Genomic DNA, 144,179 nt, shown 5'->3' on the forward strand with positions numbered 1-144,179 from the left:
TCATGTGCATCTCTTACTCTAGATGGGGGTAATGGGTTCTTTCTAGGGATGTGCGATATCAACATTTTTGATCTGGGCGATTTAAAATGTCTCCATGATCTTGCTTTTGAAGAAATATGACAGTATTGTGTTCCAGCGCACAGTCTATGTATTGGATTCTGCCATTAAAAAATTAAGATCAGTGCATCCCTAGATCTATGAATGTTTGAAATGAAGAAAATTAAGATTTAAATGTTAATATTGTAGCTGCCTTTGGAAGATAAAGTTCTCTCATTTTAAATAGCTAGCTGAGTTAATGTCAATTTTTTTTTTTTTTTTTTTTGTGCAAGCGTCTTATATTTCACATGTAATTTGTTATGTCATAAAGCTATGCAGTTTCTATGTGAATGATTGGTGGTGGGAATTGGCTGCGATTGCAAAGGGGAACCAAAATTGGTTTAGGGCCGGCCCTGTCTACACTGACGGGACATACATTCACAATCAAATGTTTACCTCAGCTGTAGAAATCCACTCACGCGGACACTGCACTTCATGATCACAAAAGTACATTATATTGCATGTGGTTTGAAGCCTTGCCAGTTAAACATTTTCTGAGTGCATACATCTGAAGCGTGCAGACACACTAAAAATGCCTGTCAAACAGCACCTGATTACTGAAGTAAAGTAAATTATTTTTTCACGTCTGATTGTGCTATTATTGTCAAAACACACATGGTCTACATATATCATAGTTTGGTTATGTCTAAAGTGAAAGTAAACAGAGAAGAACGGATGTGTGCCTGTACATAGCAGAATGATCACGCTGCTCTTTTCCATACAATGAAAGTAAATTGTGATGATGGGGTTTGTCATTAAAGGGATTGTTCACCCAAAATTTAATTTCTAAATTCTTATACCTTATTTACTCACTCTCATGTTGTCCCAAACATGTATTAATATCTTTTTTTGTGTGTTGAACACAAAAGAAGATATTTTGAAGAATGTGTGTAACCAAACAGTTGCTGGGCCCCACTGACTTTGATAGTAGGAAAACAAAAATATTACAGAAGTCACTGGTGAACAGCAACTGTTTGGTTACCCACATTCTTTAAAATAACTTCTGCTCAACAGAAGAAAGAAACTTCTTGAGGTTTAAAACAACTTGAGAGTAAATGAGACCATTTTAATTTTTGAGTGAACTATCCCTTAAATGTTCATAAAACAACAAACAAAAAATAATCACTCACTGCTCTTGACTGAAGAACTTTAATACAGTTGCTTTAATAAGAATCAATGTATAATTCATACAGCGAAGTGTATTTAGTGTTTTATTTTTATATTTGTTCATTCAATTTCTTGAATGCTACGGCTAAATACAGATATATAGTGACAAATAAAGCATAATTTGCTATATGTGTGTATATTATACGTATTTGTAATGTGCATCTTTGTTCTTATTTTTTTATAAAAAAGATAAAATAATGACAAAGATTTTTATCTTCACCCACGTTGGCCTAAATATCTACCATTCTTTTTTTATTTTATATTTTGTAACCTTGTAAGACTTTGTTTTTAAAATAGCGAAATTAGTTTGGCTGTACTGCTCAGACAACTTGCAAAATAGTAAAACCAACATAAAGAATCGTGAGAAAACTGTGAATCATGATTTACTTGGAAAAAAACAAACATTAAGATATGATATTTTTGACATATCGCCCACCCCTAGTTCTTTCTAAATATATGATAAACATTATGTACAGTTTGCTAGATTAAGGGGCGACACATCTCACCCCACTCATATGTGTACTCTTTATAGATGTAAAAGAAAAAAAATCATTACAGATGAGTGACGATGATGAAATAATGAAAAACACAGATGAAATAAAATCACTTACTTAAAATGACTAAATGCAAGATGAAATGCCAAACCTATCGCACATCTCTAAGAAAAATGCCAACTATTATGACAGAATAATGACTGTCACAGATAAATTACACTTCAAAGCAAAATAAGTTAAACCCCCGAGGCTGCAGAAATCAAGTCATGTCTGTGTTAATCAGTTAACAAATCCATTTGTGCAAACTGAACATGTTATATAACCAATTATTGTACTTCACTACTGAAAAATAATAAGATTATATTGCTGATATTAAAAAACCGTCAACGCATCAAAAGTGACTTGGAAAACCGAAGGTCGCAGCATCGGATCGGTCAATGCACTAAGTGTGAAGTAGTGTAGCGGCACAGGATTACGAGAAACCCTAAACCAAATATCTGCCTCAGAAGATTAAATGAAAACATGAAAGACGACTGCTAAAATAAGACACCAATAGACGTGCTTTATTCCAAATCAAACGTGGTTCTACACGTAAATGTGACTGTATGAAGGCAGCCTAGTTGACTACTTAGCTTGATATACAGATAACTGTCAGAACTGGGTCATTATGACAAGTCGGGATTTAAGGTCCCTGTAACCACCAAGCCACAAAAGTGGGTCCTGGACATGCACCAACACACATCAATGCAAACACACCATCTCCTCCATCACATCAAAGCAGGACGGACTGAGACATAAAAAAAAAAAAACACAGCACATGATCCACATGCATATAATACCATTACCTACAGTATCATATGCATGGTAATAACTATTACCTACTGTATCTGTACAGGGATAGTTACATTTTAAAAAAAAATTAAATAAATAAATTTAAAAAATTTAAATTTTCTCCAAACCTGTATGACTTAGGATAGGTCACCAAAAAAAATCCAAACAGTTGATCGTAGTTGATTGTGTTACCATATTATGAAAGTCAATATGGACCAGAAACTGTTTGGTTACCCACATTTTTTAAAATATCTTCTTACATTTTCGGCTGAGGAAAGGAAGTCTTGCAGGTTTGGAACAACCTGAGGGTGAGTAAATGATGAATAAGAATTTATTTTTTGATGAATTGCTCCTTTAACACAAAGAGATTTAAAATGTATCAGTTTTTTTTAATACAACGAAAGCTGTACAATGTTGTTACAACCAGGTACGAGTTTGTTTCTTTCTTTTGTGGAACACAAAAGAACACATTTTGAAAAATATATAAGTATTTTTTTGTCTATACAATGAAAGTCAATGAGATTCTGTGTTGTTTTGGACCCCAATGGCTTTCATTGTATGGACAAAAACTGTTAATTTCTGCAAAATATCTTCTTTTCTGTTCCAGATTTGGAACAAAATATATTTACTGTTTCAAATATCTTTATTTTGTGGAACACAAAATAAGATATGAAGATATTTTGAATAAATAAATAAATACACACTGTATGTGTGTGTGTGTGTGTGTGTGTATAGATAGAACAATCAAATTACACAACCATTTGAAAAACATCAATGGAATGCAATATTTTGGCAGGAAACGAGAATTTTGCAATGAAATCACAAAGAGTGGGGTTTAAATCCCAAATTCTGAGATCTACAATGTATATTACTTAGGTTTCAACAACTGACCCACATATCGACAGACATACCATGAAAAAAAATCAATGTGGTTCCTAACGGCAGTCCATCCTTGCATTCAAATGATCTACTCTACCAGATTTCAATCACTGAAATGAAATTATTATGCTAGCCTCTGTGTTCCTACACCATTTTACACTATAAGTACACTATAAAGCCTGTCGGACAGGTTCCCCAAACCCTGATCTTCAGCAGCCAGTCAATATTTACTCAGTCAGTCCACTGATCTGGATCTCCCTAGACACAACCTTTGCTTGCATCAAGATATTTTTTGCTTTCACTTGGGAGTTGGGGATGTTTTCCAAAGTGCTGGCCCGGGGGCAGAAGTTTGCTTCACACAAGGACGAAAAACACTGCAAATGTACTATACGCACTGTTGAAATCTCAGCACTGTAGACCTGAAGACAGCTGCACTTTCTCAAATCCCATCACTGTATGTTAACATCTGAGTGAGAGATAACATCACTCCTCCCATTCACATGGGCACTTCCCATCTCCTCTTCACCACTGAAATACATTGTTTTTAAGAGCTGCCACCTTATGGCAAGTCATTTTAACATTCATTGCTGAACACTACTAGTATGTATTCCAACAGACACCACCACATTTTCCAATATCCTAGTTGTTACTTAGTATATACAGTATAGCTTTACTAGTATGTATTTATGAGACATTATTGTTTATCTCCATTGTTATTAGTAATATTTCTAATCTTATAGTTGCAGTTGTTTTTTGGTTGTCATATGTAATGACCAGGCAGAAAGACTACTTTGTAGTTTAATGAAAATCTGATGGTACAATGTTACTAGTAACAACCGAAACCATCATAATTTCTATTGAATTGCTACTACTATTTAGGTTTAATTGATTTTTATTTCGGTTTTAGTAATTTCTTATTTCAGTTAGCTGTCAACACAACATTTCTAATTTTTGTTTTGGTTATGTTTTTCATTGAAGATTTATATTTTATTTTATTTCAATTACCAAAAATTACCAAAAAATTTTTAATTAACAATAATAACCCTGAATATTACTAGGAAAACTTGAATACATCAGTAACTATTTATATAACTATACAAGTACTAGTACTTGATTAAATAAGATAGAATAAGCTCTAATACCAAATGAATAGTTACTAGTAAAACTAGAATAGGCTAGTAAAATAGACTAGTTAATTGTCACTATAGTGATAGTGACTAGTAACAAAAGAATAACTAATGAAATGCCTTGTGATACTAGTAAACACTGCACTGGATTTATCATTTTCAAAAAAATCAGAAAATCAGCACTAGTAAAATACTGCTAATGTATACTACCAATATAAGTACCAGTAACTTAATGTGTACTAGTTAGTGCTAAGGATTAGTGACAGAGGACTAGTTAATTGTAACAACAGTGATAGTGGCTGCTAGCAAAAGTGTAAAGAATGTGTAAATATTAATGACTAACTGAACAAATATGAGCCATTACTGGAATAGTATCTAATGAAAAGTTGCTACTGAAATTTAAATGATTCTAGTAAACTGACCAAGTACTAGTAAAATATTGCTAATGAATATTTTTGATAGAAATACTAGTAACAATAGACCCTTTCACACATGTTCAGACTGCAGTAGTAACAGTAAATTGCTGTAAAACTACTGGAACGACTTCACGTACAAATACAAAAATGCGCTGTTCACACAGGCAATGAGTTACGTCTTATTTCCAGTAAAGCTCCATTCACATATCAATTTCAAAATACCATAAATTGTGTGACATCATTAAGGGAAAATTACCTGTTAATTGCTGCGCTTCCTGGTGTTTTGTTTGTAAACATGGAGGGGTACACAGGGTCAGTGTTTTTGTTGATGTTTTCATTTTTGTGTCAAACATTCACATTCATGCAGCAATTTTGGCCCAGAGACATAATAATAGACAATTTTCAATATTTCTTTGACTTCCAAACAGTAAACAAAATGATTGGCTAAGAGCAGACTTATGTCAGCGCGTTCTGAACTTGTATATATGTGCTCATACAGGTAATCTTGTTCTGCATTCACACAGAGCGCATTACCGGTAATTTACTTGTAATCTTACAACATCTCAACTTCTTCGTATTTTTGAAAAGGTCCTGTTCACACATGATCTCTTAACGGTAATTTACCAGTACAGACTGTATGTGTGAAAGGGGCTAATAGCTATTAGTGCTAAGGAATAAATGATAAAGCGGCTTGCCACAGCCACCCTGCAATTTAGAAGATCAATGAAATTGCTTTCAAATATTCGCCCAGTTCGCCCATGGCGGACCCGCGGGGCAAAATAGCTCCGAGCAGGGGCGGAACACCCCCGCTCCCTTGCGCATGATACCACGATCCTTAGAAACCCAACAAAGCTCAAATTTCATTTACATGTTTATGTGACAAATCCGCCACATTGTAACTTCTGTTGCCACGAGCGACGACGGAACGTTCGCGGCTTCAATCGATAACCACACCAATCAGGCGCGGGTTCTGAAATGCACCTTTGAGTGTAAACAGGATTTCTGCGGGAATAATGTGCAGACAGCAGCCCCAGACAGCGGAGGGGTCGCTCGCACGCTCGTTCACACGTAGAGACGGCGGCGCGCTGATGTTTATCCTCACCTTGCTTCACGCACTTCAGTCGGAACGGGTCTTTGCAGTGCTTGATCACGGCCAGCACATCCCTGATGGTGAGCCCCGCCACCGGTGTATCGTTGACCTCCAAGAGCAGCTCGTCCTGGGACAGCTTGCCGCTCTGGATGGCCACCTTACCCTGCTTCACCTCCCCAAAATAAGGGAAATTGCCGTTCTCGGCGCCCCCTTTCAAGTCGAACCCTAGCTCACCCTCCTTATTCCTGGTGAGCACCGCTTCGTGGACTTTGTTCGTCCAGTGGTTCTTCTTTTTCAGACTCTTTGACATCGCTGACAACTGACGACTCGCCTACCAGTGTGCGGCTGCTGGATGGCACCTCATCCCCTGCCCCAGTGTGGCGTATCGCGTGTCAGCGTGTCCCGAGGCGCGCTCAGATCCTCCGCGGCTGGCCGCTGCTCGTAGTGTCCATGTTGCATGCAGTGGAGTTGCGCTGAGAGCTGCAGCAGCAGTACGCAACTGTATGGAGGAGCACGCTCGCTTACACGCTGACTGCCGAGTGACCCGGATGTGATGTCTAGGAGGAGGCAGGAATGCTAGTGCAAGACGAGCGTGCATTCCTCAAAACGGGCTTCATGTAAAAGTGAGCCGTGGACGAAAAGGGAAAGAAGGTGCGCAAACAAAGCTGACTCAAACTGAATGTTCATGGTGTTTTTGATTCCCAAGTTTATGGAATCGATCGAGTTGAATCCAAGATTTGAATCAAGACAAATGTATTTATAAGAAAAACGTGCAAAGAAGAATACGATCCTATATGTGATTTTTTTTCTCCATGTTGTTCGAATGCAGGTTTTTGATTTCTAAGTTTATAGAATCGGTCGAGTCGATTCCAAGATTTGAATTAAGCCAGATATCTCGATTCATAAGAAAATATAGCATAAATGATCCCTTATGTTTTTTTTTATAAGTTATAAATGAATTATTGTTGGGAGTATAACTGCAAAGAACTTAATTTTTTTTAACCAAGTTTATTTTATGTTTTTTTTTTCTTCCTGAAAATCTGTTGAGTGACTGCACTAACATTTAAGTATAAATTAAACGATTACGTTTGGTAGTATGATTGACAACATCTTTACATTTTCTATTTAAAAAAACTACGTTATTTGCTGTTTTACTAAAATCAAAGTAGCACATAAGCCTATTTTTTCATTAACATAACAGCAGGGGATTGTTGCCATTATAAGATCAATGAGTGATTTTTAACAAACAAAAAGTTAATATTAAGTGACTTACATTGTCTGACTATAACAGTATTGGCTGATTCTGCTCTGTTTTGTCAATGAAAATGGTTCCAAACAAAGTCACAGCTGAGCTGCTGCACATCTCCTTTCAAACACAGCGGTGTTTCGTTTATGAATAAATCTGCGATTTTAAACAAATCTAGTGAGTCAGTGATTCAGTTACCTATTCATAAAGACAGTCACTTGCTTCATTCATGAATGAATCAGCCGTTTGAACGAATCGATTGAATGAATGATTCAGTGATTAAAATCTGTGACTTGCCACCACCTGATGGCAGTTTTATTTTTATTTTTAAAGTAGCCTATCATTTCAGTTATTTAAATCATTTAATATTTCTATATTCAAAATGTACCTTTAAAAAATTAATCTCAACATGAAATAAATGAATTTAATTGCATTCATGCCACTTATGAGTCTCATTAAATGTCTGCGGTTTTGTCCAAAATGCTTTCTAGGTAGGAAGCTCGCTATACAGCCGCTGATACAAACGTCCACAATTTCACAATTATATCTTATAACAAAAAATAAAAAACGACAACGAAAAACTTTTGTTGTCATTATTTTTTAATACATGTACAGCTTTGCGAAGAAACTGCAATAACGTTTGATTTGATTTTAAAGGGACTGAGAAGATTTAATGTAAGGTTATGTAATAAAGAGAAATAATTTTAAACCCACGATATATTCAGCTTCCAATTCAACATAATTTATGTTAGTATGATCAGTCATTGTTATTTATAAAAATAAAAAAAAAAACATAAAAAGGTCTGTATTTGTTGCTAGACTTATTTATAGCAGATTTATGGACATATTTTACAGCCAGGATATACGAGCTATAATAAAAAAAATTATATTTTCAATTTACATTAGTTCAAATCCATTAAATAATATTACTACCACACAAGACTTGTTATTCAGCAATATATAAATGCCCATAAATTGATATTGTGCCTTGGCATATGCAGTATGCAAACAATAATTACACCCATATACAAAGCACACAGAGTGGATTAAAGTTGCAAAAATAGCCAGGCTCATCTGTAATGTCTCACAGGCCTTTTAAATGATGTGTTATTTGCAGCACTACAGCTAAGCGAAGAGGTGTCATCTGGTTGATCAAACAGACAGAGCTGCTCCAAAGCCCTGATGCTGTCCGTGTAGTAAAGTATGGATTCTTTTGATCAGGTTTTCCATCTCTTTCCTCTTACCTTCCACTTTATTAGCCGTCCGTTTGATCTCCCTGGGAGCCTGAGAGATTAGTCAAATCACTTACATTTAAATCCAAATCTTACCCTTAAAAGGCCACATGGACACGTGGATGATCTAATGGTGTCAGTTGTGGTTAAGAATGGAGATTGGTACTGTGTGGTTTTACACGTTTTTGGAGGGTGTCACAAAATGTGAATTCAGATGTAGTGCAAAGAATTTAAAACAATTTAAGCCTGCTTTTTAAACTGGAAGTCATCCATGACATAAATTAGGAACAAGGATGAGAACTACCCATACACACACATATATACATATACATATATATACTTTTGTGCTCATAAGTTTACATACTCCTTGAAGAATATGCAAAATGTTAATAATTTTCACAAAATAAGAGTGATCATGAAAATTGCATGCATTTTTGATTTAGTACTGTCTTGAATAAGCTATTTCACATAACAGATGTTTATATATACACTCCACAAGACAAAATAATGCCTGAATCTATGAAAATGACCCCGTGAATCTTAATACTGTGCATCATTTCCTGGATGATCCACGATCCACGATGTTTTTGTTTTGTGTTAGTTGTTCATGAGTGCCTTCTTTCTCCTGAGCAGTTCAACTGCATGCTGTTCTTCATGAAAATCCTACAGCTCCGGCACATTCTTTGGTTTTCCAGCATGATTTTGAGATCTATCTTTTCAAACGGAGGACAATTGAGAGACTCATACATAATTACAAAAGGTGAAAACATTCACTGATGCTCCAGAAGGAAACAGGATGCATTAAGAGCCAGGGGGTGTAAACTTTTGAACAGGATGATGATGTGTATATTTGCCAGAAACAAGCGACTCATGAACAATGAACACAAAACAAAAACGCTTGTGGATCATCCAGGAAATGACACACAGTATTAAGATTTAAGGGTATGCAAATTTTGGATGGGGTCATTTTTTCAAATTCAGTTATTATTTTGTCTTGAAGTATATATAAACATCCGTTATGTGAAGGGTATGTAAACTTATGAGCACAACTGTATATATAATTACAGAAAACTATTCCTGACACTTATTTATTATATATATATATATATATATATATATATATATATATATATATATTATATACATATATATATATATATATATATATTATATTACACACAATGTGTACACACAATATATATATATAAATTTTAATTCACTGAATTTATTTTAATTTTTTTTTATTTGAAAGTTTTACTTTTGTTTTTTCCCCCAAATTTTTCCTATATAGTTTTTTATTAATTTTAACTACATCAAGTTAAACTAAATTATAAATTGAGAAATGTTGCTTCTGCAATTAAATTAAATGTTTTTGTTTTGTTTTTCTGCTTTCTACAGATTCTCCAGCTGGGGCAGCGATCTTCCAAATAATTTGCCTGCCATAATGCCAAATAACATAACACAGTGCCAATAGGAAACACATTTCTGCCTTGACCCTTCATCGCCACAAGAGTGCAGTGAGCATCCATGCTTTCAACAATGCTGTGTGAAGCAAGAGCTCTTACAGCTATTCCTGTGGGGGAAATATTGATTTATGGACATCACATACAATAAAACCCCTCTATTACAAGCAAAAACACTTTCAAATGTGTTTTTTGGATGCATATGAAGGTGAAGGTTGCTATTTAATGAACATTATGGAATAGACTATTTGCTCAAAAAGTGAAAAGAAAAACTCTTGAAAATCTTATTTCAGGATGCTGTTATTTCAACAGCATTTTTATTAGCAAAATAGCGAATATAAGTCAACATCTGTCCCCATCCAATGAGAACCTACATTTAAGGGATGTTAAATTTAAAACCAGTTTAATTGACCATGTTACTATTAGAGAAGACTCCTACTGAGGGCTTCTATATGACATTACATTGTACAGGTTGTCAAATCATGTGTTATGTAACATGGGTATGTGCAAAAATTGTTATAGAAATTCTGAAGAGAAATTCTTTGGTCCCTTTTAATGGATTCAAAAATGGTTCCCTTTGATCAATAAAAAATTGCCTATTAATGCAAAATGTTGACCTTTTGCCAAGTTCTCCATTAAAACAGTTCATGATTTGCAGGTGCAGATGAACCAATTCATCAGCAAATTTCAGGCTCACCACAGTTTTTCCATCATTCCAATCACAGGCAAATCTGACAACGCACACACTTCGCTGGTAATGACGGCTGCGCTCAGATCAGCACAAGGATTTTCAGAACTATTCTGAGGTTCAGACATGCTTGGATTTTTCCCACTGAATTCACAGCTCTGAGATCAACCACAGGTTTTTGGTCTCAAAATATCTAGCTTTCATTGTCTAGACTACTATTGAACAGATTAAAGCCGTGTGGATAAATATCAGCTGGTTCATAAGTAACTTAGCTGAAGTGGGGGAAAAAAAGCACGCAACATTAACTAAAAGGCACATGACCTTAAAGACAGAAAGAGACTAAATAATGTTCCCCAAATCCCTTTGATTGAAAAATACCCTTAAAAAGGGCCTGTAAATCAACGTCTAATAATGGTGAAAAATTTCAGCAACAATTAGTTGTACAAATATTTTACACAAAATGCTCTTTTTTTCCCCTCCCTAAAACGCACTAAAAAAAAAAAACCTAAAATGTTTGGAGAACATAAATATACAGTTAAGTAATGCATTCAACATTCAGGTTCATGGTTGACCTTCCTCCTGCTCTAGTTCTCCCAAAGATTTCACATCAGGCCACTCGCAGTCACACTGTGAAAGTGAACGTTCAATAGATAAATAAACAGTTTTACCAAAATCATATCAATTCATTGATTAAAAATGAAGCTGGTGTGCTCCTGCTCACCAGTGAGATGGCTTGTTTTAGAAGAGCCCACAGTCCTTAAGGTTGTTTTTGATGATGACGTCAGTGACGGCGTCAAAGACAAACTGCACGTTCTTGGTGTCGGTGGCGCAGGTGAAGTGGGAGTAGATCTCCTTGGTGTCCTTCTTCTTATTCAGGTCCTCAAACTGACACTGAATGTAAGCAGCTGCATCCTCATACGTGCTGGATCCTTAGAGAGTTCCATATAATTAATATGGCGAAATAACAATAAAAATAAACTTGAGACAGAAAGTATATCAAGTCTACTATTTCCTATAATATAGTTTACTTTCTACACTATTTCTGTATTAAACTGATTACAAATATTAATAGTATCTCAAAGATATTAAAATAATACTGATAAATACATCTATAATATATACTATTTTCAGCATGTTACATTAGTATCATTATTATAGTATTATACATTATATTTTATGTTTTTATTAATAGTTTTTATTAATATTTTGAATCCATTTTTGTTTTCATTTAAATTTTAATGTTTTAACAATTTTGTTGTTTTGTTATTTATAGTAGTATTTTTTTTTATGTCTATAAAGTTTTTATTCATTTTTATTACATTTTTAATTATTTTAGTATATCAAGTTAAACCAAATTAAAATACATGTTGGCAATTAGCTGTAAAATCCTATAAAATATTACTATATAAATTGTACTTCAAATAAAAAAAAATACATTTGTTTCAGGAATTTTAAGCTGTTCATACCAGTATACTCAGGGAAACAAATCGTAAGTGGGCTTCTTTTTATCTTTTCGTCAAACAGATCCTTCTTGTTGAGAAACAGGATGATGGAAGTATCCGTGAACCACTTGTTGTTGCAGATGCTGTCAAATAGTTTCATACTCTCATGCATTCGGTTCTAAAAGAGGAGAAATAAAGAGCTGTTTGAGAGGAACTTTAAAAGGCAAAGTTTCTGTTTCATGATAGACATGATGCTGACACTGAAAGAGAGCTTGTCCGAGCGCTCACCATTTCCTCATCTTCAGCCAAAACGAGGTCATAGTCACTGAGAGACACGCAGAAGATGATGGCGGTCACTCCCTCAAAACAGTGGATCCATTTCTTTCTCTCGGATCTCTGGCCGCCCACATCAAACATTCTGAAAGTACAAGAGATGTGGATGGTGAGACACTCTGCGAGAGTCACACTGAACACAATGACATTTACTAAAAATTGTGGTAAATAATGGTTTAATATATATAAATAAAAGGGAGTTTGATTAGACAAACTTATCCAACAAAGACTATGATAAAAATAGTGCATAAACAGATGGCTCAACGGAAAGCGGGCACACGAATCATGCACACATCAAACAGTCAGAACACAGTTCACTCTCTCAGGTTCTGCATGTCCCAAAAATAGGGATTCTTTTTTATTTTATCAGTTTTGGTGTGTGCAGTTACAATGGCAATACTCACTTGAAGTGAAGATCCTTGAAAGTGAAGTGGGTTTCTACAATACCAGTTGTCTTCACCCTGGTCCTCAGGACATCTTGCTGAGTTGGGACATAGGAAGGACTGGATATTCTGTCTAGGTCATTCAGATAGCTAGAGAGGGAAATACAGAGTTCAGCTGATTAAAAAGTTACTCAAAATATATTTAATGACTTTAAGGTGAAATTATTTGAAAAGTTTCAGGAAACCTGTTTAAATTTGGGCATTTTTCATCAGTTCTATTAGGGGACTATTAATGAAATTATTTATAAAGTGAACAGTTTTTTTTCTGATTTTATATATAGAGCTTTTCTTGTTTAAAAAACATTTTTACCAAGGATGTATTAAATTGATTAGATTTCTATATCAATTTAATGGTGATCCTTTGAACTTTCTAATCTCCAAAGACTCTTGAAAACAAAATGTATCAGTTTCAACAAATTAAGCTGTTCAACATGGATAATAATAAGAAATGTTTCTTAAACAGCAAATCCTCACATTAGAATTATTTCTGAATTATAATGAGAGACTGAAAACTGGAGTAATGATGCCGAAAATTCAGCTTTACCATCACAGCAACAAAATTACATTTTTAAAATATTAAAATGCAAAACATTATAAATTATAATATTTCAGAATATTACTGTTCTGAATTTATAATCAAATAAATGTAGACTTCTTTTTTAAATATATTAAAATAATATTACTGACCCCAAACTTCTGAACAGCAGCATATATTCATTCTAAATTTGATTTCCTAGACACATCTAATTTTTATTATGTCATTATTGTCTATTGTGAATGCATCTTATTCATCTGGGTTGTATGCAAAAGGTAAGGGTTCACAGCATGCTTGGAGAACACAGGACAAATTTGCATTTTTGAAAAGTTTGCATAAAGGATATTTGAATCATGGACCATAATGGATGGAATAATGTCAATAATAACTCAATGTAAAAGAAATGTCCACACGCAGCACACGAACCATTTACGTGTTCAGCAGCCACAATGGAAATGGAGCTGGATTATGTGGGGAGCATAAAAGTCATTATGTGGGAAACAGGCTGTGTAGGGAAGAAAAAAAAAATGGCAAAAAAGCTAAGACACTCACTATGAGGCAGAGTCATTGAGCTGGTACTCTCTGGAGCGACTGAAACAAGCCTGAACACCACCATCCTTCCACAGCCGCAGGATGATTCCTGACAGCTCGCTCGTCATGTATCCCTCATCTGCAGAGCCGGCCAGCACAAACAGCTGCCTTGCATCATCCTGCCAAACAGCCAATCCAATGCATCTTGGTTTCCTCTTGATACTTTAGCTTTACATAAATAAGTGGCATGCATTTAACCCCACTTTAAATTATAACAGAAGCACTTACAGCCCGCCCAGGATCCGCAAAGTCAATCTTCAGGCGACCCATGGCCCTTATGATGGCGATGATGGACTGGATAGTGTTGCTGTAGACCACTGCTCTGAACTGTTTGCACTCTTCCTCTGAGTAGCCTGCTTCATGGATGATCCTGTGGGAGAAAAGACAATGGCATTAATTTAAGTAATAAAGCTAATAGCTCCAGGCAAGTATATTGTGAATATAGGCCTTGCTGACGATTCTGAACATTCTGCTGCATAGTATGCCAAAAAATGTTAAATCCAAAGATATATCACTATATTTACTTAATTCTAATGCCTCTGAGGATGTTTAAAACATTCAAAAGTTATAAAAGCCTGACAAATGGAGGGAAGTCCCTTAATAAGTCATGTCCATACGCAAATGATTATGTAATTCACATTGAATTCAAATAAACACTGCTATTGCTTACACCCTGCGTGATTTCTAAACATTACGAAACTAGTTTGACATATTAGGATGACATAATAGGGGTTAAAACTTACTTCATCTGTTTGACAATTGTACTCTTTCCAGATTCACCAGCCCCTGCAAAAGAAATAGAGAGAAAGAAAGAATGTGTTAGCCAGATGGACACACACCCAAACATTCCAGATCCTTCCCTGTTCCATAAGAGTATGAGGATCTGACTCTGAACGATCAAGCATTTGTGGCTTCTGCCAGCTCAGCAAAAGTACTTGTTAGTATCAGATTGAGCAGGAGGTTCATTTTATTTCCCTTCCTTTGATTTCACCACAAGTAATAACTGGGTGGGGAGAAGACCTTATCAACTTAAAACTTGTAATTATACTGTCACGTTGCATCCTTGCCACTCATATGATGACAAACAAGTGATATAGAAAAAATAGGGAATGGAGGAAAACTGATGTCATGGGAAATGTCCCGAACCAACAATCTACGAAACTGAGACTATTTAGACTCATTGAGTGGATATTTCACTCCCCTGTATGTTAACAAGAGGAATGAAAGCAACAGCCTTTAACAATCAGCAGTGATGTGAGGAAGTGTGTAGGTGTTAATCTTAATGGATTAATTAAACATCACCTCACTGTAATGGGATTACAGACAGGCTTTAGTAAACAAATTAGCTATATGTCTAGATAAGTATGTCAGCGCTGGTTTGATTCAAGGAGACAGACAGCAAACATAAGTATTGAAAACTTTAGAAAAAGTTACTTGAAGCAGGGGATTTCAAACTGTAGTCCAGTGACCCCCAGAGGGCCAAAAAGGTGACTGTCAAATGTGTTAGTAAATTGGGGTATTATATTTAAGACATTATTCATACCTTTATAAAAGATAATACACTATAGTTCAAATATTTGGGGTCAGTAAGTTTTCAAGTTCTTGAGAAATGTTATGCTCATCAAGGCTGCATTCATTTGATCAAAGTAAAAACAGTAATACTGTGAATAATGTGTATATAAAAAAAATATATAGTTTTGTGTGTGTGGGTGGGGGGGGGTGTTATATATTAAAAACAAAAACTCATCTCTTATACAGTATAAACTGAGATTTCTATACATGCAAATACATAGCAGTCTGTTTATTTGGGGGTCCCTGGCATCAAAAAAAAAAAAAAGTTTGAAAATCCCTGACTGACCAAGTCTTCTAAATTAAAATTTGGCCATTTCAGAAAAAAGCTACCTGGTATTTAATTTAGCTACAGTCAAGAAAATCTGAATATTCCCATACAGCTCTCCACCTTCCATGAGACTCACCGAGTGAACATTTCAATTAACCATCTCAGTTGTGGCTGAGGACGTCCCTGAGGGAGGACGTCTATTTCTCTCAGTCCCAAAGAACAAACACTGCAATTAGGCCACATCAGCATCTCTCACACTGATTTAATGCTTACTGCAAGGAGACTGAACACAAAGAGCGCTGCATTTACCCCAGAGACCCCCACAAGTTGATGAGAGGCTTGTGGCACTTAATGTTTACCCACACTATTAATCGTCCTCCAAAATAATGTTTCCTGGGAAGCAAAAATCAGAGTGTTCATGACAGATAATCAACAGTTTCAGTTATCAAAAAACTTCAAAGAACTTTGCTGGCAAAATCCAATACACTTTAATTGAAAACTTCAATCTGAAAATTGGGAATTTTGCACAAAGACAAAACATTTCCACACAGAGTTTTTCATGCAAATTTTTGACACCGACCAACAACTGTGTGCATTGTACTTCACAAATCACTACATTTTTGAGTTAAAAAAGCTGAATGTGACCACATGACCATAATGACTGCTGTCACTTTTCTGAAAATATACCTAAATGTTGCAGCCATAAAATTAATCGTTCACTGTCAAAAGTGCGGCGATAAATGCATCTGTTTGTCAATGTGATGAATTTGCATGAAAAACTTGTGCGTTGTGTAATGTTTCAGCCTCACACAAAATAACAAATCAAGATTACATTTTAAAATAATGCCCACAAAATTTTGAGATCCTATTGAGATGCAACCTTTCAAACTGAAGCTGGAAAACTGTTTGAGACGGTGGGCTAAACTCATTGCTACAGCACCACGGTGTTGCTATATGGTTGCTAGGGTGTCCTGGGTAGTTTCTTAAAGCCCCCGAGCCAAAAGTAGCCCAAGTCTGTATGATATTCTGGTCCCTACTTCAATATTAGCCATAGGAAGTTTAATATTTTGGGTTAGGGGTTGGTTCAAATCCTTAATCAGAAGCACCGGAAATTATATTGATGCTTGCTTGCTTTATTCTATATCAATCCAAGTTTCTGATGCCACACACTGAACTTGACTCCCAAAGCACTGGTTTCACCTTTTGTTTGGTCTCGAGGCTGCGTTTATGGCGCTGTAATTTGAACTGGCTCTGTGGTTCCTGGGCAACCAACAACAACTGCCTGAGACTCACGATCAACATGCTCTATTACGTGAAGATGTGCTCATCTTCACTGAATTATTACATTTTGATAAGCATTTGAGACGCTCATCGGCTTTTGCGACACAAAATTCTTTAAGTAACCACCCATGAAGTTACTTTCTCTTCACAACAGTTGATTTATTCTTAGTAACAACCCTGGCAGTCACCATTTGTCCCCTCTATAGTCTAAACAGGAACTCCAGCCTGTTTTACAGCAGGCATAGGGACATATGCCGTTGATCCGCAATGCCAAACAAAAGCAAACAAACCCAAGTCGGCAGCACACAGAGGGCATATAATGAATCAGCACACAGGGGGAATCCAGTTAACTAGATAATTACACGCCAATTCCCCAAAGTTTGATGCCATAAGGGCAGGTTTTATGTCCTCTTACAATTTACACAGCAAGAAAAGAAGGGACCAATGGGAAAATGGTCTGCATAAAAAACAGATAATTAAATTGCCAGATTCAAGCGAAACTTTGACCATTATTGTTTGCAAGGGAAATGGACACACCAAACCTTCCAGCTCTTCAAAATTAATGAAACTGCATGTAAACGTCACCAAGTTTGTGACGCGTTCTGTAAAACAAATATTATGTTTAAGCTGCACACACCATCGATAATCAAGAAAAGCAAACACATGTTTTAATCATCACAAGCGAATAAATAGTTTGACTTCATTAGTCAATGTCCTGAAAAAGGCTTGCACACAAATACTGGAAAAGTACAGAAGAAACATGCAAAACAGGAATCGGAAACTGAGAAACAAGTGGCCTCTATGTAAATCACAATGAATTTACAAGTCAACTGCTTTTACATAATAGAATAAAACTGAAATACAGAAAATCTTTATAATCTGCAACTACATTAAATTGTAGGACTTCAAATATGAAAATTTTGTTATTGCCAATAGCTAAATCTATAAGGCACTTATATATATATATATTCATTCTAAGGGGGATAACCATGGTCTAAACGCAAATTATTTAATTAAATATTTATCTTTATATCTACTCTAGATTATTTAAGAGCTGTGTGTTGGAAAATCTATTTAATGAATAAATTAAATTAATCATACATTCATACACATGATATTTTACCACTTTTTAAGCCCATCTAGCATCAAGTTTACTCCAATCACCCAGCAGGACCCTCCATCTGCACAAGCTTATTTATCATAATTGGATGAGGTTTGGGGTAATCTATCAGATCCATCTCCGTAAATCAGGCATTTCGGATTAAATCGGATTAAACTAGTCTTTTGTTCGCTGAATTAGTTGCGAGCCGTTTACGTCTAACTGGCCACTTGGCGAGTATGCAAACCGGTAACGTTACTTTGAAAAGGTCAAGACAAAAAAAAACAGCCAAATGAAATCACTAACGCTATTAATTCATCTCTACTGCTTGGAAACATAAATTTAACTATTAAAAACAGTGTTTAATGATTCGAGTGAAAATGAAAATGAACTGAGTTGATTAGCTTCGTATGCTAGCCGAGCCACCAGCGCGATAAATATGGACAGAAAAGTTTCCAGCGTCCATAAATATGTACTTGACTGCTTCTTTTCCTCTCATAGCTTATTGAAATATGTGTGTTATATGTGCTGTTAAGTGAACTTTAATGGGTTTATTCACTAGCGGAGCGGCTAACTCACCCAGCAGCAGCAGCTTGACCTCTCGCGACGCTTTCTCTCCATCATCCCGCAGGTTTTTGTCAATCATTTTACTCCTCTCCTGGGCGCTCTTGTCGTCCGAGCTCAGGGTGCACCCCATCTTTCTGGAGTTTCGAACGATATAAGAAGTCAAAGAAGTTGAAAAAAACAAATGCGAGGAAGAAAGAACTCTCATGCACAAGTGGTTTAAATGAGGCAGCCACCCCGACGACGCCTCACGCCCAACTCTTTCACACGCGCAGGCTCTTCAAACTCGAGTTTTCCACGCGCTGGAGTTTCTAATGTTAACAAAAAATAAAACCGGAGGCTTTCAGTAATCAGTCGAGTGCCTTGACGGCCATGGTTGATTAAAAATAACGTGAAAATTGAGTCATTAACGCCCAGTCTCACGCTCCGCTTCTCCTACTGCTGTAAAAGTGGCGAGATCACTGGAGTTTCCTGTTTCTTTTCATACATAAATCCCCCCTCCACGGCGCGCGCATGGATCGCACGCTCCCGCACACATGCGTGCACGCGAAGGTGCGCGCATATTGATCCCAAATTGTTCTGAAGTCAGACTTTCATTTAAAAAAATGGGAGAAAAAATAAAAATAATTTCCCCCATTATTTAATGAAATTCCTAAAAAGCTTAATGCTTTGATGAATGTAAATAAAATAAAAATGACACATTACTAAAATTATGATTAGGTGTTTTATATTTTATTATTTAATAATATATAATTAATAATATATATCATGTAAATACATGTAAATAATTACAAATAGATCAAATAAATTAATTTCCATATTTTACTTTATCTATTTGTAATTATTTACATTTATTTACATGATGTATATATTAATATTATATATTATTTAATAATGAAATCTAAAATACTTAATCATCATTTTATTAATTTGTCATTTTTATTTTATTTACATTATTTATGATATTAATCACAGTATTTAATTGAATCAAATTTCATAATATTTGATTTGATTGATTTTTAATTTATTACATTATTTATATATTAATAATTATATATTATTTCATTACATTTCTGAAAAGCTTTGAAATACAAATATTTTATTTCTTTGTAATTTTTTATTTATTGACAGTATATTATTTATATATTATAAAATGTTGTGTATTGTATATTTATATGTTAATTACTACTTTATTTATTGTCATATATTGTTTATATATTTTTATTCTTGTTCTGTCATGCCTTTCAAACAATTTTAGTTGCACTTTACATCTTATTTAAATTTAATTAAACAAATCAGATTTAACAATAAAATCTCCCTTTAATTAATTACATTTTTTTTTTTTTTTTTACATTAGTGTCTGCATAGTTGGAAGGAAATGGCTCAATTTAGTGAGATGAATGAGGCCACATCTGGTCGGTCGGGCCACGGGTCTAACCATATTCAAACCGATTCAGATTTAGGAGATTTTCTTATAGGTGGCACATAACCATACAAAAAAATCAAAAGATGAGCTCATACAAAAGCTTTAGAAATATTATCACAACCAGCCTTATTATTTTACGTGCTATTTAAATTTCAAATGTTATGCAAATCAATGAGCAAATTTTAGCCACATATCCGCGACTAGTGTATTTTCCTAAAGTACCACAAAGGAAGGCAGGGAGCATTCAGCCTAATTTAAGATGAGACTAATCATGGCAACTGAACATTCATTACACTGATTAATACTGTCGTTCAGAATGAGCTTTATTCACCAAGTGTATATGCAGCTGTATATATAAAAATATGTATATGTATATGTATTTATATTATACTTGAGAGATGTCTGTAAGCAAACTTGTTACTGTCCTGGATGAGACCGATGACTGTGGTGTCATCTGAAAACTTCCTGAGTTTGACAGAGGGGTCTTTAGAGGTGCAGTCATTTGTATCGAGAGAGAAGAGCAGTGGGGAGAGCACACACCCCTGAGGAGCTCCGGTGCTGATGGTGCGGGTGCTGGATGTGTATTTTCCCAGCCTCGGTAGCTGCTGTCTGTCTGTCAGGAAGCTGGTGATCCACTGACAGATGGAGGTGGGTACAGAGAGCTGCATGGGTCAGTTTAATCAGGAGAGTATCTGGGATGATGGTGTTAAAAGCAGAGCTGAAGTCCACAAACAGGATCCTCACATAAGTCCCTGGTTTGTCCAGATGTTGGAGGAAGTTGTGCAGTCATATTGATTGCATCATCCACAGATCTGTTTGCTTAGTAAGCAAACTGCAGGGGGTCCAGCAAGGGTCCCGTTAATGTCCTTTAAGTAGGCCAACACCTAGCTGTTGTTGTGACTAGTTTTAAACAAAACTTACACTTGCAACAGTGCAGCCATAAAAAATATATTAATAAATAAATAAAATTGTAAGATGGCCCCTGGAAAAGACATTATTTACCTTTTTGAACTGAGATTTAACATATATCTTATAGGTTTATTCATCTAAAAACATAAAGACAAGACAAAATTTAAAGTGTCATAATCATATACACATAATTTGCACTGAATGGTGTGCATAGTTAGTTTTTCCTCAAACCATAGATTCAATATTTTATCGTTAAAAACAAAAGAAACTTGGATGTTTTTTAACGAAAAAAAAAAAAAACTAGGTATACTTGAATGAATAAAGAGACACATTGTGGACTAGAAATGGAACGGTGCAGTAATCTAGCATGCATCTTTATGATAGATGATGAAGTGGTGTGATGAGACAATAGGGATAATTGCTGTTTCTGCAGCTTTTGGGGACTGATTGTTTGCTGTGCTGCTTGAATGTAGAGACACTGCTGAAACAGGACCTGAGGGGATATTGAAGGTGCGGTAGGGTTTGCTTATCTTTGCAGTCTGTTTTATTTAAATGAATGATTCATTTATGATTCATTTATACACTAAAATTTGTAAAATTTACAAAAAGCTAACTTTGGTTAAAGATTTTAATAGTAATTGAGATTTACACCGCAGACAATACAGTGAGTACTCAGTATTACCCTGCTCAGCAGTACCACCAAGCGACTGATCACTGCAACAGCATGGATTACTGTTCAAACTGAAATAAATATATAAATAAATAATTTATTATTATTCAGGGCACTAATTCATACACACAACAACATGCTGTCAAGGTAGTGTAACAGTGCAAAGATAATAGAGGAAAAAAAAGCTCTCATGAACTTATTATTATATTTTTAAGCACTTTTCTTTTAAAATATTTTGTTTTTACATTTAAGAAGAAACAATAGTGCAGCATTTGTCAGCGTGGTATAACCAGCATGCAGTATTTCAGCAGCAGTGTCAGTAGGACGGTAGTTGTCTTCCTATGGTCTGGTGGCAATGGGGAATTTACAGTATTAACAGGACCTGAGACTGGGTTTTGTCTTTTAGTAGTTGTGATGAGATGTTTGACAGCACGTACTGACAGCAAATGTTTCCACTGGACAGCTGGAACTGCTCACAGCAGCCTGAACCCAAATGACTCTGCAGAAAACTAACAAAAGAGCAAAAGCAGTTCTGTGGAACAAGGGGTTTAGTTTGCCCTCCAGCCTATTAATGTTGTTTGATAGATAAATAGATACATACATAGATAGATAGATAGATAGATAGATAGATAGATAGATAGACAGACAGACAGACAGACAGACAGACAGACAGATAAACATGATGGATGGATGGATGGATAGATGGATGGATAGATAGGTAAACAGACAGACAGATAGATAGACTAGCAGTAGGGGTCAACTGGGGCCACAGAGCTGTAAATATTACATCCTTGTTGAAAGTGTCAAACTGATAAACACATATTAAAACTCTCATGTGGCCCACAACACAACATTAACACTGTGGAAACAATATTTGCCAGAATAGCAGTGTTTTGTAACTTGCTGTCCCTGGTCCTTGAAGACCTAAAATATTATTTGTTCCGTTCATGTTTAAGCTCTACCACATTGCCAATGGTTCACTGGCCTCTCATCTAGGTGTGTTTAGAGCCCACCCTCTGGGCTCTCATATTTACACACTCACAGAGCTCATTTACAGACAGTCACCGGCACAGAGAACAACAGACAGACAGCTCACCTGATCCTCACACAAGACAGAAGCTACTGACAATCATCCACACCAACAGGATTTATGATTGAATGATGAAGGACATCTGACTGCAGAAACAAGGTATTCAATATTTGTATTTGTTGTTTTTTTTTTAAATATATAATTTACAAAAGTTGAGCTCTGTTGAAAGAGTGCAACATGAGGTCACAGTTATGAATTACAATGTATGTTAGATTAATATTTTTGTGTTACCTTTAACATTTTTTGGGATTTCAGAAATGCTTTATTGTTTAAAATTAAGTAAAAGTCTATAATAGTGTATAACTGTATTTTTTTCTGAAGAATAACAGTGAAAATGTTGCCGTCTCATTAACTGTTTTGCATTTTACATTTGTTTAGCTGTTTAAATTTAGCTGAAAAGCCTATAACAGGACTCATTGTGACAACTTACCCCTATATAGATTTGCTATTAGGGCATGTTGTTATGAGAATGACCAAACATATTTTGATATATTAAATATAATAATATAATGTAATCTATAATTATATATATTATTATATATATAAATAATATATAAATATATATATAATTTTTTGTAAGCAAAGACTTTAAAGTATGTGTCTATACAGAAACTGACTTTCAAAAACTAACCCAACGTAAAATATATTAGTTGGGGTAACAAGTGTGACAACTAGCCCCCTGTGCCTTACACTATAAAACAAATATGTAAAGAATTTCAAAAGCAAAACACACATAAACATGCACACGCTAACTAATCCAAGGTACAAATTTTATCACCAGTGCTAAGATTGCTGTTCTTTGTCACAGCGCTGAGATATTTCCCACATGGCTGTGCTGTATTGCCCCTGGCTTTCTAACAAGAACTTGTGGCACAAGCTAAAAAGGTGAAGACAGGTGACTGAAATCAGCACAATCTTAAGAAAACAATTTAATACCTTCCTTCTTGATATTTTGCTCTGTGAGAAGTCAGCGAATGTGACAGCATTAGTACTAGTATTACTCTCACTTAAAACAGCAGACAAATACCAAGAGCTTCGGTAATATGTTGTGCCATATTCACATTATTCATATTAGATTAGCTCATAATGTCATTTATACTTCAAAGAGAATATAAATGACACACCAGCACACATACTCAGCTTTATTCTTTATCCTGAGAGTGATGATGTCCAGACCCCACTATATCTGTGCTTAACAAAGAGAATAACCATTCCCTAAGGCCATTCTCTTTTGAGCACAGTAGTAAATTAAAAACTTCAGTCACTCTAAATCAACCCAAACTCTCATTAACAGATTATATATTTGCTTAGGAGCTCACCTGTATGAACAACATATTCCATCTGTTTACATTATATTAACTCCACCCAAGATGACATTAATGTGCTTAATTAGCAGTAATAAATAGGGTATGCTGGCATAATAAGCAACCACACAGCAACAAAATAACAACCTATTAGAACACCCTAGAAACTACCAAGCAACCATCCAGAACACAAAAAGAAACTGCATAGTAACAGACTAGTCACCCAAAACACCCTAGCAACCATCTAACAATGCCCTAGCAACGATCCTGAGCAACCCAGCAACTATATAGTAACACACTTAAATGACCCAAAATGAACTAGCAGCCAATTAACAATGCCCTAGCAACTATTCAAACACCTAGCAACACCCTAGCAACCACATAGTAATGCTAAAAACACCAAGAACACCCTAACAATCCTCTAAAACATTTAGCAACCACATAGTAACACCAGGTAAATCCTTAGCAACTATTCAGAACACATGCTAAAATCACCCATACCACATAGCAACATGATAAAAACCACCTAGAACACCCTAGCAACACCTAAGCAACCCTCTATAACACTTAAACAATCAATTAACAACACACAATCTATCATAGTCTAAGCTAGTTTTAGCTGGTCTTCCAGCCTGGTCATAGCTGGCCATAGCTGGTTTGCAGGCTGGTTTTAGAGGGGATTTGACCACTTTTTTAGCTGGTCTGAGAGACCAGTTAACCAACCAGCTAAAACCAGCTCATCCAGGCTGGGAGATCAGCTAAAACCAGCTACTTCCAGCTTGAACCAGCTTAGACCTGTCAACCAGCTTAGGCTGGTTTTAGCTGTGTTTTTCTTTTTTTTTTTAGCATACTAGCACCATTTTCCTCAAAAACTGTGAAATCTAGTTGTTGAAAATACAGTTTTTGGTGGTGATCCAAGCTGAAGCATGAAGTACAGGACATGCTGTCCTGCTAAAGGTAATGCGCTTATTGCTCCTCAGAGATCATCCTGGCTACAGTAAATAAGTATTTGCTATCCAAGACCTTTCCACTGTCCAGCTACATTAAACTCTATGTGATAATATCACTTTTAGTCATGTTTTCCCTGCAGTATTATCACTCCCATCTTTGTGATGCTCTTCTTCTGTGCCTGAATGGAAATCTGGCAGCACAGAGCGCAACAAAACAATACAGATGTACTCTCTTGTTTGAGCAGGATGCTTGGCATGAGACTGCATGCTAGTTCACTCTCCACACGATACGAGCCGTAATATTCTGAACAATAAAAACAGGAGTGGCCTTTTGCACTGTTTTCGTGCATTTTAAAGAAAGAATGTTCACTGAACAATTTTATTGTATTTTTAATGTAGTAAAACAGGCAAGAAATATACACTGGTCCTAAAAGGTATTTAAACTATTGTTAACGAAACAACAAAAAAAAAAAAAAAAAAAAAAATTTCATTGACCAAAATAAAAATAACGTAATTGGAAAAACTGGAACCAAATTAAAATGCATTTTAATGACTTCAAAATAAAGTTTTAGTTTTTTGATACAAAATATATTGAAAACTGAAAAGACAAACTCAAAACTTTTTGATTTAGCCATGTTATAGTTAACTAAAATAAAAATTTTATTTGATAAAAAAAACTTTCATTACATGAAATAAAGCTGAAATAAAATATAAATATTAGATGAAAAATGTAAAAACTAGAAACATTTTTGTAAAATAAATTTTACAAAATAATTTTTCGATACATTGAACATTTAAAAGACAAACTAAAAATCAACAGAAATAAAATAAAAATTCAAAACTATAAAAACCTTGGCCTGGACGCAAAATGGCTCTGAAAAATATTATGAGAAAATATCGAACAATTTGTTTCCAGATGCAACGTGGTTTGATATTCTATTGCTAGTGTTCTGAATGGTTTTATCCTGTTCCTCATGCAGTTACTAGGGTGCTTTGGGCTATTATTACTTACTGAACCAAGTATAAACACATGTAATTGTAAGTAATGATATCTTTTTTAACCCTTAGGCACTGTTGTGCATGTCCTGTGATGAGGAAAGATGGGAACTTCCAACTTCACTCTTTCTCCAAACTCCAGCTATGCTAACAAGACCGACTTTTCCCCAGACAGTCCCTTCTCTCTTGTCAAGCTTGTTCTCATCATTCTCGTCCTGAGCACTTTAAGCCTGATCACAATTATCGGCAATGTGCTGGTCATGCTCTCCATCAAGGTCAACAGGAACCTCCAGACGGTCAACAACTACTTCCTGTTTAGTCTAGCATGTGCTGACTTGTTCATTGGTGTTTTCTCAATGAACCTGTACACTGTGTATATTGTGACTGGCCACTGGCCTTTAGGAGCTTGGGTGTGTGACCTCTGGTTAGCTCTGGACTATGTGGTGAGCAACGCCTCTGTTATGAACCTCCTCATCATCAGCTTTGACCGATATTTCTGCGTCACCAAACCTCTCAGCTACCCGGTCAAACGGACCCACAAGATGGCAGGCATGATGATCGCTGCCGCTTGGATCCTGTCGTTCATTCTCTGGGCTCCGGCCATCCTGTTCTGGCAGTTCATCACGGGCAGCCGGACAGTTCCCGAGGATAAGTGCTACATTCAGTTTTTCTCCAATCCCGTGGTCACCTTCGGCACAGCCATCGCTGCCTTCTACTTGCCGGTTGTCACCATGACTGTACTATACTGGCAGATCTCCAAAGCCAGCCGCAGCCGCGTCCGAAGCAGAGACAATCTGAGAGTATCTAGAGTCAGTAATGATGGAGGCCAGGCTAGACCAACAACTGGGAGCAATACAGAGAGGAAGTCAATCCAAGGAGGAGAGGAAATGATTCTACGCAGGCAGAGTGCTTCAGATGCCACTACAGGTAAGTGTGTTAAAGGAACAGTACCCTCAAAAGCTCAAATATTCTCATTGTTCCAAACCCGTATTGCTTTGATTGAACACAATGGAAGATATTTCGAAGAATGTTGCATACAGAGACCAATGGCTGTCAATCTCCAAAAAAGAGTAGCATAAAAATAGTCTATACCAGGAGTTTCCAAACTTTTTGATTTATTGTTGTTGTTAACTAAAATTAATAAAAATGTATACATTTAATACATTTATTTTTTTGTTAATTGAAATAAAGCCGAAATGAAATAAAATAGAAACATTAGATGAAAAAGTTAAAAAAAGGAATGAAATAAGCCGAAGTACTGTAATTAAAACTTCATTAAAACTGAAATAAAAATAAATGAAAGCTAAACAGAAATGTTTTTTTTTTTAAAAAGAACAAAAACTAATTTATATATATATATATATATATAAAATAAAATTATTAAAGCAATTTAAAAATATTAAAACCTAAATTAGGCATTAAACTAAAAGATGAAAGCTAATTCAAAATAAGAATGAATACTATAATAGTATATAATTAATACTAAATTAACACTTTTTGAAAAGGATACCCAAATATGATGATCCCCTTTCTAAAATATAAAGGCAGGTATATACTTTCATGTATGCATTTAAAATGCAAAATAAAAAAATAAATAAAAAGTCAAATTAAACATGATATTATAAAGTTAAAACTAATTAAATAATTATTATATAGTAAATAAATATATAAAAAATATACATACTGTGTGTGGTGTGTGTACGTATTGTTAAAAAATCAGGTTAATTGGGTAATCACTAATCATGTAATATCTGACACTAATATCAAATTAGTAATTCAGTTAATGTGTTAAAATATTCAATGCATATCGAAATGTTAACATTAAAGAAAATAATGTTTGTTTACTCCAGTTTTTCCATAGCTAGCTTAAGGTCTTCAGACTGTGGTTCTATAAGTGCTTTATATAAGCCTTCTGAAGCCATACGATAGCATTGTGTGAGAAAAAGATTACATTTTAAGCTTCTAAGAACTACATTTATGATACTTTTATGGTCTTTTTGGGAGCTTGGCAGCAGACCATATACAGTCAATCACAAGTATTGTGTTATTTTCCCAGTATGCTGAATCAAATATAGTTAAATCTCATCATCATCAAAGATCTCACTGAAAATGTATTGTACCCACCAGCAGCCGAAGAGCAGGAGAGTGAGAATGACTCTATATCTGGAAGTGTGCTTGCTTCTTCCAATCAGAAGGATGAGGAAGCCATATCTATAAGCACTAACAGTGACATCAGAAGCCGTCAGACCCAATCAGCTCCGCTGGCCACAGGAAGTTGGGTCAGATTTACTTGCTTCAGAACAACATCCCAAAAGGACCTGCAAAACATCTATAAACCCAACAACGGAGGTCAAGATATGAGTAATGGGAAGGAAAGGCTGAGTCTGGTGTCTCAGAAGATTCTCATGCCACGTTATCAGAAGAGGAAGAGTTCATCCTCGCGGGAGAAGAAAGTCACAAGGACCATTATGGCCATTCTGGTGGCGTTTGCAGCCACATGGACCCCCTACAATGTCATGGTACTCATCAACACGTTTTGCTCTTCCTGTATTCCAAACACGATGTGGACCTTTGGATACTGGCTCTGCTACATAAACAGTACGGTGAACCCAGCCTGCTATGCCCTGTGCAATGTCACCTTTAAGAACACCTTCAAACAGCTGCTGACATGCAAATACAGGAATATTCATGCCCCCAGAAAACATTAAGACTGTGGGGCAAAGCTCTATGCGCTTATAAACAGTTTCACTGATGATATCCAGAGGTGCTGGTTTGGATCCGTTCCTGGGTTTGAAAATACCAGGCTTGTCCAAACTGTTGAAACATTCAAATGTTATTTCAGCAGCCATATTATGAGGAGGACTACTAAAAAGTAGCTGTGGACAGTTTAATCTTTTCTTTGCATTATTAAAATACAAATGTTAGTCATTTTCATTACTGTCCTTCCAAGCTTTTTGCTAAAAATTATATTAGAAATTATATGTATAAAACATACATTACTGTTCAAAAGTTTGGGGTAACATTTTTGGATGCATCAGTTTAATTTTGTTTTAATGTAAAAACATTCATAATGTTAAATAAGATTTCTTTTTAAATATTTCTTTACAATGTGACACTGAAGACTGGAGGAATGATTCTGAAAATACAGGTTTGCATCACAGGAATAAATTATTTTTTTTAAATATATTACAATAAAAAGTATTGCTTTAAATTGTAATAATATTTTACAATATTACTGATTTTACACCATTTTTTTTAAAGCAGGGTCCTCCATTTAATAATGAAAATTAAGAAATCCTTACATTTGGTAAGAGAATCACATGTACTTCTCTGCATTTTACCATGATTTAATTATAACTTTACTAAAGTAATTATGCCAATAATGGTATTATTAATATATATACTGTATTTTAAGGTTCTCAGATCTTTTGACAAATACATTTCTGTGATTTTTCCTTGTCATCATAGATAAAAAAAAATAAAAGGTCTATGCTTGGTATGTATAGCATGTTATTATATAGATATATCATTTATATCAGCATTTATTGTATATTTTTATATAGAATAAAATGTACAGAAAAACACATTTATCACTATTATTATGTTATCTTATGCACTTTTTTGTTATTTAGGCTCGTTTTGTATGTTTATTAATCTATGTGTGGTTGGAAAAATAAAAAAAGTTAAATTATGGAGAGAAATGTAATTCAAACAGAATGTAATGAATGTTGTATTAAACTGGAGAGAATACAAAGCATTAAAAAAATACCAAGAATAAAACAATTTTAGCTTTAATCATTTATCATAAGAAAATAAACAGACATCTTGTAAGTCTTTAACAAGCAAACTGGCCTTTTTTTAAACAGTTTGAATTGCATATGTTCCATTTTACCAGCGAGGAATCACATTAAACCAACAAGCAAGCTTTCCACCGTGTCCACGCACATGGTAAACATTTTTTCTTTTCAATTTACAGTATAATGCTGGTATTTCAGGATAAATACTGAAAGGCAGTGACAAAAAGCATTTGTCAGTGGATATGAGAATAAAAGACATTTTACCTCAATATGAAGCTCTAAAACAAAGTACAGAACAACACAAAGGCATTCAAGGGAACTGTCAGAACTCAGACTATACCATTAGGAAGGCTGTTCAGTGTTTTATTGCTGATTCAATTTGAACTACATCGAGCCTCTTTCCCGAACAGGCTTAGTGACAAAGCACGTGACGGCGCGACTGTGCGTCTTCATTAAATAGTCTAACACACGTCTCTGGAAAACCAAGACATCGCTGGCGACGCTGAGGTAGTCACGAGGTGTAGCAGGGCAGGATCTCAGACGCGTCTCCTAAACCCTTGACCTCGGTCATTTGCCAAAGTCCCAAGTTCAGCACCTTAAGGCAGGGCAGCTGGGTGATTCTCTCCAGTCCTCTTTTCGTTATTTTGGTACAGCCGTACAGGTCTATCCCGGTCAGCTGCGTCAGGTGATCCGCTATGAGCTCGAGGCCCTTGTCCGTGATCCGCACGCACTGGCCGATGTTCAGCGTCTTAAGCTCGTGCATCTGCCGGACCATCCGGTTGATCCCGTCGTCGCTGATGTGGCACGAGCAAAGCGACAGGGACTTGAGCTGGTACAAGCCCTGCGCGATGTAAGCCAGGCTCTGGTCGCCCACTTTGTCGCAAAATGACACATCCAGCCCGTAAAGCCTCAGAGCGCCCATGGACAGATGCATGATTCCTGTGTCGCTTATGTTGTCGCACGAGCGCAGGTTAAGAGTCCAGAGGTGGGTCATGTGCGACAGGTGGATCATGCCAGCGTCGGATATGCCACCGCAAAAGCTCAGGTTTAGGACTTTCAGCTTGTTTAGGCCCTTCGAAATGTGCTTGAGCGACAAGTCAGTGAGTTTCTGACAGTCTTGCAACGTGAGGTGCTCCAAACTCAAGCAGCCCTCCGCGGCGCTGCGCGTCATGCCGGCCAGGTGTCCGATGCCTACGTCCGAAACGTGTCTGCAGCTTCTCAAATTCAGGCTTTTGAGATTATGAAGGCCCCACGCGATAAGCAACAACCCCGTGTTGGTGATATTACTACACACCCGCCGAGATTCCAGCAGCTCCAGCTTCTTGAGATACTGCGCGATCCTGCCCAGACTGGAATCGGTGATCTGTTTGCACAGGCTCAGGTTGAGTACCCTCAGTGACGGGATGTCCTGCACGAATGCATGTCCGAGGCCGTTATCCGTTAGGTTGTAGCATCCGCTCAAGTTAAGGCTCTCGATGTTGGGCATGCCTTGGATAACGTAGCTAAGACTGCGCCTCAGGCTGAGGATCTGGACTTTCTTGATGCCTCTGGTTTGGAGGCTGGGGAACAGCGACGGGTTTGCTCTTCTCAGGTGGAGTTTGGCTTCTACTCCTCTCCAGACGGATTTATGGTACGAGGCGTCTCTCCACGCCGTGCATACTTGCGCGACTCTGCCTTTGCCTTTAACGTCCAGGTAGTTGAAAATCATCGCTAAGATCTCCGGGAAGAGGCTCGAGACGTGGATGTCCATTTCTGAGAGCGGCTCGTTAGCTTAGCGAAGTTATTAGTCTGGTCTGGTCTGCTCTTCTGCAGGCGGGGGCCGCATGTAAAATAAACGCCGTGAGAAATGGTGGTAGTAAAAACAAAAAAAAAAAAAAACGAGAGCGCTTTTTAGATTTTTGTGTGGTTTTTTTTATTGTTGTAACCAGCTTACGTCGCTGTATTTGCACCGCCAGGTCTTCGTAACGACTATATCCAGCTCGCGACGCATGTTTAGTAAACACAGATACAGTTCCATGATAAAGCACGCATAGAATACTTTGAAAAACTGAACGTAAACGGCTGGAGAAAACAAACGATTTCGCGTGAACACAAATCATCCATTTGACGAAAACTATGGAGTCCGGTTTCCGGTAGCCTTTGTCTTCGTCTATTCAAAACGGGGAGGGGGACTGTTCAGCGGGTTGGTTTTACTGTATTGAAAAAGCCGTGTGTTTATGTTCAAAAGTTCTGAAATGTACATCAAAACTAATTATTTTTCTTAAAAAACATATTAAGTATCACATTTGCTCAAGTAAATTCATACTGTTTTTTTTTTATAACAACAACAACCCCCCTATTCGTGATGGGAAGTGCGACTCATTTGGGCGAATCGGTTCTTTTGAACAGTTTCAAAGAATTGGTTCACAAAACTTGAATCTTTACATCATGACGCAAATACTTCCGTACGTGATCCTTCTTAAATCTTCCTATTTATATTCGGAAAATCGTACACATACTCATTTACAATTACATTTACATAAACGTTGAAAAAACTTGACACATTAAAAAAATGGTAGTCATATAAAAAAAAAAAACCCGTTTGGTTGTAAATATAATTCTAACAAGTCATTGTTTGTAAACTTTCTGATATTAGGGTATTAAAGTAACTTACTTTGAGTCAAATCCGCGTTTCATTCCAAATGCTCACTTAGCCTATCGGTTCTCTGATTATTACATAGATAGACTAAAGAAGCTGGTCTCGGTTCAGTGAATCAAACCGTGCAAAATCGCTTTTGTGAAGCATTTCAACTAACACATTGAAAAGATTCGGTTCAAATGAATGACTCATTCATCAATCGAACCTTACTTCCGGCACAACGTCACTGGCCTTAAACAAATAAGCTCCACAGTTATCTTTGAATACGAAATCAAACGTGGCGAATTTCACGCTTCTTTCCTATACAAACCTGTTCATCTTACCGACAGAGTTACCAAAGTTATAACGAAGTCTATCAAAGCATAGAATAAGATATGAGCCGGACAAGTATAAAACCAGAGACAATTTAAAACCCAGCCTGTTTGTACACACAATCTCTCTTGTACTTTGAAACACCCATAAAAGTAAAGCATAAAAGTATTTTACTACAAATTCAGTCTTGTTGAGGTTGTTCACAGCAGCACACATGAAAGCTGATAAAAAAAAGTCAATATGAAACAAAGCATATTCAGAAATGACAGTGCAAGTACTAAAGTACCACTGTAAACTTTTTAAATTTCCAAAAATGTTGTTTGTGTAAAAATCTATGCAAGTACGCTCAATCTCTTTCTATAAAACTACAGATAAATTAATCATTTTATAACCTAAATCAATAAGCTTGCATACATGGAAATAAGAAACAAAAATCACTGTTTAAAGTACCTTAGAATTTTTTTATACAATGGGGCTTTTATGCATCATTTCAGTTTTCATCTAAAAGCATATTTCTGTATTCATGTTATTTTACCAACTAACTAAAAGGGAGTTTTCGTTAACACATTCAGTTAGCAAACCCTGTTAACTTTCAGACAGCAAATTATCGTCACATAAAAAAGCAACAAGCTTTGGAAAAACAGAATGTTCAAGACGTACGATGTTCTGCACTGTATTATCATCAGCAACTGTTATTCTCCCAGATTAAGAGACTCATTTCTTTTCATACCATTAAGAGTGTGCAGGTTAGCTTGGCAATGATTAAAAACACTAAATGTAGTTCCTTTAAAGCCCTATGACAATAAATAGTGCATGAGATCAAGAGTGCCAATAATGGAAGAGATTTCTACATTTAGACATACTGTCGTCTCAGAACACATTGCGACACGTGAAGCTCATTTAAGGTGCAGTCACAATTTTGTGAGTAAAAAAGGTCAGTTGTCTATTGTTGATTATGTAATTATGTATGACGCATAGCTCACACGTAACTTATATACCAATCAGCTTTCTGCTGGTCAATGTGGCAAATCCATGTGACCCACTACGAAATCTTTAGCCCTCACGTGAAACTCCCAACCGCGTGAATTCCTATTGAAATGACTGGATTTCGTCTGCGAAAATTCGACAAGAGTAAATGTGACCATGAGTACGGAAGCTTATTTCTGCCATGGAATAAAAAAAAAAATTATATCGCAATTCTGGCTTTTTTCTCACAATTACGAGTTTATATGTCACAATTTCAAATTATAAACTCAAAATTGCGAGTTTACAATTCGCAATTGAATTTTTTCTTCAGAATTGTGAATTTAATTAGTTTTTTTCTGAATTCTGACTTGACATCTACCTTTTTTTTGGCCACAATTAAACATAATTGCAACTTTTTTTCTTGCAATTGTGAATTAACAACCAGCAATTCTGAGTTTATATCTCACAATTCTGAGAAAAAAAGTCTGAATTGCAAGATATAAACTCAAAATTGCATGATAAAAAGGTGCAACTACCCTTTTAATTTTTTTTATTCCGTGGTGGAAATTAGCTTTCCTAAATGAGAGTCAGTAAAATGTATATTAATTACTATCGTATATGAAAAACTAGAAAAATTAAAAAATTCATCCACGGGTTTAGAACATTATGAAAACAATTACTTCAAATCGAGTCTTCTCCCATTTTTCTCACAAAGCAGCTTTAGCTTTTGCGCAAAGCAGGAATGAAATTCCAGTTTGAAAAATCACAACGTACATAGCTACTTCACAAGTTCACAGAATAGTAGTAGTTTATAATCATAAACATCTGAAAAGGATTCTTCACAGCAGTTGATTCCATCAGCTAGTTTTCCTGCTCGTTCCGAAAGAATCGGAGCGGCAGTGGGAAAAGTCGATGAAGATTCCGTCAGGATCTGATTCCAGTGAGTCTAGCCCCTGCATTACAATCGTCTCCGGACTGGAGGAGCAGCTCGGGGGTGATGAAAGGGCCTTGTCCACCTCAGATGAAGCCATCGGGGCGTCCGCTGCATGCAGACAGCCTGCGGAGGTGTGAATGAAGACGGGAGGAGAAATAAGAGCAGGCTGTCCCGCAGCCCCACGTATCACACCGGACAGGGTGAGCTCGTGATCAAGTGAGAGTCTGGGGGTTGAGCTGGTCTCTATTCCCACAGTCAGGGCCGAATAGCCCTGGGGCTCTACACAGGAAGTGACATCAAACGCAGAGTGACGCCGGATGCCGACGCTGCCCACAGAGCTCACTTCAGAGTCGTACTCGGCCACGGGGGTCAGCATGGGGATGTTGTAACTCTTGGAGCGCACTACTGGATTACTGGAGGGCAGGTCTGCAGACTTGGACCAGCAATACTGCAAACGCCTCTCTGGAAAGATTTTTAAGAAATGAATAATGATATACTGCTTTTTCATTGGACACTTAGCAGTAGTAGTACAGTTCTGACATACTTTATAGATATCAGCGGCTGAATCACACAAGATGAAAGCAGTACATTTATGGGTGGAGAACATCCCTGCAAGATCTTTAAAGGGACAGTTCACCTATTTATTAAATGCAAGTTTAACACACAATTTGATATTTTTACTGTTTTATTCTGCTTTTTTTTTTTTTAAGAATTCATGAGATTAATTACAATTTTATTCTACTGACAGCCTTAATTTTTTAACAGTAACTAATAAAAAAATAAATATTTATTTCTGTGTTTACCTCTCCTCCCTGCAACATGTTATTTCTTGAGACATAATTTGTATTTGTGTATTTTTTTAATGCAGTTTCTCCTCGCAACTGTAACCCTAAATGATATTTACAGTGAAAAGAGATTTACAAAAAAAATATACAGTTTATATAGCTAACATTAACAGTGTGTAGTAAAAAAAAGATGCAAAGCAATTATTTTCCAGATATTATTTTAAATCAAGCCAATTATGACTTCTTTTTTTATTTATTTATTTTTTAAATCTGCCATCCTTTTATAATTTTTTTTTTTGCATTTCTATGATGCAGACTTTTTTTTACTGAAAAAAAAAAATTAATTAAAAAATAATAATATAAAATAAAATAAATTAAAACAATATATATATATATATATGTGTGTGTGTGTGTGTGTAATTTTTTTTCATTAAGTAAAAAAAAAAATTAATTAAAAAATAATAATATAAAATAAAATATTACATTAACATTTTTCAACTCTTTTCAACATTGATAATAATCAGAAATATTTCTAAAGCAGCAAATCAGCATATTAGAACGACTTGAATTCAGCTTTGCAATCAGAAATAAAATTAAATTTTAAAAATATTAAAGAAAAAATGGTTGTTATTTTAAATTATAATAATATTTCACAACATTACTGCTTTTGTTTAAATAAATGCAGCCTTGTTGAGCATAGGAAACTTAAAACATTCAAATTTCTTGATACAGTTAGATACAATACTTTAAATTTTTTTATTTTTTATTTTTTATTTTTTTTTAAATACACAGCTGCCTTTTTAATTTGTGTGAACTATCCTGTTTTAAGATTGAAACTTTCAGTTTTTAAAGAATATATATATATATATATGTGTGTGTGTGTGTGTGTAATTTTTTTCATTAAGTCATTTGGATTCAGTCCCTGCGTGCCCAGGTACGGCGACACCACCTTCTGAATGAGAGACTCCAGCTTCAGGTATTCTTCACTCGCACCTTTGGATTCATGAACCCCCTGTAAGATGTTAAAATGACATATTTAGGAGTTTCACTTTGACTCTATCCCTTTTGAAATATTAATTACAGTCATTTTAGTTGAGACGCACAAAGTGTATGATTAAAGTCTCACTCAATATGACACAACTGCTGAAATCACCGCAAATGACCCGTCTTGAAGTCTGTATGTTATAATCTCTCATGACAGTATGGCTGGATCTTTCACGTGATCTAAGAGGATTTACTTGCAGTCCATGCGTACCTGTAACACCAAAAGCATCTGGACGATGGAGGGAGGGACACGGGCTCGCGGCCTGGACAGAGCCTCCTCCAGCTTCACGTTAAGGGTGATGGTGTTTCGAAAGTGCAGCAGGGCCAGCTGACGCACCGATGGCTCCTTGCCCTGAGATGCCATGAACACATACAACGATTAACAATGAAGAGTGAACACTGCTGTTACTGATGTCTGACCAGGTATTTCACAGAATCACTAGACTGTACCTGGACGGGGTGGAAGATGGCTTGAAGCATGGTCAGAACATCACAAAAGAAAAAGTCCCATGTCTCAGCCAAAGAGTCCAATAACTTCTGCCCTATTTTCAGCCAGAAGAAGTATTGTTCATATATACTAGTGAAAAACTGTGTAATGACATTAAAATAAAAAAAAAAATTTAGGAATGTGTTTTGTCTTTAAAATGGGAGGGTATACCTTCATAAAACCTTATTTTGTCCCGTAAAATGACCATGCCTTTAGTTAAAAGCTGATTCTGATAATGAGAAAAAAAGAAATGTGTGTTTTTTAAAAATGTACATATTAGAACAAACACATATCTGGGAAAAACTTAAAAATTCTTACCTGGAGGTATTCTGTAAAGAACGAGCCCAGCTCAGTTTTCAAAAGCTGCCTGATAAAATAAAATATTATAAAATTTTAAACACATTAAAATATGTTTCAGAAGAGAAATCATTATACCTACATATAGAAAAAAATTGACTTAAAATGACTGGAAAGAAAGTTTTCAAATTATACATTTTTTTTTGTTCAGGATGAATGAAAAGAACAGCGTTTATTTGAAAAGTTATTATAAACGTCTTTACTGTCAGCTTTTATCAGTTTAATGAACCCTTGTGGAAAATAAAAAGTATTCATTTTTCTTTAAAAAAAAATCAATAAATAAAATCTTACCGACCACAAAGTACTGAATGATACAACTGATTATAATATATTTTGTATGAAAGCACCAGTAATTGTAAATTTTTGCACTTTGTTTTGCATTATTTTCTTGAGAATTAAGCACATTTCCCCCAAATTCTTATAAAAGAAATGCTAAAAAAAAATCATACTTGAAATCCAAATAGAACTGTTATCATTACTATACTCAGTTTATGCTGAATATGTTTTTTCTTCACTGTGTCCAGAAGGATTAGTGCATCATAATGAGATACATAGAGAGACAAACACTGAAAATAATGACTCACAACCAGATTTAACAGTAAAATAATGCAGATGCATTACAGTAATGAGAATGAGGGAAAATGTGCTTAATTATGATGAAAATTATGTTATATCATAATAGAAAATATGATCTTAATGGTAAAAAAACAGTTTTTTCTTGATGCAAATTTTTTTTTCTTTTTTTTTACATTTAATCTTGGAGTGAAATATGATTTGGGTATATTTTTCTGAGCTGGGATGTTATTGCTTCACAATTTTTCTCATAATAGTTACATAATAGTGGACTGAGGCTCTGCGTCCTCTCACAACTGTTCTGTGCTGATAATGTGAAGCCTCCAACCACAGCTGCCAACGTTTACATTTGAAACACTGCCAACAGTTACAATTATAGTGAAATTAATAATTCACAAACCTACCCTCAATTTTTCATAAAAATAAACAAAAGAACAAACCATGCTGTTTTTCCTCACCTCACGCCTTCATTGAGTGTATAGAGTTCGTTGTCCGCCAGTCCTTTCTTTTGGAATACAGCAATAACTGCGTTGTGAATGCTACAATAAATCACACAGACGTGAAATTACATCTCAGTTTATGACAGTTATTGACATGCGTTACGCACAAAACCCACACTAACCTGTTCCATATGGCATTAGGCCCTGATCCTCTCTCCTCCAGTGAAGCCTTTTCATTTTTCCCCAGCTGACTCAGATTTGGAGAACTTACCAACTTCAACCGGTACAGAGTCCTCATGGTTTAAACAGAGGGATAAAAACACGGTTCAGTTAGTCCAGAATAGCAACAACAAGTGAGAGAAGGGGAGGAGCTGGAAAGATGCAGCTACAGACATGAAGGGGAGGAAACTACTGTTTTATTGTTGAGAAACCAATTTCCTTCCTCCTAACATTACATTCCCATCCTTTCCTTAGTCTCTCTCTCTCTCTCTGTCAAACACACACGCACACCCACAAAAATAAACCAATCATGTTTAACAGTTATGCACAAAACACAAAAACTCCCTTTCTTTCTCACTCCCAGTGCAAAGGAGTGAAAACCTGCTCCTCCTGAGTGATGTGAGCTGGGTTTAAATATGTTTATAATATATATATATATATATATATATATATATATATATTATATATATGTATACACACACACACACTATATATGTATATATATGTACACACACACACATAAAAGAAATATGTTTTAAAAATGTTTACAAAAAATAAAATAAGATAAAATGTAATATTCATTCAAAAGTAAATAAAAATGCACTTGTATTATTATATACATTTATATATATATATATAGTTATTTTACATATAAAAATAAGAATGATATTTTGATAATATAAAATCAAATCAAATATAACCTATTATTATTATTTTACATTATTTTTTATATTTTTTAATTATACACACATTTAAACACATATAAAGTTAATTTAACATAAAAATAAAATTAAGCTAAAAAGTTTATATATTTTCATAATATAAAATATAATAACAGTGACAAATTTTATTATACATTTTATTATATTTATTATTCATTAATATTATAAATTTTATTATATTTAATATGGATTATATATATATATATATATATATATATATATATATATATATATATATATATATATATATATATATATATATATATAACTTTTTATTATTTATTTATAAGAATCCAAAATATATTATATAATAATCCCCATTTTTTTTTTTTTTTTTTTTAAATATATTATATAATAATCCCCTATTATTTTTCATGCAGTGGTGACTGTACTCTATTGACTTTAGCCTGGGAATTTTGGATGAACCCATTTTGATAATCTATGTAATCTATGTTTTGTCATGTCTCCTGTGGCATCACACTGATATCAAATAAATGCACACAAAGTGGGTCCCTCAGCAGGTGGCAAATTGAGGAATGTCACACATTGTGAGACAATTTTGGAATATTGCTTATTTAGGCTATGGAGGAAAACAAAGGACATCACAAACAAATAACAGGACATGAGTATGTATAGCAGGATGTGAGTGTGTTAATAGTTCCGCTGACAATATCAGTTTTACCTCCTGAATGGATGACTGCTTCCATCCATGTGAAGGTGGTGTGGCAGAGCAAACAGGGCAGAGAAGCTGAATGTGGACGGTCTAGGGGCTGGTCGATCAATGTGGGCTCCGCTCAAGTTCTCCAGCATTGTTATCAAATGGCTGCCAGATCCTCCTTTCAGTCAGAACATCTCTGGTCCTTCTGTTAACACAAAAGGATGAAGAAAGAGACAAAATGAGAGATTGTTGTGGCGGCTGCTACTACCACATACCTCATGAATGCATCTTTAAAGGTGCAGTAGGACATCTTGGAAAATGCTAACTTTAGCCTGATAGCACTGAAAGCAATCATTCCACCCTCCCTGCAATCGCCATCCAAAGCCATGTGGACCGAGCATTTTGATTGGACGAACATTTCTTGGTCCTACACCTTCCAAAGAATATATAAATACAGATATATACATTTAGACCACTTAACCTAATGACTGCTATCGGGATGTGAAGAGACTTTCAATCAGCATAACAAAGAATGTTTCTGAAGACAATCACCTATTGCACCCTTAAGTAGGCTAATTAGATCACCAAAATAAAAATTTTGTCATCACTTCCTCTCCCTCATGATGTTCCAAATCTGTATGGCTTTTTTTTTTCTGCAGAACACAAAATCATTTTAATTTTTAATAACACTAGAACTACTACTAATATTGCTACTTTTAACAATTAAAAACAAAAAATGTACTGGTTGCTCTTTTCCAGGCGTTTACAATAAAGGATGACTGACACTTCAGAAAAGATGCAGAAAAAAAATGAATTATAAAAGAGGTGCTATATTTGCCTTAATTACAATTACTTTGTGTAAGGAAGAACAGACTGAAATTTAAGTAGTGTTCACCGATAATCTTCCCCTTCAGTGAGCTGTTAACAACTGCAATCAGATCAGTGAATCAGTGAGTCAAACTCCAAAACCGGATTCATCATTAGTTTAAAAGTGGGGTATGTATTTTTTCAAAAATGCTTATTATTAACGTAGACATTACTTAAATGTATTAAAGGAGTAATGGGATATAATTACAGTATTTTTGTGATTTATCTATAGCATGTGTGCATTTAGCCTATACTAAGTTTTTAGACTACTGTTTTTCATACAAATAGCTAAAAAACATATAGTTATGTTTTACCATGGTATTGAGGTGTACTATATGTGTGGTTTTAACTGTGTTTATCATTATTTAAATGTATGCTAGTAAGGAAGACCAATGATTAAAAGAGAATAAATAAATAATCATATTTTTACCATATAAAAATTAGGTTGCTATAATTTTTTAGAGATGTTACTGATTTTGATAATGAACATAAATTTACATTTGCATCCTAACTCAAGCTATCAAATGTGCATTTCTAAGAAACAAAAAAGTAATATTATTATTAATATTATCAGGCAACACAAACCAGTTTCTTGATTTAAAACAGTCTCACATACAGAAACTAAGAAATTGATTTTTCTATTAAGATATTTATTTTGTTAAGAAAAATGAATCACACATGCATTTTTCTCAAACTGTACAACAATAATTAATATTTTTGCATCATTGTAAGGGGTAGGTTTAGGGTTGGGGTAGGTGTAGACATTAATAAAACACAATCGAATAGGTAGAAAATTCAATTTATTGTTAGCTTCCGGTTTTTCCTGTATCCCTTCTAGCCACAACCCGTCCTCTGCTCCTCTGCGATGTTTTGTTAGATTTGGTGGAGAAACCAACTCTGACCACCAGATGCTGCTAATGCGCACTGTGTTAAAAGCTTCCAGTAATGAACGATTTTTCGGCACAATTTCATGAAAGCCTCAAACGTTCAGAAAGCCTCAGTTTCCCATCACTATCTTAACCTCCTCCATTGTCTGTTTCAAGTGTCAGCTCCCAAAGTGTTTTCGAAAAAAGTAAGATAATATGTTTAATACAGCAGATTCCGCCATAATCGTTGCCTGGGTTGTGTACATGTGTGGGGCGGAGCTATCAAAATAGGGGCGAGACCCTTTTGGGGTAGGGGCGTGTTTGTTTTGGTCATTTGAAATATCAACACTGACTACCAGAAATCACTTACCCCACCTTTAATAGTGAACAACGCTTGATGCCATGATGCCTGATTCATTAAAGAGATAGTGCACTTAATTTTTTTTTATTATTATATATTTTTATTTATTCATTTATTCAAGTTGTTCCAAATGAACGTGAATGTATTTATCTCCTCTGCTGACAGTTGACAGTAGCCATTTACTTCTATAGTATTTTATATATATATATATATATATATATATATATATATATATATATATATATATATATATATATGTGTTACATCAATGGCTACCGTCAATTTTTGTTTACCAACATCATTCTTCAAAATACGGAAAGAAAAGAACACAAGTTTGGAACAACTTGAGGGTGAGTAAATGATGACAGAAGTGTCATTTTTGGGTGATGCACCTAAATGATTTGTTCTCGAATCGAACTGATCTGATTCTCAAATTCATTTGGAGGATCCGGTCTCCATTCATTGTAATTGGAAAGAAAAGTGCGACAACACGGTCTTCAAAATTTCTCATTTTAAGTCATACAGGTTTGGAACGACATGAAGGTATGTGATGGTAACAGCGTTTTCAATTTTGGGTGAACTATCCCTTTAAATTTCACAACTCCCTGATGCAAGCGTTTGGTAAACAGTCTAGATTACAAGGTCATGTTACAACCCATTTACATAAACGAACTACAGTATAAAAAACAGTACTCTGCCGAAGATTCCCAAATGTCAGATTCATTCATTTCGGCTGCTGTTAACGCAAGGCTCGAGGTGCTTGTTTACGTTATCCACTCTCCATGTGTTCCTCAGCAGCACAGTTCACCCCGCGCGCGCCCACTACCGGACCATCTGGAAAGCTTCGCTAAAGAATCAGGCTACTAAAACAAAAGACTTGTCTTGCATCAGCCTGTCATCATTTGCTCACGCGGCCGTGAGAGCTTTTTATGGGCTCTTTGAAAAATCACAAACGCATCTCAACAGCCTCGACCTAAATATGTGACTTTGCTTTAAATGTTCCACTTTCCCTGAAGCATCATGTCAGTTTCCTTTTGTTCACTGAACGTGCCAAGACTCGAGCCACGATGTTTTACAGGAGCAGGAGGAGTCCATTCCCCTTTCTAAAGTGCAGACAGGTAACACGACGGCGTCTGGGTAAACCTGAGACGGCTATTTGAGAGGAAGGGCATCACTTCCCATTCTGGACTAACAGACCTCGCCTGCCTGTTCTATTAAAACTCAATACGGATCAAACAACCCAACTGACCGAGTTTTAACCATCATTTTCTATTGGTTACATGTTCTATTAGTAGCTGTAAGTTATTAATGGCGGGATTGACGCACTGGGTACTCAATGTACCTTATGGTGTTCGTGGCACGTTTTTTATTTACAAACAGCGCAACAATGCACCATTCATTCATCCAGGGAAAAACACGATTTAACAAAAAACTCCCGGTTCTTACACTTCACTCGAACAGTAGTGCATCGTAATAATGTTCAACTCACCGTCATGTGCTCCGTGCGCAAGGTGAATACGAGCAGTCGGGGATATTTACGTTACTTCACTGATGGCGAGAACAATAGATATTATGGCTTACACACTCAGGAGAAACTAATCCATAAATGCGGATGTGGGCTGTGCGGGGTTAATGAATCATTCCCGTGGCATCCCCAATACTCGCCCCTCCTTATTTGCTTCCCGAGGTGCAGACTGTCTGACCAGACGGCAGTCCAGACTGTGGGCGCGTTCACGTCCCGACACCGACTGTGCCAAGGGTCAAGATGAGTTTGAGACAAAATGAAATTAATGGGTGATATGCTTACATTTAATAAAGGTAATTATATTTCCGTTTCGCTTTATGAGCTCAGTGTTCATGCTCAGCAGGAAGCCACATGTAATAAAATAAAATCCAATAACCAGACTGCAATCTTTATTTGGATCCCTAATTTAGATTGAGATAAGCCCTGCTGAGTTGACCGTGAGAGGGATATAATTTAGCACATCAGCGGTTTATCTTACAGAGGCGGAGCACAATTCAAATACATTGGATTTAAATTAAATTTTGCTTTTTATTTTGCTTTAGATATGTACAGTCATGGCATTAAGTTGTAGGTCAAAACGGAAGGATAATTCGTTTTTATTTTGCTTTAGATATGTACAATTTTTTTTTTATTGCAGTTTTTTTTGTGTGTGTTTTGTGTGTGTTTTTTTGTGTATATCTTTTTTATAACACACAAAAATATGTGGAATAATTTGTTGTTGAAGTCTTGCATATGTCACCAGAGAGAAGTGTCGTTTTTACCAATAGAAAACAATTATGACATTTTGATTAAATATTAATAGATTGTTTTTTTTTACCTATTTATTGTATTTACGTTTTGTATTTACATTTTTAAACATATGTACGAAAAAATGGTTTAGAATCGTTTAGAAAAAAAACGTTTTTTGAAAATTGTTTTCTGTAATGTTGATTTTTTTTCCTGTGTTGACATTTATTTTTATTTCGTAATGGTGAATGAGAACACAATAATATTTTAGTTGAGACAAACAGGGTTACTCTTTACTTTACAAACACACTGAATGTTTCAGTCTTTATGACGTAATACGCAGGAGTGAGTAGGCGGAGCGTCGTAAACCTTCTGGCGCGGGAACATACAAACGCTCATTTTTATTTCAGAACGTTGCTATAGTAACCTTGACCGTCTGTTCCACAGAAAGCGCGGTAGATGGTAAAGCATGTGGGTTTAAATTAGCGCGTAATGTTGTGTCAGACTTCCTGTTGTTACAGTTTAGCGACATCCACTCACATTATACACATCCAGCATCGTTTAAAAGTGAATATTGAAGGCTTTGAGACTCAACGATCAGAAGACACATGGATCATCGCAGTGGGAGGCAAGAGGAGAGGAAACCTCATACAACCAACACGTGTTTTGGGCAGGTATGTGTTTTGGTCATTTTGACATCATGTTAATAGCTACAGAAACAGACGATTTATAATGTATTAATATAATAATATTTCCAGAGTTGCAAGTGTTTGTGTTTGTTGTAGTATGCATATACTGCAGAGGAGTATCAGGCAGTCCAGAATGCTCTGCGGCAGAGACTCGGACCTGAATATATCAGCACCAGACAAGCTGGAGGAGGACAAAAAGTGAGAATTAATGCGCTTAATGTATACTTATAAATATTTAGCCTTGCTGATCTAATATATAGTTGATTACCTTGCCGTTTTCCAGATTATTAGACCTTTGTCTTGTTTTTTTGCAGGTGTGCTATATTGAAGGTCACAAAGTTATAAGTCTGGCCAATGAAATGTTTGGGTATAATGGATGGTCACACTCAATATCTCAACAAAATGTTGGTAAGGACATCATTACAAGTCAAAGACATGTTTCTCATAAGGACGGGCACAGATTCTCAAACATTCGCATTTATGCTGCATTCACATCTGTTTGCAAGATTAGTTTAAGGTTGATGCTTCTTTTTAAAAAGACGTGGTCTATCTTGTGTTACAGACTTTGTGGACCTGATCAATGGGAAATTTTATGTTGGAGTCAGTGCCTTTGTGAAGGTTGAGTTAAAGGTAAGTGCTCTTGACAAGATAGACACACAGCATTGTGAGGAGCATTCCATTTCTTCAGCGTCTCTTCCACAGGATGGCTCGTACCATGAAGATGTAGGATATGGGGTGAGTGAAGGCCTTAAATCAAAAGCTCTGTCACTGGAAAAAGCAAGAAAAGAAGCCGTCACAGATGGACTGAAAAGAGCACTCAAGTAATTATTTCTGCTACTACATATACTTGATTATGATTGGTCAATTGTGGCATTTTGTGGTCAGTATTTTTTAAAAAAATTTGTTTTTTTTAAAAAAAGAAATAAAACTATTTAGCAAGGATGCATTAAATTGAACAAAAGTGACAGTAGAAGCATTTATAATGTTACAAAAGATTTCTATTTCCAATGAATACCGATAATAATAATACATGTGTCACAAGTTGCTACTGTGAGGAACAAGGAACGAGGAGGTGCAGAGTCCAATTCAAACATACAGACTTTAATAATATCCAAGGGAACAGGAAAACACACGTAGCAAAGGATAACATCTACAATTCCAGATAGAGAAACTCAGGAGAACACAGGGCTTAAATGGAGTGGCGACAAAAGGGATAATGAAACATAAGAGGTGAACAGAATGAACAATGATTAACTAATAACAAGAATAGGAATCAAACTAAATAAGGAAAACAGGAACATATTAACTAATAACAAGAATACGTCCCGCCTCGTAACAGTTACACTGGGGAGGAGGGGCCGGGGCCCTGGAGGCTGGTGCAGGGCAGGAACTAGGCGGAGACAAGGAGGGATCAGGGAGCTCTGGGAGCCATGGCGGATCAGGCAATCCAGGAGGCCATGACGGTTCTTCTGTGACTTTAGCCGGCTCGACCACGGGCATATGTCCACCCCCCCCCAAAAAAAATTTTTCTTGGGGAAAATTAGGAATTCTGGGGGGCGCTCTGGAGGAGCGGGCACTTGAGGGCACTCTGGAGGAGCGGGCACTTGAGGGCACTCTGGAGGAGCAGGGCTGGCTAACTTTTAGGTATCAGGAGAAGGAATCAAACTAAATAAGGAAAACAGGAACATATGAAGGAGGGCTGGACAGGGAAAGCTGGACGGAACCAGCGGAGACAAAGGAGAACTTTCTGGAGCGGATTCTGGGATGAGGATAGGAGCCGAGAACTCTAGAGGTAGCGCCATGTCCAAGAGCACGAGTCAGCGGCAGCAGGCGGGCTTGACGGCGAGCTGGTTCTGGATCGGGGCCGGACACTCTCCAGACACCGGAGGATCCCTTCCCTCCAACTTAGTCCAGTGGTGTCTGGCAACTTCCATGGCCTCGGAGAGAAATTTGGAAAACAAAAAACTTTCAAAAACGGAAAATGGGGAGGAGAGGTGCTGCTCACTTTTTGTCGTCTGGAATTCTGTCACGATTGCATCTGTGAGGAGCACGGAGCAAGGAGACGCATGCAAAGTCCAATTCAAACATACAGACTTTAATAATATCCAAGGGAACAGGAAAACATCTACAATTCCAGACAAAGAAACTCAGGAGAACACAAATGGAGTGGAGATAAAAGGGAAAATGAAACATGATAGGTGAACAGAACGAACGATGATTAACTAATAACAAGAACAGGAAAGAGGAATCAAACCAAACAAGGACAAACAGGAACATACACATGACAACATGTTTCTTAAATAGCAAATCAGCATCTTTCTGAAGGATCATGTGACACTGAAGACTGGAGTAATGATTAATGAAAATTCACAGGAATAAATTATATATAAAAATATATTTAAATAGAAAAGTTATTTTAAATTGTAATATTAATTCATAAAATTTCATAATATTGCTGTTTTTACTGTATTTTTCAAATAAATCAAATAAATGCAGCTTTGGTAGGCTTAAGTGACTTCTTTAAACATTCAGGAAAAAAGATTCTTACAAACCCCAAACTGCAATCTTTTCCCTTATACAAAGTCATTTCAACTAAAAATGATTTATAATATTTTATAATTTTTTTTCTATTTTATTTTCTATAAGAAGACATGTAAGTAGGATAATATACACTGTACAGTCAGATAATTATCACAAAATAAAAAAGGCTTCTGATTACAGTCAAGATTAATTTGATTAATGACTGGCTTACTATACATTATGCGATACATTATATAATTGTTATTGAATTAATCATTTAAATGTTATTTTCTAAGGTGTTTTGGAAATGCGCTTGGAAATTGTATTCTGAATAAGGAGTATCTCATAGCGATCAATAAAATACCAAAGCAGGTAAGAAGTAATCCTATCAACATTTGGGCCAAATTTATGATACTTTGACTTATTTTAATATATTTTCTCAATTTCTGTACCTGAAATATGGTGTATTTTCTTTATCACAGCCACCTCCTCCGTTAGACCTGGACAAAACCAAACGCAGTGATAGCGAGCCTTCTGTGGAGAAAGCCAGGTTCGACAATCTGCCCCGAGCCAACAGCAGGGAATTTTTCAAACCAGTGGAACCAGCCAACACCCTCTTAGAGCAGATGGGAAGTCACCCTGTACGAGGAGGGCATGAGAGCGGCGCTGGATCCAGGACCTCATTGACAAACACATCAGCTCACCAGGACTCTGAAAACAGGCCCAGCAACACCTCAAGGTGAGTTTATTTGGTGATTACTTCAACTATAACACTAGCCAGCTGCACTTATGATAAATCTGCTTCTCTCCATGTTCTCAGGTCAGCAGCTGACATGGCTGACCTGTCCTCATCTGATCCTCCACTGGACTCCAAGCAGCAGAGGAAGCTGAGACAGCAGCAGCTGCAGCAAAAGTTCAGACAGGAAATGGAGGCTAAGAAGCTGCTACAGGAGCAGAAAAGCCAGCAGACCAACGGTCCCACTGAGCTGCTACCGCTGCAGTCTAAGCAAGGTGTGATGGAAAATTTAAGGGTTCATGTTTTAGCCACGAGTATAAAAGATTCAAGCTTTTGCCTGTGGGAGTGTCAGGTGTGTAGCGCTCTCCATCGGTGGGTTTATCATTTTAGGACAAGCTGTAGGTCCTGTTAACCACAGTACACCGAACGGACACCTGGTGACCACTAAGCAGGAGGAGTATCTGGCTGGTAAGAAGTATTTTGAAGAAAGGTGTGATCATGGTACATGTGCATTGGGAACTTATGGTATAATAAATGATCAGCAGTGCCACTAATGGTAAATACATCTTAAATGAATAATTTTTTGTTTTGAAAGACATTCTTATGGCTGCCAGTGGCAACAGAATATTAAAGGGGTCATATGATGCGATTTCAATTTTTCCTTTCTTTTCGGAGTGTTACAAGCTCTTGGTGCATAAAGAAGATCTGTCAAGTTGCAAAGACTAAAGTCTTAAATCCAAAGAGATATTCTTTATAAAAGTTAAAGAGTCAACCACGCCCTCCTAAAACGGCTCGTTCTAACATGCTACCACATGTCTACACCAAGATGTGGGAAGATTTGCATAACGCCGCCCAAATGTTCATGCAAAGAAAGAAGGCGTCAACTTTTATTCTTGCTGTTGCCGCCGCTGCCATGTTGTGGAGTCGCTGTGTGTTTCGTTGTGAAAGTGAAACTACTTTGTTTGGCCTTCCAAAAGAGGACACAACTAGAAATCAGTGGTTAAGTTGTATTTACAACACTGTTCTGGAACAATATTCAGATGTGTGCAGTGCATTTTATGGAGGATGAGGACTGTTTTCTGAACCAGTAGCCTGCAATGCGTCTGTGACACAAAGGCTGTTTCTATAAAGTTGTGCAGTTTCAAGGACAAGTTGCAAAGACAGTCTGGCCCTTCTGACTCACAGCCTGTAAGTACGTTTTTTATATTTAAATAATTTGCCACTGATGATTCAAACACGAGTTTTGAGCAGTAGAGCAGGCTTGTTGTTTGTGGTTTCTCCGATCACAAATGCAGCCATGGTTTTGTGTTTACGCAGCGCGATACGCAACAACGCGTAAAAAGACAGTATAAGTCATTATAATCAGTAATTATGTCCCCACTAGATGCAACAAATGCCTAGTTTTTAATGGGTTTTATTGGTTTTGTCTCGTCTAGTGATGTCCAGATCATGAGCAAATCTTTCTATTTAAACGAATCTTATTAGTGAACCAGTCGAAGCAGTTCACCAAATCGAACTGAATCGTTTGAAACGGTTCGCATCTCCAGTACGCACTAATCCACAAATTAAGTTATTCGGTTTATAATTGTGCCTGACACTCCCTCTGACGCGAAATAAACTAATATCCCGAGTTATTCAGTTACTCCTAACAGTACATTGACTGAACTGCTAAAAAAGAACCGATGATGGGATGTGCACGAGCAGAGCAGCTGGACTGAGTCTCGTCCTGCTGGGACAAGGCATCACAGTATGGTGAGGGGCATAACATTTCCGTCACACGCTTGAAGCATCCGGCCAATCACAACACACTGGATAGCTGGCCAATCAGAGCACACTTCGCTTTTTTAGAACAATAAGTTTTGTAAAAGTCAATGTGTTTCAGAAAGGCGGGGCATAGAGGAGAAACAAAAATGTACATTATATGGAAAATAATGTGTTTTTGTAACCTTAAACCGCATAAACACATTGCATTACACCAAATACACAAAATGTTATTTTTAGCAATGTCATATGATCCCTTTAAATATATCTAACAGTGTTTTCTCAACCATTACAGAATATACAGATATTGCTGGTTTTTCACTGGTCAGAAATGATCAAAGTAATTGTGAAATTTTTTTTTCCTGACAGCTAGTTTTTAACAGTAGGAAATAAATGTCAAACTTTAATTAATAAAAATAAAATAATTTTCTGATAATATTTTGATCTGGCTTTAGGACAGTAACAATATTAAAGCATTTGTAAAACAGCTTTGTATTTATAAAATCACAATATAATTGCACATTATATAAATATTTCTCACTTCTCAGATGACCCAGAATTATGGGACTTCACATTGGACGGCATTGATATGCTCGACAATCCTGCAATAGGTTCCACAGAACCCTCCCATCCCATGACACCGAGCCAGCACAAGATGATGACGCGGAGCACCAGCTCAACCTCAGGGCCATGTTATTCCTCAAGGCCAGGAAGTATATGGCCAGTACAGATGCTCTGACATGAGAATTACAGCAGGAGCAGGTACAGTCTGAACTGTTTGTGGAATAAATACATGCTCATTTAAAAAACTTTGTGATTAGGCAAGTATGTACATGCCCAGTTCTGGTTTTGCCTCTTCACTCATGCAAACATCCCACATCGCCATTGATATAAATAGCCAGGGACTTAACACTCTCAGAGCTGGCAGCCTGTGCCCCACAATCCATAGCAAGCCTGTGCTTGTTGAATTTGCCTTTTCATTAAGAGAAAATAACTTTAGCTTCTTTTTAAATATGGACCTATGGTAATGTTGTAATTGTTAATGAAGGTGGACCACAGAGCCCATACAGACACGACCTGATGATGAAGAAACGAAGACTGGACATGTAATGAATTTAATTATTGTTTTCTTTTAGAAAATCTTTTATCTAGATTTGATTTATATTCATTTGTTAATATGAGAAGCTAATAAAAGTTTGTGTTTGTCTTAGACGTTTTTGATTTAACCTCCTAATTTGTAATATAAATCAAAACATAAGCAGGACTGTTTTTTAAATTTTATTTCTCATTTTTGGAGAATAAAAGTCTGTGGAATGGATGAAAACTGTATTCCCGGGTTATTTTACCACATTTGACTATTTTTACTGGTAGCTGATGGCAGGGGATGTGAAAAGCTGTGGGTAAAATCCTGGAAAACACATTGTAAGAATAAGCACATTGTAATGGGAGGCAAAGTCCAAAATGTTTTATTAAGCATTTGAATATATATATATATATGTATATACACTTTTTTTTTTAAAACACAAAACCATAGATAAATCACCAAAAGGACCCTGGATGGAAAATTATTGAAAGAAAACATCAGCAGCAATTTTTGACCCCACAAATTTAATGCTGTTTTCTATGGGAACAAGTGAGTTATAGAATGTGAAAACATGCAGTTTTCAGAATTTCAGTTATGTGACAGAAGCATGTGTCTGTGATAAGTGGTATTTCAACAGTTCTTACTGTCTAAATGTGGTTGTGGTCAATTACAAAGGATTCCAATCTGTTCACTCAAGTATCAAAAGTAACAAATGACCCTCCTGATCAGTTAAACCTTTAAACATTGTGTTTTCTGCATTGCAGTAACTTTTACCTTCTCTAGAGAAGTCAAGCGGATCATTTTAGAGGTGACAGGACATCACTTCCGCAAACAATTGGCACTCAATTTGTGTATATAATGAAATAGAAAAAATGGTCTGGGGGACTGATATCAACAAACTGGTTCAGGTGCTGTAGCTTAATACTGTACTTCTGTGTTGCTGCAGTCAAATGCACCACATTAAATATTTTAACAACAAAGTTGGTCACTGCCCAAAATCAAGTATTTAATTGACTACAGCATGGGCTGTGATGGTTATATGACGTTTTAAAGACAGGGGAAGACATAATCCCGTGGTTTAAGGCTAGCTTCATTCAAATTGAAAACAACATATGATTGGATGAAGAAATATGCTTTCATCAATATGCATACAGGATGCTCACCCTTACCCAAATTAAGCCTTCTATCCACTTACATACAAAAAAGTGTGGACAGGGAATAGTGGTGACTGTCTATATAAGATGCACTGTATTATTTTAAGTTCATCATAAATGATATTTTAAAAAAGGTCACGAATGAACAATGCTATGAAATACGTGCAAGGATGAAGAGCTATAAAACCCTGCTTAAACCTCCCTCAATTGCACATCCTCTTCCTTTCATTTCAAACTCCAACATAAGCAAATTAAGTCCCCTAATAGTTGACTCTAAAATGGCATTACTCCCAACATTCCTACCAACCTTCTTTATCCATCTTCAAACAATCTAGACTTGTATGTAGGGTACACATTCAGGCTTGTGTTGGTGGTGTTGTCTTCTCTTTCCATCTCTCCATCCATTCACTAACATGTTAGTATCTCTTCTCTAAGTAAACTGCAACACCATCACTGTATTACACTGCCTGACTTTATTACAATAAGGACGGTATCCATACTATAAGGCTATATAGCTGATATTTAAGACAACTTAAACCAGTTTAACCATTCCCGTGCCTCTTTATCAAATGTACACATTCATCTATCAGTCTTTTAAATAGCAGGTTAAGCCAGATTCAAATAACCCGAGTCACATTATATGGACCTGAAAGTCTTTCCAATGTAAACTGTCGCATAAAACATGTCCATGTAAAGGACTAGGTCCGATAATCTCAACCCCATGAGGCACAGCTTTTCCCTTTCTTGTACCAACCCTGCTGTTTCAGCTCGCCTGAGTGGTTTGTAGATTGGTTGACCCGCAGTTGTTTCCGGACTGGTGAGCTCCTGAGGGTACGAGGAAGCCCTGCTGTACTCCTGCGGGGGGAGGGGTGGATGACAGCGGGCCCGCCTGAGTCCACTGGGGCATGCTGTAGGTGGGGCAGGTGTAGCCAAACTGCTGACTGGTCACACACAGTGAACCCTTCCGTCCGGCTGAGGTGTTGACGGTGGCTGGCATGTGACCACCCACGGAACAAAGCTGACCTGGTGCAGAGTATTTCCGTGGCATCATCTGAGAAAGAAGACCGTTGGCTTTGATTAGTAATAATAGGAATAAATCTTGATTTGGTCAATATAGGCCTGGTTTCACAGACAGTGCTTAGACTAAGCCAGGATGAAGCCATTTAATTAATTTTGATAAACGTTCCTTAGACAAAAAACATTACTGGGGTGCATCTCGAGACAAAGGCACGGTTATATTTTAAGATCAGTCAGTGCAAGTTTCTTTCAGTTGTAACAGCTCAGACTTACATTTTAGTCTGGGACTAGGCTTAAGCTTTGTCTATGAAACCGGAGGAAAGTGTTTCAACCATGCTAAATAACACTATAATGCATTGAGCTGTGCAGGTCAACTGTTAAAGGTGCAATTAAACAGAACTAGTGACAGATCTTTTTCTGGACTAAAAGAGAGAAACCGTATAGGGCAGAAACTTTAAGGTTTAATTCATTGCACTCAAAAATGAATGCAAGTTCAAGTCAATAGAAGAGGGGTGGGGTTAGGGTTCATTTTTTTTAATTAAAACATTTGTGTTCCTGTGGCTCAGTGGTAGAGCATTTTGTTAGCAGCGCAAAAGGTTGTGGGTTCGATTCCCTGGGAGCACACATGGTGAAAAAATGTATAGCCTGAATGCACTGTAAGTCGCTTTAGATAAAAGCGTCTGCCAAATGCTTAAATGTAAATGTAAATTTGCATTCATGAATCATTCACAATACAAATTTTAATGAGCATTTAAAAAAAATGACAATTTTCATTTTAGGCCAGCTTTAACATTGGTAGATTCTGTACCAAAACCTGCCGAGGTCTGACTCCCAGTTAATTTCAACAGTGTGTGATATTAACATGTTGCTAAGCTAACAGCATGATACTGCGCAGCATAAAAGTGCTTGACACACTCAAAAATTAGTGTAAAACAAGTTTTTTTTTTTTTTAAACTAATTATTTTCTGCCATCATAGTTTTTTTAGAATGTATTATAATATTAAAAATGATTTTAAAAAATAAAAACAGAAATCTAAATATTCGAAATAAAATACACATTCTGTTCAAAAAACAAGTTTAATTGTTTTATAAAAGGCAATAATAGCCTTGCTATCTTACATTCTGTGATAATCTACATCTAAATAATAATATTATATTTGGCATACTTTTTTCGGTATAGTAAGAGTTAACGTACATTATGGGTTTGTGCATTCTTTTTGGAGCCTTTCTTGACATGTGGCATCTTGTTCTTGGCATCCCTGGCCCAGTTATCAACCAGCTGATGGAGGTCAGCTGTGAATGTGCCCTTGTGTGGCAGATTAGCAGCAGATGCTTGGTCCTGGTCATGGCTCTGTCCGTTCTCTTCTCTCACTGGACTTGTGGTCCCTGTAGGTTACAAATAATATTCACTGATTAGAAAAATTTGAGCATTTTGAGAGAGAGAAAAAAATCTCTAAATAAAATGGTGAAAGTCCTACCTTGCACATGAATGTTTGAGCCTGGTATGGTTTCAGATGTCTTTCCAGTGCCTGACTGATTGACTGAAATTTGACCACTCTGTACAGCTTGTTTGTTCCCTAGACAAAACCCAAACAACATTTTTCATGCCATTTGTTCACAAGCCCATGTTACAGTTGGATGTAAATCACTAAGCTCTGATACCTTGTTGAAAAGAACCAGTGCTGCTACCATTTCTTGACCTGGTCCCCTTGCCCTTAGTGGGTCTCCGTCTTCCTGCCACAATGGCTATGGTGGGAGGGACCATCACAGAGGGTGGCATTTTGCCCAGACGTTTATAGAGTTCCTCGATTTCCTTCTTCTGTTTATTCTGTAATGCCTGGATCTCGACCATATGTCTGTGAAAAGAAATTGAAGTTCAGTTGGTGACCATGATACATTGATTTCATGAATGAGCTTGCAGAAAACACAGTTACCTCTCCCTGAGCTTGTTCAGCTCTCGTTTAAATCCCTCATCTTCTGGTTCTGAGTCGTTGTCACTGCTGAGGTAGTGATTGGTGATGGACACGGTGGAAGGGGACATTTTAGACTGTTTAGCAGAGTCTGGTCCCTCAGCAGAACTTACAGAGGAGGTCTTTCCTTCTGCTGGAGTCACTGAGAAGCGGCCCACTTTGATGTCAGTGCTGGAGGTCACCTCAAAGCGGCCGACTGTAGTGGTAGATGGGATGGGTTCAGGGCTGACCCTGGGAGGGGTCTGAGATTTATGAACGGTGTTTTCAGGGCTAGAGAGAGAAGATGGTGATGATGAGGATGAGGAAGAGGATGACGATGTTGTTGTTGTTGTTGAAGAAGGGGTGATGGAGGAAGATGAGACTACAACTGCTGGATCTTGAGCAGTTCCTGGGTCTTGATCACTGGCCACAGAAACCTGAAATGTAGGATGCAGGATATGCATGAACTTGCTGTACAAATCTTTAAAGCATAAAATCTGAGCCCTAGTGCACACTGAGAAGTCTTTAAGGCTACCTGAAATCGGCCAAGATTGAAAGCTTTCTCAGGTGGTGATATTGCTGGCTCTTTCTCCTCGGTGCTGGTCTGTCCATCTGGTTGAGTTACAGATACAGAGGTCTGTAAAAGAGAACGTGTGTACAAATATGAATGAGTGTAAAAATACAATGGACCATTTTAAAAGGTCAATGACAAAAAAGACCGACTACAGTAAAGAAAAGGAATTAAAAATCTAGAATATAAAATACATGTGCCAAGATTTTAGAAATGTACTTTGTATTCAAAATTGTTTCACTTGTTTTTGAAAATCTTTTAATAACACTAAACATGTCATGTGGTATAACCAGCAAGTAAAATTTATGACATTTTTCTTATATTTTGAACGTATACATGCGAATATACACTTACTCATTATTTTATTTTATATTCAAAATTATTAAATTCACGAACACCATTTATACCATTTAGTTTTTTTGAGGGGTTGTTCTCTTATGATATACATTTTTCCCCTGCATTTTGGTTGCACCATTTGTAAAATTATAGTATTTATTTATATTTTATAATATAATTTTTTTTAGTGTAGATTTTAGTCACTTGATTACATTCATTTATTATGTTTTATTATATTCATTTTATTATTTCTATATTTCTACATTATTTAATTTTTATTTCAGTTTACTGCCAAGACATTTCTAATGTTCATTTAATATTTTATTTTATTACAGCTTTATTTTAATTAATATTTTAATATTTTTAAAATTAAAATGGTTTGAATGGTATTTTTGAATTTTTTTTTTGATATTTTGAATGGTTTAGACGTTACGAAATTGAAAATTTTGTATTTTGCTTAATCATTTGTCATTCCAAACCCGAAAGAGCTTTGTTCGTCTTCGGAACACAATTTAAGATATTTTAGATGAAAATCAGGAGGCTTGAGACTGTCCCATAAACAAAAGCCAAATAATTTACAGTGTCAAGGTCCAGGAAAGTATGAAAAGCATCGTCAGAATAGTCCATCTGCCATCAGTGATTCAACGACTTTATTCAACAATTCCTCTACTCTGTGTCTCTCCAAATCAGCGTAGAGCCATTTTGGCAAATCTGACTGGTACGCAGATGGCGTACGCTCTTCTGTGTCAGCCGCGCTACGTCAATGCACTGTTTGCTTTCAAACCAAAGTGTAAATACATGTAATAAATGTATCCTTGTGGTGCGGCTGACACAGAAGAGCGTAAGCCACTTGCATACTAGTCAGATTTGTCAAAATGGCGCTACATCTCGTCTGAGAGACAGAGGAGAGGAATTGCTAAATAAAGTCGTTATTTTTGTTTTCTTCTTGTACAAAAAGTATTGTCGTCGCTTCATAACATTACGGTTGAATCACTGATGGCAGATGGACTATTCTGACAATGCTTTTCATACTTTCCTGGACCTTGACAGTGTTACTGTCGACATGGGGGTAAGTGATTAATGAACAAATTTTCATTTTGGGATGGAGTATCCCTTTAATAAAATGTAGACAAAAAAAAAAAAAAAAAAAAGTGCTTCATGTCACCCTAATACCAACACAGACACTAAATCAGCAAGTTAGAAACTTTCCCCACCTGTGGCCTTTGTGGGGACAGATCTGCAGATGGTGTCTGGGCATAGCTTGTAGGTGTCACAATAGAGGCAAAAGCACCAGGTGCAAAGTTCCCACTGGAACTGAGAGACAAACTGGAAGTGCTGATAGTGTTGGGTGGGGAGGATGTGGACGTCTCTCCAGATCCATCTGGTTGGTTGGAGGAGTTCTGGGAGGAGTCCTTGAAAAGGGAACGCAGCTTCTGGTCTAAAGCATGGATGTCTTCAATTCCAGGTGGCTTCCCCTGTACATCACTCTCACCATCTCCTGTTGTAGATGGTTGCGTCACAGGGACAGAGGAACCAACTTGCACCTGCTGGATGTCAGTTTGAGCTTGATCCAAGCCATTGCCCTCAGCCACAATGATTTGAGGAGTCTGGGAAGGGGTGGGAAGTGACAGTCGACGTGGTGCTGGTGATTCAGTTGGGGCCGGAGAAGGAGATGTCCTCCCTATTCTGGTTTGCTGAGTGGTAGATGGTGTAGGATTGCAAACACTGGTGACCACTGTCAGAGCTGCAGTGGCTGCTGGGACAGGGCTCTGGAATAACGATTGAGAAATAGGAGGGATACAGCTCTCTGGGGCAAGACCTCCAGGTGTGGCTGGTACCACAGAAATCTGGGTTGAGCCAGGGGCAAAGCTAGCTTGGTCCTGCTGAACACTGCTGGATGATGTGGGATCAGATGCTAGAATTGAAAATACATGAAATCAGTCTTAATGTTACATGTTGGTTGGTCATATTAAAATGTGTGGCCATATCAGCTTCATCAGCTATTACATGGCAGATATAAAATAAACATTCAACAACAAAATGCCATAAATACTTCATATACAAGTTTAAGCACTTTTTTCTGAGGAAATGTAAATCAGACCTGGTATGGAGTCTTCAAATGATGTGTTTGCAGAAGGAGGTCCAAAAAACGGCTCCCGAAGTCTTGCTTCAGGCACTGGGCTAACTATGAAGCGCCGGCCTGCTGAAAGTACAACCTGTGCTGCCACACTAGGTGGCACACCTGTAAAATGTGATGTGTGTCAAATGATACAGGTTGCAAGATAGGGGCAAATAAATTATAGGAACATCACCACAAAATACACTTACCAGGTACACTGGATGTTAAAATTTCAGGTACTTGCTGGCCCAAATTACTGCTCACCTGAAGTAACAAGTGTTAAAGGGAAAATATAATTTGTAGTCTTCAAATCATTTCTCACATTTCTTATTATGGTCTGAAAAATCATCAACCGTACCTGATTTTGGTTATTTTTCTGAGCCTTTCCTTTCTGATCGGCCATCTGAATGACATCTCGAACCTGCTCTATGAAGGTCTCCCGCTCGCTCTCCAAGATAAAATCACTTTTGATTTGAAGTTATACACACAGAAGTTACAATCAAAGTTTTTTGGTTTTATTTAAAGAAGTTTTTTAAATATTTAAAGAAGTTAAAAATCTTTGATATTGAGAGCCAAAATGTTAATGCATAAAATGCTAAAGGAAAAAAAAAAAGAAAAAATACATATTGTAATAAATATTATTGTAATTTCAAATGAAGAGGTCTCTGGCAATCAATCCACTCTACTGAAAAAAGGTGAAAGTAAGAGAAAGGCGTACCATAATTTCAGCAATTTCTACAGGATTATCTCCATCCAAATCAAACTTGAATGTGACCATTTTCTTGTTGTGGGTTTCCAGCTGACATTCAGCAACTCTGTCCCCAATATTAGAAATCTACAAAAACAAACAGATCAATAACCCCATGAAAGTAATTATGTACTTACTCATTTCTGTTCCTATAATCACACTGTTTTTTATAACAAAATACACACCAAAATATAATGTGATGACACTATTAAAAACAAATCAAATTAGATTTGATCATAACTTACATTCAGCACATTGAGCTTGAGCTTGGCCTTGGCCATCTTTTCATGGCGCGAGTGACTGCGTACAGAGCGGCTCTGGGGTCGTTTCATAGAGCGACCTTCATGCCTGCCCTCGTTCCCATCGCTCAGACCAGATGCAGCATCAGAGTGACCACTGAAGGACCCAAAACATTTTAAACTTTTGGTTAAACTTCTCTGTAATGGAATGTCAATATGATTAAAAATTAATTATAAAATAAGATGTTTCACCTTTCTGTGGAGGCTGGAACCAGAGATGTTTGAGGATGTGACTGCTCTACTGACTGCGGTTGGGAGTGGGACACACTCACTGGTGCCTGTAATAGAGAATTCATTTAGGATTTAGAACCCCAGGGACTTTTAATCATGATCATCCAAAACACACAATCACAGGGAGGAGACGTTCTTTGTCCAGACAAAAAGGAATTGTTGTAAATTGATGCAATGTGGATACAATCCGGAGTAATGGCTGCTAAAAAATTCAGCTTCGCCATCACCAGTTTCACTGTATTTTTAATCAAATAAAATACAGCTATAAAACAGCCAAAAAACATTAAAAAAAAATCATACTGACCCCAAATATTTGAAAAGTAAAGTACACTTAAGTTACTGACACTTAAAGAACATTTTTCCACATTTACTCAAAACTCACTGAAAATTCACGCTTATTCCAGCATCTACCAACATACCACTCAACTAATATTTTTTTTAAAGTATTCTAAATTAATTTTAGGAAAATATTGTGTAAAAATAAGCAATTCTGTTTACCATTACAAAACTATATTTTTAAATATACATTATATTATTATATGTGAAAGCATTCTATCAGCCATCAGCACTGTAGATATTATTATCAGCACTAAAAACCCACATTGGCAAACTGCTATTTCACACACCACAGTGTTAGGCACAACTAGTACCTGACAGGCCTGATATAGAAAATAGAGCTGTTCAGCATTTGGAGGTGGTGAGAAAACAGGAGGGCTGAGTTGACATGCCCATATCTGACAAGCAAGTAAGAGCAGCCAGCATGCAAGACAAGGATGGAGAAGTAAAGAACAGTAGTATTAATGTATAAACTGCCAATAAGTTGGATGTTGTGCGCAAAGCACTCAACATTCATTAAGCAACATGCAGGCCAATGGAAGATGTAAGGTCCGCCACCGGAGGGCACTTTTACTGTACCTGTAAGACTTGAGGGCCCTGAGGGGGAGCACTGCCATCCTGAGGTGGCTGATGGTACTGCAAGGGGACGGCAGGCTGAACAGCAGAGGGCAGAGTAGCCGCCTGACCCATCACCTAAGAAGGCAATTCATGTATACTCTCATTTATGTTTAACTCTGGTTTATGTTTAACAAACAACAGATCTATAGAGCAAGATGTTTTTGTCTTCATGTTATGGATCACATGAAGTGTACCTGGGGTGCAGCCGCAGTTCCAGTCTGGGGGATGGGACCCGGGGTCAAAGTACTGCTCGGCTGCTGCAGAGGGGCCTGGGCTGGGTGCTGTGACTATTGAGAAGCAATTTAGTGAAGAACAAGTTGTTTTTTTATTCAGGTTAACATGACTAGCTCTGTTTGAAAACCAAGTCAGGTAACAAAATACAAAGGAAATGACTCACCATGCTTTGTTGATGGGTCATGGTGTGCTGTGGCTGCGGATCAGGCTGTACTGTGCTGAAAGATGTGCCTGGCTGAGCAGGCTGAGTCTCAGGGACAGGCGCTGAACCTTGAGGGTCCACAAAACCTACAGCTATGAGACAATAAGACTTTCAGAACGTTTTCCCATTCAAACACGTGTATCTTATTTTTATTCATTACTAGCATTTTAATACTATTTTTTTTTTATTGTTATATTGTATTATTATTTTTCTTGTCATTACTTGCTCAGTGTATAATGCTTTGGCAATATGTTAACACAACCATGCCTATAAAGTACTTTTAAGTATTGAAATTAGAGCAAAACAACTGATTTTGCAACACTTACTGGAAGCAGAGGCTCCAGGCTGCTGCAGTTGCTGGTCTGCTTCATGTTCTTCAGACTCCATAATGGCTGAGGCCAGAGCGGGACCAGGGGGCTTGGCTGTGGTGTTAGTATGCGGTCCAAGTTGTGAGGGGTCATTCTCCTGCACCATCTTCCTCTTTTCTTGCTCCTCTCTTACAAGTTTCCTCTGCTCTCTCTTACGGGAGAACAGGGACACTCTGTCCTTTATGGCCTTTGCAATGGTCTTGTGGTCACCCTCACAAACATAGCCCGAATCGACTTGAGGAAAAAAAATTACTCAGATTTGAACTTTAAAGACAATGACAGGTCAATGTTATAAGAAGGCCAGGGGGAATTCTGAAAATTTTTAGGTGTTTTTTTTATGCACTGAAAGGCTCCAGAATAAATATATACGGATAATTACACGTAAGGCCAAAAAAATTAACCAATTAAAGACTCAAAACATCAACTGATTTGAATCTGTAGTTAAGTAACAGAACAGAAATCCAAGTATCTTTACCATTTCTTGGGCAACATCATCTGGGACATCTTTATATAAGTCAAAGGAAAACTCAATGGCTTCATTTTCTTTGTATTTCCCTTTAAGTTTCTTTACATCCTCAATGCGTAACAACAACTTTATGGCCACCAGCTCTCCATCATCCTCCTCAGCCAGCTCTACACGAACACCAGTTTCCTCCTGGAAAAAAGCATGACTTAGGAGGTCCTTGATGCAATACCTAAAAACAACAAAAAAAAAAAATCTAAATTAAGACCTTTAACAATATTTTAATGAGGAGATATAAATATATTGATAAGAGGAGGAAACAGGTTTACATACAAACCAATATTATGGCAATGTTTTGAAAAATCTACTTATTCCTCAGTAGGGACATCAAAACGTAATCATTTGTGTATCTGACTCAGGAGTATTTCATGTTAAATGTTAAATAAAGCATCCAAAATATCAGTGGGAACTTGTGAGATCTCTCCTCTCATTCTGACGTAACCATATGCATTGTTGGCTTAAGCATAATCGGGTTAAGAACATGCACGTTTATCATTGTGACCTAATTATATGTGTTGTCTTGTTATGAATTATCCATATGCATTAATTGTGTAATAATAATGACGTAACCATATGCATTGTTGGCTTAAGCATAATCGGGTTAAGAACATGCATGCAAGTATAGCATGTTGAATTTCATATTGTGGTGTAACCAATAAAACACTGAAGATACCTTTCCACAAATTACAAAACTAGACCTTAAGACAATACGACAACTGAACTCTCATGCTAGGTGAATGTCAGCCCACCTCTCGTCTTTATTCTGACGTATGCAACCCTCAATGATCTCTTTTACTTCAGGAATAGCCACTTTGTCAAAACTGCCAGGCTTCACCCCCTGTAAACACGACACAGAAAACAATCAAGTCACATGTAGAAAATGAAGATGTTTTTACTTGGGGCCAGATTTTCTCAAAAATACTACATTTTGAGTTACTCAGGCTTAAGTTTGTATTTATAACTGTCTGATACCATAAGGTTGCTAGGTCAGTACCGGTTTTGTGAGACTTGGCTTCAGCATTTACTGATAGAGGTAAAAAAACAACTTACCACTGTGTGAGGAAAAAAAGCAGAAAGGAAACACCCCCACAGTGTGCAAAAAAGGGGGTAAAAAGACTAAAATAGTGCAGCAAACAAAGGGACTCTTTCCTCCGCTGGTGAAGTGTGGACTTACGCTGGTAACTCTGCGATAGATCTGAGCTGCATTTTGACACTCGGAGTACGGGTACTCAGAAGTAGCCATCTCCAGCATACACATCCCAAAGGCATACACATCCACCGACTCGTCATACTTCTCCTCATACATCTCAGGCGCCATGAACTCAGGAGTACCTAAATTAAAAGAATGGTTCAGAACTCTCTCAGTATCCTATTACAACCTCTCAGTGAAGAGGTGAGAGGAAGATGATGCTGTTGCTGAAGACTGCTTGGGCACAACCTGCGAGAAAAGAGAGAGGTAGAGGGAAGGAGAGCAAAAAAGGGGGGACACTGCTGGTCAAAAAAAAAAAAAAAAAAAAAAAAAAAAAGAAGGGGAAACTCCCCTAAGTTAGACCGCATTGATAAGAAGCCCAAGTTTCTCCGTGCAAGACCTTCAAGGGCTGGACTGTGTATGAGAAAAAAACAAACTGGTGCACAGCACTCACTCGAAGGCCTGGACTGACCACATGACTCTAAACAACAGAGACTGAATTTAAGAAATCAACATATTTGTGGTTGTTAGCCGAAATAAGTCTGTGGTCAGAGGGCCTGATGCTTTCATCACAAGACCAAACCGAAGCACTAGCTATGGAAAACAAACCTTTCAAAAAGTCCTACCTTTGGGTTAACCTGTGAAGAGAAAAGGTTGAGCAATTCAAATGTGTTACACTCCATAGCTTACCAAAAAAGTGAGGTTCTGTGCACCAGGTGAACTAGTGACCAAATGACCCATTGACAAAGGTCTCACACGGACAAACTTCCCATACTGATAATGATTCTGACTGATATGTGTCACATAATACTGGTGGACTTACCAGGCTCATTTCTGCATACTTACTGTCTTTACTGCAGTACACTAAATAATCCTTAAAGTAGAATAAGGGGAGACCTGAAATTAGAGCCTAAGGCTTCCAAAACAAAAAACAAAAAAACACAAAGATCTTAAAGCTAAAAGTATGAGGGAGATGAGCAGAGAGTTTAAGGCTTTGAGCTCCAGACACTGACACACTAAAAGAAAACAAGCATTTCCTTGTGGGGGGAAAAATGAACAGATTCATTAGCATCATCATCATTAAATCATGGTTGACTGAAGAAACAGACCACAAATTTCCGAACCAGAGCAAAAGATCACTCACGGTACCTGCCAGCCCAGGGCTCAACTCTAGCTCTAGTGTTATCCCATGATCAGCTCAGGTTTCCCTGCAGACGAGTCACAAAATACCTACAACCGCTCTACAACTACTTACTCTGTCTGTGGGCACCTGAAATTGTTGCAATGAGGACAGAAGAAAAGACAAAAACTATGTTTGAACTAAAGGAGGGTGTCAAGAGACAACTTCCGTAAAGCAGGAGCCCTGGTTTGCTGTGGTTCAAGCGTTCAGGGAAACGCTGTGGTCTGCTTTCTCACCACTGTCATTGAAACACACTTTGAAAAGAAGCAGAAGAAGAAAAGAAACTTGAAAAAGAAACATGGAATGAAGGATTTGCTTTTCCCTCAACCACAAATCTGAGTCGGACAATTCGAATGGATTTCGATTCGGAGGCGGTAATGCAGTTGCAAATACTTAGCCGTACCTATGACGCTCTTGGCAAAGGAGGTCCTCTTGAGGGTAGCCAGACCCAAGTCTCCAATCTTGACAGATCCAGTAGGTCCGGTGATGAAGATGTTGTCACACTTGAGGTCCCGGTGGATGATGGGAGGCGACCTGGTATGAAGGAAGTGCAGCCCCTTCAGAATCTGCCGGCACCAGCTGCGCAGGACTTTGATCTTCATCTCCTTAAACCATTTTAGATACCTACAAGGGCACCGAAAACAAATAAATCATAGCAGGTGGCCTTGATGACAAACATGGCTTTAAAAAAAATCTGACAGGAACAAATAAGAGCACTTACGTCTTGAGTGTCCCAGATGTCATGAGTTCAGTCACCAGGACAATACACTTCCTCCCTTTCAAGGATGACTCCCAGGAGTCGTAGAAGCGTACTATGTTGGGATGCTGAAGACCCTTCAGCATTCCGGCTTCCTCTTTAAAACGCTGCCGCTCTGACTTAGACAACTTGCGATCCTGAAAAAGAATTTCTTATTTTATTTTAGAATGTTACAAAAGAGTACAAAACAGTCTAAATCGAACCGCACTTTAAATGAAATGTTTTAAACATTAATGACAAAAAAAAAAACCTTCTTGGACAAATTACATTTAAAACTAGAACAAAAGAAAACATTATCTTTATTCTCATTACATTTACATTTGCGCATTTAGCAGATGCTTTTTTCCCAAAGTGACTTACAAAAGAGGAACAAAAGCAATTTGTCAAAAAGCCAACATTATTTGTGATATACAAAATCTTGTATATTTAATGTTTCACATTTTATACAAAATTACACAGGGCCAGATATACTAACAGCTTGTGCTAGCGCAAACCCTCTGTTGGCGTTAAAAGTTTCTGTCAGAATTTACTAAAGACGCACAATGAAAAATTGGATTTGAAAAGTTATTTTTGCTCCTGACATTATTGCATATGTATTTGTAGGAGTTTCCCTTTCAGAATCATGCAAGGTGATTTACTAGGTTTGCGAAGGTGAAGTTACTGGTATTTGTGCCATTATTGCACCCAAAAAAGCATGTCTTAACCCAATTTGCCCGTGTTCTTAGCAGATTACCTGCACCTGATTATCATTGGCTCTACTTGTTAGCCACCCTACGCTAATTTGTGCTGCTGTTAGTAGATTGTGTGGTCAATATGGATATGAGCTGGCTGCGTCTGTGTCAGTATTGTCAGAGGATCACCTTTTTATAAGATTGCACTCTCACACTGATTTGCCGTTTAGTAAATCTGTCTTTTTATTAATTAAAACTTTAAATTTAAGTGACAACAAAGTGTTGTCAAAGCAGCTGATAAGAGAAGTAAAAAAAATTTCTTCACTATTTAATTTAAATAAAATTAGATGCTACGTAAAGACTGCAGTGCTTTAACTAGATTCATATGTAGCTTTCTTTTAAAGCGCTCTCCTACCCAACTGCTTACACACCTCTGTGACTTTTCTGTGATGAAAAAAGAAAAAAGATGTTGTGATTTGTTGTTTTTTCATGGGGGGGGTAATGCTGCTTGTTGAAAAAATCTTTTTTGATATAAGTGTATGGTGCAGCACTAATAATATCATCTACAAAGTACTTGGCTCTAGGGCTGTGAGGGTCGCAGTGACAACTGCGCCACCGGCGGTAGTGCACGTGACATCACACTCTATAACAAGCATAATACAAAGTTTTGTATACAAGTGTAATAACAGTAATGGTTGCAAATTATTTTATTTTGACCAAAAGTCTATGGTAATTCACAAATGACCTCAAACGCAATATACACAGTGTTTGCTTTAGATTGGCAGGTTTGAGCACAGGGAAATACAGTTTATGCATTCAACAAATTAATTTTCTTCTGGGCGATGGACCTTGTTGGGAAACCAAATACTACATTGCCAATCTAGAGCCATCTCCATTTATGTCACCCATCTGTGTTTGCAACCACCGCGTCGCAACAGGTTGAGTCTGTCTAGTGTCTACACAGGACATCTGAACTCTGTGTCAATACCTCATAAATATGATGAGGCCGTTTACTGTCGGGGATTTGTCATGTCGTGTCGTATCCAGTGTAGCATCACTGATTATAATGAGTTTTATAGTAGTATTTTGTCGCGTCCGGTAGACAGGGTGTATTTAACTTTCTTATTTAGGCTACTTTCTTGTTTAACTGTATTACTTATTTTAGTGTTTTGCAGGCTGCGTATTCACTGAGGGAAGTGCTAAAATAAACAAGCTGATGAGTTAAATCGGGTGTGTGTTAGATGAGTGAGACAGGACCGTATCTGCACTCGCTTGACTCGCGCCCGAGCGGCAACCTCGCACTCTCTCTCGTGAAGCCAATAAGGAAGTGACTAAAACTGTAATTCATCGACTGGCCGCTTGAGGCTGGCTGCAAAAGGGAGTCAGTCCCATAGACTCCCCATGTTAAAATGCCCAACTTTACAGCAGAAAAAAAACATGTTTACAGCCTGGTTCAAAAAATGATTTTGGTCTATATAGCTAATTTTGCCCTTCATGACAGCTGTGAGGAGGGTGAATTTTATAATGTATCCGTTTAAATTATATTAAGCCTTAAAGTTCTGCATAATTAAGGGCGTGGCCACTTGAGTGACAGGTGGATTGCCGCTGCTGACAATGCCGTCGCACTAGGTGGGCGTGGCTTCAGCAACCAGCTCCCGCCTTTTTGGCCATTTTCGATTATCCGGGAGAGTCGAGCGGTGACGCGCTGCCAAGATGGCGACGGCCCGCTCTGCACACTTTGAGCTTCAAAAGCGCTATTGAGGAGTCTATGGGTGACGTCACGGACACTACGTCCATATTTCTTTACAGTCTATGCTCGCGCCTGGCGCTGAAGTGAAGAGGAGCGCACGTCTGAAATGTATCCTGATCTCAGTCGTTCTGCAACTGAATAAAACACATTTTCAAGAGAAAAAGCAGCAGTTGTGAGTGGGGTGGCCAACCCTAGCCCCGCCTCTGCGTTAATTGCATTAAATATTTTTAATGCGTTAAACTAAAAAAAATAATAATAATAATCGCCTGCGTTTATATCAACACCACGCCACCAGCGGTAGTTGGTCCATTACCAGTGCAATGGTAAAAATCTGCAACTGTCACAGCCCTACTTGGCTCAAACCCAATCCAGCAGTGTGACCGTTTTGCTGTGTGCACCTGACTATGGTTAAAAAATTTAAACTGCCGATTCTTACTTGACCTACATTTGGTGTGGTCAGCTGCCATTTCTGGAATGAGAAACATTTAGCCATGAGTTTACCTTTGCCAAGCCCTGGGGGGACTGCCATACACTAGGGGTGTAACGATTCATCGATATGGATCGATACATCGATACGATGCCTGACGATACGATGCATCGATGCCACATGTAAAATATCGATATCTGTAGCATAAATAGGCACCTTATTTGGCACTGTCCACATTTTCACATAATGTCCGTCTATGCATTACCGCCAACGCGTGCATTCTCGCTTAAACTCGCGTATCAGGACTCGATATAAGGACTGCCCTTGCCCGAAGGCACAAGAAGAAGCATAAAAGACGCTCGGGATTGTTGGCTGAACATTCCAGCGCTGTGTGAGAAGTTTTCAGCGTACACATCTGAAGCGTGTGCACGCACACAGACAGCCGCGTCTAGACCGCGTGAATACTAAACCAAGCTCTCTTCCGCTTTTTTGTGCATGGATAAATAAATACAGACAAAATTAAATCAAAATGCGCATTTTGACGAATATCCTAGTAAACACAGTCGTTAGGCATATGTTTTAACGTAAACCGTTCAGAAAGAAAAGGCGTGTTTATCAGTATATTAAATCCGTGCTTCGTTCTTAAAGTGAAAGCAAACTAATAATAAATCTAATGCTGTCAAAGAAAAATACAAGCGCTCACTGCTCCCGACTAAAAACCGTTATAACATCAGAAATGATTCATCTATATTTAATTTATAGAGTGAATACTGTGCAGTTATTTTACATTTGATTAGCCTATTACATTTCTGTAGCGTACCTGAAAATGTATTTTTGACTGAGCTGAAAAACCTGAAAAGTGCTGTTTATTGAACTTGTGTCTTTGTTGTATTGTACTTATTTTCTGCTATTGCTTGTGATTTGGTTATCTGTAGAAAATATTTTTAGCACTGAGCCCATAGTAGCAGCCAGAATTGTTTTTCCAATTGTTTATTTTTCTTTATTATTTAAAAAAATGTGTAGGCTTATTTTTTTTTGTTGTGAATGTCCCAACTGAGGTATAGAATGTAAAATTTTCACATAAATGTTCTTGTTATATAATTTGGTTGCATTTCTGAGTTAATAAAAATGTAGATGGTTGTTTAAAATAGATATAAAATATCAAAATATGGATATATCGATCGATATACTCCTGTATCGAATCGAAATCGTAGAATTTTTTGAGGTATCGGAAAATATCGTATCGCTGGGTATGAGAATCGATATCATATCGTATCGTGACGAACCATCCGATTTACACCCCTACCATACACCGTAAGTTAAGGTTAAAACTTCCGTAACTGCTTACATGTGTACAATTAACACAAATAGAGGTCTTTAACACAATGCCTTAATGGAGTGAAGCCCTATTGAAAGCAATTTCCAAATGATGTGGGTTAGAGGAAGGGGGACTCTTTGCACCCCACCCTACAACAGACCTACTTTCTCTCCCTTCCTCTTTGACTATTCCAAATATGTGGTGCATTCTGTGGCCTATGGTAGCGTTTCCCTAGGATAGGGGCAGCCTGCACACTGAACTACAGTATAAAGATAAAGCTCCTGGCATGAATCAGGCTCACGTGTGAGGGCACATAGCACTTCAGATGGAAGATAAGGAACTAGGATTAATGAGAGGATCTGAAACACAAATTACCTGGAAATACATTTAACAACTAATTAAAAATTGACCAATGTAATTTAGTAGGTTGGAATAGAGTGCAGTGGTCTTGGTGCTTATAAGGGGTAGTTTGGACATTCATATGCTCATCTATCAGGCAGAAATGTTAATCAGTGAACACATGGAGGTCACATGCTTTGTGAATGTTTTTTGTTAGGATCCGTGTGACCTACTTTAAGGAAATAAAAAATAAAGTCATACACCACAGTTAAAAATTTTATGGTTAGTAAGATTTTTAAAATGTTTTTGAAAGAAGTGTCTTATGCTCATCAATGCTGCCTTTATATTTAAAAAATACAATAATATTGTGAAATATTATTACAATTTCTATTTATATATATTTTAAAAATTTATTCCCAAAAGGACAAGGCTAAGTTTTCAGCAGCCAGTCTTGTCTCATATGATCCTTCAGAAATCATTCTATTATGCTGATTTTCTGCTCAATCTTATTTTATTTTTATTAATGTTGAAAACAGTATTACTCCGTAATTTGTTTTGTGGAAACGCATCTTTTAATTTGATGAATATAAAGTTCAATAGAACAGCAATTATTTGAAATAGTAAAGGCTTTTACAGTGTTACAAAACTTCTGTCCCTTTTGATCAATTTAATGCATTATTGCTAAGAACAAAACAAAAAAAAAAACACCTTACTGATCCCAAACTTTTGAAAGGTACAGTGTACAATGTGTATGTGAAGTAAATGAATGACTGTACTTTTTTTAAAACACTTAAAGCATTTCCATCGATCAAGAAGATTATTAACAAAGCTCATGAAGTTCTCATGGGAGCACAAAGCCAGGAAGTGGTAACAGTAATGTGAAACTTTTAGCAGGGAAAAAAAAATATTGAATTTTTTTTTTTTTATAATTTTTTTTTCAAATAATAATTATTTAACTTAAAAACATTTAAAATAATAATAATAAAAAAAAATATGACAAAACATGTCAACTGGAAAAATAAATATTTAAATAGCTTTAAATAGTTTAAGGTTACTGCGGAAGAATAAATGGATTTACAGGGGTCCGTTAGAGTGATCAAATCCATGGTGAAAGGCAAATGCAGGACAACTGGACTGAAACTCAAGAAGTTGCTTTAAAGTCAGTGGTATGCTACAATGACTCAGTTATCTGGCTAAACAGTTTAACAGAGTATTAAATGTGGTATATCGAGTTGTACATGTACTCAGAGGGATGAAGCATCTGAGATCCATTTTCATTTTCTTTTTGTGGTGACCTATATATTGTTCAAATGTGTTTAACATGTGAGAAAGGAAAGGAGAGAAATGTGGAAGGGGAATATCCCTGAGTTTAGCATAAGGTGCTAGAGACAGATGGCCTTGTGGGGGAGATACACAAGCTGTTCCCTTTTCTGCAGCAGTGTGAACTTGCAGCTTAAAACACATACTGTTGTATCACACAAGACAGGGAGACAAAAATGGGGACAGCGAGACATGAAATGTGAAAAAAGTGAGTTAAAGAGAGGCTGAAAGCTAGAGAGAGTGAGAGAGAGGCTTTTGTTTCAGCTCAGTGTATGAGCTGGCTACGCCTGAGGGGCATGAGCAGGAGAACTGCAGCTCACGTGGTGCTGCCTCGTCATCACTCTGCAAAAAAAAAAAAAAAGGCAGCAGGGGGCGGAGAGCAGCAGCAGTAGAGTCAAGCCTTGGCAAACCAGCTCACCATGCTTTACACAGGAGTACGATTGCTTTGGTGGTTGAACTTGACCCACTTTTGAAATCGCACCTCTATGTGGCGCATCAGTACATTTAAAAGAATAAAAAAAATACAACAACCTTCCTATACACGACAAAACTAAATGCAGGAGGTCTCTGAGTGCAAACTGACTTCTCAGAAGTGGGCCACACAACTTATGAGCTGGTGATTTTCCGACAGAGGTGTTGTTGCTATGCAGTTGGCCAGTGTCAGCATGCTCTCTTTGCAAGCACACCTCACAGAGATTACTCATGCTTTTAGCATACCATAAACCAATAAAAGTGGAATGAGTGCAAAAATGTACAAAAGCTCATGTTTCTCACAGTTCATAAAATAAATGTAGAACAATTGGAGAAAAAAAAATGTAAATGGCTGAAGACTGCAATTTATAAAAGCCTATTTCTGTATCAAAATAAAGCATTATAAAAAATAAATGTTTAAATTAAGAAACATGAGATTTATTTGAAAAACATTTAAAAATCTTACCAACCCTAAACTTTTGAACTGTAGTATTAATTCTCATTTGCATGATATTAATTGTCACACTGTAAGATCTAAAATTGCAATTTATTATTGTTTTTTTACTCCAACATGGAAACGGGTTTGTGCGGCAATTCGACTGTCTCAAAGTACACCTTGAATAAACACTACCTTTGATTTACTGCATATGCCACACATCTTTCAATAGACACCTGGTGGTCTAAAATAACCTAATCAGGAAACAAGGATTTTCTACTCAAGGATGATGCTACAATGCCGGGGCTACGGCCAAAAGATGACAACAGCTATAAAAACACTGGCCAAATGCCAGATGGGATAAGTGTCAGGGGTGTGTATTGAGATGCTTCAGAGGTGAGATGCTCCAAAGGTGTGACAAAAGGACTTGTAAAAGTGTTTCCGGTTTCTAAAGAGATTATACAGCAAAATAAACATGAACAATACAAGCTGATGACGGATTACTTGGAAAGGTGTAGGTGGGGCATTGAAGTTAAAATCAAACTGACTTGTCATAAGACTGTCATAAAAACGTGCTGTACTGGAAAGGCCTCAAGACAGGGCTGTAGGTTTCAGAGAAAGAGATAGTAGGGATGTAATGATGCACCCCGAGCCGGTTGAAAATCGATACAAATGTGTGATGATTCAAATCATTTGGGATGTTGAACCAATCGCGATTCAGTTGGGGGTAGGAGTTTATAGGAATGTATCTTTAAGTGGAACTGAATGTCTTTAGAAAAATTTAGATGGTATTTTCTTTTCATCTTGCCTCAGTATTATGCATATTATAGTAGTGTTTAAGCACAGCTGGTAACCAAGGGAACACAACATTGCAGCTGTTCCACAAAAATCTAATTTAGTCTAAAATCTAATTTTGTTTAAAAAAAGAAGAAGAAAACATCTAGAAAAGAAAAGAGAAAATCATATAGTAAAATCATTATCGTGAATCCTATTGCACCGTGAGTTGAGTGTGAATCATTACATCCCTTTGAGATAGTATTTACTTTAGTCCCAAATGAGCAGATCAGATAGTGATTTACCACCGTCAGCGGACAGATCAAGAGTGCTAACAACGTCAAATGTTGCACTTTGTTATCCTAGCTGTCAAAAGCTGTGTCATCCTACCCATAAAGCGCAACACTCTGGTTTTGGATTTTACTGGTGAAAAATTAAATTACCCATGATGCTGTACAGAATGAAGCACCAGAAATGGTGCAATCAAGTCTTGCTGTGCTGTCAAAATTAAAGTCGTCAAGTACATAGTCTTGTCTAGCGGTCCAATTTTTAAATACTTTTTTCCTTCAAATAAAAGATTTTAATGTGTAACTGGTTGGACTGGTTCATGGCCTCTAATGCTTTAACAAAGACTGAAAAAAAAGTCACTGAAATTCACTAAACAAAGATACAAAAAACAGGAAACGTACCTGCAACTCGCACCATGCCACCTCCACTGTGGTTTCAGTATCCAGACCCTTGTAGACTGTCTTAAAAGAGCCGCGTCCAATCTCAATGTCGAACTTTAAGAACCGTCCATCTGGCGACGTCCCAACTGCGTTCGTCTCAACTTCCTCATTGTCCTCTGGCTCTGTCTTCGCATCCCGCAAATCGGTCTTAACTCGTGCCTTCTCTTTACCTTCATCATCCTCCTCTTTCTCATCCTCTCGTTTTGCATCAGCACTATCTCCAGGCTTCAACTCTGCAACGAAACGTGGTGCTTCTGCAGAAAGAAGATGTGTAGTATTCGCAATCAACACTGGCATTGACTCTATGGCACCGTCATCCTCCTTTTCTGGTGCAACCAAACTTTCAGATTGTGTGGCCACCAAAGGGGCTTTGGTTTCCAAGGCAGGAAGTTCACAAACAAGATCGTGGGAATCAGTTGAGATGGTTAGGATTGCGTTCTTGCTGGGCAGCTCCAGCGCCGTAGCATTGGAGTCATTGATGACGCTGCGCCGAAAGAAACGGTGCTCTGCCTTCAGTAGCTCTCGCTCCATGGTGTGGTGGCGACGGCGGACCTCTACCCCGAGACGCTCGCCCACCTGTGTGTCTGAGCTGGAGCCATTGATGTTCTTCAAAGGGGGGGAAAGGAACTTGACCATATCGTCGTTGAGATTTTCTGACATTTCTCCACCAAGTGGAGTGAGAAGTTGGGTCAAACCTTATATGCTATCCATGCATGAAAAGAACAACAACAGTATAAATATTTGATAATGAGAAGAGGTTGCTTCAAACCAAGTGAAAACTTGCCAAACCTCCCTCCTCTCAAAACAGCAGTTCAGATAAAGTCAATACTCTTGCAAACAAAAGTGTTGGACAGGAGCACAGGAAGTGCTTGGTGATAAAAATAATGCAGGATCCATGCACAGATCAAAATACGTTGTTGATGATGAGGAGACCTCACATCCAGCTCATCCATCCTGTGTGAAACTGTGGGGTGTATTCAATCCACATAGGGGGTCTCCTGAGGGGGCAGGGCGGTAGCCTGCTGATAAATGTGATAATCACTTTCAACCCCAAGGTTGTGCCAGAGCACAAAGTTTAACCGTTGCATCTGATTCACTGAAAGAGACACAAAATATAATTTAACCAAGGTGGTTAGCCACAGTTAACAAATTTACACTCAACTTAAATGGCAAGGCAATGGCTTTTCCACAGCCAGGCAAATATTAACCCATTCAAAAGGGGTTAATAAGAGTTTACTCTAACTAAAAAGACAGGATGTCTCTTTTATTATTATAAAAATAGACCAGTCATACTGACACATTTAGATAAAGACAGAGTAGGAGGAAGTAACTCTTTGATTTTTCACATTTATCCCTTAAGTCAAATTCAAAACTATTTCCAACTAGCACATTAAGATAACTTTTAAAAATGTAACTTACATAGTTCTAATCCTATTTAAACAACAACAAAAGTCATGTACACTACATCTATGCTTTTAAGAAATATTTGGAAGTAACTTATTCATGACCGTGAACAAACAGTATCTGTCTTCAGGACAGTGAACATATGTTGAGGGATTAGTAAATTAGATTTGTCCTTGCCATGTGTCGTATATGGTTTCAAATAATAACAGAAAGAAAGAAAAAAAAACATTGTAACCAGTTGTATATCTTGTTTTTCTTTTTAGAAACAAAAAGTAAAACACTGAAGATCGTACTGACGACTTTCCCCCTCATACAGCGAGTAAGAATGATTTGAGGTGTCAAGCCTCTTTTTTCACTTCATTTTTTTTTCTCTATTTAACTTTTTTCGTCATGTATAAGCTTGAACGACTCCGTCCTCATTCACAATCATGGAAAAGGAAGAACTTTCTTTTGTAGTCCACAGAAAATTTAAGTCATACGGGGCTGAAGCGACACAATGAAGAGAAAATGAATGAGTATCCCAATAAATGAATCTCTTTCCACTTGTTATATCTAGCGTTAACCTTAAAGCAGCTAAGACCAATGTTAACTACTCATAAATATATAAATATTAATCACGACTTCGTTTAGTTTCACCCTCGACCATTTTGTCACCACATTTAAGACAAAAAACTTACCATAATGTTAAGTAAGTGTCGTCGTCATCTTCAGTTAACCAACGGCCAGCTCCAGGTTTAACCGGTAATTCCCCGAACGCGCGTGCTCACTATTTGAAATAACGTTTATCCGGCGCGAAGCAAGTGAAACGATCAAAGTCTCTCGCTTAACGTAATTTTTATACAGTGAAAGTTCGACAAAATGGCTAAATGTCAGTTTCTGTGCCTCCGCTATAACCGTCTCGAGCGATACTGCGAAGTTCGAATGTAAAACACTACAACAACGCGTCGCTTCCGCTAATGGTTGCTCGCGAGACTGCAGAGCAGGTTCTCTTTGTTATTCTCTTTCAGCTGACCTCGATTCATCTTCCCTGTACAGTCATCTACTGCAATGACGTCGCGCGTGCAAACGATGCAGGTCGAGCTGACGTTACAGCATTTACATCAACAGGATGCAAAACAATATTTGAAAATCCCAGAGACTATATCTATTTATACCGACACGAAACTTGGCTTTGGGTGCAGCGCGCTCGCGAGCGCTTTGTGGCTCTATTGTTGACAGCGAAAGATCCCGAGCGGATGTAGACGATTTGCACGCGCGGGGTTCAAGGCTGCGTAATCTGCATACCATCAAATCCCTACATTTTCGACATCGCACAGATACATGCAACATGAACAAACCGGTTTCGTGATCAACAATAACCCGGACTCTGTCCACTCCCCCGTTGCCTTTATCCGAGTAATGTCTTACAGTTAGAAAATAGCGCCGCCCGCTGAAACATCGAACGCATGTATTATAGCCTGCCGTGTTTTAAAGGAACAGTTCACTCAAAAATGACGATTCTGTGAACTTTTACTCAACTTGCATTATTTTATTTCTTCAGTGAAGCACGAAAGGAGAAGTCAGGCAGAATGCAAGAATTCACTTTCACTGCATTTTTTTCATAAAATGAAAGTGATTGACTTTTATTACTCTCGATGTACGTCATGATAACCTCTTAAGAGGTCATTTAGAATTTTACAGCAGAAAACACATCACTTTACTCTACTAATGTAATTGATAAAAAGAGCAAGGGTTGTTCTTTCATACACTTTTTTTCGGATGTGAATATGATTAAAAACATACCTTAAAAGATATCAAATACACAAAATAAATGTTATTTACAGACTTATAGCTTGCTAGGAAATAAAATAAAATAAATACACATATAGTGTGTGTACATCTTAAATTTTTATACTATTTTTATTTTATTTTACTATATTAAGATTTTTATAAAGTCAATGTAAGAATAACTTTTATGTGCTATTAATATTTCAAGATAAACACTTACTGGACTGAAGCAACTTAGGTTTACTTGATTCATATTTTTTTTTAAAGAAAATTTATCAACTATTATGTGTGTATTTGTAAGTATGTATGTATCAAAATGTATGTATCCAATAGTATACATTTCTCAATCATCATTGTATTGCATTATATGTTTTGATATGATTTTGATAAAATAATTAGATTTGATTATATTTGATAGTTTTTAAATGTTTTTAGATATATGATTGGTTATAATTGGTATTTATATGCAACTGATATTATGCATTTTATGTAAGTAGTATGTTATACAAATCTCAGTGATCATAATTTTGTCATAAAACTGAAGTGTTTTTTCCTCTTCAGTATTCCCATGATACTGTATGAGCCATAAAAGGCTCATGAATTAAATATGAAAGAAAACATACAACACATGTACAAATATTAGGCTATATTTTTTTTCTAAAAGATGCAATAAACTATTGCATTTTTTTTCTGATAATTTCATATGTCAGGCTTTACAGGGTTAAGAATGAAATAGAACTGTAAGTTAATAAGATGTAGTAGGCATATATTAAGCATGGAAGTGTGCTGTGATTTGATTCAAGTAGATTTGCATATCATAGTTGAATAATACATGGAAGCATATAATAGTACACCTAGCACAGATTTCACAGAAGAGAGAAAATCATGTCAGATACAAAACATGAGAGTGTGCGTAAATGATGACAGAATGTCTATTTTGTGTGAACTCTCCCTTTAAGATGGAACAAACCCCACCAACTGGCGTTTATCTCTGTTCTCAAACTGACTGGGAGGTGATAAAGAGTAGCTTAGAAATGTACATGGTTTAACACTTTTGCTAGTTTTAGTGACCTTTCAGTAAAATTTCAGTTACCACAATCCCATCCGTTATTTTCAAGCCTGACATTTTATTCAACTTTTCCTGATTTACCACCTTCTTCATTGATGGATAAAATTCTGCAGTTTCCTATTAATCTTAAAGGTAAAATTGCAGCAATATATATGATTATTATGTCTCCAAATTAAGCTTTAATTGACCGAATTAGAGGAAAGTGGGTAAAAGACATCGGTATTGAAATACCTAACGAAATATGGGATGAGGCTCTGAGTAGAACAAATGGATCAACATCCTGTGCACGCCTCAGTCTTATACAATTCAAAATCATTCACCGTGCCTATTATACAAAGTGTAGACTTTCAAGAATATATCCTGATGTTAATGAGGTGTGTGATTGATGTAGATGTAAAAAAGCAGACTTTGTCCACATGTTTTGGGCTTGTCAAAAGATGAGTGACTATTGGACACTAATATTTAAAACACTAATTGATGCCTTTAATTTAGAAATAAACCCCAGTGTTGAAATTGTTATTTTTGATGTACCAGAACACAAAATAACATTGACAAACAAGATAAAAAATGTCATCACCTTTGCCACTTTATTAGCCAGGAGAAGAATATTACTCGAGTGGAAATCAACAGTCCCACCTAAAGCTTCAGTGTGGATGTGTGACCTGGTTTTATATTTGAAATTAGAGAAAATTAAATATTTAATGAAGGGATCTGTCCAAAACTTTTATGAGACATGGCAACCTATGATCACATATTTTGAAAAGATTATTAACTGATTATTATAAAGAGTTTTGTGGAAAATGGCTTAAATGTGATCACTAAAATTGTTTGGTTTCATAATTATGTAAAGACCACTTTAAATATGTCAGAGTATTGAACTGTATTACCCTGTAGGTATTTATTTTCAATTATGTATGTGTATATATATATATATAATATATATATATATATATATATATATATATTATATATAATATATATATATGAAACCTGATTGTATAAATTTTGTTAAAGTTTTGTAAAAATTAATAAAAAAATAAATACATTACCAAATTCACTGGCACAAAAAAAGAAGAAAAAAAACAAAAATTTGTGTTTATGGTTTGGGCAGGATGACTATTCAGAGATGCAAATAAAGATATCATTATAAACGTATAGGGCATATTATAAAATATAAGTATAATATATATATATATATATAGATATATATATATATATATATATAGATATATATATATATATATATATATATATATATATATATGAAAATGTACACTACACAAAGAATATCTCAATTTTAACGTCATTTTAGTGAGATCAAATATTTGTAGCGGTTTTTTTTACCCCTTAATATTTTTTTTTAATAAAATGACCTTCGTAGCATGGCGTTGGCATTTCAGAGGCGAGTGTTGTGAGCGCGCAGCGTAGGCGTTACGTCACTAAAGTCCTCCAGCTCTGGGAAGATGCTGGTGTGTGTCTGCAAATAATAAAATCATAAGACAATACAAAGAAAAAATAGGCCGCAACCTCTCTATCAGACATCTGTTGGACAGACGGTCGTTGAAAAAGACCAGCCATACAAGGTAAACAGATTTTTGGAAAAAATCCTATTGTGGTTTATGAAAAATTATTGAATGCTCGTACATGTAACGGTTATTCAATATCTACATATCTTGATATTCAAATAGCGCCTCTCATTTATTGTCGCATTTGCTGGACAGCTATTACTAACAAAAGAAGAGGCAAATGTGTTAAGCCATCCAATGGTGGATAAGAAGGACATTGAGGGAGGATGCTCAGGATTGTGGCTGAGCGATTGCAGGGCTGAATTTTACGGAACATTAGGTTTAGTATATCCGTAATCGAAATTGTTCTGATGTAAAAATTGTAGACTATGATTTTGCGCATTTGCAAGTCTTATTGACGTGGTGCGTGGGAAATGCCGACGCTTCTGGTTGGTTTGTGAGCGCTGTGATCAGCCTTCACCTAAATACAGCAGCATTATTGAATCGACAGCGATGGACACTGAATATCTGTTGTTTTAGAATATAAATCATCAGCTTAGTATCCCATAATAACGTTGGCTTAGCCGTTTACATTAAGTGTTTGATAACCTTGGAGTGTGAGTCCACAATAAAATCCCACCTTTCCTTCGATTCACTCATTCGTTGTGGAAATGGGAGAGACGTTATTACATTATTTTGTATATGAGAGGAATTGTCTATAGCACGAGCCAGATTTCTATTGAGTAATGCATAATAATATTATCATTGACAAACTATTTTCCTGTTTGACTCTGTAAAGGTGCTTTGACACACAACCAGTATTGCATAAAGCGCTATACAAAAAAAGGTGACTAGACTTGACTTGAACAATAGAAATGTTATAGTAGAAGTGGTGTGGAGGAAAAAAGCTGAACATCACTGACTGAACATATAGGTTTTTTAAATCTCTGCTGTTTGTTGAAACCAGTGTCAAATATTAACTATATTTGCTGTCTGAAATTGATTTTGTATCTATTGTATCTATGACATCTGTAAGTAAACCTACTAAATCAAATTAGTGTTACAAATATAGCTGCAAATGATGCACAATATATCATAAACAATAAACACTAACACTATATTCAAATATACTGTTCTCTACAGTCTACTATCCTGATTTAGCTATCTGGTTTTCTAGTCTTCGCATTTGGTTATCTGGTTTTATAGTTTTAGCATGAGACAGAGAATACAGATATCTGAAGCTACGGGTCAGGTTTTGTGTTGTCTCTGAACCCAACCCTAGATAGGCCCAGAATAATGGAAATATATCAAACATTAGATATAATAAAATTAATTAAGAGAACTCCCACATTTTAAATGGCTGGTGTATTTTTGCCCCAAAATGATGTATATCTTGTGGTAGAGACTATCCTGTCATTTCTTGTGTGATTATAGTATTATTTTGTGTGTTTTTTATTTCATTTTACAGGCCACCATAGTTGCTCCATTAGAAAGAAAGATACAGAAGACTGGCCTTTGCGTGACAGATCACATTCCTTATACTTGAGAGGAAAATGACCCGGCCTGTTTATTAGCACATTCCTTCACATTCAATTTTCGGTGGGTTCCCTTGCTTGCACTCTAAGCCTGCCAATATGTATGGAAGTTCACGCTCTGTGAGCAAAATGGACAGCAATCACAGTGGGGGTAGAAACAACCAGGGCAACTCTGGACGCTCGCCACGGCTGCCTCGGTCACCTCGTATGGGCCACCGTCGCACCAACAGCATGGGGGGCAGCGGCGGAGGCCCGGGCGGCTCTGGAGGCAAGACGCTGTCCATGGAGAACATTCAGTCTCTCAATGCCGCCTACGCCACGTCGGGGCCAATGTACATGAGCGACAATGAGGTCGCAATAGGCACCTCCCCTGACCTCCCAAAAAGTGGTGTAGCGACGGGACGCTTTGGAGGCAGTATTCCTTACGGGGTAAGAGGAACAGTTACAGGGAGCACACCGGACATGGCCATGGTGCCTGCGGTGTCCACCGACTCTATGGGCTTTGGAGGGGAGATCCACGCGGCATCAACCGTACCCCACTCGCTACGTCAGGCGAGGGACAACACCATCATGGAGCTCCAAGCCCAGCTCAAGGAGGTGTTGAGGGAGAATGAGCTCCTTCGGAAGGAGATCGAGGTGAAGGAGAGCAAGCTCAGCTCCTCCATGAGCTCCATCAAAAGCTTCTGGAGCCCAGAGCTGAAGAAGGAACGTGCACTGCGCAAAGATGAGGCGTCCAAAATAGCAGTGTGGAAGGAGCAGTACCGCGTTGTGCAAGACGAGACACAGGTGGGTACATCTGGCAGGATATGCTTGTTTTTTTAAGTATGAATGGACCGGCGGTTTATTGCTGATCGGAGAGCTGTTTTGCGGTTTCAGTGGGATTTAAGATTAAAGCCTGTGCTTAAAGGAATCTAGTTTTAAATTAGGATCTTTGATAAGCACTAAAAGGCTCTGTATATTTATGAAAGTGTACTTTTAAGGCCTGTTCACACCAAGGAGGGTAACTATACATTTTATTATAATTCTTCTAATTGTATAAGAATATGGAAGTCCACACCACAACAAATAACGATAATGACACTGAGGAACGATTACGTTGAAACCATTTTCAGAATGTTTTTTTTTTCCCAGCTGGTGAACAATAAAAACATTGACAGCCATTCAGAATCTGACTTTAAAGAGCTTGAACATGTAAAGTGGTAGGCAATAAAACTGCAGTGCATGCTTATAATAAACATAACGTTACCGTGCCTTGGTATGGACGTTAATATAGTTAATGTTATAGTTGTCTTTATGGTTATAGATCTTGGTGTGAACTATTCGCACTATTCTGTGCCATTTGGTAGTATAAGAAGTGAAAGTAGTGTGTTCACACTGAAAAACACATTGAGGCATAGAGCACTACGAATACATGAATGATGTACTTCATCAAAAAAAATAAGGTCAGAATTTGTAACATACTTCTATATTACTCTTACTATTCCTGCCATATGTCATATATATGTGAATTATATATTTATAAATTTGTAACATTCGACTGTACTAATCTTGCTATTCTTGTCTCATGCCATATATGTGTCAGAAATGGTAAGAGTTATATGATAGCATGCTATTGCGAATACAATGAGAGTGTGAAATATTGAGGAGCTAGACATGTTAAAGATAGCGACAACACAACCACAGTATTGTTAGTGTTAACCACAGCTAAAACTATTTAAAACTGGTAATTAAAATAAAGCTGAAAATACAGGGCCGTCCTTAGGGGGGTGTAACTGGGTGTTACCGGGCCCCGCGGCAAACAGACCCCCCCCCACTTTGCACCGGGCCCCGCATCAGCTAAGGACGGCCCTGTGAATATATATATATATATATATATATATAGATATATATATATATATATATATATATATATATATATATAGACCAGCTTAAACCAACTAAAACCTGCAAACCATCTTAGGTTGGATACTGATATATTTACAGACAAAGATGATATAATCATCACATTTTTACTGCATCAGTGCATTTATAGATGTATAGGAGTGAGAATTGCGTGATTAAAGATCCAGCTTATCTTCAGATGAAAAGGAAAAGTCTACCTCTGCTGTGAGGTGATGCTTATAATGGCCAGTCCTGAAATGGACATCCTGGTCCTGCTGCGTTCGGATCACTGCTGAGTTGACTGCCTGAATTCCTGCAAGCCACAATATGTTCAATGTGCAATACATCTGAGCTAATAAAGGATGAAACTCTGTTTTCTGATATTCAGTGGTTCTTTTAAATGTACGTTGAGATATGGATGAGTTTTGATAGCAGTGGCTGTGGCGTAGTCCTACATCTATGTTGTGTTTGAAACACTCCTCTTATTTGAATGATTAGCTTCAAACTGATTCACTGCAACATGGCTGTGATGACAGATTTACAGACGAAGTGGCATACAGCACTAAGCTAATGACGACTTGGTTATTCACTCAAAGCATAATCAGCATTATCACACACCTCACATCGTTCACTTGAGATTCAAATTACCACGCAAATTATCATAGAGCTCAGAATCTGTATGTGTTATTTGGTGATTCTTGGCAAGTAGTTTTGTGCCTGTTGGGCTAAATGAGACCTTACCATTAATTATGGCACAGTTTTGTATGTGTGTGTATGATTAAGAAAATGTATAATTACTGTTGTTCAGTCGCCTTTTGGCTGCCATCAATTTTTCAGCATAGTAGTCGCATCTGAATGGATACATTTTGGAGTAAAGAAAGTTTGAGCCTTAACATACATTTGTTTCAGTTTTCTTGCTAACTTTAATTACAACTGGTGTTAAAGGAAGGAAAGGACGTGATGCATGGCCAAGTATGGTGTCCCATACTGGAATTTGTGCTCTGCATTTCACCCCTCCAAGTGCACACACACACACATAGCAGTGAGTAGTGAACAAACACACACACACACACACACATACACCGTGGACACACACCCGGAGCAGTTGGGGGTTCGGTGCCTTGCTCAGGGGTGTCACCTCAGTCGTGGTATTGAAGGTGGAAGAGAGCACTGTACATTCACTCCCCCCCACGACAATCCCTGCCGGTACAGAGACTCGAACCCGCAACGACTCTCTTGCCATTAGGCCACTACTGCCCACAGACAACTGTGTGATGAATTGTGTTGAGGACAAGTGTGTGATGAATTGTAGATAAGCAGCTTCTTAAAAGCACAATTCACCACAAAATGAAAATTCGGCCATTTATCCACTTTTGTTGTTGGAAACCTGAATGGAAAAGTTTGAAGAATTATACTGGTCAGTAATTTGGGTCTGAGGGTTTTAAGCTTCAAAAATATTCCAATAATATCTTGAAAATATTTCTTCTGAAGCCATATGATTGCTTTATGTGAGAAATAGATTGACATTTAAGCCTTGATGAATTATTTAGAGTTCATTAGAGAAATGGCGGTGTCTGATTTGTTAATGAATTTTTCTTTTGAGTCACATCTTTTCAATTAATCACATGATCCTGTTCATAAAGCCTTAATGATTTGTTCAGTAATAAGATGATTCAGTAAACAAGGTTAACAGCTCACTACAGGGGAAAATTATTAGTGAATAACAACAAAAATTTTGGTTTGTTCCTCACGCAATGGGCCAGTGTTATTTTAGTATTATTTATGTAGTATTATAGTATTCATTAATGTTTTGAATTAGCTTCTATTTTTATATTTCAGTATTTAAGTTTCAGTAATGTTTTGTATTTTTACTTTTACTAATTCAAGTTGTAGTAGTAGTTACAAATGAGATGTTTACATCATAACTGCTCTCAGTACTTGTATTACTGCTTCTATGAAAGATGATGCTGTAGATTGAACTGTATTCACTGATGAATAAAGAGAAGCCATAATAAATAATAGGATAACAGCTGATAAACTATCATGTGACATTTCTTGGCTGTTAACTCTCCCTTATATCAGTTCTAAAATATTGCATATTATTCTCTTCTATCCATCATAGCACCTGCAGACAACTGTGCAGGCACTGCAGGCCGAGCTGCGTATCCAGCGCGACTTGAACCAGCTACTCCAGCCATCGGAGGAGCCGCTGGCCTGCGAGCCCAGCGAGGAGCAGGAGCGGCAAGCTCGAGAGGTGTTCTTGCTCCGCCGTACCCTGGAGGAGATGGAGGTTCGCCTGGAGACCCAACGGCAGACACTAGTTGCTCGTGATGAGTCAGTCAAAAAGCTCCTGGAGATGTTGCACAGCAAGGGACCCTCTTCTAAAGCCAGTGAAGAGGATCACGAGCGCACACGTCGCCTCGCAGATGCCGAGATGCACGCGCACCACCTGGAGAACCTTCTAGAACAACGTGATAAAGAGCTAGCAGCTTTGAGAGAGAACGTGAGTGCACCTCTGAAATAAAGAGCTAGCAGCTTTGAGAGAGGTGTGTAATAGCTAGAGTTCAAAATATAAATGAAAAAATATGAAAATTATATAATATGCTAAAAACTATATTCCAGCTTAATAATTGCATTATTTTAGTGGTCTCTCAGAAATGTCTTGTTGTCTTGTGTCTTGTTGATGTGTTTCTACAGTGCATGCAATATGAAGGCACCCAGCATGCAGTGCAGCATGAATAGATCATAATTACAAATGTGTTTTTTTTATTTTTGTGTAATTTTTTTTGTTTTTAAATAATGTTTTTTGATATGAAACATTTTTAAACTGTATTTTGAATAATGCTGGCTGAAATGACAGACCTCATATAAAATGAATAGCTCATTCAATATTTAGTACAACCTCCTGAGGTTGACAACCAACATTTTCTGAAAGTTAAGCACCTCCTTTCACTAAACCTTTGCTGAAAAAAGATTTTTTTTTTTTTTAAGTTTCAGGCCCTATTTGTGGTAAGTGCCATATACAATCAACTGACTGCATTGAATTAAAGCAGAAGGACTATTCTCTCTTCATGCTCCATTATACCACATTCAGTGGCATAATGACCACAGCTATTCTCCTCAAAGCACAAAAAAGTAGAATACTTAATTGAACTAGATAGCAGGAGACCCTATTTGTACCTATAATAGAGTACAGCTCCTGTAATGTGATAGAGAATTCAGCCAAAACTAAACAGCACTGCTCTCCCTCAATGTATGATGATATATCTGAGAGCTCTATTTCTGGCACTGGTGTGAAGGAAGTGCCAACCATGTGTCTTTAATTCCAGGAACTGCATCGCCGCCTTGAGGGGACGCCAGAGACTACGAAAACCAAAGCTCTTCAGACTGTAATTGAGATGAAGGTAGATGATAATGTAAATATTACAGCACCCACATTTAGCTTTGTCACCCCATAACCCCCCCCAAAAAAAAAATCTTTACTTACCTCATGTTGTTACTCACCGTGAAATATTTGTAAATCTGTTATCATTTACTCACCGTAAAATTGTTCTAAACCTATATGAATTTTTTTCTTCTTTTGGAAATGAAAGGTTGTTTTTTGATGTTTTTTTGGATAGTAAATGTTTCTTGTAGTGATTGTGTTTGGTAACCAAAAATGGCACAACAGAAAAGCAGCATTATGTTGCATGTTCAAATTTTGCACACTGGAATTGGTTGATAGACACCAATGATGTCTGACATCATATTTTTGATGCGTCTCTCAGGATTCTCAGATCAGTTCTCTAGAGCGGGGCCTCAGAGAGCTGGAGGACCAGGTCATGATGCTCCGCTCCAGTAGTATGCTTAGCTGTGAGGAACGGCAGGAGGAGGCCAAGCAGATGGAGGTCTACCGTAACCACACCAAGTTCATGAAGAACAAGGTACTGCACGGTCTGCTTTAGAAGGACACATCTGAATTAGTCTCACATATGAATAACAAACCTTGAATAATTCTGTTATGTAGATGGACCAAGTTAAGCAAGACCTTTCCAGGAAGGACACTCAGCTCCTTGGCTTGCAGACCAAGCTGGAGACATTGACTAACCAGTTCTCTGACAGTAAACAGCATATTGAAGTGCTTAAAGAGTCTCTGACTGCCAAAGAACAACGAGCTGCCATTCTACAGACAGAGGTAGTAGATCACACCAGTGGTTGGTCTTCACCCATCACACTCAGATTCTCTGACCATTGCATATAATGGTTTTGCAGGTGGATGCTCTGAGGTTGCGTCTGGAGGAGAAGGAGACCATGTTAAACAAAAAGAGTAAGCAAATCCAGGAAATGTCCGAAGAAAAAAGCACACTCAATGGAGAAATCCACGATCTGAAGGACATGCTGGAGGTCAAGGAGCGTAAAGTCAATGTGCTTCAGAAAAAAGTGAGGACTGGATTTCACCAATACATTATTCTTTTTTTTTTTTACATTTTACTTTTCATTACAGGGAACTGTTGATAACAATGAACAAAATGTTCTCTTACTACATGTGTCAGAAATAAGTCACCATATCCACTATCCTTAAAAATACTAAAAGTACAAAAGTCATACATGTCATACATTAAAAAACAACCTAATAAATAATTAATTCTGGTAAACTAAGGATAAAAATATAAATCAGAGAGACACTGATTTAAAGATAAAGGCAGATCATAAAAATAAAATAATAAATAATTGTAAAACAAATAAACATACAACAATAATAATGAGAATATACAAAATAAAATAAAGAAAAAAGTTAAAAGTTAAAAAAATAAAAAATATAACAATATATAATAGAACTAATAATAAATAAACATACAACAATACTACTACTTCAACTAATAATAATACTATTACAGCTGCTACTACTTCTGCTGCTAAAAATAAAAAATAAAAAATAAATACAGATGATGACTAACCCAGCTTATTCATATTCATGTTCTCTATATTACTTTAAGCATTAACAAAGAACAAAAAATAGGAAGACAACAATCCTGAGTAAAATGAACTCAGGATATTCACCAATACAATGTTTTAACAATAATTTCTACCAAAATATCACAGTTACTACAGTTATTGTTACTGTAAAACCATAGTAAATTATTATTGGATTTATTATAAATGGATTCATGGTATTTTAGGAGAAACCAATGATTACTTTTGTGGATTTTCATATAGCCACATCCAAAAATACCACTTTTTAATACTACAGTACTAGATTAAAATGCATTTTGTGTCAAAATGATTCTGGTCTAAAAATATGTATCATGCATATTGGTGAATTGCGAAAGTATAAAAGCATAGTTTTTTGGCTGAGGAAGAGCAATTGATTGCTAATACTTATTATTAAGTATCTTGAATAAATTATTTTCCCAAAGTGGTGGGGAGAAGGCTGTGCCATTGGCTCAACTAATAGCTTTTCTTTCAAATGCAGGAAATACATTTAAAAATACTCTTAGAAATGTTGAGAATTCACTAGAGTAAAAGTTTGGATGTTTATGAAAATGTCGATTCACATAAATCTTAAATCAACTCCTGTGTTTCAGATTGAAAACCTGCAGGAGCAGCTGAGGGATAAAGAGAAGCAGATGAGCAGTCTTAGAGAGAGGGTGAAGTCCCTACAGACAGACACCTCTAATACAGACACGGCCCTCACTACACTGGAGGACTCACTGGCTGAGAAGGTGAGGATCACCTCTAGAGGATACTACAACATGCCACCGGACTACAGGACAAATCATCGGTGCACTTTCAAATGGCATCAACATGGTCATAGTCTAGAGTCGAAACATCTGTGCTTACTTTTAAACATTTCATGCTCGTTGTATATGCTTTCTTTTTGGCACCGTGTTAATGTGTCCACTTGTAAACAGGAACGTATTATTGAGCGCCTGAAGGAGCAACGTGATCGAGAGGAGCGAGAGAAGGCAGAGGAGCTGGACAGCAGTAAAAAAGAGCTGAGGGAGTTAAAGGAGAAAGTCAGCATACTGCAGGGAGACCTGTCAGACCGAGAGGTTAGAGATCACCTGAAAGATGAGTGGAAACACCATTAAAAACACATAAGATTTTCATCTGTAGAACAACGTGCAGCTATGAACTGTGCAAAATACACTACACAAAACATTGTATTTTTGTCTTTTATTCAGTAATAATTTTAATATATATATATATATATATATATATATATATATATATATATATATATATATATATTAAAATTATAATTAATTAATAGAAAAAATAAACTACTTATAATATTCTCTGTAAAGTTTTAATATAGTAAATGGATCTTTTTTATATTTTACAAATATATATATATATACATATATATGTATATATATATATATATATATATATATATATATATATCAAAAAGATCCATATACTATATTAAAACTTTACAGAGAATATTATAATAGTTTATTTTTCATACCTCATTGGCAAATAGATTCAAAATTTGAAATATATTAAGGTTTATGCTTAAAATAAGGAAATATTATTGGTCAGTGAAGTTAAGATAAACGTAATTCAAGATATATTCTCTGAAAACAAGTTTTAATATCTTATGAAATTTTACTTTAAATCTTAAAGTAAATCTTAAAATATTTAATATTAAAAAATAAAATGAAGATAGCTGAAACAAGTCTTAGCACAATTTATTTAATTTATGTTGTAGTGTTATTTTAGTATTTATAGTTTGTATTAATATTAAGATTTTTTTTTATATTTTCAGTTTTCATTTTAATTTTTGTTTAATTTTTAGTAATTTTGTCATGTGGGTTTTCAATTCTAATAGTTTTATTGTATTAGTTTCTAGTTCAATATTTCAGTTGTCAAAAATGTGTTTAATAGTTAATAATAACCCTGCTAAGTTCTTTTAAGGATGTTTAGATTATTTACTAGAACACAAGACAAAATACTGATTAAGAAAATTATTTGACATTTTATTTTGAAAATAAGGTTTTGATTTCTCTATTTCTAATATGTGTAATAAAATACTTTGGAGAAATTACTCACATAAGTTAGTCAATCTCAAAACATGCTTTTAAGCAGATATCCTAATTGACAGGTTGGTTGAGTCCCTGTTAAAACAGATAAACCGTCATACCGTGAGCTTCTAAAAATACATGTATACTACAAGTGTTTGATGGCTCTATACCCGGGACTTCAATGCAGGGTTTGGTTTTTAGACTTCTCTGCTGGACCTTAAAGAGCATGCATCGTCACTGGCCTCATCTGGCTTGAAGAAAGACTCCAAACTGAAAAGCCTAGAGATTGCCCTTGAGCAGAGGAGGGAGGAATGCATTAAACTTGAGAACCAACTAAAGAAGGTGAGTGAGAGCGTATTTATTCAAAAGACTTGTACCTTATATACAAATAGAATTCCAGCTAGCTATCTACCATAATTCTAAGAAAACTTGGATGGCTGTGGAAATTCATTGGTCAAAAAATGTGGGAACCCAGTGCATAGTATAAGTATGTAAACTGGAATGTAGCTAATATAAACTACAAAGGCAAAAAACAAATGGGAGCGTAAGCAAGGCTGTATATATGTGAGTTTGTGGGTGTGTTTACATCATGGTGATCTATTAGGTCCAGAGTGCCGCAGCCAATGCACAGGCCAACGCAGAGATATCTGAGAGGATTTCTTCACTTGAAGCTGATGTGGCCAGACACAGGGAAGACTCAGCTAAAGCCCAGGCTGAAGTTGATCGTCTATTGGACATCCTGCGTCAGATGGAGAATGAGAAGAACGACAAGGACAGAAAAATCAGTGAGCTGGAGAGGTCAGTCTGTTTGCCTGATCTGCTTGACTTGGTGTCCCCTCTTTTATTTTTTAAACGTGATTATTTGTCACGTTGGTGAAGCAGTACAAACGTGTTACATCTTTATCCATTTTTGCTGTTTAAGCATCACCGTCAAAATGTTTTCAGTGTCTGCGTTTGACGAGGTTGATGTTTTGACTGGGCTTCTTTGCCCCTCTTTGAGTTTTGCTTTGAAGCACTGATCAAGTGTTTTTTTCTCACTCTGATTGGCCTTTGAACTTCTGCTTTTTGTCTCCCTTTTTTCACTTTTTCACCTGGAAATGTGTGCCTAGTGTGGCTTCCAGGTTAGTAAATACATGTGTACTTTCACACACATAAATGGAGTCCTCAAGAACTAGAGTAAAATCGGTTTAAGACCCCATGAAATCAAAGTTTCATGTAGCTTTTAGACAACTTTATACTAGTAAAAAAAAAAAAAACCTTTTTGAAGATGTGCATTTAAAATGTACAGTCTTTCTCTTCCAGGAAAACTAGCCAAAAGTATCAGTGACACATCCTGAAGTAGATCAGTTTTCTGAGGATGCACCAATCTTAAAATTCTGGCCAATAATCATTTTCATCTTATGTCCAAATAACCGATAAATTCGACACTATTTCGTCAAAATAAATTAAAAGTAAAACATTAAAAATTTAAATAAATTATTTTAAATGCTACAAGTGAATTTAGGCATCCCAACAATTTCATGTATAGTAAAATTGCTATTCATTTTGAAATTGGCTAAAGATTACACTCAACAGTGTTAAATTATTTTTAACTTTAAATTAGTTTTAGATGACAGCAAAAGTTATCTAAATATAAAAATAGGGAAAATGTACATGAAAAAAAATATTAATATTAAAAATGTATGTTTATTATATAATCCAATAAAATTACAAGCCCTTCGTTATGTCCCATGGAAGACTGTTTTCGTCAAATGATTTCATGGGGTTTTAAGTGAAAACAAAGAAATGGAATGTATTTTGCCCCTCTGTAAAATCACTGTTTTAGCTTTATGACTAGCACAAGGTAGTTATTATTTATGTGAACAGGCTTGGTGATATGCATTAACTAATAATAAAACCAGCTATCTTTTTACAGCTATTAATTAGTGCCCTCCACCCCAAATCTCTTAAACTTTTTATTCTACTATTAAACCCCAGAGAGTTCCTCTCACAAACGCTTCATGTTTATGTTTCAGGCAAATGAAAGAGCAGAGTAAGAAGTCCTCTGGCAAACACAAGGAGCCTTCAGGGAAGGGCAGAAATGTCAACGATGGCCCACAGCAGGTAAGACGTACAGAGATTGTAATGACAGCTTTGTCATAAGCACCTCTGTTTTGACAGATCTCTGTATATATATATATATATTTTGTCAAACTGTGCTGGTGTGCATATGATGAGCTGATCCCCGTCTACCCCAGGAGTCACTGCGGCAGAAGGCAGAGCGCATCGAGGAGTTGGAGGAAGCTCTCAGAGAGAGTGTTCAAATCACTGCCGAGAGGGAGATGGTGCTGGCGCAGGAGGAGGCTGCACGAACCCACCAGGAGAAACAGGTCAATACTATAAGACTTACTATTTCAGAATCGACTATTCAATGGGTTGTGTGAATGACTAGTTGACTATTCTATGCATGTACAAAAAATATATATTATGCCACCCTTAAAATCTTATTGACACAAGATGCTCAGAATAACAGTGAGTGGTGATGCAGTTGTCAAAGATGTCTGTCTCTGTGTTTATGTGGTGAAATTGCTTTTAAGGGGATGAATTTAAAGATGCAACTTCTCAGAGAGTGGTTACTGTGAAAACTGTCTAAAAGCTAAAGCACAGCATGCTGGTTCTCACCTCAGCTAACTTCCACATGACTTAATATGACAAATAAAATAAGACAAAATGAGCATTAAAATAAACCAAAACTTAAAAAATAATAAATAAAAAAAAATCTTTGAATAACCAGGATTCCCATAGTCTTGAAAAACTTGAATATATGATGAAGCCAAATTGTTGTCAAGTGTGATTTCCAGATCTAGAAAAGTGAAAATAATAAAAGTAAATTAATGAAATCTTAAAACTTAACTCCATTATAATGATCAAATTGTTTTATTGGGTGGAGATTGAATCTTTTAATCTTTTATTTTTAAAGGGATAGTTCACCCAAAAATTTAAATTAAGTCATCATTTACTCACCCTTGTGTTCTTCAAATTTTGTACGCCCTTCTTTCTTTTTCGGACCACAAAAGGAGATTTAAAAAAAAAATGTATGGCAATCAAGATCAAGCTTTTATAAATTAATATCTATGAACACTTGGAATATACTGCACGTGTCACATGGGACCGCTCTGTGATACTTTTGCATCTCTTTCCATGGTCCGAAAAGGAAAGAAGGGCATACAGCATTAGAACAACACAAGGGTGAGTAAATAATGATAAATGGTGAACTATCCCTTTAATCATTTTCCAGTTAATAGCAGGAAACTAGAAAGCCATGGGGTCTTCAGATATTGTTGTAGACAATGGAGGGCCTTGCAGTCAAAAAAAGTTGAGAACCACTAGCATGCTAATCAAAGCACCACCACTAAAAATATCAAGACCAGAAAAATATAAGTTGTCATTCATACTTGTATTTCCCTACTGTAAAAACAGGTCATACCAGGGTAAGTTGGTTAGGCTGGTTTTTGGAACATGGTAGCCAGTTTCTTGTTGGTCAAAGGTAGTCTGCCATGACTGATGAACTTGAACAAGCTGCCGCTCTAGCTGGTGGACCATCTAGATTAGCTTGGACCAGCTAGAACCCATTTAATACCATCAGAAGCTAGGTTTGCCTGAACTTTGCAGTAGAGATTAGCTGATTTTTTATCAGAATGTTTTGATTCAGTTTCTGGAATCTGCAATATGCAGTCATTTTATTTATTTATTTTTTGTGCAAAAAAACATGTGTTAGTTAAGGTGCAGTCACACTGACGAAAATTTGCCATGTAAAAAAGTCCACTGTCGATACACTCTGAAATTGGCATCTATATTTCCATGAAGAAACTTTATCATCCACTGAATCTTTCCATTGCACAATAGAGTCTAGCGTAGCAATGAAGCACAGAGAAGTCACTTTCAAACCAAGCAGCTTGAACGTGGCAAATTCACGTGACCAATTTAAATATGATACAAAAATGTGTAGGAGAAATCTTTCACACTCACTCAGCATTCCCGATCACGTGGATTCCTATTGAAATTACTGGATTTCACCTGCAAAAATTCCCAGAACAGAGTGATAAATGTGACAACACATTTAGTCAATTTGTAAAGTACAGAATAAACAGTAACAAATAAGTTACCTTCTGTTTATGTTTAAAAAAATGGAAGAGCTCCTGGGAGCGATGGAGAAAGTGAAGCTGGAGCTCGAGTCCATGAAGGCCAAGATGTCGTCCACCCAGCAGTCTCTGGCTGAGAAAGAAGCTCATCTGACTACACTGAGGGCCGAGAGGAGGCGACACCTGGAGGAGGTGCTGGAGATGAAGTACGTTATGGACTTTCTTAGTACGTCTTATCATAATGGTGCTTACAAAGAAACTAAAAACTGTGAATCAACAGAGACTGAAAGGATGAAGTAGGTTTGCAGATGTTATGTGAAATTAAAATCTTATTTTGCATGGGGAAGATGCAGGCCATATTCCATACAAGTTGCACATCCAAAACAAACTGTTCCTGAATGTTTTTATGCTGTTTTATACATTAATAAATCAAGACAGTGACTAAACGACCAACTTTTTGTTGGCCTTCATAGCAGCACGAAAAACAATAGTTTTATTCAGATTTTATACAAAGGATATACAGAAAGCGGGCAACATGACAATACAAGAGGGCTTCCATTCTGTTCTAATGAATGAAGCTGTCACTGCTAGTTTACATAGTTTCATGCGTCTGCGTTCAGCATGAGCTCGTTGACTGTCTGTACACAGAGTTCTTACATTATAATCAATAAAGCTGAGACAATGCAGAGTAAATCTCTTATTTACACAATATCTACATTTAAGGAGCATTATAGTTTTTTTGCTCGCTTATAGTGTACATATATTTGATGTTAGACCATATGCAATAAAAATTTGTGGTCTATTGATTTGATACAGTGGATTTTGACCTATTGGTAATTAACAGGATTAGTTAGTTGCAATCATAATCTTAAATATTTATTCATTAATTGAACACATGCAGTTTAGTCAGTGTCACGCATGAACGTGTACAATATAACATGTAGGAACAGAAACAAACATTAGATTGCAGGATACACATTTGCTAAGTGTTATATATTGAACTTGAAATCTACATAAATAGTTTTTCCAGATCACATATTTAAATAATTAAATAACCATCTTTCACATGAGAGCTCATTCTGAGGTCAGTTTGGCAAGCTGTAGTGTTAATTACATAAATCAGTTAAGAGAGACTAAACGGAGATATCATCACGACAGAAAAATAGGCTGTAAAACTTTAACTAGGTATATTTTTTCAATGCAGAGGATGATTCACTCTGCACTTGGCTTGTTCTGTTTGCTATTTCTGTCTCCACACTTTAGCCCTGCTTCTTGGAATCTGTTAAAAAACCAGGACTAAGCAAGCTATTTCGGTCTTTCTGAGACAATTATGCATAATCATTTTGACAAAATCCATACTCCCTTGAGATGTTTTGTACTTGTGAAAGCAAACATCCTTTAACCTGCTCCTTCGAGTGTTGTAAGACTCCTGGTCATTGTCAATGAGGTCAATGGCTTTGAAGAACATTTTCACAGTACTTCTGTAAAGTGCTGTTCGACATCGAGCTTGGACTTATTGGGTTATTATGGTTTTGAACATTTTGGTTTATTTTTGCATTTTGTTTTTAATTTGAATTAGTTTTAATAGTGTGCAATTACTACTTATACTACTACTACTATTATTATTAATAATATAATGCTTTTTGACATTGGGCTTGGATTTCTAATAATTTCAGTCAGTGATATAATAGTTTTGAAAATGTACTTTTGTCTTTTTTTTTAAATGAGTTTCAATAGTGTGCAATTAATAATAATAAGTGAATACAATTTAATTAAATTTTTTGTTCTTAACTTGAATTAGTTTTAATAGTGTGCAATAAAAATAATAATAAAGTGCTTTTTGGCATTGGACTTGGACTTTACCGGTAATCATTTCAGCCAGGGTTATTGTAATTTTAAATGTAATACAATTTTAATTTAATTCACTTTAATAATATGCAATTATTATTTTTATTATAATGATATGTATATCATAATGATAGTATAATGATGAATGCTTTTTGACATTCGCTGTTGACTTCTACTCATTTTAGCTGTTTTGAAAATGTAATGTATTTTTTGTAGTTTTGTTCTTAATTGTAATAATAATAATAATACAATTTATAATTTATAAAATAAGAATAATTTATAATTAATAAAATAATAATTGTAATAATAATAATAAATTATGTTTGACATTGGCAATTGACATTTAATCATTTAAACCAGGGTTATTATAGTTTTGATAATTTTATTTTATTTTTTTTACATTTTAAATCATTTTAATAATAATAATTTTTTTATTATTATTATACAGACATGTTTTTAATTTAGTTAACAAAAATAATCATTTTGTTACATAACTTGATTTAAAAAAAAATTATAACTTTAAAAAATTGTAATTCACAGACAGGAGGCTCTCCTTGCAGCCATAAGTGAGAAAGATGCTAATATAGCATTGCTGGAGCTGTCTTCATCCAAAAAAAAGAAGACACAAGAGGAAGTGGCCCATCTGCGGAGGGAGAAGGACCGTTTGGTGCAGCAGCTCAAACAGCAGGTACGGACTGCGTCACAAGACTTCGACTGAGCATATCTGTTTGTCCTCAAGGTCAAGTTGTTTGTTTGCTTTAAATCAATGATCACAGAGAACTTAAAAGGCCTAGACCAAATACATCTTTGTTTTGACTGGTGGGTTTCTGAATGCAAACAAGGTCTATTGATGTGCTTTTAACTGATTTCTTCTCAATCCCCCAACCTTTTGTTTTCATCCATTTCTACCCCCCAATCTCTCCTTACATCTGTGCCCCCTCTTTTCTCCTAGACACAGAACCGTATGAAGCTCATGGCGGATAATTACGACGACGGCTACTTGAAAACGCCACCTGACCAGACCAACCACAAACCTCCAAAATCACCCGATCAGGTCACAATCCGGTCCTACAAACATCGGCAAAGTGTTATTAAAGGGACAGTCCACCCCAAAATTAAAATCCTGTCATTATTTACTCACTCTCATGACATCCCAAACCCGTAAATAACATGAGTAAATGATGATAGCATGTTCATTTTTAGGTGAACTATTCCTTTATAATTGTTAATGTCATCAGCTTTTCTTCAGCAGAAATTCAGTATGGCTGAATAAGAAATACTTGTACCGTTGCTGTATTTTGCTTACCTCATATTCATAGGAGCTTAATCTTAACAGCAAGCCAAAGAAAGACAAATTGGGGGTGTGGTCAGTTTCATTTGGTTACTTGTTAATAAAATATTCATACTAGAAATTGAATTGGAAATGGATGCTCCGTCGTCCATTTCCATTGCTGTTGTAACATCGTAATTGAAATGGAGCTGCCCTCATCTCCAACGCAGACGCCATCATTTCCTTTACTGCCTTCATATTGATCATAACTTCTCAACCCTATGGATTTCTATTATTCATGACTGTAGAAATCGCCCCTAAGCGCAGATCCAGGATCAGTTTCCATTAAACTTCGTAATACAGTATTTCACATTGACGACGCTGAAAGCTGATCCTGCGTCTGCAGTTACGGGTCGCTTCTACCTGGATATATTCGCATACTAACCTGATCTTTTTTTCCATGCTGCACTTGGCTAAAACCCTTCCATCTCTTAACCAATAGGATGATGAGGAGGGCATTTGGGCATAGCCTCACTGGCAGCCATTTTGTTTTAGAAGGGTGAGCATTTCTTTGATGGACATGTAAAAGCCAATCTCAGCTGCCCTGTTCCTCTCCATGTGACATCAAACCCTGCCTGTCCCGTCCTGTCTGTTTGAGATTATTGGCTATGTCACCGCAGTGCAAACAAGCTTCTGAGCTTTCCCGTGGGATGTTTTATTAGCAAAGAACTTTTCATATTTCAAAGGCCATTTGTTTTGCCTACACAAGCCTATACAAATATAACTCGTTTATTACTGCACTGCTATGAAATAGTCTACAAATCTCATTTCTCCTTGTTTTCCCCCTTTTTGAAACTTGTTATCTCTTGTATGTTTTTGTGGTTAAACATAATCCCAGATGGTGCATTAAAACTGTATTTCCCACACTCTCCACACTTGCTCTCACCAGATTCAATTCCTTTTCTGCAACAACAACTCAAACTTATCTGTAAACATGCTTATAAACACGTTTTAATTTGCAGGTTTACAAAATCATAACATTTTCTAATAAATTAGTAACATTATTTACAGTACGTATATAATATAGTTAATAAACAGAATACAAAATTTGCATGTGAATTTTTAATAAAAATGTCCAGTACAAAGTTAAATATCCAGTATAATATATGATATGCATACACAGTGAGATTTGAGACCACATTGAGAATCTGTGATTCAAAATCTAATTTAATCTTAAAACAAGTTTAAGCATTTGGTATAAAGAACATCTTAAGTTTTGAGAAATCCTGAAATTATAGACTCCAACATTCAATTTTTTTTGAAGTACACATACTGTAAAATAGTGCGACCAAGATTTCTGTTTCAAATAAATTCTGTTCTTTTGAACTTTATATTCATCAAAAAAAAAAAAAATTATATTAAATAAATAAAAAATCCCAGTTTGCACAACAATATTAAGCAGCACAACTGTTTTCAACATTGATATTTTTAATATATTTTTATTGTGAATGATATTAGATTTTTATTGTGATTTATGTAGTATTATGTGAATGTTTTGTGTGGAGCTGAAAATTCAGCTTTGCATCACAAGAATTTAAAAATATATTCAAACAGAAAACACTAAATTTAAATTATAACATTTTACATTCACAATATTACTGATTTCACTTTATTTTTGATCAAATAAATGCAGCATTGGTAAATAAAGCTACGCGTTGGGGTCCTGATCACCCTGTCAGGGTTTATTCTGAGATAAAAATACCTTTCTGACCTCAAACTTTTGACCAGTATGTACATTATAATTAAATAATGATAGTAAATAAATGAAAGTATTAACCAGGGGTGCTCATTTTGCTTTTATTTCCTGACCAATAGCAGATGCATGTCAATCCACCATTAAAGAGATACTCCACCCCAAAATGAAAATTTTGTCATTAATCATTTACCCCCATGTTGTTCCAAACCCGTAAAAGCTTCAAAAAGTATTCTTGTCGCTTCGTAACGTTACGGTTAAATCACTGCTGGCAGATGGAGTATTCTGACGATGCTTTTCATACTTCATGACAGTGTTTTTTACTACAAGCCTCCCGGTTTTCATCCAAAATATCTTAAATTGTGTTCTGAAGACGAAAGAAGCTTTCCAGGTTTGGAACGACATGAGGGTGAGTGATTAATGACAACATTTTCATTTTGGGGTGGAGTATCCCTTTAAGTGTGTGTGTTTTAATTTTTACAATTTATAATAATCTTATTATCTTAATCTTAATTATTATTAATAATAAAATAATGACATCCAAACCCAAAATGCAGCTGTGTTATTAAATATATCCATTTGAGATTACTGCACATGGCAGTTTGCTGTCAGTTTACAGAAACATCAACGTAATAAATGAAGACTCATTACTGTTTATCAGTGTTTAACTAAACCAGTGTTCACTGGAAGCTAAGCATGACCCGGAATGAGAAAAGATATCAACAAATTAACTAAAATACATTGAGAGACAGCATCATAAGAAAATAAAATCAACCTAGAATCACATCCTGTCATGATGACAATGCTTGTTACACCACAAGAACACGATTCATTATAAGTGTCCTCCTATAAAAACAAATACAGCATTCACAATAATATAATAATGAAATTGAACGACTTCTCACTGTTCTGGGTAATGTCTTGTCTCGTCTCATCATGTCTGAAAAGCATGTGTTTTGCATGCAAACATATCTTCTGTCTTTAAAAGCATCTGATAGAAATTATGTGCTCGCAGTGAACAGTATCAACCCCAGCAAGCTAAAGTTTGCAGATGCATGAGAGCAGACTGTCTGTTTCCCATAATCCTCTGTCGTGTGGTAGTAACAGTGTGTCTGTTCTCTAGATAAGATCTGGGCGGAAAGCTACAGTGCACAGGAGCTCTACACTGGCCACCTGATTATCCCATACAACTACCCCAAATCCCTTTACAATCAACTCAGTCACTTCTCATCACACCAGTTACCCAGGACCCACCGCCAGTGATGACACACACATTCTCACAGGTAATGCTTACCTGTTTGTGCTTATACTTTAGTAAATCATAATCATGACATAAAAAGTCAAAATGATGTCATAAAAAAAAAAAAAAAAATTAAATATAAAAAGTCAAAATTCTGACACAAGTTGAAATTGAAATAAACAGTTATAATTATGGCATTAAATTTTGACTTGTGTCATAACTATGACTTATCTCATAATTTTTTATAATTTTCTAGGTGTGCATAAGCAAATCAAAAAACTTTTTTATGGTTATATTGTGGATTCGATCTATGGAAGCCCACTTCCGCCACATCATGCTTTGATAAATCACAATTATGACATAAAAAGTAGAAATTATGAGATACTTAGTCGAAAGTTCTGACATAATTAAAACAAAAGTTGAAATTCTGAAATGATAATATAATACTTTTATTTTTATTTCATAATTATTACCTCACAATTTCAACTTTTTCATAAATTGCTTTTTATTTTGCAGTTAATATGTAATAACTTCAACATTTTATCTCATAATTTTGACTTAGCATCTTAATTTCAGTGTCATAACTTTAGTACAATTAATTACATTAAAAAATAATGCAATTAAAAACATCATTTTCTTATTTTTTGTACTAATTATTTTAATAATACAAGCAATATTTTTTTATCAAGCTGATTATTTGTGATTAATTTGATTAACCAATATTTCATGTCATTAATGCCAGTTATTAGAATTTTTTTATTCACTTGATGGCCCATACAACCTTTTTATTCTCATTATTTAAAAACAATATCCACACTAAAGTTCAAATGTGTTGAATTAAAAAAAACTTTACAGGTACATTCTGCACATAATTCACATACATATAAATCTTTTTGGGTTTTAGTGGGAGCCTGGGATGGTGAGTCAGTGTGGAGCTGCAGTTAGGATCCCTGGACCCTCCTTTGGACCTCCAAATCCAAACTGGCCATGATCGAACCCTCCAGCTTCCTCCACTGTCTCTCTGCCCTCACCTCACACCTGAACCAAACCGGAGCCCTCTAAGAGCCTCAACAGTCTGTAGTCTTAATATTGGTGCAGCTTTGAAAATATGCAGTGTTAGTTGAGTTGTGAATGCAATTTTAATTATGTTCTCTTGATATGTCATCTTGGTTGAGTAAAAACAGATTTAGAATGTTAACCTGATCATTAGGTGGTGCTATATAAACATAACTGAATGCCAAACTGTTGTTAAACTTTAATAATAAAAAAAAGTGTAATGCTACTTTAACTGCATTCAATATTAAGACTATCAGACCCTCAATCTATTCTGCATTTAGGTAGTGTCTTGCACTGGTTATACTTCGGATGGATGACCCTTCCCCTTTACCGAAAACCTATAGGACACCTTCGAGAGCATGACATAAACTTTTATGGATAGAAATGGCTATTCTTCACACCTGACGCTTTGTCAGTGGAAAAAATCAGGTTCTATATGTTCTTTAATTCAAATTAACAGCTGCTAAAAGGAATAGACATAACATATATATGAAAAGAGTTTGCATTGCTCATGAAGGAGTCCACCAAGGGGTGTGTGCAAGAAATTAGTTCTCGCTTAATGAGACTATTGTTGTTTTCTAGCAGCTCTTAGACAGGACATTGTAGGCTCCCAATAACATATCTTCATAACATGTCCAGATAACCAGTTTCTGAGAGCGCATTGCTGGTTTTATGTGCTCTCATAAACATGGATATCATTGTGTCTATCTGTATCTCTCAAAGTGGAATTTTTTAAATGTTGCATTTGTGGCCTATTGTCTTCGTGTATTAAAATGACAATTAAAAGATGGATAGTCCACTTACAAAAAAAGAAAAAAAAAAATTAAAATGAAAACAAGAGATGATCAAATCAGACAAAAGACACGGGTATGGGTGTTCTGAATTTGTATAAATGTGTATGTATATAAATATCTATTATCAGAGTTTTCGCTCTATGATGTTTTTATTTTTCTGTTTGTGTTGGGATATACAGTTTGCCATTTGGGTGAACATAAATACAAATATAAACCGAGGAGCGGGATTCTGGACCAATAAAATTTCACAGTGGGCGTGGCTACCACAACTTTTTCAAAAGAAGAAAAAAAAACTTTTTCTGAAAAAAAAAAAAGCACATTCTAAAGCTGTCCAGTTTACAAAAACAACTTTAAATGCTTTATTTTGAGATTTTGTTATTTTTTTGAAGCAGTGGACATTTTTTTCTTTTTTAACTGGAATAGAGAAATTGAGAATAGAGAAGAAATGTAAAGATTTGTATTTATATTAAATGTTTCAAATGATTATATTTTTCTCTGTGTGAAAGGGTTTGTTTTGATTGTTTGGTATAGTAGTTTTGGAGTGTACATATGTTTTAAATCACAGCTGACTTAATTTGGACTATGGTTATTGTTTTGTTGATTTGCTATGCAGTGTACATATGTTTTAAATCACAGCTGTGTTATTTTGGATTATACATATTAGTTTCTGACCTGTAAAGGGATAGTTTGCCCAAAAATGGACTTTTTCCACTATCCTGTGGTCTCTTATACTGCGCATCTGACATATTACTGATCCCAAAATTTGATTTGACAGTTATTACATTACAGTTAGCATAATTTCAGACTTTCATGCAGATATTGAGTTGAAACCCTGTTTTAAATTTACAATCAAACTGTTTAAATTAAATCCAAGAACCTTATCACTAAAACAAAAGCCTGAAGTCAAGTCGTCGCCCGCTCCTTGCATGCAACAATGAGAGGATTCTGTGCAAGCATTAGCCAATGGTTTAATGACGTCAAGGCTTTTGTAATGCAAACCAGCAGTCTTGACATTATCTGTTATTGATGCACTGTAACCATCAACTCCAGATGTCTCCACTCCAGTTTGAAAATCTGGATAAAAGCAGCCAACTCACTTGCATTGGGTTTCCCACAGAATTTGCCTCAGTAGTGTTATATAACTGTTAGGAAAGAGTCTGAGTGCACTTGTCTGTTCTTTTATCACAATTACATAATAACCAGTACCACATCATGCAAATGTGTTGGAGTAGCATTCGCTGATGTGGTACTCAAACCCAACCAGTGGGTCAAATGCTTCTGTGAGATGGTTTATGGAAAAATCTTGAGTGTTTACACAGACAACTACACTGATGGGCTGAACCATCCCAGAGGATTTCAGACTGTCACATCATAAAGGGCACCACACAATAATAGTCCTGTCCATAAATGGGAAGGCTTTTCTGATTAGTGGTAATAAAACTGGGAGTTGGCTAGAAATATATCCATTTGCTGAGCGCTATAAAACATTGTGAAGTCAGTAAGTTAAAGACAATCAATTCTGTTTGGACACAGGTTGACATTTTTATGATACTAAAGACACTTGGACATAACGTTTTCCACTCTTAACGCTTGGACTACTATGGCTGCATTGTTTATATAGTTGTTATAACATTTCTCGTAATGACATTTTCAGTTTGATGTGGGGTCACCAGATCTCTTTAACATCAACATTTTGAGTTGCAAATGTTAACAAAGGACATCTGTCATTACATGTACTGATCTGGATGGGAGTTAATACCAATGTGGATAATATCCATTGTCCAGCTAACCTGACCATCTTGGTAAGGCTTCTGGGCAGCCATTTGTACAGCAGTCATCTTCTTGAATGAGGAAAGAGCAATATCTCAGAATATGTGTCACAATTACATTTAAATAACATTTTAAATAAGGAACAATGTCTGACAAGTATCGCACAATATAAATACCGCAATCACAGGCACTCTTGTGCAGGCAGAATTAGATATTTCAGAGGATTTCTGTGTTAGCTGAAAAACAGTCATTTGTTTCCATTATTTTTTATTTATTTATTTTTTTAAATACAGGCTTGTTTAGTTCCAATTATGTTGCAGAAACACAAACATACGTTGGAAAAACAGTCCCATCTGAATAGGCCTTTAGTCGCCTTTTAGCTTTATAATACATCTCTGAATCTACTGTGGCTTGTGTGCATATGTCTATGTGTGTGGGGCATGCTGCTTTATTGGCAGGATATTGGGAAGCTGCTGCCATCATGATTCTCGCACATGCATATCTGCACATGTGAGAGAAATGACATATGCAGAGAATGCATTGTGTTGTAGATTAAAGGTTGATCGTAAGTATGATGGTTTTGATTAAACATCAGGGTCAGCCAACACAATGATTTTGACAAATCACATTGTGCTTCTCAGTTCTGATGCCCTTAAAAAAAGCTTAAGATATAAAAAAAGTGATGTGTGTGCTGTTTTACAGTTCATACATAAAAGCATAGCAGGTATTATAACTTGGTGTTGTGGAAAAGTCATAATAATTGTATGAGACTGCAAAAGAAAAAGAAAAAAAAAAGCCTGAAAACATAAACATACAACCCAAACCTAAAAACCCCTAACCAAACATTAACTGTAGTAACAAAACAACCGAACAAACTCTATTTGCATGATCTTCATTGTATAACTTTGACATTGTATAACAACTGTCATGAGAGTATTGGAAGCAAATATACAATCAAATGTTTTAAACAGTAAATAAAACCAAGGGTAATCATAATCAGACGCCACTGGAAAACAAAATATGTTTTAAGCAAATATGTTGTTGGTTGTTTTGATAGAATCCTGGTAATTACAACACTGCAAAAAAGTCATTATTTTTGTGTCAAGTATTTTTTCTTTAAAGCAAGATAAACATAATTTAGAAGCAACATTGCATAAGATATTAATGCTGTATCTTTAATTCAAGTGCATGTCTTATGGCACTAGCAGATTTTATTCCTTGTTTTTAAACTTGTTTATACTTACACTTCCAGTACAGTAAGACAAAATGAAGATATATTCTCTGTAAGCAAGTATTATGCAGTGTTACAAGCTATCCTGCTTTAAGAATTTTTAGATATTGTAACTGGGAAAACAACAACAACAAAAAAAGAATAATTAAAAACAATTTTGAAATAAAATTAATTTCTTCATAGACATACTAACAAGCTCACTTTGCTTCTTATCACCAGTTATGGTATCATGTTATGTATATATGAAAAGTGTCATCAATAATCATTACATTACTAATGAGCAAAGAAGGCACAGTAATCAGTTATTGATATGTTGAGTATATTCTGTGCTGACTGTTCTGCTAGAAGTGCTGTTACATGCCTCTGTTGAGAGTCATCACAGAGTATCGCCCCTCTCTGAGCTCTCATTCTTCTATAAAGGGAGGTGGTCCTCTAGTCTCTCCTGATCCTTCTCTGTCACACACTCTTCAACATATTGAACAGACCTGCTAACCATACAGGTCACAATGTGACAGACACAATGTGGCTTGCTGTGTTTTACATGGGGAAGCCTGTTAGCATTTTCTGTGTGTCACATCTGCTCAGAGACCTCTGAGGACGCTGCTTCATGGGTAATGCTGAAGCCCCTGGGGAACTGCGGGGATGAGGAGAATTTGTGCCCTTATCAACTCACCCTCCCTCCTCTCTACATCCAGCTTCCCAGGCCTTTTAGGGAGCTGGAGAAAATGGCCAAGGAGCTGCAGAACCTAAAGGACATGGTGAACCAGCTAAGGAGGGACTGCCAAGAATGTAAGGACAGACATAGTATTGAGAGTGCTGGATTGAAAGAAAACAGCGAGGAAAAGGAAAGGAGACATCAAAGTCTAAGGCATAACATCAGCATCAAGGAGACACTGAGTCATAGTGGAGAACAAGTAGTCCGGATCTTAACTTCAACCTTAGGAGACACATCAAAAAAGTGAGGGAACTGTCAAGGGTAGCGTGAAGAGGCTCAGTCATTCCATTTTGGAAAGTCAGGAATGGAACATTGACCAAAGAATCGATCTAAATCAAGGCACCAAAGATCAGAGGTCCAAGATGAGCAGAGAAGTCAAAGTATTTAACCCCTCACTTGATGAGACAACCGAGGACATATCTAAGGTCAAACTTGTGCTCTCGCCTACACCTGAGGAGACAGAGAGGGAACTGAAATCTCAGCAACTGTATCTCACTAGAAAAAAGGACACCATACAATCCTCAACCCATGGGAAACAACAGCTAAATATTCTCAGAGATGGACATGTAAAGAACATCAGTGGCATACTGGCAGCGAGAAGAAGAGTGCAGTATGTGCCTGATGCGAATGGATTAAGCAGCATTTCAAGGGATGCTAACACTAGGATAATGGATTTAGGCACATCCGCTGGGAACAGAAGGGTTGTAAAGTTTCCTAGAGAAGGTGGACCAATGAGGCCAAAGGGATCCTACATAAACAGTAGAGTTGTCAAGGTTATCAATGAAGACATGAATGACCCTGCTTTTGTGAGGATCCACAATCCACAAGCTGGTGACAGGGCTGGATTTTCCCCAGCAAGGAGTGGCATTATGCGGGTCAAGGAACCAAGTCCTCTTATAGCAAACACAATAACGGGGGTAATTACTGGACCGACCCAATCAACAGATGACCAAAACAATCAAGACATCAGTAGAGTTTCTGGTCCCAGAACAGATACTGGACATAGCCTAAAAGATGCAAGTCAAGTAACTAAAATTACCAATGACAATTTAAGAAAAGTAAACAAGACTGGGATTACAAGACTCCCAACAAATCTGAGGAAAGAAAACCAAGGTGATGTAAGTCACATAGCCACAAATAAGTCAATCCCTAGTGTTATGAACATAGCTGAAGAGCTGAACATGGTTAAAGAAGAAAAACAGCACATGCTCCATTAGATTAGCTCCAATGTGGATAGAGAAGACTTGACTTTCCTAGTACGACAGGTGGAAAATGTAAAATATCTAAATCCAATCACGAAAACTAATAACAGAAAAATTGATTCCACAGTTTTGGACAAGGCTGACAGCACTTTTAATGAAAGGACACTGTCTCCAGATCTTAAAAATCAGATGCAGCCAGAGACGTTCAGTGAAGGGCCAAATGAGCATATCGGGTTTAACTCACTGAGTGCAGGGACTATGAAGAAAGATATACCAAGCCACAGTAAAGCCATCCTTCCAGAAGAAGATCTGGTGAAGCCCACCTTTGTCCCAATTGTAAAGAGTAAATTGACTGATAGTACAGTGAGTACAACCAGAAGGATTCAATCACTTGTAGTAGGCCAGGGGACAAGGAGAATTTCAATAACGCCACTCAAAACTGCAGCTGTAGGGGGACCCTCTCAGAACAGCAAGAAAAACATCAGCAAGATACGTGAAGTGAGTCAAGACAACAAAAGGTATGTGATGCCAAACCCCGACAGACACCCCATTAGACATTCAACAACTGTGATTTCATCTAGAGTCAATAACCTAAGACAATCTAATGTGATGGACAACATGTCAGCAAACAGAAGTGTTGGGGTACATTCTAAGCTGTACATCCCAGTCAGAAACATCAATACTGCCAGGAAAAATGGCTCTGGAATAATAAGACCAAGCTATATAAGGAAGCCAAACTTTCAAAGTCAGCCAAACAGAACCAGAGACTAGAAGAAAACCCTGGGGAGATATTATCTAACCCAAACAGTGCGGACATTACCCAGGGTTACAGTCAAGAGAGGTACACAATTCCAGTTGTTTTGGAAACACTTAAAAATGTTGAAGAAATTAAAGGTTCAAAGCCTTTCTTACTCATCCCCGAGGATGCTGCCGAGGGGTTTAAATCACATGCAGTAAGTGATGAGATAACAGAGAGAGAACAAGTAGAGAACAAGATCCACAGCACCTGTGACAGTGATTGTAACAATACATCAACCCAGCAGTCTACAACCCAGACCAGGCCCCCAGTGGACTCTGGAAGAGGTGAGGAATTTTCTTACACAACCCATGTTAATGTTTATTTTTAAGAAACAAGTTAAAGGAGTATTTACTCTTAATTTATACCTTAAAAGTATGGCATTTAGTGGCATCATAAGAGAACCTGGAGATTTGGTTTGGTCCTCAAACTGCATGTAGCGTGACCCATTAAATATAACTATAAAAAATTCATTAATAATAGTTATAATTTTATTGCACTTTATTTATTTTTTTAAATAAAGTAATAAACTAAATAATAATGTGTGATAATATTATTAAAAATAAAAGGTAGGCCTAGTATTAAATACAAATACAATTATTTTATAGTAAACTTAAAAATAAAATGCTAATATTTACTACTACTTTCTTTGTTTTCCTCTTTAAGAAGAATCGCTTTATGTACTCTCCAATTGTAAGTCGATTTGGATAAAAGTCTCTAAAAATAAATAAATAAAAGTGTTTTCATCATTTTCAAACTTAAAATCAGCAGGCTTTTATTTTGGCGGGATGCCGGCAAGTAACGTTAAGTATACGCGCTTCCGGATTTAGCGCTGATGCTGATTAAAGAGCATCAGTGAATGAATGTTACAGTTGTTCTTTGAAAACGGCATGGGATAGCCTAGATTTATGCTTTTAGTTTGAAAAGAAATCTTTTATAGTACAGTTTGTCGATCTAAAATGGTAATTGTGTATTAACAGCTGTCAACCATGTCAGTACGCAAAGACACTGTCAGAACTTATTTATATAGTGCATTTTCAACCACAGCCTCCTAAAACGTCTTATTATAACATGCCACCACATATCTACGTCACAATGTGGGAAGATTTGCATACCGCCGTTCAAATGTTCACGCAAAAAAGAAGGCTAACTTTTATTCTCGCTGTTACCGCCGGCGTCATTTCATGGAGACGTTGTGTGTTTTGTTGTGAAAGTGAAACTACTTTGTTTAGCCTTCCAAAAGAGCACACAACTAGAAATCAGTGGTTAAGTTGTGTTTACTATACTGTTCCGGAACAGTCCAACCCAAATATTCAGATGTGTGCAGCGCATTTTAACGAGGACTGTTTCCTGTGAGAGTAGCCTACAATGCCCGTGTCTGTTTCTATAAAGTTGAGCAGTTCCAACTTTGCAAGGACAGTCTGGCACTTCTGACTCACAGTCTGTAAGTACGTTTTCATATTTAAATAATTTACTACTGATGATTCAAACGTGATTTTTAAACAGTGTAGAGTGCGCTTGTTGTTTGTCGTTTCTCCGATCACAAATGCAGACATGGTTTTATGTTTGCGCGCGATATGCAACAAGAAAAAAGACAGTATAAGTCATTATGATCAATAATTATGTCCCCACTGGATGCAACAAATGCCTCATTTGTAATGGGTTTTATTTTTTTATTGTGAAAAATGTAAAAATTTGAGTGTATCTGAGAATACGCCCATTATGACCACTTCTATGTGGCCAATGAAAGCCAACAATACCGTCTGTCTATTGGTGGTTACTCTGGTACAGCTGGTAATGCCATGCAGTTTAGTAAGAAGTACAATCACGACCAGAAGCTCTTTACCACTCCGGACAGAGACAATTACCAGTATCCCTCTGGAAACTGCGGGGCCTATTACAGCTCAGGCTGGTGGTTTGATGCATGCATGTCTGCAAACCTAAATGGGAGGTATTATCAAAGTACAAAGGGGTACCTAATGGGATATTTTGGGGTACATGGCACAACATTACAATGGAATATTACCCAACCAATGACAGACAATATTTTAAGACTGTTAAAATGATGATTAGACCGAAGAACTATGCTATCTAATGCTTACCCACCAATGCTATAACTTACCAACCAAAATTAAGCTCTCTTTTGAAGTTAAATGGTAGAAAAAAAGGCAAGTGCCTAAGGCATATTGCTACACTTGTTTACACTGCTTAATTAATAGAAAATATAAGTGTGGTGTCAGAACTTGAATAAAAATTGAAAAATGTTTCTGTATCTATGTTGTTTTTTTGAGCTGTACACATATGCATTAGTAGAATACATAGAATACACAACTGAGCCCTTTTTTGTGGCGCTGAAAATACTGTATTGCATAAGACATATGAAGCCATGCTATTTAGCCTACGGATTCAGCTATTATCTTGTATATTTTATTTTTTTTAAACTTACAAATACTAAAATGTTTGTAAGTCTGGGCCAATCCCATGACTACGTTTACATGGTTACTGACAGAATTTCTTGTCAGTTGTCTGTTTTTTTTTTTTTATACAAATAGCTGGTTTTTTACCAGCTGAGTAAAAGCATCTGTAATTTTCTATTATTTTCATTGTACACTGTAAGAATTTTGAATTAACACAGTGTTATTTTCAAACATTGTATGCATGCATGTACTACTCAAAAACATCCTTTATCCAGACGACTCATTCTAAGAGGAAATTTCAATTTCGGTTAAAAAGGATCATAATTTTTACTTAAAATTTACTACTATATTTCTACTAGATTTGCATATTTTGATCCCTGCTGATTTGTAACACCTTTTTCTGCATGATCCTGGAAACATTTGTAAATATAATAACTGTGCACTTACTAAACACAGTTGTCAAAGAAAATAAATATGCATATTTAAATTACAAGGATGCTGTTATTACTTTTTAATATTATTATTTACACACACTATACAAGATAAAATTATTAATTACATTTTGTAAACATGTATTATGCAAGTTCTGCAATGCAAAACATAAGTGTTTGATAAAGAAACACAGACTTATAAATATACACCATTATTATAGAATATATGTCGTTTCCATTAGCAAACCATGTTGTGTTACAGTACTGGTTGAACGAACAGTGTATGCGCAGCACATTAATGGTTATTTTTCAAATGTTCATTATGGTATGCCACTAATGATCTCAGTGTTTCACTTAAATGCAATAAATATTCTGAGCAAAATTCACAATCAAACATTTCTGTCACCTGAGTGAAAACTCACCACTGAGGCAAAATTCATAACCCTCCCTGCATCATGAACATGAAACGTAGGCTATTCAACGTAATCACTCTTGAGCCTGAAAGAAACAAGCAATTCCTGATAAAGAGCTTGAAACAGCTATACATTCTTATTGTCCGTTGTATATTCCCTTGTTTATGAATAACATCTACTTTCAAGATGATTTTATTCCTGAAGAATACAGTAAAGACTTCTGCTGGCTTTCAAAGAACACCGTTCCATATGTTCAGTCTCTTCTGAAGTGGAAAACGTTGTAGCCCAGCTCCACCATAGCTCCGATGAGCAGTGCCCACAGAGGGATGCAAACCGAGCTCACCAAGATGTCAATAAGGCCCTCTAATTTGGCACAGAGCGTCAGACAAAATGCCAGTTTAAGCAGCATGGCCACGAGGTACCACACGCGCTTCTTCAAGTTCTCCGCCCCATTGCGAGGGTCAAACCGCGGCTTGCAGCGGCCTGCCATTTTGACAATGAGCATGAGAAGGAGAATAAGATCAAAGGTCCAGACAGGAAGGAAGATAAGGAACCAGTTCCAGATGATCTTCCCGTCCAACTTCAGAACCAGCATAATAAGGAATATAAGTGTGAAGATCCATGTCAGGAGGACTCTTTGAGCAAGAGACATGTTCATTTGAAACGCTGGCCTAAGGGCACAGCAATAAGCTGATCTGAAATAGACAAAACAATTATCATCTGAAGGATGAGGTCAATTTACATTAAGTCAGTTAATTTCATCTAGTGGAGTTAATGCTGCTATTAAACCAAGAGGGAAATTCATAATAATAATAATAATGTGAAATTACATTAAAAACAAAAATAAATTATATAATAATATCAGTATTAATGCATTATATAATTAACACATTTCATAAATTAAAAGATTTAAAAATAATATACACTTTTTAACCCAGTTTTTTTAATAGATGTTACATTGATATTGCAAGCTGTATTACCATAAAAAACATTATATTTATTTATTAAACAGTAGCATGAGTTATGACATGACATGCATATTCACAAAAGGTGAAAACTCAGTTTAATATTAGTTGAACATTAAATCATTAAGTTTTACATCTTAAAGGGATAGTTCACCCTAAAATGAAAGTTCTGTCATCATTTACTCACTCTCATAATCACCATCACCAGCTGTTTGATTACCAGCAATCTTCAAAATATCTTCTTTTATGTTCAACAGAAGAAAGCAACTCTTTGTTTGGAACGGCATGTTTTAAACAAATTGTGGGTGAGTTTTTATTTTTGGGTGAACTATCTCTTTAACATACTGCGATGGCCGATATATATATATATATATATATATATATATATATATATATATATATATATATATATATATATATATATATATATATATATATTAACTATCCATCAAGCTGTATTTAACATGTAAGACACCGAGATGTGTGGTCTCACTAATAAAAGAACACTTGTTTTATTTATCCATGTTTTATCTTGACTGTCCCGTCCTGACACATTCTTAAGATGAAGGAGCTGTTCATTACTAGCGCAAAACTAACGTTAGCATACACAGACCGGAGTGCTTTATGGGTTTACGAAGGCAAAACGACGAGAAAAAAACAAAACAAAACACATTGACGGAAGAGCTTACCGATGGTGAAGTCAATACGGCAGGCCTTCTAGTCAGAGAGGTTTGATTAAAGCCGATGTCCCCTTTCCGGACTGTGTGTGTTTGAACACTGACGTTTTCAAAACAACTTCTCTTAAAGGACTAAGTTGAAGTGCGCACAGCGCCACACACCGGACTGGAGGACGCGCATTAAACAGCCAGGCGAATTAAACATTCAGTTCAATTCAATTCAATAATTGTATATCGTTCCAAAGAAAATTTACGATTAATCGTGCCTTAAAAACGGTCAGATATATATTCACACATTTATTTATTTGGATAAATCTTGATTTCTAATGAACGCGCAGCCGTGCAAACTAACGGCCAAGGTCAGGATAAATAATACATTAAATCTCGGTTTGTTTTTCACTAAACTCTACTGCATACCGACAGAACACTTGGACTGCGACCATACAGTCTATGACTGCGACACGTGTCGCACAGGACCATTCTGTGACACTTCTGCGTCTTCTTTTAACAGCTTTATTTCCCAGTCGTTATTTCTGGGTGAACCATGCCTTTTAGCTGGTGTGTTTATCTGTTAGCTTGTCTACCATCTTTTTTAAAATTTAATTTCCCTTCTGAAAAAAAGAAAACAAAAACAGAATCAAACAGGAGAGAGGTAAAGAAAAAAAAAGAAAAGAAAAGAACGTTACTAAAAAAAAACCCACCCTGAGCGTCTTTATTCAGCCTCAAGACGGCAGTGTTTCACTATTTTGAGTGGTTGAGCTTCTGTTAGGTGACATTGCTAGCGAACTGCTCCTTAGCGAGTCTCTAAAGCTGAATCTGCCGTTAAAAGAATATACATTAATCATTATCCCACTATTTTGCTTCAGTTTTTGCCAATATTTATGCCTCTGTAATAGCAATATTTGTTATTTTCCTTGCACTTTAATTGCTATGAAAATTCATAAGATTCTCACCCTCAGGATGATGAAAACTTTTCGGATTTCTCTCAGGTTGATGCTACACCTGAGATAACCATCAGAATCCACTAATTTCCAATATACTATCACAATTACCTGTTTTCTTAAACATCCTTTAGGGTCCAGACAAGAAGGTGCAGGGTGCATAGCACACAATAAGCCACATCCATGCCAGTTAATGAGCTTATTACCTTTTGCAAATGTCCTGTTGTGGCTGCCATTACTGAGGCCTTAAAGGGTTACTTCACCCAAAAATTACTCACCCTCATGTCGTTCTAAACCCGTAAGATCCGCGTTCATCTTCAGAACACAAAAACAATGTGTCCGAATTCTGAGACACCTCTGACCGTTAGACAGCAATGTATACAACGATCAGGGTCCAAATGGCACCAGGGATGTAAAATAATCCATGTGAGGAGCCGAATTGTGTAAAAGATCGTTTTACTTTTTAGTTTCTTTGTTTTTGTACGTAAACAAATATTCTTATAGTGGATACTCTTCAAAATTAGGGTGTTGAAGGAGACTGATGTTGAAAATGGGTTATTTTTACCGTTCTTTGTTTTCTTTATATTCTTATAGTTACATTTCTGGAACCCCTGATCGTGGTAATTACATTGCTGTCTACGGGTCAGAGAGCATGTTTTACCATTCTCCATGCTACGTTTCTGGAGGTCCGAAGATGAACCAAGGTCTTACAGGCTTAGAACGTCATGAAGGTGAGTAATTAATGACAGAATTTTAATTTTTGGCTAAACTAACCCTTCAAGGGAGTGTCAGCACAAAAGCCAGGTAATAATACAGCAGCTTCTTTGCTCCGTGTTGATTATCAGTGAAACCACACAACTGCAAGGTGCCTTGAGGCCCTGAGCCTTGGATGCTGTTTTAATTGGGTCAGTCTGATTCTTCAGCCTGTTGCCACCACATGAGTGAATAGAGAGCTGGAAAAAGGAACCCTCTGCCTTTTTATGAGGATGCACAAGGTTTTTAGGACAACACACACACCTGGAACACTCTGCTGCTCCATTATGAAGACTGACCACAGTTCTTGTATAGTAAAAATAGTTTGTATTAAGGATTTACAATATAATATTACAGGAGCATTTTATAGGATCAACCTCAGGTAAAACCACTACTTACTTTGATTCAAAAATCATTTGATTCAAAATTTTGAAAATTAAAAAATGAAGTGCATTCTCTAACTTAGAAACATTTGTTATTATCAGTGCTGAAAAGATTGTCCTTATCTGGCCTTTGCGTATTTTGTTCCTGCAATCTGGCACAACTTTATGCATTGACTTTTAATATGAATATTTCAAATTAAGGTAAAGAAAGAGTCCTTTATATTCCACTGCCAAGCACAGCTGCACAGAAAATATTAAAAATATTCCCTGTAGTACTGTGTCCCTGTGCCACACATATAACTGAGCTTTGTGGCTTTGTCTATTTTTGGGCATATATTGGTGACAGATATTCTAACCTGAACATATGGCATGACAGAATTCAATGTCTACGAAATGGGAATTTAAAGGAACCGTTCACCAAAAAATAAAAATCTTTATTTACTCACCCTCATGTCATTCCAAACCTGTATGATTTGATTTCTTCCGTGGAACACAAAAAGAGTTTTTTTTTTTTTCAAAGTGAACAAGTTGTTCTTTTTTTATACAATGAAAGTGAATAAGGACTGTAGCTGTCCTAGTCCCCATTCACCTTAATTGTAAGAAAATGAATAATTTTCAATCTTCATTTTTTTTTATTTTTTAGATTTAACATCATACCTTCTGACCTCAAAGCGTCCCAGACAACTCTTGAACACAACTTCACAACAGCTATCTAAAATGTGCTTGAAAATGACACCAAATGATCTCTCCTGGATTAAGACCATTTATTAGATTTTCCAGTTATCATTTTCGAGTAGGATGTGGGAGAAATCCAGGTTCTGGAATACAGCATAAGCCCATTTAAAGATAAAAACACATGATGAACTACATGCGAGTATCTAAAACAGCTTCATGTGAAAGACACACAATTCAGCTTGCATTTACATCAGCATCCAAAGCACACCTATCTTTGACTCTATAAGGTAAATTCAATTTGGGGCTTCAATTTCCTTTTGTGGGTATGTAATGCAGTTGTCATGTTCAATGAGAAATTGCTTCCTCTCTGAAGAGCTTTGTGGGAACTGAAATAGGCTGCTATGACATGCTCATTCCCCGTGTCCTTCTGTAGAAGATTAAAAGCTTGATATCGAAATCATGCTTCGTCACCAATGCAAAACATCTTATCGACTCTGAATGGGAAGCGAATGCAGAGTGTCAGATGTGAAAAACCCGTTTCTGTCATTCACACGTGTGCACCGTTTCAAATCAAGGATCTTCAAGCCCCGCTTGGCTGCGGCTCCATTATCTCCTGCAGTATCCTAAGATTTGTGGCTACTCCCTGGCGTACGTTAGCCCTAGGGCTGTCTGTGTTGATTTATGTTTGACAAACATTGAACTCATCACAGCCTTGTGTGAATATCCATATTGACCTGTGGCCACTCACATTAAATCCTATCGCGTTTAGTCTTGCATGATGTTCGACCCCCTCGAGGAAGCCTGTCTTAGAGCAATCGGAAAATTCATAGCTATAGCATTTAAGTGCAAATCAATCTTAGGCAGCATGAGATCAATATAAAATTGCAGCCATTTGTGCTTTCACATTGGATTTGTGCATATGAAAATACTTCATCCGCAGCACAGAACAGGTGTATATGCAAGATATTACATTGAGAAGAACATAAGCAAAAGCTTAAACGGTTTCTCCACTGCAAAATGAAAATTTTGTCATTAATAAATTACCCCCTGTCGTTCCAAACCCGTAAATGCTTCGTTTGTCTTCGGAACACAATTTCAGATATTTTGGATGAAAATCGGGAGGCTTGTGACTAACAGTGTCAAGGTCCAGAAAAGTATGAAAACCATCGTCAGAATAGTCCATCTCCCATCAGTGATTAAACGGTAACGTTATGAAGCGACGAGAATAGTTTTTGTACATGAAGAAAACAAAAATAATGACTTTATTCAACAATTCCTCTCCTCTGTGTCTCTCCAAATCAGCGTATTGTCAAACTCACTCAAATCCTTTTTTCCTGCTTCTAACACATCAACTTTGAGGACAAAATGTTTACTTGCTGTCTAATATATCCCACCCACTAACAGGTGCTGTGATGAAGAAGTAACCAATGTTATTTACTTCACCTGTCAGTGGTCATAATGTTATGCCTGATTGGTGTATATTCATATATTCATACAACATTGACCTTTAAACATAAATAATTTTCCAGATAACTGTTTGACAGTGTAGTTTATTACTAAAAACTATGAATATAATAGAATTAGCCTTTTTCTGTGTGACATTTGATCATTGAATTGACATTGGATCTAGAATATGTACAACTGACAGTATCCAACATTACTGTGGCTAAAAATTGTAAAGTCTTTCCTGGGCTCCAATTTGGCCCACATAGATTGAGCAAGAACATTTCTATAATTCGTACTGTAGCATGTGATTTACATTAACTGTACATGAGGTTGCTTCATTTCAGTCATCATAACCATCTTCTGTTGCTCCAGCCTAGTTTAACAGTGGTCTTTGTTCTGGAGAGACAGACGGCTCGATCCTCTGGAACCGACTGGGCGGCCAGATGATGTGAGACGCCCGACCATTGGACAAGACCCAGAGAAACCTGTGGAGATCAGAATCATCAAGCTTCTGCTTATAAACTACCATGAAAAGCTCTATAAAGTCAAACAAAATGGTCTATTTCTTAAAGAGAAAGTAGCTTTTGATAGACAACACATTTAACAAAGAGCAACTGGAACAAGAATGACATGCTTTTCTCATCTAGTGAATAGAAAGTAATATATCTCTAGCTAGAAGAGAAAATGACCTCATTGCTTTTTATGGCCAGAAGGACATGGGAGAGATTCCAACAAGCTCCCAAAAGCCTTGATTTGGAGGGTATTGTAAATACCTGCGAGGTTTGGAGGGACTTGAAAGGGTGATAATGTACTCACCTGCAGAGGAAGATATAGACTTCAAAATCTTTGGGTTTAACAGCATGACAAGATCACAATATGAGTCTGAAATACTATAGAGAAGCTCTGAGAAAAACCTTACTGGGTCCATTTAATATCACTGATATACTACTATAGTATAGTTTTTGTCAATATTCTGACTTAGATTTTATTTTTATATTTTATGTTTTCATTATAATTTTTGTCAAATTGTAGTATTTTTTAATATATAATCTTTTTTATGTTTTAGGATATTTAGTTTTAGTTAAACTTCATCTTGTGAAATGTATTTTGACTTAGAATATAAAGCTAAAGCCCTGTATATAAAGCTAAAGCCCTGTATAAAAACAAAAAAACAAAAACAAAAAAAAATTATTGTCATTCCAAACCTGTATGACTTATTTTTTCCGTCTGTGGAACACAAAATATGATTTTGACAAAAAGAAGGCTGTTTGGCAATACAATGAAAGCCGATGTCCAAAACAAGGCATTTTATAGGTTTGTCTTACCAGTTTGAAACATGAGTTAAAAGATGACAGAGTTTTTATTTTTGGCTGAACTATCCGTTTAAGCCTATAAATTGGATGTCTGAGTCGAATCCGTGTGACATTTTGTGGGCAAAATAAACACAAGGTCTCAGACAGTGAGGATTTTGTGACCCGACTTTCAATCAGTGGTTTGTGAAATGCTGGAGTCTTATCAGTATTTTTGAATCAAAATATTTTGAACAACAACATTAGAAGCCTTTGTAACATTAAATATCAATCTAGATTCTCCAAAAGATTTCAATGTTGCCTTGAAAAGGACATTAAGTGAAAAAAAAAAAAGAATGAATACATATATTTCTTGCTTAATAATTCATGTAGTGGTGGTGGTGGTGTATTTTCTTACTGAAGTGAGTGAAATTGATTGCATGAATCATGCAAGAATATTTGCTTAGTGATATATGACCTGATGGTTTTTCACAAAATGTATCTCACACTTATATGTTCTGGCTTGGTCTCTGGGGAAAACCAAAAGTGTTTTGGGTAATGGATGTGAAACAATAAAAAAAGAGATTTAGGAAGTATGTGGTTCAGTGAGAAAAATATTCATTTGCTTTCTGAAAAGAAACATCATTAAAAATCCAACTGAGGACAAACACTCGAAAACATCAGCCGGTGCAAAACCATCAAAACTGAAGGATCACAACAGAGTCGTGCTGAGTCAGTGACTAAATGGACAGGACAATTTGTTTTTTTCTCAATCCATGTAAGCAAATCCCAACATTTCAACATTTCAAGGACGAATCTTGATGTATTGTGAATGATTGTAGTGAGTCATGTCACAGTCTGAGCTGAGGTGGGAGAAAGAATCACTGCTCTGTTTAATAATGTATCTGAGAAGCTGTGCAGCAAAGAAACTTCTTCAAAGAGCCAATAATACCTCAATCTCTATACATTACAGACAGGGGCATTCCAGCACATCAAGGCTGTTAACAAAGTCCCCAGAAAGCGGCAATCTTTGTCGGTGTTTGTTGAATTTTTTATAACCACATCTATTTGTTGCTAAATCTGCCTACGGTGGTGACTTCCAGAAAAGATCCTTTGAAACTGCAGCCTGAAAGACAGTTTCCATCGGTCACCTGCAGGATCAGACAAATGTATAACATCTAGTGACGTGCCTGAGAAAATGTCTAGCTGATACATGCCAAACTGGTTTTTATTTTACATCTTAACCTGCTGTAGTCAACAATTAAATACATTTTTTTAAATAACTTTTTAAAAATTTGGGGTTGGTAAGTTTTGTAATGTTTTTGAAAGAAGCTCATCAAAGCTGCATTTATTTGATCAGACCCCCCCCCCCCCCCATGGTAAATTGAGAAATATTAAACATTAGAAAAACACTTTATTCTATTGCAATATATTGTAATAATTATATGTGATGATTAATATGAAAGCAGCCATTACTTAAGTTTTTAAGTGTCACTTGATGTGTCATGATTTTTTTGAACCATGTCGTCTTATCAGGAACAAGGTAAGCAAAAAAAAAAAATTTGAATAAAAAAATAATACAGTATTTAAAGAAATAGAAATCCTTTGTAAGCATCATATTATTCTTAACATTTTTTTGTTCATTAATCAATCCTTACAAAAATTCTCTAAAAAAACATCCCTAATTTATATAAAACATTAATTACATTTATAATTGTAATAATATTTGATAATATAAATGTTATTTTTTTAATCTTGATGTTATTTTGAAAGTCTTATTGGCGATGTAACATGAATAAAAAAAAAATTACATTTAAAGAAGTAATCATTTAAGCTTTATTTTTAACAGTTTTTTTCATTTCAATTTACAAAATTCTCTAAATTCCCATCCCTAATTTAATCCATTAAACAAAATACTAAATTTGAAAAAATTTTATTAATTCCAATAAGTAATTTATTCAATTTAAAATAATTAATTTTGTGGAAATTATTAAATTATATATATTTTATATGTATATATTAGAAAATCAAATCATCCATTGTGTGCAAAATATTAAAATATAGTATGATTCTAGGGAGCTGTTGGTGGTTGCTCAGTATATCAAAGTATGTCTATGAGATGTTGTCTTTAGCAAGCACCAACTAACTGATTACCGGTCCAAATGTGTTGCTGTCCAAACTGTGTCCGTGATGGTCCCCCTCGATCCACAGATGTCCATCTGGAACTCTTACATAATGGTTTTTATATCCCAGCGTTCTGATAATAGAAAAATAATTATGCGTTAACACAGTAATGGATTCTGGCTGCTTTAAATGCAGGAAAACACCAGGCTATTTTTCCTTGTTTATGTTACAGTTGACCAGCTACATGAATCCACCAATCCTGCATTTGGCTTTTGGCCCGCTCTCTAAATCTAAGATCAATAATTAAAGTTTGCACAGCTGCTGCAGTCTTTGTTTTATATTTAAGTGACTTTTTGATACAGCAATAGCTCATATCCATTGCAGGCGGGGCTGTGAGTGCTTCAGGGCGAGAACGTGAAGGAAATTTCAGATTTTTAATGATAGTTTTTCTACATCAGCCATCACAGAACAAAATTAACTTCCTCTTCATATGAATCATCTCGAAATCAAACTCTCGAAGTCATCAGGCCTGGGATTTCCTCAACCGTACCCCAAGATCACCTTGAGATGTTATGTTTTTGGCCATGAATGCTTTGATGAGACATTAATGTTTAATGACACTTAGGGCTAAATGGTGCATTTGTGCGATACAAGCATTTAAAGAGGACAGAGCATGAACTGGCTTAAACAGATCCTTTTAGCGATTTGTCTTGTGCTACAAAAGCCTGTTAGTCTGAGTAAATGATTTTCAAGCAACATTTACAGTAAGTGGCAAACAAAACATTCTCGGCCATTAAAACTCAAGAATCAATCTTGATGCCATCTAGGACATGTCAAACATAATTTCTACCTCGTTCATAACTTAATTTCAGAAAACTTACTTGATGAAGTCCCCCTCGATCCCATTGACCCGTTTGATGATCTTCTGCAGAGGGTCCTTCGGGCTCCTGCAAAAGGAGTGAACAGATATGAGATGGTACGATTACAACATTTGCATACTGATGACAGAACTGTTCCTGGTTTATCTGAGGATGCTGCTGAGCTCACTGGATTACGGGGCATTAGGGACAGTTTTCAGAGACCAGATGGGTCTTATCTGCTGGAGTAAGTCAAGAAAAGACTCTATGAAATCTCGAAACTCTTGATTTCAAAATTAAAAAAAAAAAAAATTAAAAAAAAAAAAAAAACTTTATAGCTCAAAAAACTTTATTTCTCATATTGACAAATTCATAATGTGACTTTTAGCTAGCAAATTTATGTTTTGTAATTGCAATATATATTTCATAGTATATCTCATAGTGTGATTTTTTTATCTCACAATGTGATTTAATATATATTTTATTTATTTTAACTTTATTATATTTCCAAAAGTTAATTTACATAAATTTGCAATGACCTATAAAGTCACTGAATAAAGATTTTTTTTTTTTTTTTTTGTTATTTTTTATTGAAGGTTTTAAAATATTCAAACTATTAAAAATGGTCTTTGTTAATGGGAATAAGGCTAAAATAAAATGAAATATAAATCTTTGGATGAATAGGTTGGGTTATTTGTTAGAATGAATGAATTTTTTTTTTTGTTAAATAGAAGGAAAAAAAACCCTAAATAAAATCAGAAATATTGCCTTGGCAACTAATTGAAATAAAATAAAGTTGAAGTACTACAATTGAAATAAAAATAATTAAAAAAGAATAGAAATAGAAATAAAAATGACAAAAGCACTAAAACTAGAAAACTGAATGTGTGTGTGTATGTATATACATATATATATATATATATATATATATATATATATATATATATATATATATATATATATATATATATATACAAGCAAATTCAAGATATTAATAAATACTAACAGTACATAAAAATACTAAAATAACACTGTTAAAAACCATATCATATTATAGATAATATTATAGACACAATGTTATTTTTTTTTAACAATGTTAATTTTCAATTATAATTTTCATCATAATAAATAGCACAAAAGAGTGATTTATCATAAAGGAATAAAATTCCTCTTTCGTGACATTTTAAAGTTACAATTATTTACATGACTTTTCCAGGCCTGGCAATCCCAAGTTCCTAATACTTCCAGGCTTTCTGTTAGTGAAGCTGATCCTACATAGCTTTTATTTTGAGGTCAAGTCTTTGTAAGTGTTACATTTGTAGTGTTTGAAGTATTTGCTCCATCAGTTTTGACCTGATCCCCACAACCTCGTCTTCCAGGAGACTGCAAACTTCTCATCCCACCCACTTCTGAATCTTTCTGTTACAGGTTGTCACCCCATGCTTTATGGAATTTCATGTACGGTAAACTTTTCTGCTTGTTGCCTTTCTGCTAGACTGCTTTCTCAGCTGCAACACACCCTGTAAGGCTTCTTATAAGATGACTTCTCACGGCTGAAGTGTGTACTGTGGTGCCAAACGTCCCTCAAATGCTGAGGAAGCTCTTTGGTGAGAAATTGCCTACTTTCTTTGTGACAGTCTGAACACCATGTCTTGAAAATCTAGGCACTAGAACAAAATCTGTTCCTCTAGATATCTCAAGACATCTGTAGGACATTTTATGTTATCTTTTGTTGAATAAAGTTTACTCTATTGCTAGTTTTTAACTACATAACTGTTCGACGAGGTCCCAAAAGTCTAAGACCACTCTTGATGCCACTTTTGTGTTTTAAAATTAATTTAAAATCAAATTTCAGATTTTTCAAGAAAATTCAATGAACGGTTCACTTCAAGCTTCCTGTCAGAACCTATGCGACGTTAAATCTTCAAACAGCTCTAGCTCACCCTCCATCCGTCATAAACACACACACACACACACACACACACACACACAACTCTTCTGCAACAGCCCTGACGCTCAGCCTGATTTGTTATTTTCATTACCTCTGCAGGCCTGGATGTTGTTGGTGTTTATCTCAAGTGTTACATACGGCATGCTGGGAGAATATATTCTGATTTGTCAAGTAGGATTTTGCAGTAAATGCAAGAGCCCGGTTGAGTGTGTGTCAAGAAAGACTTATTTAAAGACTTCCAATATTGATTATATCTTGCAAAAACTTGGCCAAACTGGAAAAAATTATCAAAAAATGATTATATTATTCAAATGCCTCAATAAATGTTTTAAATATAGTCTGAATTAGTCCAGTGGTTTTCAGCTGGAGAGTGTATGTGTGTGAGTGTGTGTGTGTGTGTGTGTGTGAGTGTGTGTGTGTGTGTGTGTGTGTGCATATACATATACAGAACCAATTAATGTCCAAAGTAAAATCTGAGCAAAACTACTCTGATCTGGTCCACAGCATTTATATATTGAAATTGCGCATCTTTATCAGTTATAGCGCAGAAAACTACAAATAGAAATTATGTTGACAAGGCAAAGATAGAGAGAAAGTGGGAGTATTAAATTAAGTGAACAGATGGTAAAAGCGAGCGATATAGTAGCCCCGCCCCCTTTTGGGAGCCCTGACCTGACTGACAGCTCTGCTCGACCAATCAGCTTGCACTAAACGCACGAACTACAGGCAGCAATTTGCCTGTCCCCGGGGAGACTAGGTGGAGGGTGCGCGCACGAGCATGTGTGTATCATTAGGAGCGCGGCACAGACAGCTGGAAGGATACGCGCTTCTCCGGTCCTCAGTCCGCGGTGCGCTCAGCATCTTTCCCACACCAACCGTATGGAGAGAGACCCCAAATCTCCCACATCTCAAATAAAGCTAAAATTCACTTGGATCTAAAATCTCCATAATAAGGCTGGAGCTCGATCCCGCGATTGAGAGGAAAGGAATATATTATGCGTTTCAAACAAGGAATCTTATTCTCTCCGGTAAGCGCGGCTCTCTCACCCTCTCCTGACTCATGAGCATCCTGTGTGATGGGGGATTTAATAGCGTGCCAGGGCTCTGTATGCGCTCAATGAGTATTAGCATCACTTCTGTATATATATTTTAAGCATCCGTTTTAATCATTATCATATTTTGGATTAGAAAGGCTCTGCGCATCAGTGTAAGAAATGTCGTAATCTCGCGCAGAGACTCTACAGGTATGGGGAGGAATAACTCTAAATCCAATAATGTGATGAAAGTGATCAAGAGGAAATTATTGATATATGACTCCCAAAGTTAGATTTTAGTGTGAGTAATACAATTATAAGGTGTATTCTGTAACAAGTTTAAGAATGTATTAATATTCTGAAAAAAAAAAAGCTTAGTAAAAGTTATCAGTACTGAACAATAAATGTTTCATTATGAAAACTGAGGATTTAGGCAGCAACTTTCAGCCAAACTGTATTATTCTTACAGATACTCATTTGGATGTTACTTAAACATTATCTTAAATGTTTAGCTTTATTTCTGGACAATTAGATTTGTTCATGCACAATCAACCGTCAAAAAATGGTCTTATAAATCTTGCTGTATCACTGTGTGTAAAATTTGTGATGGTCACAGGTGCTTACAATCGCTACAGTGAAATTTAACAAAAATATTTCTCATATAGCACCTCATTTTAACAGACGTCATTCGGTGCTGTTATTCTTCAGCATAAAATATAAAAACATGCCATCTACAAACTAAATACAGGTTATGTTTGCTTCCTATGTCAGATGGTAAAAGAGGTTGTGATGCAGCAATATAAAACAAACCGGCTATGAACTTGAGTTTCCTTAGCATAGTTCATGTAGTTCTGGAATAGGACACTTAGGGATCTTATACTGTAGTAGTACAGTTGTATGTTAAAAAACATTTGGTTTCTCTTCTGGTATGCTGTTATAAAGTTTGTGTTTTTGGTTTGGAATCAAAATGCAATAATGCAGGTTAATGTAAAATAAAAAAGGACAAGGAACCTTATTTGGTCTAAGCACCACTGATTTATGGTATTTGCTCCTGCCTCATGTGTATGAACAAGGTGTAGATGGAAGTGTAGAGATGAGAGAGAGAAATCAATAAGGACAACAGAAGAAAAATGCTAACATGTCTTGAGACAGGGCTGAAGAATATGTGACAGAAATAGCTGATATATCTATAGGGATTCTGTCAGCAGTGCTGAAGCGTAATTAATTGCTGCCGTACGGTGTGTTCACCAGCAGTGTGGAGCAGGTGAGAGCTGGAGGACTATATAACACACACACACACTCTCTGATCGTGCTTGTGTCAGCATAGTATCTTAGCTAATTATACTTCACCCCAGGCATTTGAAGTGACACCATGTAGTGTGATAGGAAACAATGCTGATGTATTACAGCGCACTGGAGAAAACACAATCATGTAGTCAGGCTCATAACTCATGAAGTAAAGTTGATTATATTGTACAGTTCTGAACAAAAGAATAGAACAGAATAAAGCAAACAAAACTGAATTGAATGGAATAAACAAAATGGAACAGAATAAAGAGTAGAGTAGTAGAAATGAACACTGAAGTGAAGAAATAGATGGGAGGGAAGTAGATAGGTGAGTGATGAATATAAAACACTATAGAATTTATAAGAGAATATAATAGAACAGAATCAAATACACCTGACCAGGGCAGTGTTTCCCAAAGCATTGTAAGCCTAAGTAGATCATAGAAACATTGCCACCAGTGATCTCTACGATGACAAAAGCAGCCCAGATCAGAACAAAACTGAACATGGCAGAACAGAATTAGAAAAGAGCAGAAAATAATAATAGAATTGAGTAGAATATAATGGAATACATAAAACAGAATAGAAAAAACTCTTATTTTCTGAATCTCAACCAGGTACAGTATATATATAATGAAAGCAAAAGAAAATTTTGTGCTACAGACTCTGTGTATGAATTAAAACCAAAGCAGAAGGTGAAATGAAAAACAGCCGAACGCTGCCCCTTTGTTCCAACACTTAATATTTCTGCTATTGAAGCCAAACTAGAAGTGGTCCTGGTCACATGGTCAAGGACTAAACGTTTAATCCATTAACTTAACCATCACAAAGAGTTTGCCTCTGCTGTGTTTTAAGTATTCTGCCCGCCGCACATGTATTTTGCTCTTGCTTTCAGTCACTACGCAGTATGAAACAAAACCTGAGCAGTCCCCTCAGATCCACTCCATTCCCTAAACACAAACCAGAGGGGAAGGAGTTTCGCAGTCTGTTATGCCATCGTAATGTGACAAGGTGTCACCTCCAATTCATGATGTCCCCTGCACATGCTTCGCTAGGAACGCTGCCCTGTTGCCGAAGTATGGCAAGATTTCTACTCATTCCAGCCTTGTGAATAAAACATAGCACAGCAGGGCCACTTTATGTGGTGTCTGTAGCATTAGACGAGTTGATGGAAAAGAGAGTGTGTGTGTGTGTGTGTGTCTATGTGTGTTAGTTACTTGAGTACTTTCTCTAAAAGAGGCAAACCATAAATATTTCAGTTAAAGTGGTTGGACTCTTGACTCTAGGAAAGGAGCGGTTGTCAACAAAAAGCTGTGATTAATGCAGACAGACAGAGGAACTGCTGTTGGTACTGTTCAGACAAAACACATTACAAAATTCCACTGAAAACTTGCCTAGAAAAGCACTTGGTGCTAAACGCACACAACTTCTTTGACAGGTAGCCAATCACCACATACTTCATGTTTAAAATATGGTGGGATTTTGGAAATTTCACTGTGGGTGATCACTCCACTTGTCTGTATTTCTTTGGAATTTCCAACATTACTCCCAGCTTTGGCTTCAGAACAGTTCAGCTGCCCATATACACACACACACACACACACACACACACAAACACACACACACATATAGTTAAAAACATGTTGTTACTGGACATTATCTCAACTTCTCGTATACATGGATCTACTGTGAAAACTGTAAATTTATGGCATTCAGCTTGTTGTGTCAGCTTTTCTAAAATCTTTATAAAAAATATATTTTATTGTTATTATTATTACTTTTTTTTATTTTTAAGTCTACCAGGGTTGGGGTGGGTTCTAAATTTGCACAGTTGCTGTTTGATTTATATTACTATTTCCAGAAGAAAATTCAATAAACAAATTTTTTTTTATTTTAAATTATTACAGAATTTAGTCTTAAAATAAGATTACATGAAATCTCAATTATTTTATTCTACTGAAAACCATTCAGCTATAGAAGCACTCTCTATTATTTCAAATCCCTGTTTCACATAATGAAGTGAGCACAACACTCATGAACTGCAGCTGAAGACTCTTTTAGTTAAGAAGGACACATACAGTACATGAACAAATCAAATTAGTGTGTGTGGGCATCTTCAGAGCAAAGCTCTTAACAGAAAATAGACTGAAAGGGGAAAGATAGAGATGTGTGTCCTTGTGTGTGCATCACTACTTGTTCACACTTATGTTCAGCTCGGTGCATCCATGTTGTGCTTGTCATAGCAACAAAGAGCATGTTCTCTGCAGATAATGGCAGTTCATTATCTGTTAAATAAATCAGCTATTTGAGAAAAATAGCCTTTGAAGCTTTTTTAAATGATAAGAGACAAATTTGGCCAGTTAAAGTCAAAGTGTAGACATTAAAGTTTCAAGCAGTTTTATATATGATGGATGAATATACTAATATACATGAGATATTTTAATAATTTATAATAATTTTACTCACACACACAAACACACACACACACAGAATGAAACTAATATACGTCAAAATTCCATCAATTTGATATTAAGAAAGATTTTGAATTGGATTTATTTGACATTTACATTTAGAAATATATTTAATTGCTACGCACACTTGTATACAAATTCAAACAAAATTTAATTAAGATATTTAATTATATTTATTTTAGACATTTATTTAATTTATACATTTATATTTTAAGAATATACATTTTTAAGAATTTATTTAATTGACACATTTAATTATATTTATTTTATATACACACATGGCCAGAATTGTTGGTACCCTTGGTAAATATGATCAAAGACAGCTGTGAAAATTAATCTGCATTGTTAATCCTTTTGGTCTTTTATTTAAAAAAACAAACAAAAATCTAACCTTTTATTGGAAAATAAGAATTTAAAATTGGGGGAAATATCATTATGAAATAAATGATTTTTCTCAAATACACATTGGACACAATTACTGGTACCCCTAGAAATTCTTATGAGTAAAATATATCTGAAATATATTCCCATTCATATTCACAATTTTGAGCACACCAGGGTGATTATGAACATGAAATTATCCAGCCATGGCTTAATGTTTCACAGAAATATAAATAGGAGGGAAAACAGTGGCCAAATTCCAAATTAATCACCCATCACAATGAGAAAAACCAAAGAATATATTTCTAATGTGCAGCAAAACATAATTGAGCTTCACAAATTAGAAAGTGGCTTTAAGAAAAGAGCTAGAGCAGTGAACATTTCCATTTCCACCATCAGGGCAATAATTAAAAAGTTCCAATAAACAGGAAATGTTATGAATCTGCCTGGACGAGGACGTGTGTCTATATCGTCCTAATGAATGGTGAGAAGGAGAGTTTGAGTGGCTAAAGATTCTTCAAGGACCACAGCTGGAGAATTGCAGAAAAAGGTTGCGTTTCAGGGTCAGAAAATCTTTAAAAAATCACCACATGATGTTTGGGAGGGCTTCAAGAAAAAAATCAAGAAAAGAACATGCTTTCACCAAAAAAACAATCTCCAGCATATTCAGTTGTAAGACACGACTGGAACTTCAAACAGGACTGGCTTCTATGGTCAGATGTAACTAAAAAATTTGCTTTTTAGCAACAAGATGTGTTTGATGAACACAGGGATAAAAAGTACACCATGAAATATACTGCTGTATTTTTAATGTTGTGGGCTTACTGTATATTTCTGCTGGAGGTCCTGGACATCTTGTTTAGACACATGGCATCTTTGATTCTATCAAATACCAACAGATAAAAAATCTAAAATTGACTGACTCTGTTAAAAATCTTATAATGGGCCATGTTTGGATCTTCTAACTGGACAATAATCTAAAATCAAACCTTAAAAACAACACAAAAATGGGTCACTGGGCACAAAACCAAGCTTCTCTTATGAACATTCCAGTCCTCTGACCTGCACCTTATAGAAAATGAGTGCTGAACTAAAGAGGAGAAGCACCAGCATGGAGCTGTGAGTCTGAAGGGTCTGAAGAGATTCTGGATGAAGGAATGGTCTCTGATCTCTTGTCAGGTGTTCTCTAACCTCATCAGGCATTATAGGAGAAATCTCCGATACTATTTTGGCAAATGCAGGTTTCAAAAAGTATTGTTTTAAAGGGTACCGTTAATTGTGTCCAACGTGTATTAGAGAAAAACATTTATTTCATAATGATATTTCCCCCCATTTTAAATTTTTATTTTCCAATGAAAGGTTAGATTTTTGTGAATTTTTTAAATAAAAGTTCAAAAGGATTAACAATGCAGATTTATTGTCTATAAATATAAGAGACATGGAAATTCTTGGAGAGAACTCATCTCACTCAGCTGTAAAACTGCACAATACAATGTAACATGAAAACAGTGATTTTTTGCTATTATACTAATTGCTTGTTATTGGAAAAGCCACTGCTTTTAGTTAGTCTCTCCTCAACACTGCAACATACTGCCTAATTCTCATACATCAGACAGTAAGCAGCTTCTGAAATAATTTTACAACCTCATAATTTGTACGGTCGTTGGAATAAATGGTGGTCTTTGCACAATCCCGGCAAAAAGCAGACTACAGGACCAAACAGTTGGCTATGCAAGGAGAAAGAAGAAAAAATGCTCCCACCTGCTTGTGTTGACTCGGCGCCATAGTCGCACTAACATAAGCACACTGTCCTACAGGAGTTCTTTTGCAAACCTGCTCCTATAGTGATACTGACAGCTTCATCTAGCACAGGCGGGCGGCTTTGTGCTTTCTGTTCTCAAGGTTGCAAGCCAATCATAATTTCAACAAATTGACTAAGATGTAGCAAATATACACTGAGATTTTCTGTGTAAGCATCGAAAATTTTATTTTTGTATTAGGGCTATTAATCGATATCATTGAGCATAAACCTTATCACAAACCTCACAGTGCACAGCAAATCCATTTTGTAACCAAGTTATCAATCTGTCCAAGAGAGCGCTGTATTTATAAGACGCCCCATCAATTTGATTAAAAACTGATTTATATTAAATGCAATTGAAAACACAGACCACATCAGATTTTGTCACTATATAAAAGGTTAAAGAGCAAGTTAATGGGTGAGGGATAACAACCGCTCGTGCCACTGCAATTGCACAAACAAATATTTCATGCAAGAGAGCTGCTTACTGTGTTATGCATTCAAATATAGTTCTAGTCAACCATACAATAGATACAAAGCACAGAGTCTGAGTTAACAGACAAATTTTAAAACGTCTTAATTAACTTACTGTGCCCATGGGCAGCTGCCACTGAGAGACAAAATGCAGTGGTTATCACTGAGCCCTTTGGGATAGCACTTCATTGTGAAATAATTGCCCCTCTGTGCATTCAGCTGGCTTTAATGTCTATTTATGAGACAATAAAAACCAATGTTAGCAATGCCCTTAGAATGCTTGAATAACAGATTTGAAAGAAATGCAAAACACAAATGTGTTCACAGAAATCACAGTTGTTAAATTGGTTTTCATATAAATGTGGTTAAAGTAAATGATTATATTCCCAGCGCATCATAGCATAGAAATGAAAGCATGTTACAACAGATTTAAGTGTCTGGCCAGTCAGTCGCCAAATAAAGCTCATTATCTCACAATTACAAAATGATCTATGACAGAAATAAGATGGAACTACTGATGCTCTTAACCCCAGGCTGAGAATTGTTGTGATGTATGCAAATTTTCTTAACACCTGCCCTCATGCACATAAAAGCTCTTTGACATTTAAATATATATTGCGAGAGCTGTCCCAGTGGTCACATGATAGATGTGGGAAAGGTAGGCATATGAGGTCAAACCAGCAATAATGTATTTGATTACACGAAAAAGCAATAATACCTTCACTCATATGGCCTAAATATATTGTCATGCTCCTAAATGCCACTGTGGCTCTTCTTGAAGGTAATGTGACACCGTATTCATTACCTCCCTCCTGTCTCTTATTTTCCACAGATGGGAAGTGACGAGTGTGACTGACTGAACATAATAACGATGGCAGACAAGTGGTCCGTCCCCCACAGGAACCTGAGCTCACCCTGCAAATTTCCACTTTCCCTGCTTCTGTTCCCCTAAGGATACGCTGACCTTCACATATGCAGCCTTCATGACAACCCAAAGCAGGGCAAATTGAAAGGTTGCTACTCTCTGCCAAGGACGACATCAGGTGAAGTTGCTGCTTTGGGGTACTTGCCATAAGCAGAAATACACCCTGTTGTCATAGCAAATGATTCTGTGTTTGTGAATTTAACGCCACTAACATCAGACCCCATAAGGACCAATTACAAGCTGAAGAGAGGAGGACCAAGATGAATGATTTGTTGTTTGCAGTCTGTTTGCTGGCAGGACTTGTGCTGACTAACTCAGTTCAGGCCTCCGAGTGGAGGGTTGTGTGCCTCAAGCTGTGCAAATGTGAAGTCCGACCCTGGTTCTCTCCCTCATCCATGTATAATGCAGCTCCGACTGTGGATTGTAATGATCTAGGACTTCTGTCTCTGCCTGAGAGGCTGCCCTCAGACACACAAGTAGTTCTATCACAGGCCAACAGCATCGTAAAGATTGAAAGTCCCTTGGACTATCTGGTAAACCTAACAGAGGTAGACCTATCTCGAAACAACATATCCTCATTGAGTGATGTCTATCTAGGTCACCTTCCACAACTTCTGTCTTTGCATCTAGAGGAGAACTGGCTAAGCAGCCTTCATGATAACTGCCTTGCAAACTTCCCAAACTTACAGGAGCTATATGTTAACCATAACCTTCTCTCCTTGATCAGTGCAGAGGCTTTCCGAGGGCTTAACAAGCTCTTGAGGCTCCATCTTAATTCAAACCAGCTGAGGGCCATAAGAACAGAGTGGTTCCAGGATCTTTTCCAGCTGGAAATCTTGATGATAGGAGAGAATCCAATTGCCAGAATACAAGACATGAATTTCAAGCCCCTAATCAATCTCCGCAGTCTTGTGCTAACCAGAATGAACCTTACTGAAATCCCTGACAGTGCCCTGTTTGGACTCGATAAGCTGGAAAGCGTGTCATTCTATGATAATATGTTCCCAAAAGTACCTCAAGCTGCTCTCAGACAAGTGCGGAACCTCAAGTTTCTGGACCTTAACAAGAATCCCATAGAGAGGATCCAAAGGGGTGACTTTGTGGACATGATCCATTTGAAAGAACTTGGTATTAACAGTATGCCAGAGTTAGTTTCCATCGACAGTTTTGCTGTGCATAACCTACCAGAGCTGACCAAAATCGAAGCAACGAACAACCCCCGACTTTCCTACATCCACCCGAATGCATTCTCCAAACTCCCCAGTCTCGAGTCCTTGATGTTGAATAGCAATGCGCTCCGGGCTCTTCATCATGTCATGGTAGAATCCTTGCCTAACCTTCAGGAGGTGAGCATGCACTCCAACCCCATTTACTGTGACTGTGTCATCCGCTGGATCAATATGAACAAGACCACGGTCCGCTTCATGGAACCGGATGCCCTCTTATGCGCGGGGCCCTCAGAGTTTGAAGGTCGTCTTGTCAGGCATGTGCACTTCCGTGAAATGGCGGATATCTGCCTACCACTAATATCTCCTGAAAGCCTTCCTGATCAGGTCAATGTGGGTGCTGGGAATTCGGTCTCTCTACACTGCAGGGCATTTGGCGATCCTGAACCTGAGATCTACTGGGTCACACCTTCAGGCGAGAAGATCTTGCCTCAAATGGTTACCAAGAAGTATCACCTGCATCCTGAGGGAACGTTTGATATTTACGGCATCACAGAGAATGAGGCTGGGCAGTACACCTGCGTGGCCCACAATCTCATAGGTGCAGACATGAGATCTGTCTCAGTTGTAGTAAATGGGTACTACCCACTGCCGGCAAATGAATCCTTGCACATCCAAGTCAAAGGGATTGAGCCACATTTGGTGAGGATTTCTTGGGTGCCACCCAAGGGCAGTCTTGTGTCGAATATTAAGTGGTCAACAACATCACAGCAGCCCTCCTTGCAGTTTACCGCCCATGTGTTGTCAGATGTAAAAACGTTCAACCTCACACACTTGCAGCCACTCATGCAGTACGAGGTGTGTGTGGAAATTACAGACCTGCAAAGTAGACATTTGAAAAACTGCATAAATGTCAGCACCACTGAGGTTTTAATAGGAAAAACCGATGATAGTATCAGTGACAGATTGATAATCGCCATCACTGCGCTGCTCCTGATCGTGTCCGCAGTATTCTGTTCATTCATTTGCATGTTGTGGAGGAGTGATCACCTTTACAGGAAATTACGAAATCAGCAGTCTGAGATATTACCCTCACACATTAAACCAATATGGGGGTCAAGGGCTAAAGCCAATGATTCAGAAACAGACTTGACAAAAAACTCCATTTGAGAGAAGAGCAACAGTTTGTGATGCAGTGGACATTAGACTATGTGTCTCTAATAACTCTCTCAATCTTATACCGACTCACACCTCTGGATCATTATGAAATGGATTCTGTGTGGTTTGTGGTCCAAGACATTTCTTGCTAAATCTGACATTGATTGCCAAAAAGTCACTTATTGTTTAAATGTCACACTTCACTGGGGAGCATGAAGAGAATCGTTATTTCATGCGGGATCAAAGAACAGCACATGAAAGGTTGGGCCTGACTATTTATTAAGAGCGCAAAGCATCAGTGGCCGAGTCTTTTTATTGTGGGCTTGTAGCAACACTACTTGTGCTGTGTCATTGGTAAAATAAACAATGTCAAGTTTATGATGGACTACCCTTGTAGAATAAATCATAACTGTACACATGTACGACACTTTGTGATAAGATACATTTATACAGAAAATGACAACTTGTTTTCATTGCAAGTGTTTTACTCTTAAAATGCCTTCAATTGACTAATTAAACTGTCAACTGAAAAGCCATAAACGTAAAAGAAACAGAAGAGATGCACAAGATGAAAAGAAAAATGTGAAGTCACAGTTTCATGAAGTAGATATGCGGGTGCATCATTAGCTTGAAAACCTTTTTAATGTGGCAAAAAACAAACAAACAAACAAACAAACAAACAAACAAACAAACAAACAAACAAACAAACAAACAAACGTGTATTTTAACCAAAGTCTAAATATCAGATAAAAATAACCTTTTTTATATTTACAGAAACACAACAAAACAGGCTGCCCGAAAATTTGTATGTGCCTGGGGAGTTGGAATATGAGAAAAAAGAGGAAAATGAGGAGGTGGAGTTTTACAGTGTGAAGGTGGGGCTTGGGGAAGAAAAAAATTCACAGAACTCATTGACTTTAAGTCACATTATCTTCTTTTTCACTAAAAATCCAATAGGAATTCCAACGCTAAACTCCCACAGGTGATGAATTGCCATCACAGAACAAATGATGTGGGGGATTTATCAGACTTGCATGCTCATATATCACAGGGGGTTTTAGCACCAAACAAAGGGGCTTTTAGAGTTAGGCCATTTGTCACCTACACAGGAGCTAAACTAATTAAATTAAATTCAATTCAAGTTTATTTTTATAGCGATTTTCATGATACAAATCGATGCAAAGTGACATGTGCCATAATATTTCTTTGTAACGTTAAATACAAAAACGATTAAAACCATTTGTATACATTTTTACTATTGTTAAGAATATTTTGAATATTTTAAGAAATATTAAAATTATTTCAGACTGTACACATGCTCAAACTACAGTTAGAACTGGATCTGAATCCCCATTATTTAAAAGGACCATATGATGTTGCTAAAAATAGAACATTATTTTGTGTATTTGGTGTAATAAAATGTGTTTATACTGTTTAAGGTTCAAAAAACATTATTTTCCACATACTGTACATTATTGTTTCTCCTCTATGCCCTGCCTTTCTGTAACGCGTACTTTTTACACAGCTCATCAGTCTGAAAAGCGAGGTGTGCTGTGATTGGCCAACTATCCAGTTCGTTGTGATTGGCCGAATACCTCAAGCGTGTGACTGAAAAGTTGCACCCCTTACCATACTGTGATGCCATGTCCCAGCGTGACGAGACAAAAACAATAAAACCCATTAAAAAACAAGGCAATTTTGCTTCCAGTGGGGACATAATTACTGATTATAATGACTTATACTGTTTTTTTATGCATTGCGTTGCATTGCACCGCATAAACATAAAACCATGTCTGCATTTGTGGTGGTGGGAATGAAAAAATACAAGCGCTACTCTACACTGCTCAAAACTCATGTTTGAATCATCAGTGACAAATCCTTTAAATATGAAAGCATACTTACAGGCTGTGAGTCAGCATTATTTGTCAGAACACCGGCATTGTAGGCTACTCTCCCAGGAAACAATCCTCGTTCTTGTTAAAATGTGTTGCTCACATCTGAATATTTGAGTTGAACTGTTCTGGAACAGTGTTGTAAATAAAACTTAACCACTGATTTCTAGTTGTGTCCTCTTTTGGAAGGCCAAAAAAAGTAGTTTTGCTTTCACAACGAAACACACAGCATCTCCACAACATAGTGGCGGCAACAGCAATACTACAGCGACAATAAAAGTTACACCTTCTATCTTTGCATGAACATTTGGGTGGTGTTATGCAAATCTTCCCACACAGTGATGTAGACATGTGGGGGGCGTGTTTAAATGAGGCGTTTTTGAACGAGTCTTAACTTTTATAAAGAATATCTCTTTTGGTTTGAGACTTTAGTCTTTGCAACTTCAGGGATTTTATCTATTCACAAACAGCTTGTAACACACCAAAGAGAAAGGAAAACTTGAAATCGCATCATATGACCCCTTTAAATAAACATCTGACATAATTCACATTAACTATACAAAAAAATGGCACTTGTCGATGTTTGGAAGATGACACAAAATTATGAGTAAAAAAAAAAACTGTTTTCGCCTGTGTCATGTAAGAACTTCGACTCGTTAGCGCATTTTAATCAAAGTCAAAGTTTATCATTAACTGTCCTCAAGTTAGATATTCTGACTTTTCAAGTTAAACTGAAAACAGCTTTAGCAAAGATGGATATGAAGTGACAGAGGGTGATAGAGAGCACCTCCTGCAGACAAAAATCTAAAGAGGGCAACATGAGACTTGTTCAATCAACCATCAGCTTTCATCAAAAACAAGAACACTACAGACTAGCGTTTGGCCCATCAAGAAAATCAATTCACTCTCCATTAATTTCAAACCACAAAATGTTGCAAGTAATATAAGGTATATGACACACCGTGTGTGTACAGGAAGACGAATTTCCTCTTAATTAAGTGATGTGCTCAGCAACTGAGAAAATGAACAAGTGGGCTATATCTTCAGGACCATTAGTTCAATTAATCTTGATTAATCTCGATTATCTTATCACAGTGTTTATGTCCTTCTTTCCATATGGTCACGCCATGATCATGCGACTGAAAATAACTTTATTAAATCGCTAATATGGTGAACTTGATACATCAATTTCAAGCTCCACCTGGTTTGATTACTATGCAACTCCATTACAAGGCTTCTGTTATGGGTTTGTGTCATAGCATCAATATATCTATATCAATATAAATATTACAATAAACAATAATATGCAATTATTTGATTAATTAATACAGTTAAATTTCCATAAATAAATAAGGAAATAAATAAGTCTACATTAGACCTCAACATTTGACTTGGACTGTAAAAGTCAGATTTCATTAGGAAGGAAATAAGACTGTGCCTCTTTGCAGGGCTGGAAACCCTTTGCTTAACGCTCCACTTTAATGGCACATTTTGTAATGAATAATTTACCTGGTTCTAATGACCCTGTAAGCCGACCCGTTCAAGCAGCATCATCATTCTGAACGAGGTGATTACAGCAGTGAGTCAATGTGAGACGCCAAGATTAGAGAAAAAATGAGCACAGTTCAGGGGGAGGTTACCGAGAGCCTAGCGACAAGCAGCTACTGTATTAGTATTCAACCAAGCTAACAAGTTTTCTTGGCATAGGCAATGAACAGGTGTTTCATCTTTGTTTAATGACGATTGAATCCCCTTTTTATATAAAAAATTTAATTAAACTACAAATGACTGTATGGGGCGTGAAATGAAAAATGAAATGAAAAAGATGGGCATGTTCGGACACAGACGTCTGCAACAACACTACAATAACCCAATAAAAACAATCAGTTCAGAGGGAAAATTATGTCTAGGAGCCACAGCTTATGATCTGACAAGATAGCTTGTTTTCGTCAACAAAAAATAAATAAATAAATAAATCAAAAACCAAAACCTGACAGCCAGAGCTCTTACCATGACAAATGATATGTTTAGTGAATTATCAATACCTTCCTTACTGCCTTGATTTGCGCTGTGAATCCCATTTACAGTTCATGTTACTGCATAAAAAGAGACCTATTCCCTGACAATAAGTATTGGGACAATACCTGACCAAAACACATCCAGTGTCCTTTCACTCATTGGCTTCACACTAAGAGTCACTGACTGAATCATGCAGGGAACCTTGAAAGCTGCAGGCAAAAGCTGATATGATAAATCTCTTGCATTTAAATGTCGATTCAATCAAGACTGATTAACAGTGTCATATGAGTTCCTTCAAAACAGATGGTAGTGTTTTTACCTTCACCTAAAGCTGCATATGAGTGGAGGAGTTATTATAATTTTGTAAATGTTATTATAATTAGAATGTATAAAGTTGACAGATAAATGAATGAATGAAAAAATTGGACAATTCGACTTAAAATTATTAAAGTGCATTTAAGTACTTTCAGTGAATTTACAGCATATTTTACCAAAGTTTCTTTATTTCCAGTTATGAATTTTAGTGCTTTAACTTAAACTTATTTCATTTAGTTAACAAGGCAACATTTCTAATTTTCATTTAATTTCAAAGTTTTTCATCTAATAATTTATTTAGTTTTTAATTGTTTTAGTTTTTTTTGTACATGTTAGTTTTATAGGAAATAAAAGAAAATCATTAATTTTAGTGAATTTACTGTAAATTGAGACAACAAATAATCTCGTAAATATGATCTTTCCAACTTAATTTGAATGCAACATTAGTTTTGTGTTTTTCATGTAGAGAAAACATTGTTTGCACTGCTGTTTCCCATAAATCATTTTCTATGCAGAAAGAAAAAAAGATTTTTTTTTTACTTCATTCATTTTTCTGATGTCCTTCAGAAATGAAAAGAAAAACGAAGGCGGATATTTATGCACCGTATAACCACTTAAATTATTGATGACATTTTAAGGGTCTGAAAAGTAAAGGCTTTCAACAAGAAGATTGAACAAACAATGGCTGATGGACATTGTTTAAATATTTCATGCTGGAATTTAAAACGACTATTACTGTGCAGTGCCATTAGCCAAACTCACCGTGTTTCAGTGATAGGATCCACTGCCTGACTGACTCAAGCTGCCAAACTCTCTGTAACTAAAGACCATTAGCCTTGACAACAGACACAAGGAATAGACGTTCGTAAAGCATCTCACCCAAATTCAGTTCAGCTGAGCAAAATCAACTTCATAATGTAAACAACGACTTAGGTCATGTCTTCCAAGGTATCATAGTCATAACACAGATCTGCTTCATGCATCCTTTCACATAATAACACTATACATCACTCCACTTCCCAATAAAAACAAGCTCACACTTCATTTTATGTGTACTCATGTTACAAAGCTGCTCCAATATATGAACAGATCTACCCTACTTAAAGAAGAAACGCTGTATGATTTAATGTGGGCAGATTTTTGCACTTTCATTTGGACAAGGATTTGTGAGCAGGCCTGTGTGATTTGATTGTACACGTAAAGGACTGCGATGAAAAAGGCCAGCGATTACACGGTGCAGCTACATTTTGAGCACAACAGCTCTGAACAGAACAAACTCCATCATCTATGAGCAAACTATAACAACAAAGGAAGACTGAGAGAATTTCACGCTTAAAATCACACTGAGATACAGAGTGACAGATATGGCTGAGTAATTCTGTTCTAAAGCAGTGATGAAGAGTTGATGTGTGGGAGTGCTGATGTACAGATGGCTTAAGCCTTCATGTGTCAGTCCATCAGTGTGATAGAGGATTGACACCACGTGTTTGCATTGCTTTTTTTTTTAAAGCAGTATAGTCATGTTCATCTAGAATTTATTCTGTTGGTACAAGGTGCAAGTCAAAGCAAAAAAAAAAAACTGACCGCATGAGATAATATTCTTCATAAAAATGTAATATGACAATATCATGGTTCATGGAACAGTGATGGTATCAGCAGTAATACCATTGCATATCATGGTCCCAGATCTTTCATTAAACAAAATAGTATTTTGTGTATATACATCTCTAAATATCTCACTAAAGCACTAGTGAAAATGCTTCTATTTTGCATTCAATTTGAAAAATGTAAAACAGAAGCATTATTATTATTATTATTATTATTATTATTATTATTATAAACAGCAATAATAATATAAAATGATGATGAAGATATGAATATTTGATTGACTGTAACTAATCAATTACTTTTTTTGCTAATCGTAATTAAAAAAATGTTGAATTAAAAAAAAATTGAAAATGCAAAACAGAAGCATTAATAACAATAATAATAGTAAACTGAATAAATATATTTAATATGTAAATATTAAAATAATTGTAGGACATTGATCAATGAAGTAATTAATTAGTTAATGTTTTTCTATTAATTTCTTCTACAAATGCGTAGTTTTAAAAAGTGCATTTGAAAAAAAGTATTACTATTACTATTATTATTATAAACAATAACAATATAAAATGATGATGAAGATGTGAATATTTGATTTACTGTAACTAATCAATTACTTTTTTTGCAAATCATGTGTAATAAAAAAATGTTCAATTAATTTTTTTTGAAAATGCAAAACAGAAGCACTAATAATAAAATATTTAAGATGTGAATATTTGATTTAAGGTCACTAACCATAATATTAACTATAATATTTGTTATTTCTAATTTCAAATAATGTGTAAAGAAAAGAAATCAATTTGAAAAATACAAAACAGAAGCATTATTATTAATATTACTATTATTATAATTGTGGATAATTTTGAATCCCAAATCAACTTTTGTAACGTGCTGTATTTGTGATTTTATATACTGGCCTGCAGAGTGCACAGTTAAGATATCCTGTGGTGTAATCCAATCCTTCTTGGGTTCAGTTTGCCGACACCAATCACAAAACACAAGACCAGGACACTGTCAGGAGAGATTTGCAGGATAAAGTCAGCCTCTCTAGTCTCGATGGCATCTAACGTCACCTGGGGCTAGGAAGTTTCCAGAGCTGTAAGCCTGAACCCAGACAAAGATCAACTTCAAAAGAAAACTACACTAGGCTTAAACTAGGCAAGAAACTAGGAACACGAGTCTGTGAAGCTGAAGTTCCCAATGAAAGTTTCAGATTTGACAAGTGTTCAGAGCACAGACATACCGAGAACACACAGACGTTACACAAGTGAACTCGAGTCAACTCCAATCTGGCCATAAATCTGAGCATTAATATTACAATATGATTTGAGCAAATTAATTATTGATGGAAATATAAACGCTGTGTACAAGCACAAACTGTTCTACCCTCTTTTTCTTCAGCAGTTTATGGTGAGTCAAGATGGTTTTGCTCGTTACAATGTCACTGCAGGACCTGGAGGACATTACTAAGTTTTTAATATGAGAAACTAGGGAGGACATTTATAGATGCATTAACATAATACATCAACCATCTACATTTTCAGCAATCAACCCCTAAGGCATCATGGGACGAGGTCCCATTACCAAGAGCCATTTGCCTATGGACACAAAAACTGAATTATACCAATAAGATGTTAAAGGTGTTGACAATTATAGCTGTCAAGGTGACCTTTCTAGGGGAAAAAAAGCACTTATACTGTGTTGGCACATTTTAGAAAGCCAAATCAGTATATATATATACACCGATATGGGTACAGATGTGCTTAAAACAGTACTGACCAATCCTAACTTGGCTGTTGTCACCTCTATTTTGTTTTTGGAGTTACCGCCCTCCAGTTTTGGAGTTTTTTAAATGCAAGTCTATGGAATATTGGTGTGTTCAGATAAAAATAAATATTAGTTTATGTAAAATATCCAAAGCATTGTCACTTATAGTAACACTTAAAAAGGATTAAAAAGGATTAAAAAACAAAAACAAACAATATTGTCACTTGTAATCATTTTCAATTTTTTTTTCTCATTTCAGCTGGCTGTGTGAAATGTTTGCTTCACAGTCTCCAGATTTAATTATGTAACTACAAAATTTAACAGCTTCTTTCAAGAAAAACGGCACATAAAAATGCAATGTCTCAATTCATTCCAGGCCTCATAAGAATAATGTCAGATCAAATTTGACCACTTTATGAGCACATTTTTCATATACAGTAAATCACATTGTTCACATAAATCTCCAGTTCATTCTTATGGGATGTTCTGCAAAGCTTTCCTGCATTAGCAAGAGAAACCAAGAAAGCGAGGCTTTGAAAAAGGTCAATTGGTTATCAGTGTAAACGCAAGAGTGTTACAAACTCACAATTCTAGGAAATTACAGTCATAGGTTTCTTTCTATTTCCAAGTGAAAACAGAATATTCATCAAAAAAACACTTCCATCATACATCAGGAATTGACTGGATCTTAAAAAGTACGTGTTACATATCAGAATGGAGCCAGGACTGAATGCAAAAACATTTTCAGAAAGATGTGGAGCAAGTTATGACATTTTGACTGATGAAACATTCACGATAAGAACAGAAACATGCATTAAGAAAGGAAACTGGGTCCTTTTTGACTCCATGTTGACATGTATTTGAAATCAATAGGCATCATGGACCTTTGACTTTCATGCCATCAATCAAGTTTGACTTCTAACAGAATGATTAAGATATTAAAAGAGCCACAAACCTAAAGTTAGGTATGTGCTGTTAAACTAATAATAACAAACTACAACACACTGAATTTTGGATTAAAACTTAGAAATTCCACAGAGCTTTTTTTCGAGTCTCTTCCAGACACCCACAAAATCTCTCGTGCACATGTATGATTGCTTTCACGGGTAGCCCACTTGTTTATATATAGATATTTCTGTACCTCCCTATATAGTATATCTGAACTGGACTTCTTCTCCCACATACATCCCTCATAAGCATTAGAAGAACACACTTATCTACTTCTCTCAGACCTGTACTTACATTCAAACATGAAATGAAAAGAGAAAAGCACTTATCTCCCCGAAAACAAGACACGGTGTGGACAGGAACCCTTGAATGTTAACAGTCTTATAAGAAACGTGTCTGAATGGAAACAGCGGTGGAGTTTATTTAACTGAATGCAAATGCAGCACTCCTGATTAATTGGTTGACTGATGGGTATTTGCAGTAGAAGGACTCCGCAGTCAACTGACAAATTAAAGCACTTTAGATTCTCATTAAGTGAAATGCAATATATAATGTAGAAAATTTGAGGTCAGCTGTTCAAAAAACATTCCAGGCCAAGTACCAGTTAACCTCTACTGATAGCATCTGTTTTAGCCTAGGACCGCAAAAACTAAACAGGAAAAAACGCTAATGAAAATAATAAACAACCAATTCACTGAGTGCTATTAAATGTGATTTTGAGCTTTATTAATATGATATGAAATGTACCATTTCTTAAAAAAAATTTTCATTTTGTGATGGAGGCAGTTCCTTTTATCTGCAGAATTAGGCACACTTTAGAAGAGAGGTAAACTGAGAAAAAAGTCAGAGTTGGGAGATACAAACTCCAAATTGCGATCTATATAAACTCAGAATTGCGATAATAAAGTCAGAATTGTGTGTAATAAACTATTCTGAAAGAACTGTATACAACAATTGTTATATACAATTCTGCGTAAGAAAGTCTGAATTGTGAGATATACAGTAAAGTCAGAATGAATTATGTGTTTAAAACTCACAACCTTGAGGAAAAAATGTCAGAATTGCGAGATGTAAACTCAAAATTCTGAGATACTTATGATAAGTCAGAATTGTGTATTTTAAACACAATTCTGAGTTAAAAATTGTGAGATGTCAACTCAAAAACTGTGATACAGTACATAAACTCGTAATTGCGAGAAATAAGTCAGAACTGTGTGTTAGAAATTTGGAATTCAAATTGTTAACGCAAAAAGTCTGAATTAAGAGATGTTAACTCAAAATTGCGAGGTATAAACTTGTGAGAAATAAAGTGAGAATTGTGTGTTATAAACGTACAATTCTGAGAAAATCTGAATTGTGAGATATAAACTCGTAATTTGCAAGAAATTAAGTCAGAATTGTGTTTTAAACTTGCAATTTTGAGAAAAAAAGTCCAAATTGTGAGATATAAAATCATAACTGCGAGAAATAGTCAGAATTATGTTTCAAACTACTGAGAAAAGAAATTGAGAAAAAGTGAGAAGTTAACTCAAAATGAGAGTTATAAACCCTGAATTTGAGGAAATAAATGTTTTAAATGTACAATTCTGAGAAAGTCTAAGCTGTGATATATAAACTTGTAATTGTAAAGTCAGAAGTGTGTGTGTAAAACTCACAATCTTGCATAAAAAAAGTCAGAATCGCAAGATGTCAACTCAAAATGTGAGATATCTTTTTTCAATACTCCATGGGAGAAACATAGTAAATGGTCTAAAAAGTGACAGTAATGTTGCTATACTTTGGAAGGCAATTGTTGCTTTATAATGTCAGTTATTACATATTATGTTTGTATTTTATACCTGTTTTGCACATGTCTGTATTGGAATATACATACAGAAAACTATGTTGACAGAAATGCACTTACAATGCTAGTCCCACAACGGCTAACCCACTGACTTCCATTGCAAATGCATTACCATCAACACAATTTATTTTCTTCCAGAAAAAGAATACAACTGTACTACTACAAGTCTTTAGTTCTACAATGCAGCTTCATGTCAGCGAAGGGCTATAAACCTGTGCGTATCATTTATTAAAGGCTTCATAAATGTGACATGAAAGCTTCATGATTTATTTGCGAAACAAAAGTCGCGCTTCATAGAAAGGATGTTTTGATTCAGTGTCTTTCGATCATTGGTGACAGCAGAAGGCATTAACAAAACACAAGACTCATCGTTGTGTTAAAGTCTGATACTCTCTAGCTGGTGTCAGTGCCTCCAGACTGTGGCTGTTCTTTCAGACCGCTGAAAGATGTTTCACCTGCTTTGCTCTCTGTCC

General features: G+C 36.3%; 9 protein-coding genes, 2 long non-coding RNA genes and 1 pseudogene across 21 annotated transcripts in view; 5 read left to right on the forward strand and 7 right to left on the reverse strand.

Annotated features, from left to right (window-relative positions):
* Positions 1-6,884, reverse strand: part of magi2b (membrane associated guanylate kinase, WW and PDZ domain containing 2b) — an 81,058-nt gene extending 74,174 nt beyond the window's left edge. For 2 of the 7 annotated variants that reach the window (XM_042715446.1, XM_042715448.1), the window contains exon 1: positions 6,113-6,883. In XM_042715446.1, the coding sequence (XP_042571380.1) occupies positions 6,113-6,410 (298 nt within the window). In that variant the 5' untranslated portion in view covers positions 6,411-6,883. Of the gene's footprint in view, positions 1-6,112 lie in introns of all 7 variants that reach the window. The other 5 variants (XM_042715442.1, XM_042715441.1, XM_042715444.1 and 2 more) reach the window with 3 other exon arrangements.
* Positions 6,885-10,323: 3,439 nt separating this feature from the next.
* On the reverse strand, positions 10,324-19,322 carry LOC109063580 (guanine nucleotide-binding protein G(i) subunit alpha-1-like). Its single transcript, XM_042715449.1, has 9 exons — positions 18,873-19,322; positions 14,817-14,859; positions 14,302-14,443; positions 14,035-14,192; positions 12,909-13,037; positions 12,460-12,589; positions 12,196-12,349; positions 11,451-11,658; positions 10,324-11,356 (listed from the first exon to the last, which is right to left on the reverse strand). The coding sequence occupies exons 1-8, from the start codon at positions 19,063-19,065 to the stop codon at positions 11,468-11,470; spliced, it is 1,140 nt and encodes a 379-aa protein (XP_042571383.1). The 5' UTR covers positions 19,066-19,322; the 3' UTR covers positions 10,324-11,356; positions 11,451-11,467.
* A 3,587-nt stretch (positions 19,323-22,909) lies between these two features.
* Positions 22,910-29,202, forward strand: LOC109079175 (muscarinic acetylcholine receptor M2-like). Its single transcript, XM_042715450.1, has 3 exons — positions 22,910-23,051; positions 26,275-27,129; positions 28,330-29,202. The coding sequence occupies exons 2-3, from the start codon at positions 26,307-26,309 to the stop codon at positions 28,908-28,910; spliced, it is 1,404 nt and encodes a 467-aa protein (XP_042571384.1). The 5' UTR covers positions 22,910-23,051; positions 26,275-26,306; the 3' UTR covers positions 28,911-29,202.
* A 775-nt stretch (positions 29,203-29,977) lies between these two features.
* On the reverse strand, positions 29,978-32,976 carry LOC122135599 (F-box/LRR-repeat protein 14-like). Of its 2 annotated transcripts, none has more exons than XM_042715452.1 (2): positions 32,653-32,976; positions 29,978-31,805 (listed from the first exon to the last, which is right to left on the reverse strand). In XM_042715452.1, exon 2 carries the CDS (start codon positions 31,747-31,749, stop codon positions 30,511-30,513), a length of 1,239 nt encoding a protein of 412 aa, XP_042571386.1. In that variant the 5' UTR covers positions 31,750-31,805; positions 32,653-32,976; the 3' UTR covers positions 29,978-30,510. The 2 variants fall into 2 exon arrangements, with proteins under 2 accessions (XP_042571386.1, XP_042571385.1); XM_042715451.1 differs by lacking the exon at positions 32,653-32,976 and adding an exon at positions 31,933-32,162.
* A 126-nt stretch (positions 32,977-33,102) lies between these two features.
* LOC109079182 (proline-rich protein 5-like) lies at positions 33,103-40,314 on the reverse strand. Its single transcript, XM_042715453.1, has 9 exons — positions 40,159-40,314; positions 38,718-38,828; positions 38,554-38,634; positions 37,484-37,532; positions 37,337-37,394; positions 37,129-37,220; positions 36,890-37,030; positions 36,529-36,646; positions 33,103-35,332 (listed from the first exon to the last, which is right to left on the reverse strand). The coding sequence occupies exons 1-9, from the start codon at positions 40,284-40,286 to the stop codon at positions 34,773-34,775; spliced, it is 1,338 nt and encodes a 445-aa protein (XP_042571387.1). The 5' UTR covers positions 40,287-40,314; the 3' UTR covers positions 33,103-34,772.
* Positions 40,315-50,851: 10,537 nt separating this feature from the next.
* On the forward strand, positions 50,852-51,499 carry LOC109079153. The gene is made up of 2 exons (XR_002015898.1): positions 50,852-50,947; positions 51,234-51,499. It is a non-coding gene; the product is annotated as an uncharacterized LOC109079153 (long non-coding RNA).
* A 129-nt stretch (positions 51,500-51,628) lies between these two features.
* Positions 51,629-76,170, reverse strand: LOC109079128 (serine/threonine-protein kinase WNK1-like). Its single transcript, XM_042715454.1, has 24 exons — positions 75,416-76,170; positions 73,296-74,430; positions 65,065-65,237; positions 64,747-64,967; positions 63,149-63,306; positions 62,724-62,812; positions 61,927-62,146; positions 61,410-61,686; positions 61,045-61,175; positions 60,842-60,934; positions 60,609-60,722; positions 59,655-59,740; positions 59,409-59,559; positions 59,134-59,250; positions 58,774-58,887; positions 58,625-58,679; positions 58,398-58,538; positions 57,511-58,211; positions 55,925-56,026; positions 55,375-55,826; positions 55,103-55,296; positions 54,919-55,017; positions 54,636-54,826; positions 51,629-53,474 (listed from the first exon to the last, which is right to left on the reverse strand). Exons 2-24 carry the CDS (start codon positions 73,992-73,994, stop codon positions 53,187-53,189), a joined length of 4,866 nt encoding a protein of 1,621 aa, XP_042571388.1. The 5' UTR covers positions 73,995-74,430; positions 75,416-76,170; the 3' UTR covers positions 51,629-53,186.
* A 2,829-nt stretch (positions 76,171-78,999) lies between these two features.
* Positions 79,000-101,713, forward strand: LOC109096653 (ELKS/Rab6-interacting/CAST family member 1-like). Of its 4 annotated transcripts, XR_006153611.1 has the most exons (19): positions 79,000-79,157; positions 80,548-81,400; positions 84,618-84,993; positions 85,823-85,899; positions 86,263-86,418; positions 86,502-86,669; positions 86,747-86,914; positions 88,060-88,197; positions 88,387-88,527; positions 89,704-89,844; positions 90,107-90,300; positions 90,612-90,623; positions 91,518-91,605; positions 91,740-91,871; positions 93,669-93,829; positions 96,012-96,159; positions 96,424-96,525; positions 99,618-99,777; positions 100,639-101,713. XR_006153611.1 is itself a non-coding variant. In XM_042715455.1 (18 exons), exons 2-18 carry the CDS (start codon positions 80,714-80,716, stop codon positions 97,268-97,270), a joined length of 2,916 nt encoding a protein of 971 aa, XP_042571389.1. In that variant the 5' UTR covers positions 79,000-79,157; positions 80,548-80,713; the 3' UTR covers positions 97,271-97,300. The 4 variants fall into 4 exon arrangements, 2 of the variants coding, with proteins under 2 accessions (XP_042571389.1, XP_042571390.1); XR_006153612.1 differs by lacking the exon at positions 90,612-90,623; XM_042715455.1 differs by lacking the exons at positions 99,618-99,777; positions 100,639-101,713 and adding an exon at positions 97,244-97,300.
* Positions 101,714-105,164: 3,451 nt separating this feature from the next.
* LOC122135687 lies at positions 105,165-109,393 on the forward strand (annotated as a pseudogene).
* Positions 109,394-110,211: 818 nt separating this feature from the next.
* On the reverse strand, positions 110,212-112,362 carry LOC109096656 (transmembrane protein 60-like). Its single transcript, XM_019110281.2, has 2 exons — positions 112,214-112,362; positions 110,212-111,254 (listed from the first exon to the last, which is right to left on the reverse strand). Exon 2 carries the CDS (start codon positions 111,215-111,217, stop codon positions 110,813-110,815), a length of 405 nt encoding a protein of 134 aa, XP_018965826.2. The 5' UTR covers positions 111,218-111,254; positions 112,214-112,362; the 3' UTR covers positions 110,212-110,812.
* Positions 112,363-116,487: 4,125 nt separating this feature from the next.
* Positions 116,488-120,833, reverse strand: LOC109096278. The gene is made up of 3 exons (XR_006153613.1): positions 120,694-120,833; positions 119,843-119,945; positions 116,488-116,884 (listed from the first exon to the last, which is right to left on the reverse strand). It is a non-coding gene; the product is annotated as an uncharacterized LOC109096278 (long non-coding RNA).
* A 2,531-nt stretch (positions 120,834-123,364) lies between these two features.
* On the forward strand, positions 123,365-133,755 carry LOC109096657 (leucine-rich repeat neuronal protein 3-like). Its single transcript, XM_019110282.2, has 2 exons — positions 123,365-123,648; positions 130,901-133,755. The coding sequence occupies exon 2, from the start codon at positions 131,254-131,256 to the stop codon at positions 133,327-133,329; it is 2,076 nt and encodes a 691-aa protein (XP_018965827.2). The 5' UTR covers positions 123,365-123,648; positions 130,901-131,253; the 3' UTR covers positions 133,330-133,755.
* The last annotated feature ends 10,424 nt before the right edge of the window (positions 133,756-144,179 follow it).

Source organism: Cyprinus carpio, chromosome A25 (assembly GCF_018340385.1).
Source record: "Cyprinus carpio isolate SPL01 chromosome A25, ASM1834038v1, whole genome shotgun sequence".
Classification (NCBI taxonomy): domain Eukaryota; kingdom Metazoa; phylum Chordata; class Actinopteri; order Cypriniformes; family Cyprinidae; genus Cyprinus; species Cyprinus carpio.

What these genes read in the sequence shown, in the direction of transcription:
- LOC109063580 (XM_042715449.1), bottom strand. Translation starts at nt 19,065, where the DNA reads ATGAGAGTTCTTTCTTCCTCGCATTTGTTTTTTTCAACTTCTTTGACT. An exon ending in GGTCAAGCTGCTGCTGCTGG is followed by an intron (nt 14,860 to 18,872) that starts GTGAGTTAGCCG and finishes TTTCTTTTGCAG; the next exon opens with GGGCTGGTGAATCTGGAAAG. An exon ending in ACAATTGTCAAACAGATGAA is followed by an intron (nt 14,444 to 14,816) that starts GTAAGTTTTAAC and finishes TTTCTCCCACAG; the next exon opens with GATCATCCATGAAGCAGGCT.
- LOC109079175 (XM_042715450.1), top strand. Translation starts at nt 26,307, where the DNA reads ATGGGAACTTCCAACTTCACTCTTTCTCCAAACTCCAGCTATGCTAAC. An exon ending in TGCTTCAGATGCCACTACAG is followed by an intron (nt 27,130 to 28,329) that starts GTAAGTGTGTTA and finishes TGTACCCACCAG; the next exon opens with CAGCCGAAGAGCAGGAGAGT.
- LOC122135599 (XM_042715452.1), bottom strand. Translation starts at nt 31,749, where the DNA reads ATGGACATCCACGTCTCGAGCCTCTTCCCGGAGATCTTAGCGATGATT.
- LOC109079182 (XM_042715453.1), bottom strand. Translation starts at nt 40,286, where the DNA reads ATGCTGGAGAACTTGAGCGGAGCCCACATTGATCGACCAGCCCCTAGA. An exon ending in CCTAATGCCATATGGAACAG is followed by an intron (nt 38,635 to 38,717) that starts GTTAGTGTGGGT and finishes GATTTATTGTAG; the next exon opens with CATTCACAACGCAGTTATTG. An exon ending in CAAAATAAGGTTTTATGAAG is followed by an intron (nt 37,221 to 37,336) that starts GTATACCCTCCC and finishes GGCTGAAAATAG; the next exon opens with GGCAGAAGTTATTGGACTCT.
- LOC109079128 (XM_042715454.1), bottom strand. Translation starts at nt 73,994, where the DNA reads ATGTCAGAAAATCTCAACGACGATATGGTCAAGTTCCTTTCCCCCCCT. An exon ending in CGTCAGAATAAAGACGAGAG is followed by an intron (nt 62,147 to 62,723) that starts GTGGGCTGACAT and finishes TGTTGTTTTTAG; the next exon opens with GTATTGCATCAAGGACCTCC. An exon ending in GAACTGCGGCTGCACCCCAG is followed by an intron (nt 60,723 to 60,841) that starts GTACACTTCATG and finishes TTGCCTTCTTAG; the next exon opens with GTGATGGGTCAGGCGGCTAC.
- LOC109096653 (XM_042715455.1), top strand. Translation starts at nt 80,714, where the DNA reads ATGTATGGAAGTTCACGCTCTGTGAGCAAAATGGACAGCAATCACAGT. An exon ending in GAGACCTGTCAGACCGAGAG is followed by an intron (nt 88,528 to 89,703) that starts GTTAGAGATCAC and finishes TTTGGTTTTTAG; the next exon opens with ACTTCTCTGCTGGACCTTAA. An exon ending in GAACCCACCAGGAGAAACAG is followed by an intron (nt 91,872 to 93,668) that starts GTCAATACTATA and finishes ATGTTTAAAAAA; the next exon opens with ATGGAAGAGCTCCTGGGAGC.
- LOC109096656 (XM_019110281.2), bottom strand. Translation starts at nt 111,217, where the DNA reads ATGAACATGTCTCTTGCTCAAAGAGTCCTCCTGACATGGATCTTCACA.
- LOC109096657 (XM_019110282.2), top strand. Translation starts at nt 131,254, where the DNA reads ATGAATGATTTGTTGTTTGCAGTCTGTTTGCTGGCAGGACTTGTGCTG.